This window comes from Netta rufina (genome assembly GCF_964035555.1).
Source record: "Netta rufina genome assembly, chromosome: 9".
Lineage (NCBI taxonomy): Eukaryota > Metazoa > Chordata > Aves > Anseriformes > Anatidae > Netta > Netta rufina.
In genome coordinates this window covers 25,546,158-25,665,045 of record NC_140132.1, presented here as the reverse complement: position 1 = coordinate 25,665,045, position 118,888 = coordinate 25,546,158, and the positions used below count along the sequence as shown (strand labels likewise).

Sequence of the window (118,888 nt, the reverse complement as noted above, 5' to 3'; positions counted from 1 at the left end):
CATCCTTGCTGCAGCTCGTGGTGCTGTCAGAAAACAACAGCCTGAGAACGTCCCCGCGTTTATCGCTGCTGTTTATTCGTTTCTTCACCTTCGTCCCAACCTAACAAACACCACAATTCCTTACCAGACCACCCGAGCCGTATCGCCCAGCTGTGCAACGCACCTACACGGCCTTCAAAAAACACGGTGCAAGGAAATAATCACACACGATATAAAGTTATACCCAGAATGTGTCTACACAAACCTTTCACTTCTGTCAAAGCCCAGTTCAAGGTTTCTGTGAGAGCAGGAGGCACATTAAATAATGTCAGCGTCAGCCACAGCTCAGGATTTCAGGACAGCCACAGACCCCGTTAGGAATTCATAACCCACAGCACCGAAAGAAACCTACCTGAATCAAAAAAATTTACCTGATGCTGCAATTAAAACAATTCTTAAGCTACTGGCTGTGAGGTGTCTCGAATAAATAAATATTACCACTATAATTTTCTTCAAAATAAGTGGTGAAGCTGTTAGGTTTGGTTTATTTACTAAGCATGAACACTTTAAGATTAAGTAATAAACGCAGAAATAGTGCAAAATCTGGTTTTCAGCAAAAACATACGTACACAGTTAGTAATTTGGAAGTGTTCTGCTGACTTTGCTAAGGAGGGTATATTTTACACAGCATATTTTGCTAAGGAGTGTTATTTTTCGCTAAGGAGTGTATATTTTACATGCATCGTCTCATTTGGAGAGGTGCCGGAGGAGTCGCACAGTGCTGCTGCCTGCAAAAACTTGCTCCGGTTCCTGCTGCTGTGGAGAACCTTACGCTGTGCCCTGGACCTGCTCACTGGGGGCACCACAAGTACAGAACCGAATTTTGGAGCAGGCAGTCTCAGGGAACACCACCAAATCACATTCACAGGAGCAGGGGAGGATGGCTTCCTGCATGGCAAACCCAGCCCAACACCACAGCTGTGTCCAACGGCACCGCAAGGGCAAGCTGTTCTCTGCCTCTCCTCACACTCTGCTGCACCCCTCTCCCCCGGGACCTGGCTCACTTCACAGTGATCCTGCTCAGGAATCTAAACCAGGACAAACCATTTACCTACAAAAAAAAAAAAAACACATTTCTGCCATTTGTCTTTTGCTAGAAAGAAGCCACCCCTGACTCCCCGCCAGGCCCACTCCATCCCTGCAGCAAATCCAGACTAGAGCAGTGCTTGGTCATTTTCCTCCATTTCCCATTTCAAAAACAGACTCGCAAGCGGGAGATTTTATTATTTTTTTTTTAATGTTAAAGACTGCAATAATTCTAATTGCCAAAAGAAACCATTTAAAATAGGGGCAGAAGAAAAAGCAATAGTGAACCTGAAAGATTCCTGGAGCCTTCCAGCAATCTGCTGATGAACTGGCATGGTTGTGACATTTGTGACTTGTGTTACAAACCAGCAGCACTGAGAGGTTAAAAAAAAATACGCTGTCCCTTGGTTCCATCTCCAGTTTGAAAGAGAAAGAGAATTACTTATGCTGTATTTCATGTAACAATTGGAGTTTAATGTTGCTGTTGAAATCATTTCATGTATCACTTCAGCAATTCCCAAGGCATTTTTATTAGAACAGGTTACACTGGCACCTTCAGAAATATTGAAACAAAATTGCAAAGTAAAAGCCAACTGTAAAACATTTATGAATTTAATTCCCTATATTCTGCAGTCTAGATCTCCCTCAAAGCCAGAGAGGTTGAAAAAACACTCCAGGTCTGGCCAAGCTGCTATGGAAATAAGCAGCTCCTTGTTATAGCACCAACAGATCCAAAATGCCTCATGCACACTGAATCTGGTAGCAGTGATCTGGCTAGGACTGAAAGATACACCCACCTCTGACTACAAGTCTCAGATTCCTCTTGTGCTTACGCAGAGACTTAGTTGGAAGACTTAGCCTGGGGAGTAAAAACTGTGCTTTTATTCAGCTTGATTTGCTAATCCTGCTGTCCTTGAAACAAACCGAGTGTGCTGCTGCTGGACCACAGATCGCAGCTGGGGGAAGGCAGCTGGGTGCTGCAGCTCTGGGCTTGGCTTCCTACCAGCTGCTGAAGGCTGCTGCTTTGGGGAGGGACAGAAGAGCCAAACAGGCTCCAAGCAGCATTTGGTCACTGTCCTCTTCCAGCACCTTCTTACTCAGAAGGTCACACAGATGCTTTGTGCACATGGGATCTCCCCTGCAGCCTGCCCCTGGTATAATTTACTTTTTGCTGAAGCATACAGTAACAAAAGCCCCACAGCCTGTCTCGCCAGGAGCTGGGAACATGAAGGTCATGGTGCAATACTTCCAGTATTGACAAGGCAAGAAATAGAGAAGTGAAAAGAAAATCACGTACCTTTCAAAGGTATTTTCATATATTTTTAATAATGATGTACAATATACATCCACCAATATACAAGTGCCCCTTCTCTAGGCGTACAGTGTACTTGCTGTACATCACTAAGGCACTCAGGAATGAAGTCATTCTTGATAAATGCAACAGGAAATTTCCACTATCAAGGATCAGAAATAAATTTCTATAGCAGCTCTACCACAGGATGTAACTCGTTTGCATTACGCAACAGCAAGTTGTACATCAACTCACTGGGAATTTGGCAAGTCTGTTATCACCAGAGCACTTTCAAAGGCACTGATCTTCTTTTCTTACCCCTGGCTGGGAAGAGAGGCATTTTTTCCCACACTGATCTTTAATCTGTTCAAATTTTAGTGACAGAGGAACCAGCACTACCACTTCATTCCATCAAATAACAACTGCCTCCAGAAGGACCGCATGCCTTCTCCTTCCAACGCCTGTGTTTTGTGCGCTAGCTGCTACACTACGCAGTTTACACCTTCAGGACTCAATGCTCAGAGTATTGTGCGTTACTCTTAAGTCCTCCTTTACATCAATTTTTCCTCAAGAAAGAATCCTGAATGTAAATCAAAATGCTTTGAAACAGAGGAAATAAATTAAATGTAGCTTTGTTTATAAAAATATTCTCTTATAAATCTTTAAAGCTTATAAAAGCCTGAAAATACATTTAAAAGAATCTCTGAAACATTATTTCATCCTTTGAAATGTGGTTACAGTCCAGGAAGCGAGAAGAAACAAAGCCCATGGACATTTTACATTTCTCTTCCCACGATGAATTCCGCAGTACAATGTGCTTCACCTACAAGTCAAAATGCCTTTCACATCCTTCCCCAGGTCAGCTGCCCGTGCCAGAGCTGCCTGTTCAGGAATCAAGAGTTGGAACTCAGCTAACGATGCTGCTGTTTAGGTAAACGTGGCACAAGCAGCTTTTCCAGTTACTATATGGAAAGTTGGGATGTTGGTTGTACCAGAAGCCACGGCTCTGAAGCTAGAGCATGGGGACACGTAGCACACAGGTGCCGTCTCTCATTAGTGTCTCAACTTGTGTTCTCATGTTGGGAAGGTGAGTGGTATCACACACACATACCACTGTCTCAGCCACCCGTTTTTTCCAGCAACTTGGCATTTAAAATACCTATATTCCTGTTCATTGGTTATGGGATGTGTCTCTGTAATAAAACTAAAATAACCTGGCTAGTCCGTCCAATATTGCAATCGCATCAATTGGTCCTCTTGCACTTCCACGAAGATTGTCCTTCATCCTGCAGCTTTTTTAATTTGGGCCCAAACAGGAACCACCAGGCAAATCCCAGAATGACACAGATGACAGATTCCACGTAGTAACCATCCAAGGTAGTAACGCAGGAACCGCCGGCCTTTGTGCAGAGCTGCAACGCAGAAGCAGAGGTTGAGGCATTAAGTATTTTCTGGGAAAAACAGAAACATGGGCTTTCTAGAAGTAGGCATTAGATACTCACAGTTTAACAGCCTTTTAACAGGTCATGTCTAAACATTTCTTTGTTTATGATGATAGTTATTAAAAGAGATTTTTGAGCTTACTATTAGTATGAAATGTAACAAAACTGTTATAAACATCTGGGAGATGGAAAATATTGGCCCAAGGAACCAACTCTACAAAACAGATGTACGATCCCTGCTCTTAATGCCATGGAAAAGAATTTGTTTTCTGTCCATCCAAATTGCTTCTTTAGAAATTAGAGCTTTGCATCTCACCACACTGAACCTGCAAACAGCCAGCACAAAGCCAGCTGCCTGCAGTGTATGTCTGAGGAAGAACAGGCCTGGGATGTGCTTTAATCGCAGAATTGAAAGGCAAACTCAAGCAATTGAGGGGTACATGTATGTACGGCACATGATTGCTCTTGCTATTGTTTAACTTTCAATACCGCCATAATCCCAAAACAAAGCAATCCTCTGAATCAAGGTTCTGCCAGCATTTGCATTATTCTGAGACGTCAAAATCAGATTAGCAGTCAGAAGGGAGCGGCTGTGGAACATTTCCAACAGGGAAGACGTGGAAAAGAGATCGGAGGAGCGAGGTGAAGGAGGAAGGACTTCAGCCCCACAGAGGTAAGCTGAGACCCCTGCTGAAGCAGCACATGTTAAGAGGAAGCATTTTCTCCAGAACTGGAACTCCAGTTCAAACAAGTCAAGTTTGACTTCTAGAACAGCGTGTTCAGAGGACCTCCACATCCTGAAGAGTTCCGTAAACACAGAAAGGCATTCAGGAGTGAAATCTCAATCACAAGTAAGAGAAAACAATACCACACAGCAAAAAGCCCCCAAACATTCCCACCCTGCCAAATCTTTGCATTAAGATTTGGCATTTGCTCACGCGGAGGTGAATTTGAAACACTGCTTTCCAGCAGATCTGCGTGCTGCTGTTTGATCCGAGCACAGTAGCACAATATGTTCTCTGTTCTCTTCTGCAGGGCTCCCCGGAACCGGGAAGGCTGCCAGTCACACCGCTCTGTTTCAAATGGAAAGCGAAGATCAAAGACAGCAAAGGAACGTCACAGTGGAAGAAGTCAAGGTATCAAGACAGAAGCCACCAGAAGGACAGACAGAACAAAGAACTACCACAAAACTGAAGGGACCTGGGGACAAAGCCTGCCAGGAACAGAGCGCCTCACCACACAGCTCCAAGCTGAGCACAGTTTATCAGGAATGCAACCAGCAGCTCCCTGTACTGCAGCGAGTGCGGCACCAACCTAGTGCTTTGGCACCAACCTAGTGCTGCTGCCACCAGCTTTCCATCCCAGTCTGAACAGAAAGGGACAATTACTCTGCAACTGCAAATCTTTGGTAAAGTTGTTAGCTATGAAGAGCACGCAGATAAAGGCTGAATTTTGCCAGTGAGGAAAAAAAGCTTAATTACTGGGATTTTTTTCTTTTAAAGTGTAAACTATGCTCCGTGAAGGTTTTCAAAGGTGGAAAGAAATCCTAAGAGAAGCCATTTCACCTGGACATCACTGCACAGAGACCTTCCCAGCCTCCAGACTTACTTCTGCAGCAGCTGGCGTTCCGCAGGCCTGCCCCTGGGCCCCTGCACACTCCTTCACCGTGAGCGGATCAACGAGCCAGAGCGCGACGGTGGACGGCCAGTTCCCTCCCAGGTTGGACACCGTGTTGAGGAGTGTCATGTAGGTTCCTCCGATCAGCGGGTCGCTAACCTTGGCATTGAAAGCCATGATTGCAACGTACATGCTATACAGCGTGACCTGGAGGGGAGGAGAAAGCCCACAGGTTAAAGGAATTTAGGGTAGCTAGGAACAGAAGCTGTTACTGGCATTTACAGTCCTCTAGCTGATGCGAAATGCCCTCCTGTTGCCCTTTGCCTCCCAGTGTACATTACCTGATGTAAAGCATAACTCAACAATACTATGACGTAGTAGTAGACAGGAAATCCTCCTTCGTGTTTCACTTTAGGAGTCCACCATACCAAAAAAGCAAATTCCAGCCCAAACAGTAACCTGCAGGAATAAGAGAATTTGTAACTCAAGTAATTTTGTCCATGTGTTTCTGTACCTTAATACAAAGCAACTATCAGACATTTGTACATGCAATATATTAAAATAGCTTTAACTAGATAAAAACAATTTCTATCTTCTATAGAATTGTGTGTTCAATATTTGACAAGCACTGAAATTGCAAGCATTATATACCTAAACAATTCCTCCTTCCATATCAACATAACACTGCCACATCTCCTATTCCAGCTTCTTCCCCGTCCCTCACACACAAGTTTTTGTTGCGGAGAGCAACACACAAGACATTCAGCCAAATTCAGATAGAGAAAAATTTACCTGGCTTTTTTTTTTTTTTTTTTTTTTTTTTAAAATGAAAGCATACATCATTGTGCAAGAGCACATTTAAGTAATGTTACAGACAGAGCACCCATCTACTGAATAACGGCAGGAAGTAATTGGCTGGATTCGTTGGCTTTACGTTCCCACAGAACTCCACAGGCAAACTGCTACATAAACCACTTACAAACAAAATGTCTCATCTGTATCCGCCTAATTCACCTTTTTTTTTGCTTATCTCAGTATAGTACGCATCTAGTGGATGTTCCAAAAGACTTGTGGATGCAGTCTGCCACTCTCACGTTAGGCAGCACATGTATTTTTAGAGAGACAGTCCCAAATCTGCTCAGAACGATTCAGGAATAAGGAACTATTGACACTGAATACAAGCAGGAAAGTACAGCTCTGTGCTGCAGCACACGCATCTCAAACCCACTGCACACTGTGCTCTTTGACTTGTGTCACCACGTGAATCATCTCCAAGGCACAAGATCCAGAGAGTTCAACTTACTAATGACATGTTCTTTCTTCTGTCTGGAAGTTACACAAGAATTCTTATAACTAATCCGAGTCACAAATTACTGCATTGAAACAAAACCATTTTTTGTTTGCTTTTACCTAAAAGGCATCGCTTTGTAGAAGGTGTTCAGCGGCTGGGGGCCTGCTGTGTACTTGCTGATAATCAGAGGCAATATTATCTGCACAGGAACCATTGGAACCGCCAGCAGAGCTAGGTGCTCCTTAGGTACTCCTTCTTCCACCAGTTTGAGTCCCGTTACAGCATCTGCTGCTGAAAATCCAACCTGCAATGGAAGTTAAACAAAATAACCTGGGGAAAGCAGTGACAGCGTGGCTAGAAGGTCAGTTTACTTGGCATTAAGTACACTGAGAAAAGGGAGAGAGCACAATTCACTTTTGTTTCTAATTTCCATACCAGTTCTGAAACGTGTTCTACACTTGCACACTGTTCTTGTCATCAACACCAGAACTATACCAAGAACACCACACCCAGCACCAGTATTCATGCCCATACCTTAAAGGCACATCGGTATCCACGACTGCCAACAGAATGTCATGAAAACCTGGTTTGTACAGAGCTGCTGATTCTGGGAACGTGATTTAGGTGAAAAGAAGCATTTTCTGGGCTTTTAACTGCAGCCTACACAAACTGCCTAACTGTAAAGATGCAAGTTTAAAAATAAATGTTAGATTGCAAACAAACTTTTCTTTAATGCTTCTGTAAACACGTCAGCGCTCCAACTAACGCTTTCTGTTGTACCAAGCTACTTAACTCAACGATACAAGCCATTGTGTTTCCAAATCTCATGTCAAAATTTGGAACTGATGGCAACCACTGGCAAAAGCAAGCAATAAGCTGTATCACGGGGACTCAGCAACCTTTCAGGTTCTCATGCCACCAGCACCTGACAATTCCCGTACGTGTTTGCTTACTTTTGCTGTGAGAATCAGGAGACAGAACGTGAGAACTGCTGGCATCTTGATTATTGAGAAGAGCAGCTTGTATGTATCCGTGATGCCTTTTGTTTCTTCCTTTGTTGGTGTTAATTCTTTGTTCTCCTTTTTCAGGAGGGCAACAAGCGTGGTGGTAACCAAGAAGACGGCTCCCCAGAAAAACAGGAAATCTGGAATAAAAAATATTCTATCAGCCACCACAAACATTTCATTAACAGCTCACTGAAACGTCCTTGTTCTGCTACAACACAAAGGGCAACCTAATAAAAAAAAAAAAAAAAAGGTTGAATAAAGCCCGTACTCATTGACCCACCTGAAAACAAGCACCAAAGCCAAAGTAGGAGCAGACAGCTACATACAAGGCTCCCCCCTCCCCTCAGTCTATAGCCACGTTTGCTTGAGGTTTAGACACAGCAGCAACCTGGGGCACTGCCCTCCAGCTCTGTGCAGCACCAGTGAGCGTGTTGGAGAACAGAAATCAACGTGGGCTTTCTGAGGAGCTGCACAGAAACCCACTAACAGTGAAAAAAGGAGGAAAAAGGCACACTGAGTAGCTACAAGACAGGATGGGGAAAAAACTCTGGAGGAAGCAGTCATTCACCCCTCTCCAGGCGATCCATCGCAGCCTGCAGCCCTTCTGCAGCCCCCCTGCTCCACGTACCCACCATCCGAAGGAAACCAAGCCCGATACCCACACAAGTGCAAAGAAGTCTCGATGAAAGCTCCTACACAGTCTCTAAGTAACGCATCCCTCAGATCTGTTTTAGGAGGACGTTATATTTGCTATCCTCAGTGCTGGACATTGAGCAGGCAGAATGTTTGCTGAACAGCGCACCGGGAGGCAGCGGCAGCAAAGCACTCACGTTTTATGGCAGGGACTTAAGGAGGACGCTAGCCTGAGACAGCCCTACAAAAGAGGCAAGAAGGAATTCAGCAACGTGCAGGGGGTATGACAGAAGTACCCTTTTATCTTGCTGATCAGAAGCAGCCCCAGGAGCCTCAAGACAACAAAGCAAGCAGCGAGCGCTGGTGAAAGGGCAAAGACAGGGCAAAGGTTTAGTCAATGAATAGCTGCTTTGGGTTTGCAGGAAGCAAGCACCACAAGCACAGATGAACGTCTAGAAGGCTCCTTTAGCTATTCCCTACCATTTCCAGATCACTTACAATAAAAGTGGCATTTCAGATTATTTTCTGCCACTTCCATGTCACTTATTTTTCCCTTTCCAAAAGTAAAGGAGGGAAGACCTCATAACCAGCGCTGTCAGATTGCTCCCTCCCCTGTTTAACAAAAACCCTGAGCGCATCTTCTGAGCCAACCAGCAGGGCCCAGAGCCTGACCTGCTGCAGGAGCGGTACCGTGACCACAGCTCCGCGGTGTGAGATGGAAAGGAAATAGCTCTGAGCATCACACAGACATTCCTCATCGGGTCAGCCCCATTGGATGCAATACAGCAGGGGCTGAGATAGCTAAAAAAGGCCACGCACAAGAGCCCAGACTAAAGAGAGTTTCTTTTAATAGCAGGCATTCTGTAGCACTTCTGGTGCCACCGGTGCTGCCCCATCCCTGTTTTGTCTCTGCCACCAGGAAAATAAATGGCCGTGCTGGGGCAGAGCAAACTTCAGAGCTCCACCACAAATAGAGCAGGCTGCGAAAATGTCAAGGAGCTGTGGGACAGGACAGCTGCTTCATCACAACAGCCTTAGGTAATAACGCAGCCCCACATCTCCTCCCAGGAAAAAGAGCACTCCCCTCCGCAGCCTGGTCACGTTTGTTGCACCTTCCCCCTGCAGTCACACCTCACCTCTTCCTTCACATACCACAGGCATTCACGTGACTCCACGAAAAACTGGACAGGGACCAAAAGACGCAGCCAGCCAGCTTTTAAAGAAAAAAATAACGTCCTTTGAACAGCAAAGAGCAAAGCTCACATACGTGCTAGCACAAACAATAAGCCCACTGATTTTTTTCCCCCTCTAGGACTTCACAGCCTGGAGAACATCCTAAGACAGCATTTGTTCTGAGGAGCAGCCTCACATCCGTGCACATTATTTCCTGCAGTTATTGGGAACAGCTGAGGCTGCTGCTTCCCAGCTACCTGAAGCTGACTCAGGATCACGAAGCACGAATGTTGCTTTCCCTTACCAGCAGTCAGTCCACAACAGAAGCGTTCAGAGAGCTGAACGGGCACAAAGCCACCCTTCAGCACTGCAAAGTTCGCTGTGGCTGCCCGAACCAGCTCTCCCCGGTGTGACAAGCACAGAGCCACTGGCACCATCACAGCGCCGCTGCTGCAGCTGCATCAGGACAGGTGAGGACACGGGAACTGTGGCACACCGTCATGTGAATGAGGGAAAATAAATTTCTTGAAGGCAGTTTTGCTACCCAAAAAACATATCCTGCAACTGTAGTGTCAGAGTAATTTGCCCTCCGTACTCCACCCAACTTAACACGCAAGTTCAGCAGGTTGTGTAGGTATTTCTTGGTTTTCACTTTTTTTTTTAAAAGGCAGTATTTCTGTAATAGCAAGAAATCCATTTATAAAAGCAGCACTGAAAAAAACACAGCCACCAAAAACCCGACGAGTGGAGCTAAGCAGACAAGCGAAGCCTCTTTAAGCACACGAGTGATTTCCAAGTTGCATCAGCAGCAAAAGACGTCAGCTTGCTGCTGCAGCAAGAGGGAAAAGACACGCCAGCACCGCTGAGCTGCACAACAGGGAAAGCAAAAGCAAGCAATACGCCAGCGGGGTTACTTTGAGGAGTGCCCCGTGCCTGCTGACACACGGACAAGACATAAATAAGGTCACCAGCAGTAAGGCAATGGGAAGAGAGGGAGAAACTAAACCCGTGAGAACTTACTCTGAAGTACAGACCTGGTCACTCTGACACTGCCCCCAGAAATGGTGCTGGCTTGTCACAGCCTCCCCAGGCTGAGCTGCCAAACCTCAGCCTCCCAGCAGGCACACAGCCTTTGCACAGACCTTCTGGCAACACACCTAACACCAACCCCACCCAGACTTTCTGAAGTAAAAATGAGAAAACACTCCTAGACCAGCAGCTAGAAAAGGATGGATTACCAGATTCTATTTAATTCACTGTAGAAAAAGATAACCCTTAGTTTGCTTAATTAAGACCTTCCTTTGGAGTTGGCAATGTGGCCAAGCCTGAACGCCTGTCATTTATACTTCTGTGAGCCATACCATTTGGGAAGGGCTTTTTAAAGTTTATTTCCTCTTCTCTTTCTCCCAGGAGAAAACATTCTTAAGGGGCCTTCTTAAAGACAGGCAAAGCATCCACATTTCTCAGAACAGCAGCCTATTCTGTGGTCATTAAACCAGGAAACGTTTAGAAACAAATCAATTCTCTCCAAAGCGCTTAGGTCAGCCAAGCCCATGACCAGGCACATCTCCCTCACGCTTCAGGCCGGGGGAGCCCAGTGCACTTGCAGCAGACCCCAGCGGCCTCCCCCCAGCCGGGGAGGGCAGGGCTGCAGGCCGAGGCGGGGAGCACCCCCAGCCCCACACCACCACACAGGGGCACCCAGGCGCTACCTGAGAGCGTGACGATGCCCCGGGGCTGGGGCTGGAAGCGCAGGTACTTGTTGCAGAAGGAGGGCGACTCGAGGGCGAGGAAGAGCACGTTGCCCAGGAAGTAGCCGGCCGTCTGGCCCACCGAGTTGCAGGTGGAGGCGTAGCCCACGTTCTCCCGGGACAGCATGGTGAGGGCCCAGCCGTCCACCGCGATGTCCTGCGTGGCCGCCAGGAACTCGAAGAGGAAGAAGGTGGCGGTGAGAGCCACCACGTCGGGGCCGCGGCCCTGCCCGTCGCCCAGCAGCGCGTCCACCCGGCGGGACAGCCCGATCATGAAGAGCCCCAGCACGTACTGCGTGGGCACCAGCCACGACTTGCGGCGCCCGAAGCGCCTCACGTACACGGCGTCCACCAGCGGCGCCCACAGCAGCTTGAGGCTGAAGGGCCAGAAGACCAGGCTGAAGAAGGCCTGCTCCGTGTAGCTGGCGCTGCGGCTCTGCAGGATGAGCGGCACGCTGCCCGCCAGCCCCAGCGGCACGCCCTGCAGCACGTACAGCGCCAGCAGCAGCAGCACGCTGCCCAGCTCCGCGCGGCACCCCCGCGGCGCCGCCGGGCCCAGCTCGGGCGGCGGTGGCGGCAGCAGCAGCGCCTCGGCCTCCCCGCCCGCCGGGCCGGCCCCCAGCGGCGCCGGCGCCTCCAGGCAGTGCGGGTGGCTGCCGGGGCGGCGCTGCCGGCCGCCCTGCTTAGCCGACATGGCCAGGCCCAGCCCGGCGGGAGCGGAGCGCGGAGCCCCGAGATGCTGCCGCCGCCGCCGCCTCACCCCCACTGACAGGAAGCCGCGCGCCGGCCTCGCCCCACCCCTTCCGGCCGCGTGGCCGCGCCTCATTGGTCCGCTGCGGCAGAGCAGGCCACGCCCCCTCAATCCCCGCTCCGCCCCCTCCGGTCTCGCTCCGCCCCCTAGGCTAAGCCCGCCCTCTCCCTTTTGTCCCCGCCCCTTCCGGCCCCGCCCCTCAGTAGCCCCTCCCCTTCCGGCGGGGCGGCGGTGGCGGCGGGCGCTGCTCGGCGCTGCTCGGCGGCGGCTGCTCCGCGCGGCCTCCCCCGGCCCGGCCCGGCCCGGCCTCCCCGGCCCCATGGCGCTGTGCAACGGAGACGCCAAGGTCAGTTCGGGGCCGGCCGCGGGCCCGCCGCCTGCCCGCCCGCCCTCCCGCCGCGGGCACATGGCGCGGCCTGCTCGCCCCCGCCGCTTTGTGCCGCCGAGGGGCCCGGGCCTCCCGCAGGGCCCGGCCGCGGCAGCGAAACGAGCCCGGGGCTGGCCGAGCCCGGCCCCGCTGCGCCTCTGGGGAAGTCTGCGGGAGCTGCCGGGCCCGGCCGTTACCCTGCGGCGTTCCGAAGCGGCTCGGCGCGGGGCGGGTCGCGGGGCCGCGCTGCCCCTGAGGTACCGGGGCTGGGCAGCCAGGAGCGGGTCGGTTGGCCGGTGTGGCCGGTGTTTGGTGGTCAGGCACAGGCAGCATTAAGAATCCTTGATATATAAGATGGTTTCCAGGTTGGCCTTGTCATTTAAATGAGCCAAATATAGATTTTTTCCCCCCATTTTTCTCTCGGGATGTTTAAGGCCCGTCCCCTGGCCCTGCTCTCCCAAGCCCCCAGGTGGGTGCCACCTCGAGGGCTGTCAAACCACGCGTGGCAGTTCCCCAAAACCTGCCATTTCTACGGGAGTTTTTGGAAATAGAGCAGGGGATGACAAGGCCCTCTCCCTAAAACCCTGCTGAGGGGAAAAAGAGCTTTTATCAGAGCCTGGAGCCTCCCCACCAGGCAGAGGGGCTGCAGCCTGGGCTCCCCACGTGCCGGTGCTGGGGGCGTTGGGCTGCCCCAGGTCCTCATCCTCCTGGCACGCACCCGGCACACGGACGCAGAGGCTGCGCTGCCATGTTGGCTGCACGTTGACAGCATCTGCTGCTTTCTGGATGTCATCAAATGGAGTTTCCCTTATTAAATTTGGATCCAAAACCTTGGAGCTGTGCCTTTAAATAACCGAAGCCAGATCCTGCCTGCCTCGCTGCTTCCTCCCTGCCCAGGATTTATGGTGGCGTTCCTGTGGGGCCCTGCTGGCAGCGGGGCTCCTGCAGCCTCACGTTGGGGCATGGCTGCGTTGTGCTGGGGTTTGCTGCGTGCGTGCAGGTGGTGCTGGGGGTGAATCCCTTTGTGCCTGGGTTAAGTGGCAGGATGTGCACTGGGATGTGGCACAGGGAGAGCGGGCAGCGTGCTGGGAGGGCCGGGAGGTGGCTGTGGCTCCGGGCCCACATCTGAGGGGCTGGTGGAGGAGCACTTTCTGGGCCACCGACTGCACGGTTTTGTTGTTTTTTTCCTGGTGAGATGTGCGTTGTGCTGCTCGTCTCACCCCATCCCTATGAGGCATTGCCTAAACGCCTTCAGCTTCACCTGAGGAAAAACCTGGCTGTAAGACGCTGCCTTCTGAGATCCTTGGGAGGGTGTTGAGGGGCTCCCAGCAAAACTCCGGCAACGAGCTAGTACTTGGAGCCTCAAGGAGCCAGCAGTTTGCCCTTTGAGCCAACAGCTTGGTTTTATTCCTAATTTTGTATTTATTACCGCAGAACACAAAGCTGCCCTGCAGAGGCGGCCCCCTCTCCTTGGCCCCCTCAGCTGGCTGGCAGGGCTCTGTCCCTGCATGGCATGAGCTGCAGCGCTCTCTCTGCAGCTATACGATTCAAGGCTTTTAATTTTTTTTAAAAAAAGGCACTAGAAAGGGTAGCAGCCCCAAAGTTGATGGCTGTGTGCTGCCAGAGCCATGCAGAACGCCGTGCTGTGCTGCAGGTTAGGGCGGCTTCCTTGGCGGCTAGAACAGCAGGAGCCTCCTGAGCTGTGGGTCGAGGGCTGCGTTGCCTGCTGCAAACACACGGAACATCTCTAATGTGCCAGAATAAAAGCTTGAAATGGTTGCGAGCTTCAAAATGTGTTCTGAGGTAGCGTTTGCCAAAGTAAAACCCTTCCCACTTTTTCCTTCATCGAGTTACATTGGCAAGGGAACAGCGTAAGTTTGAAGTTAAGGAAAAAACAACCCTGAAGCGAGAGGTTTCGTGGGCAGCAGAGGTTTTTCTGTGTGAATTCCCTGGTGTCTGGCAGCGCGGTTGAGTTCACATCTACCCCGAAGACCCTGCAGTGAGGGCATTTCCGTAGAACAGTGCCTCCACGGGGTCGAGGAGAGCTGTGGCTTTGTCCCACGTGCAAACTGCAACGCTGGAAGGCTGCATTCAAAAAAAAATGTATTAAATATTTAAGCAGAGGCATCTGTTCTCAGTTTGTCCTCTCTGCACTCTCTGGGGGGTGGTGTCGAGTGAAAGCTCTGCGGCTGAGGCAATGTAACGGGGGAAACTCATTTTTCCTCTGCCCTGCTCAGAGGGGAAGCCCCGTGCTGCTAATTACCGCGTGGAGCGCTGGGCTCTGCGCAGAGCTGAGGGATGGGGAAGCCAGAGTGGCCGTGGTGGTGAGCGGGGCCTGGTGCTGCGTTGTGGAAGGCTCCCCCTTAATTCGGGGAACAAGCTGCCGAGCTAATCTGCAGCACGTTTGGTTTCGGGGATGGGGACGACGTGTGTGTGTGCGAGCCCCCTGGGAGGGTCGTGCTGACCCAGCCCTGTTGCAGCCGGACAACGCGGGAGGAGAGCTGAAGGACGGGCAGCACCACTACGAGGGAGCCGTCGTCATCCTGGACGCGGGCGCGCAGTACGGGAAGGTGATCGACCGGCGGGTGCGCGAGCTCTTCGTGCAGTCCGAGATCTTCCCCCTGGAGACGCCAGCCTTCGCCATCCGGGAGCAGGGCTTTCGGTAGGTCACAGAGCGGGGCCGCGGGGCTGGGGGGCTGATGCCGCTCCCGATTGTACCCTCAGCTTGTCTGCAGAAGCACCCGAGTTTTGCTGGGTGAAACCTGGGCAGAAAGGCTACTTTTTCTACGCTTGCTTCTTGTTGCGGTGCTGTAAAATGTCATTTTAATCATTTTCATTTACAAATATGATGGAAGAGGCTGCATTTTAAATGAATATCCGCAGAAATTGCAATGGCCTTGCTGTTGTACCTGTTAAACCAGGGCACACAAGTTTTATGAGTTTCTAAAAGTGATTTCCGTAGTCTGACGATGAGAAGCTGGCTGTTGAAATAACTGTAGCTCGGGTGTCAGAGAAGTTGTGAGAAACGATGCCAAGCCATTTCTGGGAAGCAACTGAACAAACGTAGCTGGAAGTGCCACGCGTTGTTTGCAGCAAGGAAAGGGCTCACAGCTATGCAGTACTTTGTGCAGTTCTTTGGTTTTTTATTTATGCTTGCCGGGGTATGCCTCTGCTTTTTGTGAGGGGACAATAAATGCCCTGAAGGCTGCAAACCATCACAGCCCTTAACAATCCCGCAGCAGGCTGTACGTGCCTTCCTCACTTGTGCCACACAACAGATGCAGCAGCGCCGTGTTGCGGAATCACATTTTCCTAATCAAGGCTAATTAGTGAGGCAGCAAACAGGGCAAGTCGGATAGGAACTCAGCTGATCTCCTGCAAACAGAGGGGAAAACCCGGGAGCTGCTGCACCTCTCGGGCGTTTTGTCATGGCAAATAGTTGCTGTTTGAAATGCTCTCCGTTCAACAGGTCACCTCTCGGGGTTGAGGTCATGATTTCAGCTTATCAGTCACACAGACTGGGCACTCAACTTTGTGTCCCCAGCCCTGGTCAGTCATCTGCATGCAGGAGAGCGTGGCAAACACCAGAGCTAGCCGGGTGCCTTTCTGCAGTGACTGTTGTGAAAATGTGCTCACAGTTTTCATGCAGCATTTCGATGCGGGCTCCACGTGCCGTGGGGGTAGCCTGGTGTCCGAGTCACAGCGCCTGGCATCAAAAATGAAAACCAAACAGGCCTGGGAGCTGCCCTGTGCTCTGTGCTAAGGTTTGAGGTAGGCAGCAAGATGGAAGCCTTTGCCAAATTGGATTTCCATATTGCAGAGCCTTCCCCACAGCTCTGGCAGCTGCAGAGCGCTCCCCAGTGCTCCCGGCCAGGCAGCAGCTGTGGGTGCGGGGTGAGGGGGTGTCAGTCTGTGCGCTCAGACACGTTTCAGACCCGTGGCGTGGATCCTGAGGTCTGGACAGCAATGAGTGCATTAGGCTGTTGGATGTGGCTCCTGACAGCCTGTGGGCCACTACGAGCAGGCTTGCCAAGGCTAGTCCAGGCTGCTCTGGAGGTGGTTTAAGCCGAAGCAGAACGAGCTGCCTGCATAGCAAAGCAAGGTGTGTAACAGGGCATGGGGCTGCCGGCAGGCTTTCAGAACTGCACCCCACACTGCAGTGACTTCTGAGGACAGCTGAGAAGGCACAGCTGGCATCTTGGGCTGGCTTCTCCATTTTCCTCTCACACCTCCCAGTTCATTTTTGGAAAACCTTTGTGTTCTGTGGCATTTTCATTGGCATTCTTAATTTTAAAAATACTTTAGCCACACTTACAGATTAAATTCATATTAAGTTGTGCCCTGCACGTACAGCTCTGGAGCAAATGCCTCACAGAACCAACGGGGCTGTGGCTGGAGGCACCTCCAGGTCCCTCTGCCCCAGCAGGGCCACCCAGAGCAGGGCCCAGGGCCACGTCCCAGCAGCTTTTGGAGGTCCCCAAGGAGACCCCAGCACCCTGCAGCACCCACCCGGCACAGAATTGCTTCCTGGGGGCCGGAGGGGCTCACCTGCTGCTGCCCAGCACACCCGTGTCCCGCAGAGGTGCCGCCGACACCATGTCACGACGTTTCGATGCAGTGACACCCCCTGCCCGCCTCAGCACAGCCCACTTCTGCTGGCTAAAAATGGAAAAAATGCTTGTGTCGGGGCCTGCGTGGCAAACCCTCCAAATACCAGTAGAAAAACTGTTTTGTGAGGTGTACCAAATCCCCCACACAGCTTCCCTCCCAGCCCACGCTGCGTTTCTCGCTGAGGGATGTGACGTTCCCTGCTGCTGCCCGGGGCCGAGGCCTCACTGGGCCTGCTGCAGTGCCTCGCGGCCAGCCCCTGCTCTCTCATCCCCTTGTAAAAGCTTTAATTTTCTCTTACAGCTTGCAGTGGTCGCTTTCCACATGAACTGCTTGCACATTTGCTAGTCCCAAGGCCTGGCTCGCACCATCTCGCAGCGCAGTCACTGGGAGTTAGGGGCCGTGTTCGCCCCTAATTCAGAGATCTCTTCTGAACGCAGCTCTCCTCCAGATGGCACAAGCAGCGTGCAGTGTATTTCTGTCTTCATGTTCATGCCCTGCGCTTGGTCCTAGCCGTCCTGCTTCCCTCACAGTCAGCGCTCGGCTAGGAATCGGAATCACAGACACATTTTAAGACTGCTTAGATTTGACTTTGTTCAAACTGAGGAAATACTTCTCTGGCAAACTGCTGTTTCTGCCAGCTGTAGCGTAGCAAAGCTGAACTATCTGTATTAGAATCTATCTCGGGATATACAGAGTTACTAAGAGTGGTTTAAGTCCGTGTCACTGTTCAAATAAAGAGGTTTTAAAGTAAGCAATGCGTTTGAGTTAATTAAATCATGTCTTGCCTGCAGAGCTATCATCATATCCGGAGGACCAAACTCTGTGTATGCAGAAGATGCACCATGGTTCGACCCCGCGATATTCACAATAGGAAAACCAGTCCTTGGGATCTGCTACGGAATGCAGGTGCTGTGGGGAGAGCTGTTTGCCTGCTGCTGCCTCAGTTCTGACGCTAGCTAGAGCTGAGCGGCTGCAGGACCTGCTTTGCCAACCTAAGCACTGGGCCGTGTATGCAAAAGATATTTTTAAGGTGCTAATTGTCACTGAGCATGCTGGGTGCTCTTCTCTTGCTTCTACAGTATCAACGGCTTTTCTCCCCGTTTTACTGCTGTGAATTGAGTTCCAGACTGCATTTTTTGTCACAATAAATACACCCCACAGTCATTAACTAGTGCCATCTAATTGATACTGAAAAACGTGTCCCTCATAAACAGAAGTAGTTTTTACCTTTGTTTTTCAAGCATAGAATGTTTCTAGCATAGTTCTTAAGAGTGTTTTTTTTTTTTTAAAAAAAAAAAAAAAAGCACAAAACACTTATTCCTCTTGTGACTCTCTGGTGACCCTGCAGTGATCTAGTAGATCCAAGCTGAGTGAAGAAACAAACTCTCAAGGGGGCATAGGACAGGTTGGGTGCATGACTTCTCTGCGTGCATCTTGTTTTTTCAAGGTTAGCAATTTACTAGGCCTTCAGAGGTGCTGAATAATGGCTGGAAAAACTTCTTGAGAAAGGCTGGTAATTATGGAAACAATATTGGCACTCCCTCTTCTAAAGAGAAATGTGTGCTGTATTAAAATAGAAGTGCCTTAAAATGTCAAGCAAATTAAAAACCACGTTAGGTAGCCTAAAGCAGGGGAGTTTCTCTGGGCTGACTTTACGGAAGGAAATCAAATGTGTGTGTTAGCACACCACTACTTTTATTATAAAAGGATGGAATCAGTCAAGCACAGCAAGTACAATACCAAACTAAATCTAAATAACTTCTCACAGCAATGAAACAGTGTAGTCGGGAGGTGAAACTAATTTTTTTTAAGGTAGCAGTTATATCTGAAAGGAAAAAAAAATCTTTAATTTGAGAATTCTGGAATCTGAAGTGCGGATACCTCATCGTGTTGTTTGAAGTTGGATTTTAGAAAGAAAGAACTTGTTGAGAATTGTACTCCTCTGGTGTAAAAACAATTAGTAAGTCTCCTTGGTCACACAAATCAGACAGATCTTGCCTTATTCTCCAGAGCTGAGCAGCCAGATCTTGAGAAGTTGAAGCCTCTCTGAGCCCTTAACTGAAGGGCAGACGAGACAGATTTTTGTTCAGCTTCACGATTTTTCTGACAACTGGCATCAGATACTCAGTTGATTTGCAGAGCAATTATTTGTAAGTGCACGTAGATGTACAATACAGAATGTGCATTATTTTGCAAATCCCTACTCGTTGTCCACTGCTATGGATTTCTGTAACTCTCTGTGGGCAGCAGCAGTCCCTGGCTATGCTGACAGAAGGTCAGCAAAAGAGAATGAGCCCAATGCAGGGGGCATTTCATCAGTGTGATATTAGATGAGTATAATCATGAAAAACTAGCTTAGGATGCATTGGCGGGCAAGAGCTGTTGTCAGCTGCAGACAGAGCTATAAAGATTAAAGCGTTATTAAATTGTGCCATGCTTTTTCACATAAGCTTCTTGTTTCGGCAGATGATGAATAAAGTATTTGGAGGTACAGTGCACAAGAAGAGTGTTAGAGAAGACGGAGTGTTCAACATCACTCTGGATAACACGTGTTCGCTGTTCAGGTACGTGCACATTTTCAGGGATCAAAGCCATGTGGGTAATACCGGCCTGGAGATCGCTGGCTGGGCGAGAGGAAGCATGTGTTTAGGAAAATGAAATTGCACCCATGCTCATCATGTAATTTCACTAAAACCTTTACAACTGTGACTAAGCAAGTTGTGTGTTTAAACAAATACTTAGGCATAACTTCTCAGCTAACTCTAGAAACTTGGGTATGTTTGCTTGAAGTGTTGTATAAACCCCTTAATTCAAAGTCAAATGTCTTCATTGAGGCACCAGAAGGTGTACGGCAGCACAGGAATGTGGTAAGCTCTTGCATCCTCCTTGGTTGTGCATTGCTTTATGTTGGCTGGCACCTACCTAGTTTTTGAAAGGTGATAGAAAATCTGAAGCCATTCGTTTTCTACCTTCCCACCTTAGGAAGAAATCAGATAATCTTGGTAGTTCATCAACGCCCCTCAAGTTCCTTGCAATAATCATAATGGTTTATTCATTCCTGGAGGTCCGAGTTTATTAACTTTTTCCCTCTGCAGCTACTGTAGAACTGCCTAAAGTCTAGGGTGTCCAGAGCTGTCCTGAAGACATTGTGATTTGATCACAAAAAATTGGCTTCAGTGAAATAAAAAACAGGAGAATACATATCCTGACTGGCTCTGAATGGCTGTGTGTGTCAGAGAGGGGACGTTTCAGTGTTGGAATGTTTTAAAAACAACAACAAAAAACCTTCTGAATTCAGACAAACTACCTCTTGCATGAAGGCTGTGTTGTACAGGAACTTAGGGAGGCTTCAGTGAAGGGATCTCGGTTGGAGATTACTGTTTCTGCTAAGGAAATCCTGCACGTGTTTAAAAAGCGTCTGGCTGATTGGGATGCTTTCACTGGTTTTTAGGGGCCTTCAGAAGGAAGAGCTTGTGCTCCTCACTCACGGGGACAGCGTGGATAAAGTAGCTGATGGATTCAAAGTGGTTGCGCAGTCTGGGAACATCATAGCAGGTATTTATTTTATTCTGAAATTGTCTTTTGGTAGTCTTTGTTAAAGGAAGGAATAACGTCAGACTACCTAATTGGAACCAAATGGGAAAGGAATATTTCCATTTTTTAATTGCCAAACAGTTGAATTGTTTTAAGCAAGTTCTTGGATGTGTTTGCTTCCATGCTGCGTTGTCATGCTAAGAAAGAAAGAAATAGACATGGAAATGAGTGGTCTTGTTTTGAATTAGTGGTTTAAGGAAAATGTAACTAGATTTTTACAGTTCGTTTATGTTATTTTAAAGTATGCAAGTATTGTTTCTCTTCAGAATAAAATATTGCATTCCCTTCAGATAGGGGAGAGGAAAACATGTCCCATAGTGTGTGCAGTGTAAGTGGAGGGGTTTTTGCACTGTAATGGTACAAATCAAACATGGTTTAGTTATTAAACCTTGATTAACTTATTATCGAAGTTAGAGAACAATATTTTACATACTGCTCTTAAATCAGATAACTAATTAGAGAAAGTAGGCAAATTCTGAGTATTATGTAAATTCCCTTTTCAGATCAATTACGTTAGAAGGGCAACTTTTCAACTTCAAAAGGAAATAACTTCACTTCTTGTACCAGGAGTGTTAGTGTGAAGCTTGGATGGCAGATACCAGATTTCCTGAATTTCTCAATAGATCTGCTAATACTGAAGCAAGCAGATTCCTGCTACGAATGCTGTCATGTCATTAATCATTTATAGAAAACAAATGAATTGCACATTTTGGTGAATGACTTCCCAGTGACAACTCTGAAATGTTTCAACTCGCCTTTTTTATTTTAACATTTTTAAAGGACATGCAGTTTCAAAAGTAGAGCTTAATGGATTTGAAGCAGAAGTGTGTTTTTGCTGTGTGGATATGCATTTCACTTCCAATTCTTTTGCTATCCTCGTTTCTTTGCACCATTTAAGGTATAGCGAATGAATCTAAAAAACTGTATGGAGCACAGTTCCACCCCGAAGTTAGCCTTACAGTGAACGGAAAAATGATCCTGAAGAATTTTCTTTATGATATTGCGGGATGCAGTGGTACCTTCACGGTGGAGAACAGAGAACTTCAGTGCATTCAAGATATCAAAGAGAAAGTGGGTTCATCAAAAGTCCTGGTAAGTAGATCCAGTTGAAGTTGAAAGATGATTTGTAACAATCTGACAGAAATGCTGACGTAGTTAATCTGGGTAACTTGAAAAATGCAGAATTGTCATGGTTTGGGTAATACATTAAACAGGTTTGAGAAAGCTTGTACCCATTGCACAACGGGGTCAATATGTTGTTTGGCTTCTCATTTTCCTCCAAGTCATTGCTGGGAAATCAGTAGTTTTTCATCCTTGTAACTGTATCTGAATTATTAGTTAACACTTTCCCCCTAAACAGCTGAACAATTTTTTTTTTTTTCCTTTTTTTCCTCATCCTTAGGTTTTACTCAGTGGAGGTGTGGACTCAACGGTGTGCACTGCTCTCCTAAACCGAGCTTTAAACCGCGATCAGGTGATAGCTGTACATATAGATAACGGATTTATGCGCAAAAGAGAGAGTCAGTCAGTGGAGGAGGCACTCAAAAAACTTGGTATTCAAGTTAAAGGTACCGTAATTTCCTTAAATATCCTTAATACCACTAATGATGTGTCTCGTCTCCTAAAATGTACATTTAGGATTTTGTTTCATCAATTTGAATCATCCTCCATGGTTCACAGACTGCGTATCAAAGCATTGATGTTCATCTGGAACAACCTAGGCTGTCACAAAATTTCAAACCTGAAGCATTAAAGCCTAATTCGTGTGCTGGGATTGTACCCTGAAATGACCTGTCTCTTCTGTCCCTGGGGAATGGCAGCTGGGGCATGCCTCTGCTGCTGATGCTCACTCACTGTTCTGCGGGTGGACAAGCAATCCTCTTCAGCTGCTGCAAAAGTCATTCGATTGCGGTTTTCTTCAGTAGCTTGGTTAACAGCCCTCCACTGAGGCTTTGCTTCTTGTCCCATATCGCTGCCTTTTAGCACTGTGAGCTCATGTGGGTGATTCAATGTGATTATAGCCAGAAATCCCCTCCCAGGGCTCTTTCTCACTCTCCCAGTTTCTAAATGGGTGCTCTTTAGTTGCTTGTGGGTTGCTTGTTGAGAAGCAGTCTCATGGCTTCAAGCACTACATTGGAGAGGGTGGAAGGTGCCTTGTCTTGGCTGATAAGGTTTCGAGTTTTTGGTGCCCAAAGAAGGAAGTCAGAGAAGACATCTTATGTATGGATTGTGTGGCTGATGAGAGCTGCTTTATACTGTCCAGCTGGTTTGTTTTATAAGCTACAGCTGCCTCTTCCTGGGGCTGTCTGTGAGTAGTGTTGTCGTTGTCTTGTGTTTTGGTCAGGAAGTGTGGTTCTAGGTGAGCAACGCGTTCCACTAGGCTGCCAGTGTGAAACAGTGCAGGGAGCTTCCACAGCAGCTTCTGGCAGCTTGACCTGTAAAATCCTGATGCGGCGAAGGGCAGAGTTTGTTCTGCACACATCGATGCAGGATTCTTTTTGTTGTTGTTTTGTTTTAGTGAAAAGCTAGGCCTTATTCTTGCATTCTCCAAACAGATAAATCTGGGTGCTGGCAGGCTGCCAGAGAGACAAAGGAAGGGAATCCCTTTACTGGAAATGCTCCTTCTGGAGGTCGTGGAGTTCAGTGCTGGTAAAAGATGCCGGAGAGCCTCCCAGCTGATCTGTGCATTGAGAGCCTCTCTAAATCAAGAGGGATAATGTACCATGAGTAAATAGTGTATCATTTAATTGCAGCTGCAGAAGGGCCTTGGGGAAATAACTATCTTGTAACCATTTAAATAAAGCACCTATCTAAGAGGAGAGACAAGAACTGAACTTTCATCCTGTTGCCTAGCCTCACAGTAAGAAAAAATTGCCCTCCAGAGTATGTTAATAAAAGAAATAAAATACTTTTATAGCAGTTAATTGTTGAGGTATCAAACAGGCCTATTTAATGCAAACAATAGTTAAATGACTGAAATGTGTTTGTTTTTTTAAAACAGTAGTAATTCTTATTTTTTGCAATCTTACATACAAATATTTACTGATTTTGGCAACAAATTCCCGTAATTTCATGCAGTGGTGAATGCAGCTCATTCGTTCTATAACGGTACAACAACTCTGCCAATCTCTGATGAAGACAGAACTCCACGTAAAAGAATCAGCAAGACCTTGAATATGACTACAAGTCCCGAAGAAAAAAGAAAAATTATCGGTGACACCTTTGTTAAGGTAATGTGTATAATTATTATTATTTATTTTTAATGGTTTCTAGATACGTTTTTTTTTTTACCTCAGACTATTTCATTTTAAAGCTCTGTGCACTCAGTGGCATCAGTGGTTGTACAAGTAGTAGGTGACCTAAAAAGATGTTTGTGCATTACCCTGAGCCTGAAATTTTTGTCAGTCAATGAGTGGTCATCGCAGGAGTAACAAACAGTGCACTAGACCCACCAGCATCTTTAGGTGTATTCTATTGGTTGGCCATTTGTTCCTGTGGCATTGACTTTTATGTCCTGATTCCTCACCAAAAGGGTGAGTAACTCGAATTTGGGCACACTTCTGTTGTTTTGCCATTTCTCATGTCAGCTGTCAGTACTGGTGATGCAGGGAGAACATAATGCTTAACAAGCACTGGTGTTCCTGTGCTCTCAAGACACTCTTTCCATTTGCTTTTTAAAAAAATAAAAGCATGGCTTTAGGGGTGAATTTGAGCAGTAGGCTACTGTCATGATTAGTCTTTGAGTTTATTGTTCATGTTTCAGCAGCTCAGTAGCATTGTCAGGAACAATCTATTTAGACCCTTGATAACTGAAAAGTGGATCAAAACCCTTCTCTTTTTCTTCTGTACATCTTACAGATTGCCAACGAAGTTATCGGAGAGATGAACCTGAAACCTGAAGAGGTGTTTCTTGCTCAGGGTACCCTCAGACCTGATCTCATTGAAAGCGCTTCCCTTGTTGCAAGTGGCAAAGCTGAAGTCATCAAAACTCATCATAATGACACAGAGCTGATTCGGAAGTTAAGAGAGGAGGTAAATGAAAACGAGGATACTGCTGTTTCCTTCTGGTTCTCACAGATAGGAAGCTGATTACCAAAAATGTGCTGGAAAGTTTTGCTGGTACAGCTGGCCCGTGTTGATGTGGCCCTATAACTGTGAGGTTGTTTAGGTTCTATTCTAGTATGTTGTAATTTATTACACTTCTTTCTAGTTGCTGCATTCTCACAGTAGTCAGAATTCTTTCAGTATTGTCCAGCATTGGATACTGGGGAAAATACCAACAGATTGAGTGCGGATTCCTTCCATGTGAGCAATGCTGTTCACGGTGGCAAGCTGAAAACTTTCTCCTTGCTCTTTTGTGTTTTTAACACTCAAAACAAGCCTATGTCTCAATAAAGAAGCAAAACCAATACCAAATGCAGAACAGTACGTAAAGGCTTTCCAGACAATTTTAGTCTGATTCCGCTGGAGTTCATGATGTAATGGATCACTTACTCTTCCCTTTGTATCCTGGTCAGAACATCAATCATTAGGCAACCTTTTGTAACGGCATTGATTGCCCAGGTCGAGCACATTAGGGATTCAAGCAACAGCAGTGAGGGTGCTTTAGTGAAATGATTGTCAGCTCCAGTTGAAATTCTGCTCTTGAACTTCTTGGTAGCGTTCAGCACGACAGGCCTGGAATTCTCCTCCCTTGAGAGAGAATGAGAACAACGCATTTAAGTGAGGCGAAAGCTAGGGATAGCTCTTTCAGCTGCCTACAGGGATCAGCTCTCTCTGTTCTTAAGCAGCTTCTGCATCAAGTCACTGGTAGCCTGGTCAGCTCTCTGCCAGCAGTATGTGGAGGTGCACAATCTGTTTGCCAGCTGTCAATTTAAGATCCCACAGATCCTTCTGAAATGGCTCGCATGTACACCTGTGGGTAAAGATGGGGAATCTGCAGACAGTGCAAACACGGGGGATTGAACTGGTGACAGAAGGCAGTCTGAAGATGTGCAGCCCATGCCCTGTCTTTTTGATTGTATTCACAGTGGATTAGCATAATCTAAAGTCCAGAAAAGCTTTTTGAATACATTTCTCATGCAGCAGTCTTAAATATGAGCATATAAAGCAAGCGTAGGAGACTGCACCATTTTGCCTTTTCTGGCATTAGAATGGTGAACGTTCTGGCTATTAAAAATACTCTGAGAAAGAACCAGCATGTGAGACGTCAATCACATAGCAACCCTGCTGGAAGTTTCTGTTCCTGGTAAGTGCTGTGTAAGTGACCAGTCACAGGAGGCAGTTACCTTGCATGATCTGCACTTGTAATATTCATCGCTCTACAAAGTGTTTTCAAGGCTTTTAAGAGTGGTTTGAACATCTGGTGAAGAGAAGAACAGTCTGAATTTCTGAAGACAGTCAGAACCAGCTTGGCCTACAGGTGTATTTGCACTGACTGAGCCATTGATAGTTTTGGCACACACACAAACTTTCCTGTCTAATCCCCTCTCCTGTAACTGTTCTACAAAGCCTACATTCACATGAATGTTCCTTTCCAGTGTTTATGTAAGTGTTGGCAGCTGATGCTGTAAAAAGCAGGCCAATTTGACTGCCATGACCTAAACTTCTGAGGCTTTTTGTTTAAATCTGTGAGCTAGAGTGTAAATCACTGATTCTTTTTGTTTGGTTTTTTTTTTTAGGGTAAAGTAATAGAGCCTCTGAAAGACTTTCACAAAGATGAAGTACGAGTGCTGGGAAGGGAGCTTGGTCTTCCCGAGGAGCTGGTTTCAAGGCATCCCTTCCCAGGTATGAGAGTCTGTGCTACTTAGTGAAAGGCTACGGGTTGCTTAACCTGCAGAATAGATTTATGTGGGAGCATAAAACTGAACTCTAAACATAGAACGAAACTGATGGATTTACTGAGCAGGATCACAGCTTACTTAAGCAGGATCTTTTTTTCAGGAGAAGTGTTTGAGAGCAGCTTTATTATGTATAGTGATTAAAAGAAAAGATTTATAATTGAGTTCTCTTATAGCTGTATTTGTTTCTTTTTAGTTGTATAAGCCAAAGCAAGAATTATCAGTGAAGTGCAGCTGAATGCTGTCTAAGCTGTCAAATGTGTCTTGCTTGAAATAGTGGCCAATGGCTGCCTGCCCTTCTCAGGGGCAGTTGCTGTTTTGAAAACGATTGCATGGAGAATAACAGCAACAGTTCTCGACCAGAAAGCATCAAAATATATAATATAACAAAGTCCACATCCTTTTAAGAGGGGTATGCTTTTCTTTTTGTGTTTTTCAAATTGTCCTGCAGGGTGTGTAGTAGCCACTGGCAGAGTGCATAGGCTATCCTGCTAATGCACCAGCATCGCATGAAATTAAAGAAACCGTATTCAGGCATTTCCAGCAAATTACGTTTGCTTTTGGATCAAGTAGTTAAAAGGTTGAATAGCCTTCAGGGGTCTTTAAAACAGTGGAGACTCAACTATGATATAACCATCTCTTTCATCCAAGCTGCCTAGCAAAGGGAAGGAAGAGGTTCCCGTTTGCTTTAGCTTGCTACCCACCACGCTTCGTCACCACTAACTGCTGCTTTACACCAACTGCCAATTGAAAGTGTAGGTAAATAATGCTTACCTGTATTGTTCAGAAATCTCATTCCCGAATAAACTGCTTGCTTATGGTTTTGGTTTGGTTTGTAGGGTGCTAAGGCAGTGGAAGTATAGGTATGATGGCAAGCAATACTGTACTTTATGACTGACCTGAGGCTCCAGATGCTGTTACTGTTTTAGGTTAAAGTCAGCTTCAGTGTTATTTAGCATAATGTTTTTTCAACTTTACGCTGCAGGTCCTGGTCTGGCAATCAGAGTGATATGTGCTGAGGAACCTTACGTGTGCAAAGACTTCCCTGAAACAAACAACATTTTGAAAATAGTTGCAGATTTTTCTGCAAGTGTTAAGAAGGTAACAAAACTGCTCAATTCTAATATATACAAAAGTACTGTAATTCTGTAGCACACTGCTGTAAGATGGAAGGTTCTGAAAGTTAAAAACTACTTATTTGTGCACTTTGGGAATAACGTATTCCAGTCCAACTCCCTTGAAGCCATGTGGTACTGTACAGTAGAATTCTTGGAGCCATGGCTATGGCAAGTGTTGAGCAACTTCTGGAAAATGGAAGTTTGTGTACCTTTCAAATAGTAAATAAATTCTGTTTTAGTTAGAATTCATGGAGGTTAGGATTTCTGAAGATACTTCAAATCACACAGTATCGGGAAAAGGTTTTCCCTCCCTGAAATACTTGTAACTTTTTAGGATTGCATGTCCTGACAGTCACTGAGTGCCTGAGTGAAAGCACAAGAGGGAGAAACTAGCGCTTGCTAGATGTCCCAGCCAAACAAAATTATTAGTTGATGGTATTTAAGGTCTCAATCTGCTGACTGTTGTGACCTTCCTGATTACTGTAAGCTTCTCACTCAAGCTGAACTGCAGGGGTCTGAAAAGCCACTAGCAGAGGGTAGCTCTAAGTTACAAGGTCAGAACAACTTCCAGAACTTTATTGAAGAAACACTGAAGGGGGGAATGCTTACAGCTGCTTTTTCTTTAAAACGTGTCAGATTGCAGTGTTCTGTAATGTGATACTGCTTTGTTCTGTACCTGAAGTAAACCACAAGCGTGAGAAATACAGCTTTGAGAAAGAGAATAAACATAGAAAAAGAGCTTCACCTATGGCTTTGCAGAGCTTCAGCTTAAAATATGTGCAATTGCTTTCACTAAAAAGTTGTTGGTAGATAAAAGGTATCTTGTAAACAGTTCCAAGGGCTAACTGTGGACTAACTTTAGGCAGCTACTTAATGTCATTTGCATTGTGTAAATTCTGTTTGAGCTTTTGAGGGCTTTACTTAAAAGCTATTTTTCTGCGTCGTTGCACAGCCACATACTTTGTTGCAAAGGGTCAAAGCATGTACAACTGAAGAAGATCAGGAGAAGCTGATGCAGATCACAAGCCTACATTCACTGAATGCCTTCTTGTTACCCATCAAAACCGTGGGAGTGCAGGTAAATGAATTCATTCTAGGGATATTCTTAAAGCTGCTTCCTAGCAGCATGGTAGACTGCTGTGAAGCTTAAGAATTGCTGCTGTAAGGTTAAAAAGAAAGGGCTTGACTCTGGAAAATAAACATCAAAAGAAGACGGTACCTGTGTCATTATTGCTTGTCAGCGCTGGTAGCACACAGATGTCAAGAGATCTGAGCAGACACATGGGTAAATGCCAAGTATGCTGTTTGAGGATGTCATTACTGCTGAATAACGTCGGTCACTTACCACAGACAGTTTCTTCAGGCTGTTCGTAATCTTGTAGACCTCTGCCATAATCCTGTTGCCTCCTTCAAGGCTGAGGAGTCCTAGATTAAGTTGGTCAAAAAAAAAAAAAAAAGACAGCTTTTTACATTTGAACAAGTTTGTTCAGTTGAATCTGTAGCATAGTGTTTCGTTCCCTCTCACTCCTTTGCCAATGCCATGGGAGTTTTTGTGGGTGGTCCTTTGTATTTCTGTCGCTAAATGCTGAGCTGGCATTCTCGTGGAATTGCATATAATAACTTGGAGGATTTCTTTACTCAGTGATCATAGCTGTCAAGTGTCTTTTTTTTTGCATTATCAGTATTGAATTACAACCTTTATTATCAGCTTTATTATCTTGCATCTCTTCTGTAACTCCTTGCAGTCAGCTCTTGTCACTGTTTTAAACAGCAATATCACCAGCAGATTTCTGCACTTTGCCACAGGCCTTTCTCAGCTGGTGCCCTCAAAATCCCAATATTCAGTCAATCCCTGTGGTCTGACCACCTTGTCTGAATCTTTCCATTCTGAAAACTTCCCTTTTGTGTGCTAGTGTTAGCTGATGAGAGGTCTGTCTTACTCTGATTTTTCTCACTTACTTGGTGTTTCTGAGCAAACTGATTTCGGCAGCTTAATGTCTGCTAAGTGTTGACACAAAGTATGGTCCTGTAACTCGCAGGATGAATGGGGAAGGTAGTGTGAATTATTTTGGCAGTGAAGTTCATGTTCAATTACTTTTTTCTTTTTAATTTATAGGGTGACTGTCGCTCCTATAGCTATGTCTGTGGGATCTCTAGTAAAGATGTTCCACACTGGGAGTCTCTTATGTTTCTTGCCAGACTCATACCACGCATGTGCCACAACATAAACAGGTAAGTATTTGCCGTTCAGAAATGAACTGTCTTTATTTCAAAAGATCTACTTAATGTATGGAAGCTTTGCACTCACAAACTCTCCTGTTTAATCTCTGGTATAACTTCTACACATAATATGTGTCCTATATGGAGGTTACAAATGCACAACTGATCCAAGCTTAGGTTTATTTCTGGAATCACTAACTTGAAGAAACTCAGAGTTCAGCTCCTCATTTTAAGCACTTGATTAGACAACTTGCAGTTAACTTAGGCAGAATCTTTTTTGAAAGATGCCGAGCCTGTTGATGTGCTGTGATACCATGCGGCATCTTGCTTTGTGTCAGAAAGGGAATTTACATAGGACTGTCAACCCCAGTGGTATAAGGAAAAGCTCCAAAGCTGGGCACTTTAATCTTAATTGATGCTTCTTGTGAATATGCATTTTCTTCTGAAGTTGCTTAGGCATTAAGTCAGTTCCAGAGAACGTAAATCCTCCATGCCCAGCTGTAGACTTTCTGACAGAACTGTTTATAATTGCTTACAGCAAAGCTTAATTTTGTCACTTCAGTGACACCTGCTGAAAGAGCTGCTGTTCTTGGGGTGAGACCTTCAGCTGGAAGAAACTCATGTGCAGAGGGAACGAAAGAAGGCATGAAATCAGGATTGTGTGTGCAATGTAAAAGTTTGTGCTGCATTTACGGCATTGCTGTTGTTTTTAAGCTCCTTTTGGGTTTAATGCTTCCCTCCTGAATGTACTACTTCCCTGGCACCTCTGCCGGATCAGGGTGTGTTTCTCAGATTTTTTTGTTGGTGTTGATAGAGACATTGAAGGGAGCTGGGAAAGCTGGCAGTTTGAGGAGTGCGCTGAAATAGTTGGGCTCCTGCCCAGTTATGCTTGCAGGCTTCATACTACAAACAAAAATAGGGAATGTGAGGTTTGAATATTTTCCTGCTTTGGATTTTAGACGAGCGTTCTTGATTTGTATCTACAAACTCAAACAACTTGTGTGAATGCATCATGGTAAATCCTTTTGTGAGGCCAGTCGGTCAGTGTTGTACTTTGCTTTTTGTTCAAGAATGTATGAAACAGATTAAAACGATCAAGTTGTTGTGACTGGCTTGAATTCAGAAGATAATTTCAGAAGATAATTTAACAGATGTAGTGATGTAGTTTTGTAAACAACAGTGTTAGTGCCCTGTGATGAAAACACAGCTATTCCTTAACAAACAAGGTTTACTGTTCAGTGATGTGGCTTTGGTGGCTTCCTCATAGAGCAGAAGACAGAAATTGTAAGTACTTAAGTAGCTTTCTTAGCATAATCTTAACTTTTACTGACATCAAAGTAAAACTGAAAAAACATCTGCGATACCACTGAGTTAATATTGCAAGAGCATAATCCTCTGAAAAACTGAATAAGTAACAGCGGGGCTATTGCCAGGCTCTAGCAAACCAAAATAAATGAGTACATTTGACTTGCAAAGCTAGTACTCATGTTTATAGAGCATATCCATTAAGTTATATTAAGTTCTAGCTAGTGGCTAAGGAGCAAAAGCAGATATTCAGCTTTTTTTTTCAGGTTTCATTATCTTTTCTGCGATACTAACACTGTAGTCTTCAGGCAATCTGTTTCATTCCACTTAAACAAAACGTGTCCCTGCCATCTGGCTTGTTTTTCAGGGTTGTGTATGTGTTCGGTCCACCAGTCAAAGAGCCTCCCACCGATGTCACGCCCACGTTTCTGACAACAGGAGTCCTCAGCACTTTACGTCAAGCTGATTTTGAGGCTCACAATATTCTCAGGGAGTCTGGTAGGTATTTAGCCTAGTCCCATGAATTAGGCTATTGTTTCAAGATCCTTCACACCACAGCTAGAGGAGAACTTTCTCACAGCCGGGTATTGCCTCCCCCTGATCTGCTTCCAGTTCTCCCACACAGGACTCTCTCAGTGCCTAGGTACTCTCTTCTCCTCGTGGAGATTTGCCTCTGAAACCTTACACAGCTTAGAGGTGTGAAACTTCTGCAAAAGCCACTGTTAGCCACCAGAAAGTCAAATACCAAAGCAAAGAAAGTCAACCAAATAGTCAAGCAGATATTTCTCCTTGCTGATGATTCAGTCATCAGTATTTGTGTGAAGTAAATGAACCATGCAAAGACACTTGGCATGGTTTCAAAACTGTGCTTTTATGTGGAAAGAAGAGACCAAATACTAAGTTCTTAATGGTGATGGTGCAAACCACCTGTGCCAAAGTGGTTTCGTGTTTTTTTAATTTAAAGCAGGTACTGCATTTGTAAATCCAACCACTTGAGGCTAGTAGATGGCATAATATTTTTTAAACATTTAACATCCCACTATGCGAAGGGACAACTCAGTTCTTTTTGGAATGTGACAGGCTGATTCTAGGAACGTAGGAGTTCTGAGGTTTGGGTTTGGTTTTTGTTTGTTTGTTTGTTTTTCCTTAATAACAGCTGAAGATGTGATGTATGTGTGATGTACGCCTGGGGAACAGTTCATCAAAAGTGTATATTTTGTAAAATCAAGTGACAAAGGATATCTTTTTGAAAATGCATATTCTGCTTGCAAGGCTCTCTTACCATAATTTGTACAAAAAGAGCCTCAAAATCTTATGATAATGCTGTCAGTTACATCTGTAAAATTAGAGATTTGTCTTGCTGTTGGTGATGCTTGGCTTTGAGTGAGTCAGTCCACACAATAAGACTTGGGTTAGCATGGAGTGAAAAGCATCCTGGTGCTGGCAGGTCAGGCTGGTGCAAGCAGAGTTACGAGACCCCCTGTCAGTGTCAGAGTGCCTTGGCACTCCGCCACACACCTGAATCTCCAACCTCTAGGTAATTTCAACGGTGACATCTAGGGTGCTGGGTATTGGCTTTCAGAAGGGCATATTAAAGCAAACAACACAAAAAGCATCTGGAGTTACCAACAACAGAGAAAATTAAAAACTTTCTTTTAAATATGTCAAAGACATCAAACTACTTTCTCTGGAAGTTAAAGAAGGAATTGCTAAGTGGTAAAGCACTCTACCATGGCAGTTGCTCTTGTCTTGGTTTCACTGATGAAGACTGAAAGTTTCTCAAAAGATACATTTTTTATGGGAGTGACTGTTTGTTGGGCTTGATATGGGAATAGCATGCTTATGCTGGGTTGGAAGGAATTAGATCCTGAATTGCAACCACTGTCAATTACAGGGTTAACAGAGATTTCCTAATTTTGTTCTGCATGCCTGCAAACGCTGAAGATTATTTCAAGTGGCAATTCAGTGTATACACCACTAATTACATAATTGGATAATCAGTGGGATCTTCTGAGGTGTGGCAGTGAAAAAATCGTAGAACTACCATGGATCCTTCTGTGTTATTGGAGCTCTTAGTGTAGCGTTTGGAGTACGTGTAGGGAAGTGCGGTGAGCTTCTATCATGTTTGTGGGTTTTAAACCAAAACAAAACGATTTTTTTTTTTGAAGGTTACGCCGGAAAAATTAGCCAGATGCCAATAATCTTGACACCGTTGCATTTTGATCGAGACCCCCTACAGAAGCAACCTTCTTGTCAACGATCCGTGGTTATCCGGACTTTCATCACGAGCGACTTCATGACTGGTATTGCAGCAACTCCTGGTAATGAGATTCCAGAAGAGGTAATACGAATACGGGTGTTCAAGTTTCTTTTCAGAATGATCTGGTGCTGTAGGTGACTTGTTCTGCCTTTCTTCTCTGTTTCTTGATTGCTTGTCTTGATTCTGATTCTTCTGGGAGAGGATCTCGTTTTTTCTGTGGTGGTTGGGAAAGGTGTGGTGGTGCTCTGGGAAGAGCTACCAAAATGAGAAGCTGGCAGTGGTTTCTGATAGAAGTGACAATCCAACAGGCTTTCCAGCACAGCTCAGCCAAAATACCATACCCTGGAGAACAACTGCCAGTGGACACTCTTTCCCATAGATGCTTCTTTCTGTTATTTTTTAAACTTTAGAGCTCCCTTTTTTGCTTTAAAAGTTCATCCTTGCACTCAGGCTGCTACTTTGTGTTTGAGTGTGGGTCAGCTGGAGACAAGGGTCTGAAAAATGCCTGAAAATGATTGATAGCAAAATCTAGCAGTATACAATAAAAGGTAATTTTCAAGAAATCATTTGGAAGCTGAAGAGCTGCTACCTTAAGGGAAGCGTATTGTGTTTGACGCTGGTTTATTACCAGTGCCAGAAATCAGCAAGTTCCGAACATAGCTACAGATATCATAAGCTAGAGGTTTCCTTTAAGTTGTTTTCATTTCTTAACTAGTGATAATATTCTAATAGCTATAGGCTTTTTCTTTCCTGTTCACAGCAAAATTAGGATGAACAAAGTTTTCCTTTTTTAATCTTTTGTAGGATAGTTTTCATCAGGTCTGCATTACGTGTTTTTTTTTTTTCTGATTTTTTTTTTTCTTTTTTCCACCACAATAGGTTGTGTTAAAAATGGTTGTGGAGATAAAGAAGATTCCTGGCATTTCTCGGGTGATGTATGACTTGACATCAAAACCACCAGGAACTACAGAGTGGGAGTAATTAACTTTTTTTTATTGAAGTACTGTGTGCAGTCTAAACCATATCAGAAACCATTCCCAGTGTTGACATGCAGTACTGTGAAAGAGTGACTGGAGCTGCTACATCCCATCCGACTCCTCCTGGAGCGTAAATCTGCAGTTTAGAGCTGTGTGGGAATAACTGAGCGGGGCTGAGGATTTGTACGGGTAAATGATCCTGGCAGCGTTGCCTGTGCGCAGACAGATTCCTCTTGCTTTGGCCTTTGTCTTACTGTTCCTTCGCGTTTCCATGTGGTTTATTGTAACTGTCATTTCAACGTCTCTTTGTTTTTGTACACTGTGTATAAAGAGACAGTTTATTTACTTCTACCAAAAGCATTGTTACAGCCTAAAAATGTAAAAAGAATACTTTGTGACCAACTGCTTTTGAACAGATTTATTATAAATAAATATTTTGCCAAATGGAGTAGTGGGTACTGTTGAGTTGTGGAATTAATGTGTATCTGTTGTGTACTGTTAAGCCTGTTCTATATTGTTTGACGTATTAGCCCATGGCAATAATGTTGAGTTCCAAAAGAGCAATGCTGAAATGTTACGAAATTACTTTCTGTCTGTCTGTCTGTCCTCGCTCCCTCTCGCATCACTTGCTAGGTGTGCTGGCTGGTAACAGGCGTGTGTAGGCTGACTGATCTCCAGCGTACAGGTCCTGCACGCGTGCGTGTAAAGTCACAGACCGTGAGGTGTCCTGTGTGCTTCTGGGGACTCTCAGAGAAGAGTAAAAGTGAGAGTGCAGCTGTAAAAGCTGTGGCACCAGAGCTCCTGGACATGCAAATCCTGTTTCTGTTCTCCAGCGCTTATGCATCAGTCCCTTCACAGCCTGCTGCCCATGTGCTTGCGTTATACTTGATGACATTTTATTTTCTACACTTTCGCTGTTACGGGATTTTTTTTTTTTTTGGTATGTATTGTACTTAGCTTGATTTTTAAAATCCTGGTAGTCATTAGTGTGCAGTCGCAGTACTGGAGGTGACATACCCAACCGATACCGGTTCCTTCCATCACGTGTATTCTGCTGTTTATGTAGTTAAGCAATAATTTGAGAGATGGTTACTTTGGACGCCTGTGCTTTTCTGTTCTATCGAGGCAAAGCTGTTTCATCCACCTAACAATGTCCAGCATGTCCTGCAACTGCTGTCTGTGGAGGTGCAGCGTGTCGCAGCTCTGCCCTCAGCAGCTTTCTGGGGACCTCCACCAGTGGAACTGCTCCTGTGTACCCAGGCTCGTCCCTTTTACCCCCCACTTCTTGAACAGTTGCCTTTCATTCAGCTGCAGGATGACCATGGCTTTATGAGGGTGAAATGCTTGGTTTAAACTGTTCAATAACATGGGGTATTTTGTGGCTGTAGCTGCCTATATTTCCACGTACGTAGATTTGTGAACTGGACTAGCAGTTGGAGTGTTTGTTCTGTGTTCTGTTGCTCGCACATGTTTTCCTATGGTTTTTACATTTACCGCCTACACCTAATGGAAATTTAATTTCTGCTTATCAGATATGGCTACTTTGTGCAAACATTATTTTTGCCTGTATTACTGAGAGATTGCTTTTCACTGGGGGAAGGAGATGGCGAGTCCCAGCCCTCTGCTCCTTGAAGCCACTTCAGCCGCTGGGGAGCGCAGCAGCCCGGCAGAGGGTGGGCGTATCCTGGGCTCCAGAGAGCTGCCCCCTGGCCATGGCTCTGCCCCTGGCAGCTTCTGTAGCTCGAACAAGTTGGTCCTAATCGATACAGATCTCAGCTGCCTCATTTCTAAAATGGGGCAGCAGTAGTCACCCACGTCCACTATGACCTCTCTGAGCTCTCTGAGGAGCTTTTTGCTATGTAAATGAAGCGTTGTTAACACAACTTTTCTTACTGGACTGTGATCTGTAAAAGCTGCCGGTCAAAGCCCCTCTAACTCAGTGTTTGCTTTGGCAGAATCCATTTTTACAGCATGGGTTCTGTTGAAAGCAAACTTTTAATATATATCTCATTTCAAAAATCCCTAATGAAATCATGGCCTTATAGTACATTTACATTTTTCATCAGAAAAAGCTGAGGATAGTTGTTTTCATTATTGCGTTGGTATCTCATACGTAAATGGTGCAACGATGAGAAATAAATCTCGGTGTGATGCAGAAACACTTCAGCCTTTCAGTGCTGTAGCAGTTGTTGCTTTCTGTACGTAGGCTCGCTCTCACTGCCGCTGCCACGTTGTCGGTTACCTTGACAGCAAATAGGGAAAACAGAAGGAATAGCTAAAAAAAACAATGCAGGAGAATATAGAGCACCTCTTAAACCCCAAACCGCCTCAGTTCTGAGTGAGACACTTCTAGCTTCTCCCCGTGTAAATAATTATGCAGTGTAGAGCCACGTAGTTCTGGTGCAGCTGGCAGCACCCGTGGCTAGCAGTGGCTGTGTCCATGTGCTGGGGCTGCAGCCCCCGGGCCCCCCGACCCATGCCTCCAGCACGCCGGGGCTGGATGCTGTCGGCTGCTCGTGGTGTGCTTGGTCCTTTGGGTTGCACCTTACCTAGGGGTGTAACGTGTACCTGCAGCCGGGGTGGCAGACACTTCACATCTAACCACGTTGGTTGCTTTCATGTCTGTAACGAAATGGAGCTTGGCAGCAATTCCTGTACTCCGTAGGAACCTACTTTTTGGGGTTTTGTTGTTTTATTTTTTAAGCCAGAAGGGTGAATACTGAAATGTGTAGGCATAAACTATTGCACTATAAACAGAACGTCTTACTGAAGTGGAATTTGTGATCTTCCCCCCATTGACACCTGTGCCATGCGTTTTGGAAGCGGTGGGTTGTTCGTAGGAAGGTCGGTGGTGTTATCCCAGCGGTTCTTGGGTCTTTTATGTGTATAGGACAGCCAGATGTGGAGAGAGACATAGATACTCGGTTCACTTTCTTTTAAGAAAAATTAAAAAAAAAAGAAAACCCACCTATATTTAGCACTTAGTTTACAGACTAATAACCGTAGCTGCCCTGTACAGTTGTTCACCTCGAGTCTTCAGTAAAACATGTCAGCAGTTAGAGGAATTTGTATTGGGGGCATTCCCCGTCATTCTCAATTTTTAACATTTTTCTGCTTGTGAAATGATAAAAGTACTGTGAGCCTTAATTTTTATCCACAAATAAAAATATTATGTTTGAACCTTGGTGTGACTGATTTTTTTTTGAGGGCTTTTATTTACGCTGCAAATGGCCGCTCTGTTCTGGGCCGCACTCCCTGGCTGCCAGCCTTGGCAGGGCAAGGGACAGAGCTGTCCCCTCCCTGGTGCCACCCTCTGCGTGCTTTCATGCTGGGGTAGAAGCACTTTGTCCCTAAAAAGCGTGTGGGGCTGATCTGGGATCAACGTGGCAGATGTATGGCGCTGTGGGGACGAGGGCCCAGCACCGACCCTGGGCTGAGTGCTCGCAGGCCCGGAGCCGCTGAGCCAGGGCTCGGGCTGAGGATGCTCCCAGGTGCTCTGTGGAGCCGGTGGGTGTTTTTAGTCATTTCTGTAGCACCCATCGCCATGGTAACGCAGCATCAAGCGGGCAGGTTGTGGTTCTCCAGTGGGCCTGCTGCTTGTGCTGCTCCGGTGGCGCTAACCCACCAGGCCCAGAGTCGGGATGGGGCTCCTGGCCCCGCAGGGCTGGGGCTCACGGCGCAGCCTTCGCCTTGCTGCAGCAATGCATCTCGCTGGGCCTGCCAGAAGAGGGCCAGGAACGTGCGAATGCATCAGGACCAGCTTCGGGTGGGCTGGGTGTTGAAATTTCTCTTTAAAGCCCCAAGTACCTCGATATACCTAACCCTCGGTTGTGTGAAGAGGTGCAGAGACTCCCACCGGTTTCCCCCAGACTCTGTTCTTGTGGCTTTCTCGGGGTCAGAGGGCTGAGCACACAGCAGGGGGAGATGGGGAACTCGGTCACCTTGTGGCTGGGTGGGATGGGACAGTGGTGTGGGAATATGTGCCAGCCCCATGTAAAGCAGCACACTTCATCACTTCGTGCTCAGCTGTGATGGGAAGAGCCCAGGAGCACCCCAGCCCTGCACTCAGAGGGGGCTGCACGATGCAGGGAAACCCCAGCTGCTGCACGGCCACCTTGCACATCCACCCACGGGCTCTGCTCCCCGGGAGCCCCGGGGTGCTGGTCCTCGAGCTGCTGGTGGCAGCTGGGGACAGGGACGCTGCGAGGCCGAGGAGCCCGAGCCTGCTGCGTGCGGGTCGCTGCTCAAACACCCTCTGAGCGGGGGGAAGCACTTAGAGGCTATTATGCACCCTCATGAATCTTTCCCTGATGAGGTTCCAATTACCTTAAGTAGAGGATAGTGTGGAGCGAGATTGCTGCTAGCCTAAAGGCTATCACTGAGACTTCTGCTAATTGGATCCTGCATTTGGAAATTGCTTAGCTCCTATGGGACGAAATCTATACGTTCACGCAGCTATCACTTACAGATATTTTCCAGCTCAATCTGAACCTGTGTAAAGCTTGCCTTTTTCTGCTAAAATCCTTTAAGCAGGAGCTGCCAGGCTATCGAGTGCTGCCACTTTGTCCTGCTTCGGTCAATCTGTATCTGTGTGCAAATAGATTTTGGGTGTGTGTACACATAGATGAAGAATTTAGGGGAACGCTTATTGAGAAGAGAGTGAGGAATCTGAAATGGTGGGGTGAATTTTAAGAGAATTTCAAGAGGACGGCTTTTAAAGCAATTTTGTTAGCACAGCTGGAGGGCTGATGGATCAGACTTCGCAGCCTGTGTGGGAACGAGGCACAAGGCATCCCCTGGAAGGTGAGAGCACAGACGTCCCCGCACGGCGCGGCGAGGCGCTTGGCAGCCAGCACACAGCGAGCTGAGCCAGCCCTGACAAGGAACCGCTCAAGAGATTTTAAAAAAAGGAAAAGAAAAACACGTCTAAAATGCAAACTGGCTGAAGTGTATTAATTCACCATGGAAACCTAAAGCTTCTCCGAGTAGAAAGCGTGTACTGGAGGCTGTTAGAAATGTTTCTCTTATTAAATCTGAAAAATGCTAGGTTGGACCAAAGGGGTGTCTGAGCCAGGGGACAAGGCAGTGGGTAGGTGCTGTGCTGCGGGAGGCCAGGGGGGCAGGCAGGGGGCTGTTCTGCTTTCAACTGGCGACACCGAGGTTTAGTGCTTGGTTTTTAGTGGCTGTTCTACATCTCAGCGTTGCTGTTTGTTGGTTGTGGATGTGGTGTGGGCTGGTCTACATCTCGGCATTGTCGCTGTTGTTGATGGGTGCTCTGACCTCGCTTCGCTCCAGACCATTATGGGTTGCACATCTAATACAGCTGAGTGCCAGCAGCGGGGAGATTAAATCCCTCGTGCGGGGGCAGCTGTGCTTTGCAGCCAGCTGGGCTTTTTACCACTGCTCCGGGGAGCGTCCCTGTGGGAGTTTTGGGGCCACGCACCCGGCTCGGGGACAGCCACTGGGATAGAAGTGGATGTTACAAAGTGCTCTGAAAGGAGCTATAGGCACCTTCAACGCCTGCAGTAAGGATTTTGGCTATAACCTGAGGTGAGTTCCAGGCACACAGCTCACACACACACGTTTTTGGAGGCCACGTTAGAAGCACACAACAGCAGGCCCAAGCGGCGCCTGCCCGCACCCCACAGCAGCGAGCGGCCCAGAACTGTGCATCAATGTTTAACAGCACCTGGCGGCTTCGTTTGCAGGCAAACGATCCTCCTGCATGTTTTATGGGGTGAGCGGGTGTCCTTACCTGGCAGGACGTGCGGCCCCCCCGGAGCGGTGCCCGATAGCGTTACCTACCCGGGTGGCACGTTACGGGAACGGCCGCGCTCGCGGCAGCGTGCCCTGAAGGGAACAATGCTGCGCCGAGGGAGGAACAAATTGCCAGCAGCTGCTTTTGGAGCAGTTTGCTTCTATAGTGACTGAAACCTGCTCAGGGCCTTGTGGTTTTGTTCCTATGGCTGAGTGAACAATAAACACGGGACTGGGCGAGCACGATGTCTGTTACATGAATGTTGAAGGACTTCAGTTTGCTTTTGTTAGCCAGCTCCCAGGTGAGAGAACTCGAACAGCCCTGGAAGGCTCGAAGCTGTGTAGCTGTAAAGCAAGCGTGCACTGCCTGGGTTGGTTTAAGGGCTGCTGGAGTTGGTTGAAGCCCTCTCCTTTTTGGGACGTACTATGAAGTTTAGTGACTGAGATGACGTTTTAGCACAGGCACAAACCTAGGATATTTTAACAGCCCGCAGTTTGAGTTGTTTTTCTGGAACTTTGCACATCTCGGTGTGATTGTTTCAGTGTCACCGCTGCTGAGCAGGCCGGGCAACACACAGGCTTCTGGGGAAGGGTAATTTTATAGGACTTCTTCCACAGGGGAAGAAGCTTTCTTAAAACACACCTAAAACCATCTTGGTATAACGTCGGTAAGAGCCCCAGCTTTGTTCTGGCCTGGCGGGCGGTGGGGTCCCTGCCCCAGCCCGTGACACCGAGGGTCCTGCAGGCCACGGGGGCTGCATGCCTGGCCCAGCTGAGCTGGTGTGGATGTGTCCGCATCCATCGTGGTGCTGGGCCTGCCCACGTGCCTGCCTGCGTATCCGCAGGGTGAGCACACGTGGGCTCACGTAGGCTGGAGCCCGTCGGGGTATAAAGCTTGAGCGAGCCGGCCCACTTTTCCCTGCTCTCCACCCAGACGCCGTGCTTCGAGCAGGTCCCGATCGCACGCCCAGTCCTGCCCAAGCTCATCGGTAGTTTTTCAGAGCTGCCCTCCTTGCGTTTGGCAGACCGAGGCTGCCTCGGTGTGCGTTTCAGCCTGCTGCCACGCAGGACGCCGTACAGATGTTTCCGTGAAGAGGTCGTGGCTCTTCTTTCGGGTTAAGCTCTGTGGCCACATATCTAATTACGGCTTTGTGGCCGGCGCAGGGTTATAGCGGGAGGAAGGCGCGTGCTGGAAATCAGTTTAAACGATTTGAGGGCAGCAGCGGCTCGGCGCTCCCCTCGCCCCGGGGCGAGCCGTGAGGATGCTGGCGGCACGCACGGGCACCGTGGGGAACAAGAACGCCGAGGAAGCGCTGAAGCTGAGGAAGCAGTCGGTGCTGTCCCTGGGGAGCCGGGACCGAGCCCCGCGGAGCGGCACCGACAGCACCAAGGACCCGCGGCTGAAGCCGGCCGCGGCGCAGCAGAGGGCACGGAGGCTGGCGCTGCTGCGGGAGCTGGAGATGAGCTGGTACCTGCGTGTCTGCGAGCTCTCGCACGAGCACACCGTCGCCTACACCACCGGCATGCCACACAGGTAGGTGACTCCCTGCACTCAGCACAGGACGGGCTTGCACTCCTCCAAATAGTAGTAGCAGTAGTATTGGTAGTAGTGGTAGTGGTAGTAGTAACAATACAACCACAACAACAATAACAGGAAGCTTTTTGTCGTTGTGATTCTGACATTTCCATTTTTGGGGGCTTGTTTCCCCTGCATTATGGTGAACGTGACGTAGAGGACTGGAGATTTTGCAGACTCGTTCCTTGGCTTCCCAAACTTCTCAGCCGAAGCCACCTGTGAGCATTCAGCCCCATTTCTCACAGCTGTTTTCTTCAAGTGACCGCAGTCTCATCGGACCTGGGTTCAGGTGTGTGAGGGCTGTGTGGGTGACACGAGCAGATAGCGTGGAGGTGTTGGCTGCTTCCTTCCTTTCACCCCAGACCCAGGCACGATCTTGATGTCCTCCGGAGTCTGATCTTGCTCCTTTAAAACGTTAGGGGATCTCGGCATTAGTGGAAATTAGACGTGCGGCTCTAATCTCTTTCCCAGACTAAGACCCTTAATGAAATGGGACCTAAATACAGGCGGATGCATGCTGTTGTCTCAGTCCGTCTGTCTCAAGCAGCAGGAGCGTAGGGATGAGTTCTGTTGTGCTTGCTGGGAGCAATTTCAGTGACTGGAGAGAGGGGGGTGTTTGTTCAACTCGCCTTGAGAGAGGAGCCTGCTTCCAGAGGCTGGTCTTCAACCTGGCTCTGCACAAAGGCACCCATAGCAGCAGGGATTTCAGCATGAAAATACAGCAAAATCCTCCCAAATCTCAGGGAATGGGGGTGTTTGACCAGCCCTCCGCTGGTGCCCCAGCACCCAACACCACGCTTGTAGGGAAAGGCTAGCTGGGTAATCCACATTTCCATGCAAAACTCCTCTCTGTGACATTGAATTATAATCTTTTAAAATATGTTCTTTTTTAGAGATCAGTCCTTGTTTATCTGCTTCGAAAGCTTTACGGATTAGCTGAGTTCATGATATATCCATCACTTGATTATTTAACTTATTTTTCGGATGTATTTGGGATTGAAAGCAGAGTCAGAAAATGGGTTCAGTTTTTAAAACATAAGAGCCCAGAAAATCTGCTTCATGGTGCAGCTCCTGCGCTGGTCTGCTCCCTGGGAGCTGGCCCTGGCCAGAGCTGGTTGCTTTGGCCCTGCTGGATTCACCTTGACTGGGGGGCTCTGGGTACCCCCCAGGTTTGCACCATTTCTCCAATCACCCCTCGGGGACACAGACCCTGGAACCAAACTCTCTGTTTGCTCTGGTAGCAGGATGGATCAGCTACAGCTAGGGAAAGGGGGAACTCAGCAGGCTGGGGTGTTTCTAGGGCCACAGGACCACGCCGGCTGCTGGGTGAGGGGATGATGGAGGGCGTGAGTGGAGACACAAGTGTTTCCTGCTCCTTTCTCACCCCTTTTTTTCCATGCCAGAGACCCCGAACAGCTGCAAACAGGCATCTCTGATACCATTCAGCTCTTGTTGTTAACAAGAGCAGCCTCCCAGCCACCAGTGCTGCAGCTCCTGGGGCCTCCCCTGGCTGCTGGAGCCTGCTGGAGGGGCGAGCATCCTCCCTAAAACATGCGGTGTGCCCGCAGGATCACGGGCAGGCTGCTGCACAGGATGTACAAATTTGGGTTTCTCAGCTGCCTCCCACAGTCCCTGGAGGAGCATCCTGCAGCCTGAGCCCCCCGTCCTGTGCCTGTCCCGTGTCAGCAGAGAGCAGCGGCCCCAGGAGCTCGGCTGGCTGTTCCTTAGCCTCTGTTTGCTTCTTACTTGCGTCCTCCTGGGGCTGTGATGGATAACAGTGAAGTTTGCAGGCCAGTTAACCTGAGCTGTGAGTTTGCAAGATTACAAGAAAACGAGAAGTTCTAACGACTTGCATGAGAGGTGCTTGCAGCGTTCATCTGTGCAGCCCGAGGCCCTAAATAAACCCTGTGAGAATATTATTTTTTATGTTCGTCAGCCTTGGATGGAATCCCGAACAAATATTTCTCCTTATCTAAATATAAGACCTGGGAAACAAGGTCGGTGCTCCATTCCCACAGGCAGTCCGTGCCCCTCGAGTGCTTGGCCTTGAGAGGCTGCAGGCGGTGGGACCGAGTGCCGACCCTGGCCGGAGCCCATCTGGGCCCCAGCTAAAACCAGCCCCGACGTTTCAATGCCATGAACAACGTCGGGGACAGAACCACGGCTGTGTAGTGCCGGGCTGATGCCATCGTCCCCTGGCCGTGGTGCCATGGCACCGGGCTCTCCGTGCAGTGGGTTTTAAAGAGGGGGCTCCGAGAAGCCCCTACCCAGCGGCTGTGGGGCCAGGCTCCCCCCAGGACCATGCATTTGTACAAGCCCGCCTGCGCCGACATCCCCCCGCACAAGCCGAGTTTGCAGAAGCCGAGCGAAGCGCTTCTGAAAGGCAAAAAGCCCAGCGTGGTGCCCAAAATCTGCCCCCCGCTGTCCGGCTGGGCAGGGAAGGCGAGCGGAGCCGCGGAGCTGAAGCAGCTGGAGAAGTTCCTGCACGTGCATGGGCTGTCCCTGCAGGACACCGTCCGCGCGGAGACGGGGATGAAGTACAGGTACTGGGGGTGCTGGGGGGCTGCGTGGTGGGGTCGGCCAAACCTGCAGGACGCTCTCCCTGCCGGGTGTCTGGCTGTGTCCTGGAGCCTGTGTGCACCACCGGGCAGGCTGCCGAAACCCAGGGGTGCCGGCTGCTTGAGGGGCTTCTCTCAGCTAGCTGAGCACCACAAGACATTAGCATGGCCGCGAGCAGTGGTAAATGCACAGGAGCTCTAGTCCTAAAGCTTTGAATTTGGTTAGCCATCCAGCTCCCCCAGGAGTGTGGCCCTGCAAACCACCCGGCTCCAGCTCTGGCTGTCACCACCTGCAGATGGTCCCTGAGCGCCTGCCTGGCTTGCGGAGTGCCGTGGTCTCCATCCATCAGAGCCTTTAGCGTGATGAAGGAAAGCGTGCGATTAATTCCTGTTGGAGCTGATGGATTCGGGCAGATCCCTGCTTTTAGGTGTGCGCATCCTTCAGCGTTGACAGAGGCGGCTATGAAGCACTGCAGCTCACACACACCACGGCCCGGAGGAGGAGGACTCGTGCAGGGCAGTGGGCTGTGCACAGCAGCTCTGATATACTGTGAGGATTTCCCAGTAGTCCTGTTATTGGGCACTCCTGACTCCCATTTTCTGTAGATTTTTGTTCTTCCAGCTTTAGATGGACAAGGCTCTCCCAGGCTTACTGTGAGCGTGAGTGCTTTCCTTCCCCAGTGCGGCTTGGTTCGCCCCCAGACCTTTCTTCCAATATCCACAGGTCTAGTCTAAAGACAGCACAACACAAAATAATTATATATATATATATATTTATGAAGAGCTATTTAATTATGTGTGAAAAGTAAGGAAGTGTTAACAAGAAGCACTAAATACTCATAAGCTGGTTTATTTATAGGGTGATTATTTCCTTTCTCTTTCCTTGCTTTAGCAAACACAGCTTAGTTCAGCCTGTTATTGAATAACTGAAAGTGCAGCAGTGCGTTGGCTTATGTTGTTTCTGATGATAATGGTATTTCTCTCAGATGAAACACAATTTGCAAAGCCAATTTGGTGCTTTATTATCCATCGGGGTGCTCGCAGCGCTGCTTTCCTTCGCACACGCTGTGCTGGGCTGTGAGCCTGTAAAGGCTGAGCCGCGTGGGCTGGGTCTGTCCCCCCGGCTGGTGATCTGTGGCTGCACAACCCCTGAACCTCCTGCGGTGATGTGGGGAAGAAAGCAGCACCTGGGCAGCTGCTCTGTGGGATCCTCCAGACCCCCAGGTCCCAGCACACCCCGCATCCTGCACTGGGAGCCTGCAGGCGTCCTGTGCATTGAGGCTGGGCATCAGGAAAAAATTATCTATTGTAAGGATGCTCAGACACTGGAGCAGGTCTCCTAGGGAGGCTGTCGGTGCCCCAGGCCTGTCAGCGTTTGGGAGGTGTTTGGATCATGCCCTCAATAACGTGCTTTAATTTTGGTTAGCCCTGAGGAGGTCCGGCAGGTGGGCACGATGGTCTGTGACAGCCCCTTCCAGCGGAGCTCCCCCGGGAAAGGCAGGGCAGCGTTTTGCTTCGCTGAGCAGCCTGAAGGATGGTTTTGATCTGTTTGAGAGAAGAAATCAAAAGTGGGAATAACAAGTCAGTTTTTGTGGTGGAAGCAGGACTGCGGGAGAGTTGCCGTGGCTGTGGGGGTGTCTGCAGCCCCCGGTGAAAGGGATCGGGAAATTGAGACTGAGCGGGTGCTGAGCGGTGGGAGGACGTGGCCACAGCTCAGCTGTGAGCCCGCAGCTGGGAACGTTTAATGGGGAAAAAATCACAAGGGCTGTGCTCACCTACAGCGCCGCCGAACCGCTCCGGCTCCTCGGGAAGGAGAGCGTGGGTTTATTGATGAAAGGTCTGTGGAAATGTCAGCCCAGCGGCAGACACAAAGGCAAACACCGTTTTAAATACGTGACGTGCGTAACAGCAGCGCTGGTGCTAATGATTTGATGGGAGCTGGCATTTCGTGTCCTGCCTCCCCATTTCCACGGGAGCCGGTAAGCGGAGAGCAGAGGGCTCTGCGCGGAGGAGCCATCCCGCGGGGTGATCAGACAGCCTCTCAGTCAGGGAAAGGATGACAGGCAGGGATTAGAGCAGATGTGCTTCAAAGCAGGCTGCAGTAAGCAACGTGCTGTCTGCCGTAACGTGGGATCCAGGGGGATGCAAATGAAATTCCTGGACAGCAGGCGTAAAGCACGGGGAGAGCTTTTCCTCGCATCTTGTAATTAAACTGGGGACCTCGTTGTCGTGTTCTGGGTGCCAAAAGCACGAACGTGCTCAGAGCGTTATTAGATGTGAGTCTAGGCCACCGAGGGCTGCCGAGCACAAAGGGCTGGATTTATCCTCTAGCACAGCAAATTTTTGAGTCGCCGGTGGCAGAAAGCAGAGGGGATGCACAGGGAGAGGCGTCGCTGAGCCTTCCTCCAGCTCCTCACAGCCCATTCCCAGCGCCTGCCCCGGCACTGCCCGGCCGCACTGCTGCTTCGTGTGACGCCTTGCCCGGGCTGGCAGATGCTCGTGCAAGAGGAGGCGGCTCGAAGCACGCTCACCAGTCCCTGTTTGTCCTCCTGGGTTTGTGTTCCTGCCCCCGTGGAGCCGCTGTGGAGGAGGGGGATTTGGGAGCGAGCAATTTTCATTAGCCGCGCACCCGGGCTGCACTGGGCAGGCTCGTTTCAGGCAACGGTCTTTAAAACGTTTAATCACTAGATGGCAAAATGCACGAGAGCACTCAGCGTGGTCCCGTAATCCTGCGCTGTAATCCGCACCTGATCTGCTCATTCCCAGCACAGCTGCATCACATCTCTGGGGATCTGGCTTACCCCGTTCAGAGCTCCCCAATTCCTGTGCCGCCTGACCGCGAGAGCCGCACCCAGCTGGGCCCTTTGTTCACCAGCTGTAATATTTCAGGAGTGTTTTTTTCTTTTAAAATCCGTTCAAACTTCCCTGCCTGCTCCCTATCCATCGGTGGTTGCAGATACTCCCGTGCCGAGCCTTTTTCCCAACGATTAGCTTCCCCTTGCTGCTCCCGTTACCTTCACGCAGCTCCTGCCCGTGAACTAACGGGGGAGGCGGTGCTGAAAGCAGCAGCTGCGTGTGGGTGAGGCCGCGGGCAGGGCACCCACGGGTGCGTTCAGCAGCTGCATCCTTCCCCCGTAAAGCAAGAAACGGGGGCTCACCCCGGCACAGAGGGGGCTGAGGGGGGCTTTGCAGCAGGAGGAGCCCTCCAGCCGCACACGGTGCCGGCTGCCGGAGCGCGTCGGTGCCAGCAGCGACGTGTGTGCACGTGCACATGCCCACGTGCACGCACACCCACATCTGCACACACGTTTCCCCCAGCAGTGCTCTGCTCCAAAGCCCTCTGAGCTCAGCGCATCTGTTCCCACAGCCGTAACAAGGCTGCGAGGAAGCTCAGCGCCGCCCTGCCCTCCTGCCACGGCCACCCACGCCTCTGGGGAAGGCTCCCGGTGCCACAGCTGCTCGGCTGGCGTGGACAACGATGCAAATTTTGTCTTCCCTGTCTGTAGCTGTAACAGGAAATCGCTGCCAGCCTTCCCCTGCCTGCAGAGCCCCTGCTCCCGCTGGCAGTCTGTGCCCTTGCTGCCGTGCCCTGTGCACCTCCGTGTCCTGGTGCACCCATCCATGCCCGCGCAGCTCCGGGTGCTGTGCAGCCGCCCCTCCTCTGCCAGCTGTCGGCATCGCTGCTGTGCTCAAGGCGTTATCCTGTGGGAAACGATGGTCCCCGGGGCTGTGCCAAGGCTTGGACGAGTGCCCCTGCGCAGCGGTCGCCAGCAGGCTGGGAGCGGGGCTCTGCGCCGCCAGCCGTGGAGCGCGCCCCGTCACGCGGGCTCCCGGTTTGTCCTCCCAGATGGCTGCGGTTCAGAAGGAATAAAAATTGATTCCGGTCCTCGTGCAAATCCAGGGCTGATGCAATGGCAGCCGTTCTGCTTGGCTTCATTTAAGGAAATAGCCCAGCGCAGCGGCAGCTGCTCCTTCAAAGCCCCTCTCCCCTCCGGTGGGTTCTTCTTCACCCAGCACTGAACGGGAGCCGAACAGGGGATGCTTTGCACCGGTCCTTGGGTCAGAAGTTGTTTTTATTTTACAATTTGAAGAACAACTGACCGAAATGCACCAGTATGCCCCATGTTTCTCACCCATGGGGAGGTGCGGCCGTGCGGGTGGCACCGCGGGCAGCGGGCTGTGCGCTGCGTCCGCCGGCAGGAGCTGGGGGAGGCCGACTTGAAAGGCAACTTTGTTCTCTCCCTGCAGCTCCAGTGCCTGCTGCAGGCCTGCTGCCGGCTGATAAGCTTTTTTTTTTTTTAATTTTCAGTGCTCGGTTTCATCACAGCTTGGCTTCATCCCCGCTCCAGAAAGACTTGAGAAGGCGACGCTGCGGCATCTGTGTCACTCCAGCAGCGCAGACGCTGCCTGGCGCGGGGAGGCTGTGAAGTCCTCGGGGAGCGTGTCCAAATGCTCCGGAGACAGCTCTGAAACCAGCAGCTGTCCAGGCACGCTGGGAAAAGGGACCTGAATAAATCTCAGGGTAGCTGCAGTCGAGGTGATAACTGCTGAGAGGGGAAAAAAAAATAAATAGAAAAGGAAAGGGACAAAAGAGAGAAATGGTGGAGCAGGGTGGATTGCAGCAGGGAAAAGGCAGAGCATGAGCCCTGGCGTGGCTTGGGCAGCCGGAGTGAAAGGCAAGGTCTCTGTGGCATTTCCCGTGTCAGACAGGATGTTTTCCATGGGGCTCATGGTCGGAACAAAGTTCTGGGAGCTGCAGCATCTCACTCGGCTCGCCCCTGCTCTGAGCCCCTGCCAGCGCATCTCAGATCAGAAGTTATTGGCAATAATTAGTCATCCATCTGCTGTAGTGCGTCCCGGGAAGGACGGAGCGGAGCTGTTTATTATTCAGCTCCGGAGACTCAGACCTTAGCAACATATTTCTTTATATAAGTTAATTTGGAGTTTTAAAGCTGTTACGAATTATGCCGGGGTGGTATTTGACGCATATGGATGGCAGAATAATGTACGTAATTGCCTGGAATTTACTATTCAATAAGCAGAGACAAGTTGAACAACACACTGGGCTGAGCTTTATTTGGAATACATCGATTAATCACGCGGTGCCAGGATCCTGGGGAAAAAGCTGCCTTTTCTGTGTGCGTGGTCTAGTGCACGGCAAAGGGTTGGCCACACGCTGCCAGCCCCGTGCGCCTCGCTGCCTCCTCCGGGGCTGTTTTACTGCCAGCAGCACACCGACTGCCCTGCCCCGACCACCAGCTCTGCTCAAGAACCAGGTACCAGGGCTGCACAGCCCAGGGACAAAAGCAAAAAATCCCTTTTGTGTGCAGCAGAGGCTGGAGTCAGCACTTTTTACTGGTGTGCTCCAGGAGAGCCAGATCGGGCTTGAAATACGGCCTGAAGTCCGTCCAACATTTCAGATAATCAGACAGCAAAAGCGTTCTGGCATGTCTCAGCATCTGAATGAGGCAGAGCTGCTCCGTACAGCTCTGAGTGCTTTAATCGGGTGCATTAAAATGACGCTCGCTGCCAGAGCCCGTCTTGGAGGGCAATGGCTTTCGGTCACCTGAAGAATCGAGCAGGTAAAATGGGAAAATTGACTTTCCTGTATTGAAAAGGGGAGCAGCGCAGTGCCTAGGGCCGTGGACATGGCTGGGGGTGTTTGCCATCTGCGGGAAAGTGTCTGGGTATTTGACCTGGGCACCCCATGGAGCTGGAGGATCCTTGCAGAGCCCTTCTGTGCCGGGGCTGCAGCGCACGGCTGGAGGCACAGGGGTGGCCCTTGGCCCAGCATGTCCTGTGTGAACGCTGCCAGCTGCCTGCCCAAAATTTGCTCTTGAGCGGGTCCCTGTAGGATGTATGAATTGCCAATGGAACCCCAAACAGACCCCAAACCCTACAAAACACTAATAAAGGAATTCTGTAAATAATTGTGTTCTATGGGTGCCTTTCCCAGCTGTAGTTTTGAACCAGACGCCTTTAAAACAAATTCCATTGTGCAAGGAGAAAACGCAGGAATTGCATTTTTGTTCTTTTTCATGTTTCTTTTGCCAAGGACTTCATTCAGCAGTGGGTTCGGAGTGCCGCTGGGCTCTCGTGCCAGCGACCACCCCACCGGGCTTCCCAACAGCGGGGCTCAGCTCGGGGAATTGCTGCGGCCACGGGAGCAGAGGCCGAGCTGTCGGCATCCCTCAGCAGCCTGCTGCTGCCTTCCCCAGCTTTGGGAAATTGTAGGGAATTGGGCACATTTTCCCCTTCAGTGCTGCTTATTTTTAAAAGCCTGTTTCTGCAGGACAGCCGCGTGCAGCCGTGGCATCCTGCTGGCCTCCTGCTCAGCTCTGATTAGAATTAACCCAAACTATGGTATTTTCATGCCGGTTTTGATTTGTTTATCTTTTCTTCCCTCCCTGAAGAACCTGTAACACAGCTCACAGAGGCCGGCAGAAACACCCGGTGCCGTCCCCTCCTGCTGCCCGTGGTACCGGTGGAGCACGGGGCGCCCGCACTGCCATGCTGCCAGGGCTGAGTGCTGAAAATCTGCTGCAAAGATGGTTTTTAACTGAAAATATTTCATGGGAATTTGGATGAATCTTCCTCAAGTGCAATTGTGAATGCAAATTTAAGTTTTCCATGGGAAACTGAGATCAGCCCCGTGCTTTTGTCCTGCAGCTCATTTCCTTATCGAGCCCCCAGCTCCAGCTCCGGGGCTTTCCCCTGCTTTCCTGGGTGGCTCCGCTCACCATGGATGCTTGTTATCTCTCCCATGTACGTATCAGGCCAATTTAGGGAGATGTAACGGAACTGCTGCCATCAGAAGTAATTAGCCCAGCGGGAAACCTGGTCTCAAGCAGCTCTGAGATGGAGAGGAATGGCTGAGAGATGAGCACGGGCTGTTTGTAGCCAGAGCTCCCCACGGCCTGGTGAAACTTGTGCTGGGAGATAACACAAAACTTCACTGAGCGTGTCCTGCTGTGCTGAGGCACACATTGCCCTGCAGAAACCTGGCGGTGGAGGATTTGGGGTGATGCACAAAGCCACGAAGGCTGGGAGCTGGGTGGGCAGAGCTCTGCGAGTCCCAGGGCTGCACTCTGTGGCAGGATCATGCCACGACCGTGGTGCTGGGGGAGTTTTTTGACCTTCCGTGAAGCTTCCTGAGGTTAATGCGATCCAACTGTATGGCACGCAAAGTCCCGCCGAGCACCTGTCAAACTGTCCAACATGGTTAAAGCTGTATTATGAGCGCCAAAACCATATCAGTAGCGTGCCTGCCGCCGGCTGCTTTCCCTGTCTGGCTGCGTTTTGCCAGCCGTGACCCTGCCCTGGGCACAGGGGCAGGCACGGTGCTGCCTGCGATGTGTTCAGGGCTTCATTCTCCACCATTCTCCTCTCTTTTCTGCTGCTTTCTGCTTTCTTCTCCCCAGGTCCTGTAACCAGCATCCAGTTATAGGCGGTGAGAGGTGCAGCGGGGCAGCCGCGCTCTCCAGCTCCCTTTTCCCCGTGCAGAGCAGACAAAAGCTGCAGACACAGCAGCGATGGCCACAGTGCGGTGCAGTGCCTGGGACCTGAGGGCTGCGGTGCACTCGATTCTAGCAGCCAGGCTGCGTGCAGGTTTTGTTCTCATGCAGCAAACCCTCTCTTTTTGCTGAGCGATTCCCCACGGCTCCCCTGCAGCCGCCCAGCCCATGTCCCACGGCGCAGTGCAGAGAGGTGCCAGGCAGAACTGGAGCTGCCCCCAGCAGCAGTGGCCTAGGACACTTGGGGGTGGCGTTATGGCCATAGTCCTCTTGCTGCTGTGTTGTTAAGCTTATATAATTATTTTGGGGGGTATTTTGAAATATAAATTCAATTCCTGCAGCACGGAGTAATCATGCGAGTAAGGAGTTGCTCCTCCCCCCAGTGTACGATATCTGTATCTATACAGTCACAATTTAAATAAAATACAGTGAAGCTGAAAGTAACTCCATGTATTGCTGAAGAGGAAGACTACAAGCGAGGAAACTTTGCCGAGGGGCTTGTGTGACATTGGTGCTGGCCGGGGCTGCGCTCACTGCTCTGCTAAGTCGCTGCCTTCTCTTGACAGTGAAGGATTTCGGTTAAAGAGCTTAAAACGGCGGAGATGGCATCGTTATTTGTGACCCGGATCGCTTCAGCACGCAGAGATGTGGCTTTAGGCAACCCTTGGCTGCAGATTTTTGGCATGTCTGCATAAGGATTTAGCCTCTAAAACCCGGGGGGCCGTGGCTGGGGGCAGCCGCGTGGAGCTGGCGTTGCTGGGGGCCGGTGCGTGGGGCTGCCAGGGGGAAGGGAGGGCATTAGCTTTAGGGTTTTTCTAAACGGGGGCTGATGACCTTGTGCTGAGCGAGGCACTTCCAAGCTGAACGCCCTTTGGTCCGGGAGCAGTCTCATCGGGAGCAGTCCCTTCTCTCCTCGGAGCCCCTCGGTGCGATGGGGCGCGGGGAGAGGTGGCGATGGCCCCGGGGCTTGTGGCTCCCGGTGTCACACTTTGGGGTATTTTAGGGCGTTTATTTGTGGTCTGTGGCACTAAGCTATTGATGATGTGTGTAGGAACTGGTCTGAAGCTGGGTCTTGTGTGCGAGATGGAGACTCGCAGAGGTCTGGCAGGTCAGTCCCGTGCGTTATCGTTGAGGAGTTCACCCCCAAATTCAGGCCTCGCGGGGAGGGGTCCACCCCCCAGCCGCGCACCCGACGGCAGGCAGGGGGGCTCTGCTCACGGCGGGGGGGCTGTGGCTGTGCCGTACGATCCGCTATCGATCACCTATTGGAAATCACCGGGAAGCGATTCCTCCGCCCTGCCACAGCGCCCCGACACCCCCTGCCCCGGGACGCGCGGTGCGGGGGGGGTCCCGGCCCCGGGCCGAGACGGGGACCCCCGGGACCGCCCCTAAAGGGTTTGCAGGGGGAACAACGCGGTGCTGGGGGGCTCGGCACGGCTCTGCCCGGCTCTGCCCGGCTCGGCACGCCTCCTGCCGCCCTCCCCCTCGTTCTTCGCCTTCCCCTCCCCTCCCGCCGCGTCACACCGCCCCTCGCTGCTGCCGGGAGCCGCCTGCAGCCGGGAGCAGCGCCCGGCGGGGGCAACCGAGGGGCCCAGCCCGGCCGGGGGGCACCGGGGGAGAACCGGGGGGGAGCCCAGCAGCGCTGCGGAGCCTGCGGCAGAGCCGGGCCGGGCAGAGCCGAGCAGGGCAGAGCCGAGCCGGGCAGCGCAGGGGCAGGGGCAGGGACAGGGGCAGGGGCAGGGGGAGGCGGCGGCCGGCCGCGGGGTCTCGCCCCGATGTCGCCCCGAGCCCCGGACTAGGAGGCGGCGGTGCCCGAGGAGCGGCCCCGAGCCCCCGGCGCGCCCCGCTCGCCTCGGCCCGGCTCGGCCCCGGGGGAACCGGGGAGGGGGTCCCGGGGGGCAGCTCCGTCGGGGCGCGATGCAAGTGTCCATCGCCTGCACGGAGCACAGCCTGAAGAGCCGCAATGGGGAGGAGAGGCTCAGCGGCAAGCAGAGCGCCGCCGCCCCCAACGTGGTGAGCGCGGCCCGGGCCAAATTTCGGACGGTGGCGATCATCGCCCGCAGCCTGGGCACCTTCACCCCCCAGCACCACATCTCGCTCAAGGAGTCCACCGCCAAGCAGACTGGCATGAAATACAGGTAAGGGGCCGCCGCTCCCCCTCCGGGTGCCCCCCCCACCCCCCCCCGGGTCCCCAGCGGCCAGCGATGGAGCCGGGCCCCTCGGCGGGACCCCGCAGGATGCGTTTTGGGGCGGGGGCGCGTCCCCGTGGCGTGCTGCGAAGCCCCCAGCCCGTGCCGGGTGCGAGCGATCCCCGTCAATTCGCAGGGCTGGCGTTAAGATGGTTTCCGCAGAGCACTCCGCTTAATGAGCAGGAAGATCAATTAGCGGAGCGGGGTTTGAGGCTGGCCGGGAAAAGTTCTCCGCTGCAGCAGGCATGGGGCGGGGGAAGCGCCTGCCCCCGGTGCCGCTCCGTCCTGAGCATCACGCAGACTTCCCCGGCCGGTGCGCAGAGCAGGGAGGGGGCGAGAGCCAGATTAAGTGAAATGCAGGAGAAAACCGGCAGCCTTCCCCTAGAACACCTCGTGCATCGCGCGTTTCTGTGGCTCCCAGCCCGGGAAGGACAGACAACAAAGGGCTGCTGCTTCTCTCCGAAGCGCTCCGTGCGGGGAGCTGAGGGGCGCTGCCACACCTTCAGCTCGAACTGGGAGGCTCACGCTGCCTCTGCCGGTGGCTTGCTCCTGTTCTGGACGTCCCTTTGGTCAGCAGGGGCTGGCAGTGGGGCCGAGGCAGTGCCCAGCTGCCCCAGGACCCCCCCACACGCAGGGGCTGTGGGGCTGCGGCCGGTGCTGCGGTGGCCGTGCTGGGCAGGCAGGGTGGTGCTGGGCACTGCTCCGGGCTGGCTCCCAGCACGGGTGCACGCAGTCCGGCTGCACGTGCAGCTCGCACGGGGCTCGGTGTAGGCAGCGTGGCTGTTACACAAATTGCCATATTAGCCCTGGGGGAGAGGCACAGGCAGGGTGGGTGAAGACGGAGCGGGGGGGATGCCGGAGCGCTGGTGCCGTCCTTCGGCAACTTTCCACGGGCACCGTGCTCCCCCTGCTCCTGCACCACAGCAGCAGCGAAACCTGCCGTGTCTAGGACCCCAGAGCACAGTCAGGGCTGTGATCTGTTACCGAGCCACAGCTCCTGCTCGTTAGGCTTACGGGCGCTGCGTGCTAATTGTCAGCAGTTCTCTCTGCCCGTGTCCCCAGGGCTCCCCCAATTACCGCCACGCGGGGTGGCTGCGGCTCCCTGCTGCCCGCAGGACACGGCCACCCAGCCCTGCAGCCTCGCGAAGTTGGGCCTCTGTAAATCATCCCTGGCTTATTCCTAGATAAGATTTCAATCGCAGAGACTTGAATTCTCCAGCTGGCATTCGGCATGGCTCTGACAGCTCCCCCGGCTCCGGCTGCGTGAGACCTGGGGGATTGCATCAGGAATAGCACCGCGTTTGTGACGGGGCTGATGTTTTATCTTTATGACTAATCCCTGGTTCTGCTCCTAAATCTCACCGTATCTAGAGAAGATTTCTCCCCCAAGAGAAGCAGGGCAGGGGAAATTGGAGAAAGAGCTGACTAAACCTCCCGGCTCAGCTGTGGTGCTGCTGGATCGAGATAACCTTTGGTTGGGGAAGGCGCCTTGCGACAGTGCCGGGGCTGATATTTTGTGTTCCTCTCCGGTTCCTCAATCCGAGGGAAATTCGGTGCCTGGAGAAGCCAAAGAGCTTTTCCCAGTGGCTGCAACAGCAACGCTGCGAGGTCCTCAGCTCCCTTTTGTCAAGCTGAAGTCTTTCCCAGCGCATTTTCTGCTTGCATTATGTCACCGCTGACAAGCTTTACAATGTGTGCCACCTAAAATTACACGCTAGTTAAAATGCCTCTCGCTCGGTGCTAAAAATAGATAAACCTGCCCCCTTCCCCCCCCCACCCCGTGAGACCCTGCGCAGAAGATGGGGGTGCTGCGGCCGAGTGGGGCGCGGGGCATCGCCGTGGGGCATGGTGCCAGCCCGGATGGGGACGGGGACGGGGACAGGGACGGCGGGCGGTGGGGAGAGCAGTGCTGCCCTGCCGGGGGGACGTGCGGGGAGGTGGTGACAGCGTGAGTGACGGGGCGGTGGGGGTGGCAGAGCCGGCTTTTCGTCAGGCGGCTCGTTTCTGGCTTTGCTCCAGATGAGAGAGCAAATTGGCGTGCAGAACACAAAGCTCGCTGGGTTGAATGCGTCCTTTCGGGAATATCTGCAAATATTTGGGATTCAGGTGTGCTCCCGCGAGGGCGAGCCGGCCTCTGTGTTTACTTTGCTCCGTCTCCTTTCCTTGCCTTCGGAGCAGATCGTGGCATCAACTGGGCATCGAGGCGGTGGGAAGCAAGCGGTGCGTGGCTGCGGGAATCCAGCCCCTGCGTGCGGAGGAGCCCACGTGCAAAGGAGCCCACGTGCGGCCGCGCTGCGGGGCTGCGTGTGCTGCCCATGGCTCAGAACGGGCTTCCCCGGCTGCCACCTCTGCGTCACCGCCGGTGACACGCTCCTGCCTGCGGAGCTGTGGAGGTGCCCGGGGGCTGCATCCTGCCCGGGGGCTCGGGGAGGGCGCTGGGGATCGCCTGGAGCCTGGCCTGGAGCTCGGTGTGGCTGCGGTGGTGCAGCCTGCTGCATTGTCCCTGCGAACAAAGGGCAGACCGCATCCCGCGGATGCGCTCGGCTCGGGAGAAGCGGGGGCAGGCTGGGGGTTCAGCCCTTTTGGAGGTGGCACACTGGTTCTCCTCCCTCCTCGTTTGCCTCTTTTTTAATTCCTAATTGTACCGCCCAGCCCAGGCCAAGCCGTCCGTGAGGCTGTGCCCCGGCCCCGATCCCGGCACACACCACGAGCACCGCAGAGACGCCGTGTCCAGCAGGGTGCCATCAGCCCTGTGCAGGGCAGCACTCGAGTTGGGGCTGAAACAAAACACTTTTTAACTCCAAACACGGGCAGGTGGAGTTCACCGTGTGCATTTTCCCCATGGCTGGCTCTGAGCCACGGGCACAGGCTGGGGAGGGGCAGAGCACCCGTGTGCCGGGCTGGAAGATGCGCTGCGTGCTCAGCTCCCTGCTGGGTCACGGGCCGGTCTTGAAGCCCGATGTGCTTACAGGCAGCCCTGCAGGGTGGCCCGAGCATTTTTCCCTTCTGTGCTTTCTTTTTCTGGCTCCTTGCCTGGGTGCTGCTGCTTTCCAGGCTGCAGAGCTCCGTCCTGTGAGCTCCGTCCTGCGAACTCCCGAACCGGCACAGAAGGAGGCAGGAGGCGAGAGGGAGAGGAGCAGGACCCGGGGACACCACAGGCCCTTCCCCAGGCACGACCCCGTGCACAGGGAATGGTGAAACAGGGCTCCTGCTGCTGGGGCTGAGGGGATGCTTTGGGACCCTCCTGCAGGGCACCGAGGCAGTGCCGTGGCCAAATTCCCACAGAGATAATTGCGTTCCTCCAGCTGAGAATTCCTCCACAATTTGGAGGTGTTTTTCTTCGCTGCGTGCCTGAGACCGTGGGTTCTTGTGGGAGCTTTGTTAAGGAGCTGCTGATGCGCTCGGTGCGGCGGTGGGCGGCCGTGGGCCACGGGGGATGCGGTGGGCGCCGCGCTGCCCTCCCCACAGCCTGCCCACCACCCACCTGCAGCGAGGGGCACAAAACGGGACCGAGGTGCCCTACCCTCTAATCCAAACCCATATCCACGAGCGAACACGATTAAAAACTCTCTCCCACACCTATCCCCACCCGAGCAGGCAGCGCCGCTCTGGGGCATCGTCCCCCCGCACCCATTCCCCAGCAGTTCCTTCCCCTCCTTCAGACACGCACGGGAGGACCTGAGGGCTACGAGCTCAAAGCGTGCTGCTTTTACTCCAGCTGCTGCAGAAGCATTGCCTCAGTGATGCGGGAGCTGCACCGCGGAGGCACGGCTGTGTGTGCAGATGCCGGGCAGCGTGCGTGGATGGGCAGCGGTGCACGAGGGGGGGCTCAGCCAAACACATCGGGGTGGGGACACACGGTGGGTCCGTGGTGCTTCGGGAGGGGCAGGGGTGAGAGCAGGGGGTTCCTCGCAGGCCTTCGGGACCCCAGTCTCCCATTTTCCTATTTCTTGCTGCAAACATTCGCCCCAAGGACTACCCCGTGTATTTCGGAGCTCATGGTTTTTGCTGCAGTTACGAGTGGCTTTAAGCGCTGGCGTGAAATAGCCCAATTATTCCGATAGAAAATTGCGTATTATTTCGGTAGGTCTCTTCAATTCGGGTTTGTTTTTATGGTTCACGGACTGCTCTTCGCTTTATTGCTCTAAGCCAAGAGTACTCCGGTGAGCAGAGAGGGTTTTACCCTGAAGTTCACCACGCATTTGCCCTCAGGACTGCAGCTTTTAATGGGCACAAAGGAGGGAGGAACAGCTCAAAGATGGGGAAAAGGCAACCGGCTGGGTAAACAAACTCTGAGCTGATTTGTGCTGCCGTGAAGGCCCTGATGGTGTCTGACAGAGAACTGGGACATCCCCTCCCGGAGCCACACACAAATACTGGGTGACACCCCCCACCCCGAGCGCCTGGGCCGTGGGGGGCTCTGCTCCGTGCCCTGTGGTCCTGGTGCCGAGCAGCTCGGCGTGGTGCTGCTGGGCCTGGCTGTGTCCCCCGTGTCATTTCTTTATGCAGGTGGCTTTTGAAGCAGAGTGGAAGCTGTGATATTATCAGGAGGCTTTTAAATAACGTAGCCTTGCAGTGGGCTCGCAAAACGTGCCAGCAGTGGTGCCACGCGACGGGCAGACGTGGCCGCGGGTGGCAATGCCACCAGGTAGGTGACAGCAGGGTGTTCTGGTGCCTGCCTGTGCCTGAGCCCACCCTGAGCCTCCCCACGAGGCTCTGCCCATTCACCTGGGGAGCTCAGCATCTCAGCAGGACGTCCCCATCGGCACTGGGTGCCTGTCACCTGCCTGCGCCTCGTGCCACCAGAGGTGTCCCCTGCGGCGGGGCTGGAGCAGGCTGGGTGGCTGCGGGACACCTCTGGCACCAGGCAGCACGTGCTGGCTCTCCGGGTCGCTTCTCAGAACTAGCAGAGTGAATGCTTGCTAAAACTGGTCCCGGGCTGCTCCTTTTTGGGATTTTTTTTTCCATTTAGAGGCTGCGTTACGACATTAATTGAATGCCTAAACGGATGGAAGAGAAGAGGTGATGTAGAAACACTGCTAGCGTAATGGCTAGTGAAGTGCACAGTTCTACACGTTTTAAAACTATTATTTTAGCGTGGCTGCTCCGGCAGGATCCAAATTGAATTCCAAGCAGGCTGATTGCTGTGCTAATTGCCCCTGCTCGCTGCGGGCTGCGGGCACAGCATGGTCAGAGCCCCCCTTGGCACCCGGAGGCGGTGCTGTGCTGGCTGCTGGGCGCAGGGTGCTGGGGACGGGGGCACCCATGGGGGCTCCTGGGGGGCTCCTGGGGGCCGGCAGCGCCGTGTGCCTGCCAGCAGCGCCCCGCGCTTGGCCGCGGCCCATTCGGCTCCCCTTATCTGCATGTTGGTGCGTCATCCGCAACTTTCCTGAGGAGGCAGCCAAAAAAATTCTGGGGAATTTCAGCGAAGATGGCCACCTACGCACCCGGTGGCCCTGCGAGTAACGGAGATGATTTGGAAAGTGCTGACGGGAGCCAAGGGAGGGGGCACAGATGCCATTTAGACATCTGCCGGTCCCCGCGCTGCCTGCGCCTCGGCTCTGCCTCGCCTGATGCCAAGCCGGTGCTCCCACCTCCCGGCACCCGCCTCCTCGCTTGGCGGCTGGTTTGCAGCTGATGGATCCTCTCCTCTCCTCTCCTCTCCTGCCCCTGCAGCTATTTTGTTCAGCCGTGCCCCCCGTTTTGTGTCGCTGGCTCAATGCTTTGTGCCCGTGCAGCGGCTCACACGCAGCGGTGGGAGCCACCACTGCCTCCCCAGCCCCCGTGGGAAGGCGAAAAGGGGACAGAGGGAGCTCAGGATCCTCGTGGTGAGCGGGGACCCAGCAGGAACCCCGCTGCCCTGGTGCCTGGGACCCTGCTGCCCGCCCAGCGTGCTGTGCCAGCCGTCCCCAGGCTCCTGCTTCTCCAGCATGAGCCCGGCCGCGTGTCTCAGGCTTTTGCCACCCAGAAATCCTTTTCCGCCCCTGCCTGGCTGGGCACGGAGCTGGATTCACACCCCCAGCGAGCTGTGATTCCTCCTGGAGCACCTGCACCGGGCTGCGGGGACCAGCAGGGCTGGAATCGCATCCAGCTGGGTTTGCAGCACCGCAGGCAGAAGGGATGGCAGAGCACAGGCAGCGGCACCGGGGCTGGGCCGTAACGCAGCCGGGGGAGTGCTGGTGCTCAGCCAAGGCGCCCAGAGCTCGTTCCCAGCCCTCAGGTGTCTGCTGGATGATCCGTAGCGCTCCGGCGGCTTCTGCAGCTCCGTGTGCTTTGTGAGGGAGAGGGGTACCCGTGTGCCTGCTGCAGCTCTCCGGCTCACAGGGTGCCCTCGGCTCCTTTGCCCGAGCCGAGCAGCCCCAGTTCCAGGCACCCTCAGACACGGGGAACGTTTCTGGGGCACCGGCAGGAGCGTGGCTCACATGAGAGTGAGGGAGCATTCTTTTAAGACTTGGTTTAAAAACCACGGTCCTTGCTTTCCAGAGTCAAAGGTTTTAACCTCTTTTCCCGCAGCAACCCATTTTACGGGCGGAACGTGGCGCTGCCTTGAGATGGAGGAACAGGGACGGGGCCGATGGGGCGTTGTGGTGTTTTTGCAGGATTACAGGGGGTGAAGCAGGGTGCCGTGGGCTCTGGGCTCTGCATCCACCCGTGGCTGTCGCCTGCCGAGGCCGTGCCGGTGTCCAGACCTGCACAGGGCCCCTCGCTTCGCTGTCTCTGCGGCAGTAAGCGGTTTTAAAATCCACGAGGGAGTGGAAAGCCGAGGTTCTGCATCGCTGCAATTACTGCTAATACGGGCTGTAATTTAAAGGAAACTGCTGTGCATGTTGTGAAGTGTTTTGTTCACAAAATGGGAGTCAGAAACCATTATTTTTCTCCCTTCCCACCCACACCACTTAGAGACGCCCCTCGCACCAGCAGAGCTCGCTGGAGGGGCACCCAGCAATTTCCTAAACTCTGCGGCTCTTTTTGAGCTGATGAGGCAAGATTAAACCTAAGGGGAGAGGCAGGAAAGCGCTGGAGTTAATTAAAGAAGAGAATTAACACGTCTGCGCTGCCTTGCCCTCTGCCAGCAGCAGAGCTCACTCGCACCCGGGGCTGTTGCAGCGCGCTGAGCCGCAACAAGCAGCGCTCGTGGGGCACGGGGACGCTGAGAAGTGCTGAGAGAGGGGATCCCAGGAGGCTGGCGGGTGCCAGTTCCCCTTGGGACGGGTGAGGCCGGGCCAGTGTCGCTTCCCCACAGCACCCATGGGAGCACAAAGCGCCCTTGGTGCCGCGGCAGGGCAGGAGGCCTGCGCCCAGCTGTGCCGGAGCAGCACCGGGGCCCCCAGCGGAGCGTTTTGCACTGGCTGCCAGCAAGCAGCCGGTGCCGTGCTCCCAGCCAAGTTGTGTTTTTTTTTTTCTTGCAGACTCTGCCTGCAAAGTTGTCAGCGTGCATGCCAGCCTCCAGGGCTGCGAGGAGGCCGGCGGAGGGAAGCAGGAGCCTCAAACCAGTCGGCGAAGCGCCGGGCTGGTGTTTGGGGAGGGCTGGGAGGGCTGAGCCCCCCCCTGCTCCCTCCTGCGCACTCCAGATTTCTCCTGCTGCCCACTTCATTAAAAGAGGAGGTGGAGAAGTCTGGGCTGAGCAGTAGCTGGAGGTGGGGGAGCAAAGCCCCGGGGCTGCAGCCTGCCCAGCGGGCGTGGGGCTGTGCAACCTCAGCTCCGGGAGCGCACGAGGTGCCACCGGGGCGTGCAGGAGTTCTGCAGCAGGAAGGAAGAAGCGGGCACGGAAAAGTGCTGGGGACTGGGAAGAGCTTGGAGGGGAACTCACCCCGCAGAGATTTGGCGTTACAGAGGGGCGAGAAGCTTGGCACGGAGTGGGGAAGTGGCCAGAGCCCAGTGCCCGGTGAGAGGCTCGGAGCCCGTGTTGGAGGGGAGAGCAACGTGGGGTGGGCTTTGCTTTTGCCAGGTCTGGCTGGGACGTGCAGCACTGCTTTTCCAGGGAGCAAATTACATATTTTATTCATTTTCCGTGCAAAAAAAGGAGCTGTTCTGAAGCAATAATGGGGATGTTTCTAAGCAACGTTGTTTTCCCACTGCAAGCTTCAGGAACGGTGACATTTTTGTACATTTTTGTAACAATGAGCCGAACCGCCTGCTGTTTGCACACAGGAGAGCCTTGCCTTGGTTCTCCCAACTTTGCCCACCCGGGTGGCTCGGGGGCCTTTAGCCCCAGCCCCGGGCTCACCCTATACAGATGTTCACGGGCACGGGGTGCCGGGCTGCTGTAGGGCAGCAGGGCTGGGTGGGGGGCTCCAGCAGGACCCCAGGAGGTCACCCCGAGGGGTCCTGGCCCAGGCAGGATGCGTCCCCTCCACCCAGCACTTCTGGTGGATGGGTGGATGGATGGATGGATGGATGGATGGATGGATGGACGGACGGACGGACGGACGGATGGACGGACGGACAGGTAGCTTGATGGATGGAAAGACGGATGGATAGGAATACAGACAGGTTGGTTGGTTCCCTCACCACATTGTTCACCTGGGACCATTGGAAGCTGCTGCTCTTAAACCAGATTCAGAAGCAGAGCTGCTCAGCACCCCCAGCTCCCGAGCCCCCTGGCTGTCCCTGCTGTGTAGGTTCATGCTTTGTTCTCCACCTCCCCCAAACACGAGGCTGCTTTGAGCCATTTGCAGCGGGGTGTACGCAGGGCACCCCCATAACTCTCAGTGCTGGCCCCTGGGGAGCTGGGAATGGGGCAGGGAGCCCCCCGGGGCCGTGCTGCTCCTATGGGGGGGAGCTGGCAGGGGGAGGTGGGCGAAAAGTGAGCATTAAGGGACAGGGGGACGTGGTGCTGCTTTGGGGACCGCCTGCTGAGCCTGCCCCCACTCCCTGCGGGCCACCTGCAAGGGCGAGGGGTGGTCGGCGGGGTGGCTCTGGGGTGTTTCTGGATAAGCAGCGTGTGCTTGCTTCCGATTGCTTTGTCCCTTCGCCATCGCAGGAAGCAGCTGCGGGTTAATTAGTTGATGAAGCAGCGCAGGAGGCTCAGGCCATAAATCACTGCCAGAAGGGGCTGCAGGTGTGGGCTGTGTAGTGTAGGGGAGCTGCTTGTGGGAGCATGAGGAGGGGGGTGTGGGGCTCCTGGGGGGCTGCCCGGGCTGGGTGCCCCTGCCCGTGGGGTGAGCTGGGCTGGGGGCACCCAGGGGAGCTGGGGGCAGTGTTGGTGTGGGCTGTGGGGCTGTTCCCCACGGGGTGGCTGCCTCTGGCACCGCAGCCATCGCTGGGTGCTCCTCCCCAGCTCCCTGCGCTAGAGTTAATTAAAAGTGAGTAATTACAATTGCTTTCTGCCCCGTGCCACGGGAGACAAGTGCCACTCCTGCCATATGGCACGGGCTGCTCCTCAGGCACGTTCTCTCCCCCTCTCCTTTCATTAAGGATGCCAACAGCTCTGGATGTCCCCAGGATGTGACCGAGCACCTCACCGCTGCCCAGGCTGGGCCCCGCTCAGCAGCCCGTGAAGGGAGCAGTGAATCACAGATCCCTTTGGGTCCCGCTCGGCTCTGCCTGCACCGTCAGCGCTTCCCCTTCGGAGGAAATAATTAAGCTAAAAGTTGGCACAAAGCACGTGAAGGAGGGGCTGGCTGGAGGCAGGGAGCAGCCCGTGTACAGGAGGGGCTGTCCTCGGGGGGCACGAGGCTTAAAAAAGCAAAGGCAGCAGCCAGGGGAGAGCTTCCCAACCTCCTCGTGTCCCCCTGCGTCCAGCTGCAGCCAGAGGGCTCGGTCCCATCGCATGCCCTTGCAGGAGGAGTGCAGGGGGCTCGGCGTTGTGATCAAATTATCCTCGCTTTTCAGCGCCAAATATTCATCTCCGTTTTCAGCCCTCTTGTCTTTTTACCTAAAATTAACATTTATTTCAGACATAATCTAATCTGCCTGCAGTGCCGCGTTACAAAGAGCGCTCCCCTGGGAAGGGATTTCAGCCTCCTTTGTTCCCGAGGTTCTCTAAAAAACGTGATTTTCCCCCCGAATCCTTACAGGCAGCCGTTATCCCGGGTGCCTCTCGTTACCCCATCTCTGTTCTGTGCTTCCTGCTGAATGTATTATTCCCCCTCTTCCCATTTCTGTTGCTTTTTAACTTCCTGATGCTGAACCAGAAAGCTCCCGAGGTCAGAAGCTGCCGTCTTTGCCTTTCTCATGAATGTACAATCGTGGCCTCAGACGCGCAGTGAGCGATTCTCACACATCCCTCAAATCCTGCACCTCTCCGCCTCCTATTTCTCCTGGTTTCGCTCATTATTTCGCTCACAGCAAAATGGCTAACAAGCAAAATACTTTTTTTTTTTTTTTTTTTTCCCCTTCACTTTTGCAGAAAGGAAAGGTTTTTGCTTATTCAGGCTTATTCAGCATCCCAGGCAGGTCCAGACCCAAATCATCTTTTATGAGGATAATTTTGCGTGCGTTAAAAAGCTAAACTGCGTGGCAGGTTCTTGGCTTTGTTGGTTGTCCCCCTGCAGTTACAAATGAACAGCGCTTTCCCGTCGGCCCTGTGGACTTCGAGAAGGTTTTTCCATGTGGAAATCCCTCCTTCCACCTCGCACCCTGGGTGCTGCATGGCCGGAGGGGTCGTGCCGAGCTGTGCCATGCCGTGCCGTGCCTCTCCGGAGCCTCTGGGTCTGGAGCCACTGCTGATGAACGGGGCTGGTGCCAAGGTGTGGACACGGGGAGCAGTCACTGGGGTGAGCCTGATGGCACTGGTACGTCCCTGGGAGCCGAGCGTGCCCTCGCCTTCAAGAAGCCTGGTCCAGGGAAACTCCTGCCCTGCTCCTGTGCTGCTCCTGCACCTCTCTGGGTTCCCAACTGTGCCATGGAGCTGTGAGCTGTGCTGTCGGGGAGCTGCCAAGCCTTCCCCTCCTGCACCCACAGCCCCAGCACAGCCTGGAGGAGCTGCTCTGATGTGCACCAGGAGAGAAGATCAGCACACACAGCTTGGCTTTTGGGGCGTTTTCTCTCTCTTGTGTGAAGCCCACTGTTTGCAGGGGCTGCAGCTCGCCTCGGATGGGAAGGACGCAAGATTTAGGTCCCACAGAAGGAACATGTGGGAAGCAGACAGCAAATGGCCAGCCCTGCTTGGTGCAGCCACGGGCAGGGCTTTTCCCTCTTGGTGTAGCCACAGGCAGGGCTCTCCCCTCTCGGCCCCCTTGCAGAGCGCAGCAGCTGCTGCTTCTCACTGCTCCACAGCCGGCCTGGAGCTGTGCTTTGGTCTGCTTAAACTAATCCCCCCGACTGGCTTCGGGTGGACAAAATCAGTCCTCCGAGTGCAGGCTGCACGGGGACCCGATGTGTTTCTTGATCCCCAGGGACAGGAGTGGGACAGGGGCGTGCTGGGCGGCGCGGTGCCGCCGGCAGGGAGCCAGGACACCGCGGGCGCGCTGCTGCGGCATCTCGCTGACTGCGTCGCATCCTGACAAAACGCTGCGTTTTTTTCATCCAAACACCATAAAATTTGCTGCACCTTGCAGAATTTGCATCTTTCCACCTCTGCCTAGATGTAAATCTTGGGGAGTTTAGAGAGGAAGAATGCTCAGCTACTGCTGCAGCCTGGTGCGTCCTCTCCTGCAATGAGTGCGGGGCCAAAGACACAGGAGAGACACTTTCCCTATTGCTTTGATCCGTCCTTCTCTTCCTAGGGACATTGCTCTGAGGTGCATCCATGCTGGGTGACTTGTCCCTCTGTCCTGGTGCCGTCCCCCTGTCCCTGTGAGCTGTGCTCAGGAGCAGGACTGGGTTAGAGCAGCGATGTCTGGGTGAGGTGGCTCTTGGGGAGGTTCTTGGTTTGTTTTCTTTTCATTCTCTTTTTTCTCTGAAAATGTAGCTGGTTTGTCTTTAAATAATCCGGGAGGCGATGTGGAATGCTTCTTAGGCCTCGCTCATGGTGCAAGTCTGGGATAAAGCAAACCCAGGCAGGTTCGGGCAGGTGGTTGGAAGCAGTTTGAAGGCTGCCCCGTGCTGCAGCCGGAGCCAGCAGCCAGTGACACCTTCCTGTGCTCAGCAGGGGCTGGAGGGGGCTTGTCCGGAGAGATGCCAGCCCTCCGGTCCTGCAATAAGGTGTCAGAGGTGGGAGAAGCCAGGCAGAGCAGTGAGAAGTGGTGTATGAACAAGGGAGAGTGCTGCCGAGCTGCTGCAGGGTGAGGCGAAGCGCACCGGAGAGCGGTTCAGCCTGGCTCATCTCAGCCTGGTGCCAAACCTCATGGAAAATGCACAGGGTAAGCCACCCCGTTTCTACATCAGATGACTTTGGTTAGAGTTGAATTTCTGATGCGTGCACGATGTACTGGCACCCTTCCTTCAGCCGAGCAGCTTCTGAACTCAGTGTGCAGGGAGGATCTCGCGCTTACAGGGCTTGGCGTTTTCTGGTGTTGGCTCTTCAGCCTAGACATAAATTTCTCCAAGCACCCCGCTCATCTGCACGCTAAGTCAACGGCAAGGACAGCTTTTGGAAAGTCAAACACGATTCTTCTGCCCAGATTCATTGGAGGAGCAGCCTGCAAGGAGCTGGGTGGAGCTCGGAGCAAGAGGTGCTTTCCAAATGGGAATGGGGCTGGAAATGCGCAGCCAGCTCTGTGCTGGGTGGGCTGTAAGGTGGAGTTACACCACAGCCCTGACCCTGAAACCCAGGTCAGGAACAGCACATCCCTGGCTGGAGCAGCAGGCAGCTGCATAACCTTAACTTTTTTAGGGTTACGCTGTGTGCAGGGGGAGACGGCATCGCCTGTGCCAGCACCGTGCACACAGTGGGTTTTGTTACCTGGGGGTCTGTCAGTGTTCTTCTTATAAAAAGTATCAGGTTGGTGCCTGCCCCAAACGTGCCGTGAGCCTGGGGCTGTGTGAGCACAGCTGAGGCCCCGATAAGTCAGCGTTTGGGGGGTTCTGTCCTGTTCTTTCTTTTGGATTTAAATAATTCATTACCAGCAGCAAAAGAAAAAAAAAAAAAAAGAAAAAAAAAAGCGCAGTAATTGTTCGCTGCGCTCCACAGCAGAAGGTAAAGAGCTGGTCCCCAAATTATACCTTGATCTGGCAAAAAAATTGCACAGATCCGGCTGTGATGTGAAGGTTAAAGCAGGAGGGTATAATTAGCAGGGCATTTCGTGCTGCCGCGCCAGCTCCACGTTAGGGTAGGGGTTCACATGCAGCACGTCTCCCGGCCTCCCGGCTAATTATCTTGTCTGCAGCCCCGATCCGCGGGGGGAGCCAGAACAGCCCCTGCGCCTGCTGCAGGGCGGCCCGGGGACGGCGAGGTGGGGGGTGCTGATTTTCTGGGGCTGCTTTGGGAAGTGGGAAGGGGAATGAAGAGCACACGGCTGGATAAGGGGAGTGCCCCAACCAGGGTTCCTGCCAGGAGTGCTGCGTGAAGGCAGAGAGCGGGGTCTGTGTGTGTGTTACAGCCCCTGCTTCGGCCCCAAGCAGCCTGGCAGTGCCTGAGCCAGTGGGAATCTGCTTCCCCGCAGGAAAACGGGTGCTTTTGGTGCACATCTGGGTCTAACGTTGTTTTCTTCTTTTTTTCTAGAAACCTTGGGAAATCCGGACTGCGAGTTTCGTGCCTTGGCCTGGGTGAGTTTGTGCCCCGAGCCCTGCAGCTGTCCTCCCTTTCCCTTTTTCCCTTTTTCCCTTTTTCCCTTTTTCCCTTTTTCCCTTTTTCCCTTTTTCCCTTTTTCCCTTTTTCCCTTTTTCCCTTTTCCCCTTTTCCCCTTTTTCCCTTTACCTTCATACACCTCGCTGCTTCCATTCCGTACCGACCCAAGAACTGACGAACAGCTTACCAATATTTTATCCTACCAATATTTTATCCTACCAACATTTTATCAAAAAGGGCATCTCTGGGCAGTGCAGGACGTGTGTGCAGTGCCAGCTGCGTGTGTAAATCCTCTGCTGCCGCCTCCCGTGGCCGAGCAGGAGCGGTGTGGGGCCGCACTCACACAGGTGCTCCCTGCGGTGGCACAAAGTGCTTAGAAGTGCATTTCTTCCTCAGCGCCTTGAGAGCTGATTTTAAACCAGAGGGGATGTGAAAGTCACCCTGAGTTGTAAAGTCGTACAAATGAGGCCTGTTCCGGCAAGAGAAGAGCTCTTCTGGCTAAAATAGCTCCCGACTTGTGAAGGACTTCCTCGCTGGGCACAGCAGGCTTTTTTTGTCCAGGCGGTTTCACCAGGAGCAAATGCTGGGGCGGAGGGGGGGCTGCGGGAGGAAGCAGCGGCGGGAGAAAATCGCCTCGCCGAGCATTTCTGTGATTGCGAGCAGGTGGGGCCGCAGCAGCATCTAAATATATCCGAGTCTATCCGAGTCTATCTGAGTCTATCTGAGAATATCTGAACATATCGGGCCTCTGTCAGCACAGCTGCGGGGCCGGGCACTGTGGAGGGCACGGGGCCAGAGCCAGGCAGTGTCCCCAGGCTGTCCCCAGGCATCCAGTTTAAGCTGAGCCTTCCGAAGGCTCAACAATCTTGCCTGAAATTCCCAGCTCTCCCTGACGGGGTGCGTGCACCCTCCTATAGGCGCAGGACACAGGCACGAGGGCAGCAGTGCCGGGCGCTGCGCCCCCAGCTCATGCCATGGGGCTCGACGCCGTGCCGCTGCCGCCTCCAGCTTTCTAAAAGTTAGCCCAAAGAGGGGTTTTCAAGGGGGAAATGTAAAAAGTCCAGCCCTGGGCGAGCAGCTGGGCTGTCAAAAGGCTCCTGCAGCGATGTTTGCTCAGAAAGGCAGTGGGGCTGCAGGAAATACTTGGGCCGTGTTCCCCAGCCCTTAGCTCAGTGAATGAGCGCTGCAGGTGGCCGGCTGATTTTCAGCAAACGTCGAGACAGCAAGGTGATCCGTCCAGCTATCCCAGCCCCAAACATCCCCTTCAGTGTGAAAAAGCAGAGGAGAAACCTTGCTCTCTGAGCAGTTCCAGCAGCCGGAGGCTCCGCACGGCATCGGCCTCGCGGGGAGCAGGCTGGGGGAAAATCACCCCGGTGGGAGGCTGAGCCCTGGCTCCCAGCCAGGGTGCCTTTATTTTTCTGCGAGGTGACACATCTGCCGGCAGCAGAGCTATCAAGCGGTGAATTTTGCATCAGCAAATCGCCCAGAAATAGTCACACCACGCGAGGCTCCGAGCTGTGATGGAAAGGGAGCCGGAGCTGGCTTCAGTGCCGAAATGCCTCTGCTGGAGCCGAGGGCGCCCAGCTGGAAAAGGCTTCCCAACGTGGGCAAGGCGAGCAGCTGCGCCTCGGAGCCGTGCCCGTGCTCCACCACAAACCCCACACTGGAAATAATGTTTTTTTTTCCAAGTCTTTTTGTCTTCTGCGTTCCCGCATTGCCCCCAGGTGTGAGCACACCGCTAATCGGGACGGGCCGACGGGAAATGGCTGTGGGTAGGGGGACAAGTAAGGATGAGGATTTTTTTTTTTTTCTCTAGTGTATTTTTCTTCCAAACTGCTCCTCTTGGCTGGGCTGTGAATCATCCTCGATCTGACAGCCGCTGCTGGAAATGCCAAGGGAGCCTTGTGTTTTCCGGGAGGGTTTCTTAAAGCACCCCAGCAGCAGCCCCCAGCCTCCTGGTGTCCCAGCAGCGCGGGCGCTTCGTGTCCTGCATGGGGCTGGGGGGCTCGGGGTGCCCCTGTTGCTGCCCCCATAAGCCTGTTGTGGTGCTCTGGGCATGGCTGGTGGCCCAGGTTTGTATACCTGGAGTGTGGGGTTTGTGATCCACGGGGTGCATAAATAACCCCTCTTCTTCTTACCTGTGCTCGGGACCTGCGTGCACATTTAGGCAAAAAAAATCGCTGTGGGATAAACAGTCTCAACACGTTTGTTTTTTTCAGTAGAAATGCATTTTAATGTATTCCGGTAAAAATAACACTTCTGAGGCTTTAACATGGAAATCGGTCTTCATTTGGATTTTTTTTTTTCACTTCCTTAGAGACGCTTAATGACAAAATGAAGCCTGTTTCTGCTCGTACCGGTGCTGCGTGGCACCAGAGCCCCGGCAGCGTGGGGCCGGCCCCGCGGCTCCTGCTGCACGTCCTGGGCTGGGAGCACCTCACTTCCCTCGCAGCAGGAAGAAGGAAACACAGAATTAGCTAAAAATACCATTTTTTAACTCCAGCAGCATTAGCTGTGGTTGGGGAAGAGTTTTGTTCCCTCAATGACATGTTTCTGCACCGTCACGACGTTTTCCAGCTGCACCACTGTCAGTCCCCCCTGGTGGGTCTGCACAAAAAGTGACCTCCCTGGTAGTAACCGGTCATTTTCTGTGTTCTAGGGACATGGGTCACTTTTGGAGGCCAAATCTCAGATGAGGTAAGGAATCCTTGGTTTAAGTATAATTCATGAAGCCAAGCTAACGAGAATAGGTTTTTTAATGAATTTGTGGCCAGCAAAATAACAGGAGCCTGATTTGGTAACAGCAAATGGCAGAGTCGGTACGCAAAGGAATACAAATCCTGGCTTCTGCTGCAAAAATCCTAATGAATGTGACATTTCCAGAGATGAGCTGTAATAAAAACATCTACCCCTTGTAACTAGCTTTTCCCTGCTGCTGGGAGTGACATTTCCGTGCGTGCCGTTGGCAGCGGCACCGCTCCTGGAGCAGGACTGGGAAACTTCTATTTTTGCAGAGCGTGTGTAATCCGCGGCAGCCATAAACACCAGGAGCGCAGCATCTCCCGGAGAGCTGCCCGGTGATTTTAGCTCGTTTTATTTCTCTTTCTCTCCAAAATAAGAGGAAACAAGTGGAAACGTGCTCGGGTCTCCTCCCCGCGGCAGATGGCTCTCAGCCTCTGCTCGTGCTCCTGCCCGCGTGCTGCAGAGCACGTGGACCTCGCTGCCTGCCAGGTACACTGGCAACGCTGTTCATCAAAAAAAAAGGCAAACCTTCCAGCAGCCTGCCTTGTAGTACTGCAGCAGAAAATCCCAAAATAACTTTTGCAGCAGGGAAGAGGCCCAGGCTTCTGATTTCAAACCTTTTTTCTTTCTAAGCGACCTGACCTCTGCGGGTATTTCTGCTTGCCGCAGATCGCTGGGCTGAGTTTATTCCTGTTTCCCAGTACTGCAGGCTGAAGCAAAAAGAGTTGTTTCAATGACAAATTTGGCTCGCTTGCTCTCCTTGTTTAGAATTAGCCAATGCGTGGCAAAAAGACGGCTTTAAACGCATTTCTGCACCAAACCCCATACATCCGCAGAGCGGTTTCTGCAGCCCTATTAAATCGTTGGCTGCTTTCCTGTTAGCAAGCGCAGGACTTCCCTCTGGGAAGAGATGAATTCCTCCCAAGACGGATCCGAGGGAAGGATCCGAGGGACGAATCCTGTGCAGGACGGCGCGGCGGCACTGGTGCCGCTTCCTGCGCCGGCGAGGGGCGAAACATCCAGCACAGGGGCTGGCGGGGCTGCGAGCAGTGCCCGTGCCCAGCCCCGTGTCCCTGCCCGCAGGTGGCCGAGCAGCTGATGACCATCGCCTACGAGAGCGGCGTCAACCTCTTCGACACGGCCGAGGTGTACGCGGCGGGCAAGTGAGTGCCCGGCTCTGCTGCGGTGCGGGGCGCCGGGGTGCCCTGTGCCTCCGGCTGTGGAGCTGCTTGGGAGATCCCCTTGAAAAAATGCTATTTTTGGAGCACTCTTAAAAAATGACCCCGCGCCCAGCTGAGATGTGTGACTGAGTTTGCCGTGAGTGCTTGCTCTCAGCACGGGGAGGAAAGTGTCCCGAATAAATGCCAAATTGGTGCGTGCTGTAATGAGGATTAGCGGCCCGTGGCGGTGACCCTCTGCAACGCAGCTCCCCGAGGGAGGAGCAGCTCTGGCTGCAGCCCGGCTAATTAATAGTGCTCCTGGTGTCACTGCTGGACCAGACAAAAAGGAAAAAAAAAGAATCCCCCCGTAGCATACCTGGTGCTGGGTGATCAGTGCTGGGTGTGGGAGGTGGAGCGGGGTGCAGGGACAGGGCTCAGCGGCTCCGCTGGCGTTGGCACAGCACCACCGTGCTGGCTGGGGTGGTGATGGAGCTCTGCCTCGCTCCTCTCCTCTCTCACGGGCTCTCTCTCTCCTGCACAGGGCCGAGGTCATCCTGGGGAACATCCTCAAGAAGAAGGGCTGGAGGTACCGTACTGCTGCAGGGAGCCGGGGGGATGCACAGTCCTTGCACAGCCGGTGCTGTGCGGGGCTTGGGAGCGAGCGCTGCTGCCTGCAGGCAGCACCAGGGCTGCTCGGGGGGCAGCTCCGGAGCCAGATCTTGTAACCCCTCAACAAAAATGCTCTGTGCTTTTTGGGCATGCGTGTCAGCTCCACAGAGCTGCTGTGATTGACCCGAAATGCTGCTTTGAGCGGGCCAGGACACCTGCAGGATGCCCAGAACTCACAGTGCTGCCCCGACCGTCGCACAGGGCCACCCGTCTGTGCACAGCGGTTCCCTCCCCGGCTCTTTGTCCTCATTCCCGTGCACGGTACCTCGAGACAGACGATGTGTGCATCGGGGCTGTGCGTGCGTACAGCAGGCTGGGAATTAGGAATGCAAAGCTGTGCTGGGCCTTCATCCTGGGCAGCCTGGCAGGAGATGATACCTCATGTAAATGAAGCGTATTAGCATACGTTGGGGCTTTTTAAGGGCATTTCTTTTTAAGGGCATTTACATAATCTTTAAAGATTTGTGTGCCAGAGCCAGCCTGCAACCGCGGAGCAGCCCCAGCGGTGTTCTCCCAAAATCCGTGCCCCCGTTCCAGGGGTGATCGCTCGGTGTGAAGCGTCCTGCGGAAGAGAGAAGTCACATCGAGCAAAGCAGCAGATAAATTGTGCTACACACCTACAATTATGCAGCAAAGCAGTTTGTGAATGATAGATATTTGGTTTAATATCCCATTGGGGTGTGGAGATTCATTTGGCTAATGCATCATTCCTGGGGCTTCGTACCTGAGGGCACACCCCGTGCTCAGGATCCGTGCCGCGTGCCCTGGGCGGATGGGCAGGAAGCTTTGCAGGCAGCTGCGTGGGTTTGCTGTGATGATTTTGTTTAACAATAACAGTTTGCTGTGATGATTTTATCTAACAATAACAGTTTTTCTTTTCTGCTCCTAGGCGGTCCAGTCTGGTCATCACAACCAAGCTGTACTGGGGTGGAAAGTAAGTTCGGAGCTGCCTGCATGCTGTGCTCGTGGCTGGGTTTTTGGGAGCTGGCGCTGGGCAGGGGGATTTGGGGGTCTCACCCCAGGCAGACCCCACTGGGAAGTGGTGGGGGAGGCCGAGCAGCCCGGCTCTGAGCACTGCCCACCCTCCTGCTTCCCGCAGCGTGCTCGCTGGCTTTGTCCTGAGAACAAAATACCCACACGGGCACTTCCCAACCTGCTGGAAAGCCTGAGAGAAGCCCGAACAAACCACGGACACGAAGGTTATCCCTGCTGTTAGTTTGTGACCTAGTGTCTGGGTGGTTGTCATCAGAGATAACGCACAAGTGATTAAATTGATCTTCCCCCTTACGCTGAGGTTCATTTCGCTGTCTGGCAGCCGAGGCGCAGCACCGCTCCCTGCTTCCCACCGTAGGGCTGGGAAACGGGGATTTTCGGCACCCGTCCCACCTGGCTGCATCGCTGCTCCATGGGCTGATGCTGCCACTTCATTTGGGGGCATTTCAAGTGTTGCTTCTTGCTGGTGGCTGCTGCCTCGGCCCCCTAACCGCGTGTCCCCACTTTCCTTTGCAGGGCTGAAACGGAGAGGGGGCTCTCGCGGAAGCACATCATCGAAGGTGGGTGCTGGGTTTCACTGTCGGGACGGGTTTGGGCTCCCCCCAGCAGGCTCCCCACAGCTCCCCACGGGGTGGGTGCGTGGCACGGCGTTGTACAGGCAGGGCACAAACCGAGCAGCGCCTGCGAAAAGAGACACTTCTGTCGTGGGAAGGCTGCGCAGCGTCAGCTGTGACCTTGTTACGGTGCCAGCAGCCTCCCGGGGGGCTGCTCCTGCCCCATCCCAGCAGCACAGGCTGCCTGCCCCATGCTGGGGGTGTGCAGGGGCAATCGGCCCTCCCCAAAAAGCAGCCACCCGCTGCAGGGCCCCGCTGCCGTGTCCTCCTTGCTGCTGTGGATAAATGCGCCCAGTAGGATGGGTGTGTGGGGGAAGAGGTGCACAGAGCCGTGGGGAGGGCTCGTGGTGGCTGCACGGGGCACGAGGGAGCATCAGGCTGGGCACCTGTGCTTCACAGCTCGCAGCAGCCGCCTCGTTGCTGTCTGACCCACTTCTGCCTGCTGGCACGGAGCAGCGTGGGAGGCACTCGAGGCTCCCCTGGAGCCGTGCACGAGCTGCCAAAGCTCCCCAAACCCTGCTGTGGCGTGCTGGGGTCAGGCCGAGCCCTCCCTGCTGCCCCTGGCCCCCTGACTTGTGGGATAAACCCACATCATTTGCCAGGGCTGTTGCTCAAGGCAGCGTTTGCTGCCAGAAACAAGTAGGAAAGGAAAATTTGGGCTCGTCCATGCCAGGTCCCGTGGTGTCAGTCTCCAGACAGAAGGGGTAGGGACAGCTCTGCCACGCTGCTGTCTTATAAAATTGATTATATGGGATACATTACTGGTATATGTACCTTACCCGCCCTTAGCTGGGATTTCAGTGCTGCCCACCCCGCAGCCTGGCTCTCGCTGTGGGGCGAGCGAGGTCACGGCACATGAGTGGAGCTGCACCAGGAGCGCTTCGAGCGAGCAGCAACTGCCCTAGAAAACTTCCATCGCTTCACACTCGTGGAGTTCAGCCACATTAGCGTGTGCCTTCCGTGTTAGGGTGGTGCTGGGGAAAGGTTTCTGGCCCCGTTTCGTTCAGTGCCCCCGTGAACGAGCCCCTGGCGCAGTGCCTGCACCCGGGCTGCCTGGGGGCCCGCGGCCGAGCCCAGCCGCCCCCCGTTCCTGGAGGAACTGCCTCGTGAAATGACAGCAAAGCCCTGGCAGCAGTCGGAATGGTTTCGCAGCAAAAGTAGCAAATAACGTTAAGGTCAGCGGTAGCTGTTTTCTATAAATACCCTTGGCAAAAAACAGCCATTTTTTAATCTCAGAATTCAGTGAACGTTTTCAGACTGCTCTATTTTGGCTTGTTCTTCGTGAACATTCATTAAAAAACATTTTGTTCCCGGGAAGATTCATAGAAAATAAGCGTTAGGAATTCTTTTTTCTCCCTCTCTCACACACACACGTCCCTACGCAGGCTCTGGATGCCGGCTCCCATCAGCTGCTCGCAGGGGAGCCTGGTGGGCAGGGAGGTGAAGGGGGCAGAGCACGCCCCCAGCAAGGCTGTTAGCAAGCAATTAGGGTTTATTTATTGTCTGAAATGGGAGGTGAACCCCCTCCCTTGGGCTGTTAGATTAGCTCTGAAACAAAACCTGGACTCGGCCCCTTGGCTCACCACGAGTGCCCGTGGTGCAGGTTTCTTCCCATCCGAATCTCGGTGTAATTAAATAAAAGCACAAATAATCACATTGAGTCCTAATATGGCTGGTTTTTCTCTCTGCTCTGCCGTTTGTAGGATTAAAGGCTTCCCTCCAGAGGCTGCAGCTGGAGTACGTGGACGTGGTCTTCGCCAACCGGCCGGACAACAACACCCCCATGGAAGGTTAGTGGGGGCTTTAGCTCGAGGTTTTCATGCGGCTGATCCTGGCTTACAGGCTTATGCCTCTGATGGTAGGAAATGAAAAGCAAATCTTTATTAAAAATTCAGGCGAGGCAGCTTAAATACCGAATACCTGCTTCACGATATCCTGGAGTCCTATATAGTTACACTTAAATGAAAGGAATTTGTATCTCTGAGATGGGAATTGAAATTTTCTTTAAATCCCAGCGGTGCCTCTAACATTGTTCAATCCGTAATTTCCTTCTCCCAGTTGCTTCAGACAAAGCAAAAATGAATTTGTGTTTGCATTCAGCAGACCTCTGTGCCAAACGGCACCTGTGCACCACTGCAGCCAGCTCTGTCCCCATCCCTGTCCCCATCCCTGTCCCCATCCCCGGGCAGCCTGGATCTGCCCGCTCCCCACGATGTGAAAACGCAGGGTGTGATCCCAGGCGGCTCCTCCGATGGGTGGTGTGAGATGAGAACTTGTCAGGGGGCCATTGCCCAGGTTTCTGGGCAGCTGGGGGGATTGGTCCTTGTTCAGTTCAGTGAGGGGGGCATGCGGTTAGGAACGCGTGAGAGCCACGGTGTCTGTTCCCTCTAATTCTGTTTCTCGGCTGATAACTGCCCGTCGTGTGCGTGGCACGTGGCAGGGTGAGGGAAGGGACGTTTTTATTATGAATGGTGCGGCGTTGATTCTTTCTATGTACTTGGTGCTTTTTTTATGGTTCACCTACTAAGCCACTTCCATCCCGGAGCATCTGTTGAGCCATCTGTCAGTTCGGCAATATCTGGCACGCACTGCAAGTGTTAAGCTACCTTCACAAGGCAGAATCCCAGCCATGCTCGGTGTCCTCAAGTGGCCATGCTTTTCCCAGGAGTAAATAGCTGCTTCCCGACCCCTGCAGCCCCCCGTGTCCCGTGTGTGCAGCGCTGCTGGACGAGCGCCTGCAGGGTGCAGGGCCCCAGCCGGGCAGTGAGCGCGGTGCCAGGGGCAGGGGTAAGGGTAAGGGACAGGGACAGGGATAGGGATAGGGACAGGGACAGGGCAGTATCACCCCCAGAGCACACCCAGGGAACCCGCTGCCCACTGGAGGGGATGGATGGAAGCTGTCTGGAAGCTCACCGTGGCTGCTGAGCGCCAGACAGGCGTCCTTTGGCTTGGGGGGATGCTTGACTGAAGTCCAGACACGCTCAAACTCCTGGCAAAAGAGCTGCTGCTTTTCTTTTCCCTCTTGTGATGAGTCTTGTCAGCTCTGGGCACTAAAAAACCTCATTGGAAAAGCGTGCCCTTAGTGCTAAAAGGAGATACCCGCGGTCTGCTCAGACGGGCGCTTCTGCTCCTGACCCTTCACGCTTCGTTGCTCCGGCTGCAGCTGCGATCCCCTGGCCGTGACAGCAGATGCTTCTCTTCGCCCCGAGCGATGCTTCCAGCCGAGCAGAGCCGAGCTGGGGCAGGGGGGGCTCCCCAGCCCAGCCCACGGCCCCGCAGATGTGCCAGGAGGGGCCCGGAGCAGCTCCCAGGCTGACACCGCGCTGCTGGAGGCCGCCTGCCGGGGCTCGGAGCAGGCATTTAGAAGCAGCCTGTCCCCTGCCGTGCTGTCAGCTCTGCCATCCTGCGAGCAGACTGAGCGGCTGCTGCTCACAAACCGTCCCAGAGGCGTACCCAAGGGTGCAGGATCTGGTAAACAAGAGCATAAATATATACATTCCTGAGCTGAGTCCAGTTCTTCTGGAAGGGAGTAGAGGTGGGGGAAATGAAAACAACCCTGGACCAAAATGCATAAAAGGAGCATGAGAAAATGCTTATAAAATTCCTAAATGATTGCACAGCAAAATAGGAAACCCAAAGCAGTGAGAAGCGGGTGCTGCAGGGGGAGGGAGGCATTCCCCTACAGGATCACCCTGCTGAAACCCTGCGGCATCACCCTACAGCCTCACCCCACAGCCCTTTTTTTCTAAAAAAAGAATAAATAAATAAAAATAAGAAGGAGAACAATATCTGGCATCTGAACTCTCCTCCTCCCTGTGGGAAGGAGCCCCCAGGCCGATGTTTCCGAGGCCAGCTGCCCGTGCAGGAGGCACGCTGCGCTGTTAGAGCCCGCCGAGGGTTACAAATGGAGACTTCATCCTGGTGAGCTGCTTGTCGCTGCCTCCGGGAGAAATCTCACAATAACCTCCAGATTGGCAGTGTAAACTACCCTCTGCCAAGCTTTTTTTTTTCTTTCTTTCTTTCTTTCTTTTTTTCCCCCATAAATAGGCCGAGAATCCTCACGTACACAAGGCAGCTTATCTCCTTCTTGCTAGCGATGCCCAGCACCGTGCCCGAGGAGCCCCAGCTTTGGCTTTAACACCCGGACCCAGGGCAGGCTACTTTGTGCAGCTGGGTGCTGAGCGGGGCTGAGCAACCTCACCTGGGTCAGGATCTCAGGGATTATCTCCCCTTTTCTTGCAGCTTTCCCTTCTTGCAGCTTTCCCTGGGGCAGCGTGCTGCAGTCTGGCAGCGCCCGCCGAGTGTGAGGTGCCTGGTGTGTAACGGGAAGGGCAATGGGGATCATTTTCTTCTGCTTCCCGGCTCCCACTTGGCTTATTTCTGTCAATTTGAACGATGCCTGCTCGCATCCCCTCTAAGGTTAAATATTTTTCCGTGCCGTTTTTCACATGCTGCTTTGTCGCTGGGAGGATCCCATTCCCAGACGGATCCCAGCCTCTTGGCTGTGAGGGCTGCCTTGGCAGACAGAAGGCAAGCGGAGGAGCTGCGAGATTTTCTCTTGTGACAAGGGTGGGAAATGAGCAGGGAACAAAAGGAGGCCCCGGCCCTGTGCTGCAGGCACCTCGGGGTGAGCTGCTGCCTGGCGTGGGGCTGGAGCAGCTCTTTTGAGCTTATTTCCCGACTGTGCTGCCCTCTTGTGTTACATTTTGGAGGGGATATTATCCCGGGAGAATACTCAGACAATAGCCAGCTGGTAAAAGTTTTCAAACAACTTGGGGACAGAACGTTTTATTTTAGGCTGTTCATGTTTTTGTCCTCCTTGCTCGAGCAGGAGAGCATGGACAGACAACGTGGCATGGGAAGCCACATAACTGGTGTTTTGGGGTGAGTTTGGTGCTGACAAATCTGGCTCTGCAGAGTTCTCATATTTATTTGTTTTTTTTTTCCTGCAGAAATCGTCCGAGCCATGACGCACGTAATAAACCAGGGCATGGCGATGTACTGGGGGACGTCGCGCTGGAGCGCCATGGAGATCATGGTAAGGAAACGTCCCCAGTGCTGGCACCCCCGTGCTCGAGGGGGCCGCTCTGGGGCTGGCTGGTTCGGATCCATCCTGCGAGAGCCTCTCGGCGAGTGCCGTGCTTTTTGCTGGTTTCTCTCCTCCAGGAAGCCTACTCCGTGGCCAGGCAGTTCAACATGATACCGCCCGTGTGCGAGCAAGCCGAGTACCACCTCTTCCAGCGAGAGAAGGTGGAGGTTCAGCTGCCGGAATTGTACCACAAAATCGGTAAAGTCTGAGGCCGTTCATTGCATCTATTCCGTTTTGAGAGAGAAATAAAGAAGGGTCGGAGCAGAGGCTCCTGAGGGGAGCAGTGCCCTTCCCTGCACACCCCTGCTGCGGGTGGAAAGCGAGAGCCAAGTGCCTCGCTGACAGCCTAAGGAAACTGGCTTAGTGCCTCTGCTTCTGCCCGCTGAGACCCCGTGGACATGGAGTGGTCCATGCAGGCATCACGGTAAGGTTTTGGATGAGCACCGAGGGCACCCTGTGAAAATACCGAAAAGCAAACCCCTGTCTGCCAGGAAGATGCTCTCGACACCCTTAAAGGGACTGAGGAGCATGGGCAGCTGCCACACAAATCAGCAGGTGTTGTTTGCTCTTTGCTCAAAGTCCCGTTTGTGCTCCAGCTCTGCGCTCTCCAGTGCCCTAACACCTCTGCCCTCTCCGCAGGGGTGGGCGCGATGACGTGGTCTCCCCTGGCCTGCGGGATCATCTCAGGGAAATACGGCAACGGGGTCCCCGAAAGCTCCAGGGCGGCTCTAAAGGTATTTTTTCACGTGCTCCAGTGCTGCCGTCGTCAGGGCTGGCAAATGCCAAGGAAAGGCAGCCCTGTGGCTGCTCAGCACGGACGGGCTCGGTTCCTCTGGCTCCTGGGCCGGCAGTGGGTCAGGGCTGGCCACGGGTTCAGCTCCCAGTTGTGGGCACTGGGGTGCTCTTGGCCAGCTCTCACAACTCCTGAAGCTGTGCTGCTCCTGTACCCCGTCTCCCTTAGGTGGCTGACTTCATTCTCAGGGCTGGAGAACACCTACTTGGAAGTCTCAGCACATCAGCTGAAAGGAAAGGCGCAGTCTGCGCTGACTTGCTAACAAGCATCACGATTTTGAAACGTGGCATTTCGTTGCATTTGTGGTGTGTTTTTTTTTTTTTTTTTCAAAACAAAGTACACCTTTCAAAACAAAATACACAATATTTGCTACAAACTAGCTGAGAAGGCATCATTTCCCAGAGGGATCTGAATTGAATCAGTGAATCAGAATTGTATTTCAAGTCTGGAGCTGGGAAAACCGAAATCTCAGCCTCTTCTAATTAATTTTCTAATCTCCAACGTTAGCAGTAAGCCCTGAACAAGATCAGATGTTCTCTCACTTGTTTGCTGGGAGGAAGCGGGGTGTCAAAAACCTTCTGCAGTTGAGCAATATCTCACCCTTTTCCAATTGCAATTGGCTCCAGCGGCCCAAAAATAAAACTGTGGGGTTCCCGATTCCAGACTGAGCCCATCAGTGGCACGCAGCCCGAGCAGTCCAGACACGGGCTGCCAAGGGAGATGTCCTGCCCCCTGCCACAACTGCTTCAGGTAGCAGCACATCACCGCGTTGCTCAGCCCCCAGTTACCTCCCGGGCTGGGCATGATTTCTAGAGGTGCTGATAATTGCCCTTCCCTGTCCACTTTGCTCGATTAAAACTGACACCTGACTGCGATGTGGTTTGCTTCCAGTGCTACCAGTGGCTGAAAGAAAAAATCATAAGCGAAGAGGGAAGAAAGCAGCAAACGAAGCTGAAGGACCTCTCGCCCATCGCGGAGCGTCTGGGCTGCACACTACCTCAGCTGGCAGTCGGTAAGCGGTGGCGTGGGGGCTGTGGTGGCGCCGTGCCTCTCCCTGCTCTTGTCAGGAAAAAGGGCCCAGGGGAGAAGGTGCCAGGGGCAGACCTTCCTTGGATCGAGTAGTCCCGGATTGCTCAGCTCACAGAATTGTGTGGCTGACCGAGGAATGGGAAAAGAGCAGTCTGTGAGGTGGTGACCGGTGCAGACGCGGTGGGTCAGGCATCTCCAGCTCTCCTTCCGTGGGATGAGGAATTGCAGCCCGACAGAACTGCAGCCAGCACTGGTAAAAATGGAAAAAGGAAGCATCGACACGATGCGTGACTATCCTGCCTGATTGGATTAGGAATGACTCAGAGGGGACCTGGGAAGTGACAGCTTCCAAAAATACTGTTGTTATTTGTCAAATAGAGACAGAAGTTCTGGCAATTACCGGGATCGGCAGTAGTGCAGTGCACTGAACCCTTTGTTCCTAACCATCCTGTGACTTTGTTCCCAGCGTGGTGTCTGAGAAACGAGGGGGTGAGCTCTGTTCTTCTAGGATCTTCCAACCCGGAGCAGCTGATAGAGAACCTGGGAGCCATACAGGCAAGTGCTCGTGGCAGCTCCTGCCTGCCTCCTGCCTTACTTCAAGGCAACATGAGACTAGTGCCCTCGTTTTCTTAAGAGTTTTAGTACTTTATGTCTTGTTTCAGGCCTCTTACGGTGCTAGTTATACACATTAATTAGGCAAAACTACCTCACTTCACCACGACTGACACCCCAGTGCAGCGGCTGTGTCCGTGTTCAGCAACAAGAGGGGGGTGTCCGCGGGGTCCGTGGGTTGTAACGCATCTCGCCTCAAGGCTTAACTGAAAGAAGCAAGTGGCCTGACGTCAAGACATGATATATTCCACTAAATCTGCAGCACTCGTCCTGAGAAAAGCACGGGGCCCACATGGGCCTTCAGTAGCCTCTGTTGCTGTTGGCAGATAAGAGCTTCCTCTGATGTTGCTGCCGCCTCCGCTGCCGTCGAGTGGCATCGTGCACGCAGAGTTTAGGACAAGCACTTCTGTAGTTGTCTCACAGCATAAAGTTGCTTTATCTTTTTCCCTTAGAGGAAAACTGTTATTAGATAAATGTTCCAATACGTCCCTCACACACACACAGCCCCGGAGGAGACATTCTTTGATGAAATCTAGATTTAATTTTGGAAAAACCTGCGACTGTCTGTAATGGAGGCTTGATTAAACCTTGGCTTTCTTCTGCCCCTAGGTTCTTCCAAAGATGACATCGCATATTGTAAATGAAATAGATAATATTCTGGGAAATAAGCCCTACAGCAAGAAGGACTACAGATCATAATGCAATGCATGAATTACCTGGACTGCATGGTTTAATAAGTGCTCTGTACAGAAGTACAGTCCCGAGTTAATATCCGGTCATTAGAATCAGTCAGCAGCTTGCTGCTCTGTGTCTACTGTTACTGGATCCTCCGAGACGTGTGCTGTTGCTACCAATCTGCAGTGAATTTAAAAGCACAGCTGATCTCCTTTACAAGCAAGAACTTTCTTGTATTTTCTTACCTTCGACGGAATTCATTAATTTTTACTTTCCTCTTAGCACCTCATGCTTGTGCTGTGAAAAACACATGTAAAGCAAAAAATAATTTATAACCTTCAGGTACTTGGTAATTAAAGAAGGATGTACAGATATATTTTTTCAATGAAGAAAAGCCAGATACAACTTAGGTTTTAATAAAACCACATTCGGGAATTCTCAGCTATAAAGTTTCTTCAGTTAGGTTAACAGACAGAGTGGGTGAGTTCAAATTTTCCGTTTTGCTTTTTTTTAATGCTGAGTACATGCTTTAGATTTTGTTTGTAATGGAAAAATGAACTTAAGTCAGAGAATTAGTTATGCATTGTATTGCTCAACTGCTAACTAGACGATTATTTCAGCTATGTGGGGCTCTTCAGACATATGTTGAGTAGAAGCCAGACGAGCACAGTTTGAAACCCCCCAGATGCATGTCAGGTGAATGCAAACAGCTCCTGTTTGCACAATTTTAATTCTAGATAAACTTTAAACCAAGAAATCCATGGTAAAATAGTTTATTTGCATTTTCTAGAAACCTGCCTCTACTTTTGCCTGCTTGTAGACATAGCTATTGCAAATTTCAATATTCCTGAGCTTTTGAGGACACAGATCCTTATAGATCTACGTAGTGCATAGCTGCTGAAAACTACCAGAAACAATCAGGTGTGCGTTTTGGTGGAAGGCTACGTTTGCTTTAACTTGTTCTGGAATCGGGCATAAGTAAACGCATTGTATTTTTCAGACACGGGTAGTTCTTTTGTGAGCATTCCATCCTTCTGCAGCAGTTGATAGTAAACATTTTGCTATTAATTTGCCCACCTTCAGAGCCATGCCATGTTTTACTACAAGATTGCTCTGTAAAGCGCGCCGATGAGTTCAGTTAGTCCTTCACACTGGTACTGAGACTTTAGGGACAGAGTTCCTAGAGGTACAGCTATGTACAGTATTCATGGGACCCTTCTATGCTATTCCTCTTAACTTCAGGATATCTGCGACGCGTGCGGCGCTCCCGGGGGCCACGTGGGCAGATAGGAATACTTGACTTGTTCTCTCCTGTATTTAATCCAATAAGCTGTGCTATGTGTAAATGAACTTAGCTGCTGTATAGCAAGAAATGCAGTCTGACTTTGACTTCTGCTTGGACCCAATAAAAGCATTTTGTGCAACTGATTCTATACTTGGAGCTCTGTTACCAATGGTGACACCGGTTATGATAAAGCAGGGGCTGGCGCTGAAAACAGCCGTGAATCATTCTGCAGAGAAGTTAGCCCACTACAGCAGGCAGCGGTCGTACGTAACGCTTTGGCCTGAGACCAACGCCACGAGAACGTCCGTGTGGCAGCTCCCTGGAGCCCCACTGCATTTCAGCACCCGGCCTCTCCTGTCGGGAGAGGTGCTCCCAGGCCTGCCAGGAGCAACTCTCACCTTCCTTCTGAAAATGAAATAGGTAAGTAGCCTGAAATCTGCCTCGTGGGCACTAGCCCTCAGATCAGTGGTGCAAGTCAGACCAGGAAACTACCAAAGCTGAAAAGTTGTCTGACTATTTAGAAAAAAGAACTGTTTCCACTTCCTATGCAGCAGTTACAGGCAGCATACGCAATCGGGCTTGCCTTGCAGCCTCTCCTGCACTTCAGAATCTTCTTCAGTAAATTTTACATAAGCATGAATCTTATTGAAGCACAAAGATCAGCAAAGTAATTTTTAGGTTAAATCTGATTATAAGCTTTCTCTTCCTTCCTACAGATTGAAGTTTGTAACAGCAGTATCTGTGACTTCTACAATATGGCTCCATTAATAGTAGCAGTGTTTAGCATTTTAAGTAACAGCTGCCTCACTGATAGCATAGAAAAAAAAGGATTGCCTGATAAACCCATTACAAAAAGCCAGCTGAAGCGTTTTAGTTAAGTCATGCCAGGAAAAGCTGCAGGTTTTTTTTGATTTATGACTTCAGAAATGAATGGGAAAAAAAAATCAAACAAATTCAAGAATGTTTTCCTAAGAGATGCTCTTCAGATTCTGTCCTGACTCAAAGTCATTTAAAAATGAAGAGTATTTCCAATGAAAACAATAAACACGTTGACTTGTAGAAGTCTCTTCTCTAATGAAAGCAGTTGACAAGCCTATGCACGTTGCTTACCCCCAGAAATACCCACTTCCAGAAAATGACAAAAGGAATACAGGAAATTAAATGACAAAAAGCTTCCTTTTTATTAAAACTTTGCAAGTTACAATAATAAATGGTGGATTGTCACTTTTCACGACCGTGGAGTTTGGCTCTTACAACCAAATTTACAGGCAAGTTCTGTTACAGGGTTTGACTCCAGCTGCTCTGTGCTGCTGTGCAGCTCCCCTTACGGGCTGCTCGTGGTGTTCACTGGTCTGCAGAATCATCACAGCCCTGAAGAGCTTCAGAAGGGCTGTCTGATAACTGCTCACATGCCACCTCCTTTCAATGCTACGTAAAAAAATTGATTCATTTTTTGAATAATACCACGTAAAGATACCAAATGTATAATTCACTAGCTTTCTATTGAAACCCTCCCCCCAGACCCTCAGGCAGTCACATTATAAAAACATGTATTCCTGTTCCTCCCTTCAGCTTTTGTATGGAAGGTGAACGCTGCCACAAAAATGAACTGTTGGGTTTTTTTGTGTCTACTTGGATCCTGTAGATAGCAGGGCGATCAGTCCAGACGAAGCACTTATAGAAAGGATGTAGTTTCTGTAGGAAGAAGGTTAAGGATGTGTATGTTTAAAGATACCACTTTTTTTTTTTTTTTTTTTTTGAGAACATTTAGTTGAAGTTTTATGAAAAAGAACAAATTAAAGCAGCCTTCTCTGGAGACTTAAAATAGGGCTGCAACACCAGAACTTGAAACACAGCTTAACATCAAGGCTATCAGCAAGTCACCGAATACTCAGAATGAGGACACTCCTAAAGCTTGGCCTGTCCTCTAAAAACTGTTTTTAGCAGTATTTAAGTAACAAAAAAAAAAAAAAAAAAATCTGGTAAATTTACTGAAACTAAACAGTTGTGTAATGTAGCAGCACATGGCAATTAACACCGATACAATGTTTCTACAAGAACATGAGCTGCCTCCTTACTGCATAATTACAATATGGAAATGGCAAAGCCATAAGAATTTTTATAGATTGTCCCAGTAATATCCTTAAAACACCTAGTGACAGATGATATTTATGTGATTTGGACGTCTTTTTTTTTTTTTTTCTTTTTCTATTCTCTGTTTTTACATGCAAGTGTTTCTAAGTTGAGGTACTAAAATGAACCACACTCATCGGCAGGGTCCGCTTGCAGCCCAGCTGACAAATACAGGTACCAATGACAGCAAACAGGAACAGGGCCTCGGCTGTTCCAGGCGCGGTAAGAAAGGATACACGGTGGGGTTGAAGTTCTTCAGCACAAAAAACGAAGCAATGATGACCAGGACCAGGAAGAGCGTGTTGTTGTAGAAGATGGAAAAGGTTGTTGCTTCGTAATCCGCAACTTCATTCTTCTTCCACAGAATTCTACGAACAGGTAAAGCCATTACTTCCCACACTGAAACTAAGGCATAGCCCAGCACACCCAGCATTTGGAGAGAGCGACCCCCAGAGGTGTGACAAACCACATGGCTCTTGTCACAGCCAGCTTCTAAGAGACAGCGCAGCAGAAACTGCCAGTCAGCTCATCAGTGAAACACAAAACCCTGCATATTTATTTATGATTTATCTTCTGTCCATGCGCATCAAACCCAGCCCTTCATAAACAGCAGTGCCTGCAGGGTTCTACCTGTTAGATACTGCCAGCCCGCCTGGCTGTAAGGGAAGGCGTGGGTTTTGTGCTCCGAGGAGAAGACAGTTCTCTTCCTCATGCCTTGTACAGCCCTGACGGGCACAAAGCACGTTCCGATCCTCATCAGGCACAGCCTGGATATTGCTGAGAGCTATCGCAGGGGAAATCTGCGCGCCTGCTTTCCCAGTTACAACCACCGGGGGTGCCAAGCGCAACCACCGGCCAGCAGCACAGCGCAGCAGCAGCAGGAAGCGCTGTCCTGCAGGAACTCGCAGCCCGCTGCGCCACGTAGCCATGAATATCGAATATCGCATGCGCCCTGCCCGGCAGCTTCCCTACAGGCAGTTACTGGCGGGCCTGTACTAAAAGGCGTTCTGCTTTGCACCTCAGGGACCGGGAGGCTGCCTTATGGGACCTTACTGATAACGGCGTTGATTTCTAAAACCATTCACTGATCATTCAAAAGGACTTATAGCTGAACAAAAAGCTGACAGTATAGATTTTACTTATTGGGGAAAATAAATAACAACTTTTTCTACTTATAAAAACAAAACAAATTCAAACTACCAGAAGAAAACAGAGAAAAACAACAACCAAGCAACAGTGTCTAAGACCCTACCCAGAGCTTTAAAGATGTCAGGCACTATTAAAACAAGACAGAGGCAGGCAGAGGTTACCTTTCATCCTTCTCCTTACGGGACATCTTCCTGTTGTCTGCCTCAGAAAGCTTACGAGTAACTTCTTTGGAAACAGCGTCTTCTCTTTTCTGTGCTACCCTGTAAGAAACATCATTCCTGTTAAAGTTGCCAAATGAAAAAAAAAAAATGTGACTAGAGGAAGTGGTGTTTTACAGGGAAGAATAAATGCCAGTCACGATACTGAACAGCTTGCCAGGCTGAAGGAACAATTAGCACTAATTAAATTAGGGGCAGTACTTGTCAAATGGAGTTTGTGGCAATACCCACTGGGACTGAAGGTCGTTCTGCTATTTAATTGGGCTCCTGGCTGACAAGCCCAGTCTATTCCCTAATTACAAGAGAGCTAAGAGAAACCAACTGGGATTTACTGGTACCAAGGAAGTCAGGCAAGTACACGATCCACGTGCCTTGCTTCCCCATGCCGAAGCTCACAGCATCATGGTAACAGGCACCAGCTTTAGGCAGAGCGTGCAAGTAACATTTTGGTGCCACATACTAAACTCCTATTGAGGACTTTCAATGGCAAAGCAGCCAAGAAGTGAAGGTCGCAGTTAAACATCGCAGTGGTAACTTTTCCATAGTGCACTGTCAGAGCTTAAGATTTATATTGTCATGAGTTACTGTAATTCAGCAATGAGCGCAATGAACTTTGAAGGCAGCAAAAAGCAAGACAAATACCTTTACAACTCCTAAAGTAGCTCATCGGAGCAACGTTTCACACATCCTTACTCATAAAAACTAACACTAATGCATTTTGCGAGGCATTATTTGACAAGACCCGCGCGCTTACTTGTGCTTGAGCACGAACTTGACGTTCTTGTAGGCGAAGGCCACGAGGTAGGTGCTGATGAGGGTCATGACGCCGTACAGCACGGCCGACTGCACCAGGTCCATGTGCCATATCCTCCAGTACAGCCCTGGGGGAGCGAGCAGCACAAATCAACCCCCACCGGCAGCGCCCCGCGACCCGTCTGGGGCCCCGGGCACCCCTCAGGCCCCCCCCCCAGCCTCCCTCAAGGCCCAGCTCGGCCCAGACCCAGGCCCAGGCCCGGTCCCGGTGCCGGTGGCGCTCACAGATGGGGATGGCGGAGACGATGAAGGCGTTGCCGAAGAAGAGCGCGGAGGACTTGGCGGAGAGGTTCCTGCTGAAGTCCTGCAGCAGGAGGTCCTCCTCCGACTGCTGCCGCCCGCCGGGGCCGCCCCTGGGCGCCATGGCCGCTCCCAGCCGCTCTCCAACCGCTTCCGGCGCCTCCTCAGGGCACTTCCGGCGGCGGGCTGACAGAGACCGGAACCGGAACCGAGGACCGGGACCGGAAGCGGAACCGGGGCCGCTGGCGGAGGCGGTGGCAGCGGGAGGAGGGCGGCGCGATGGGGGTGTGTAACCAGGCCCGGCGCCGTTAAAAAGAGACATAAAATGCGTATCTGTGCGGCGTTACCGGGAGCGGGGTGCAGTAGTGACGCTGTGTTCGTTGTGGTGCCCGCAGGGAGCGGCCGCGGGGATGCCCGGCGCTGGGAGCGGCCCCCACGGCCTGGGACGGGGCCGGCAGCGGGGCCCCCGCGCGGCCCTGCGAGCTGACGGCGTGAGGTGAGGCGCGGGGAGGAAGGCGGTGAGCACGGTGAGGAGAAGCACCACAGCACCGAGTGGCAGCACAACGCGCGGTGAGTACCGAGCTGTGCCCCCGCCAAGAGGCAGGCACTGCCTTCAGCCACCCCTTGTCTTCATCGCCCGGGTGGCAGCAGCCATGCACGGGCACCCCGAGGTCGCCGGCCGCTGGGAACGTGTGGCCAGGGAGCCTCAGCAGGTGGTGGCCCGTGGAGCTTTGGCTGCTGTCCTTTGGTGTTGTTCTCCACTGCAGCTCTTGAGCAATTGGTGATGGCTCCCACACCTAGCTGGATTAAATTGTTTGAGCTGTGCTTTCTCAATTTCTAAACATTTCCATGGCTGTTTTCTCCGTTTTCAAATATAAAGTTGTTTAACAGAAAACTAGTTCAGACTGGTTTAACTAAATAATTTTCTCTGTGGAAATTGAGATCATCAGAGGTATTTTAGCAGATGCTTGTTTCAACATCTTTAACCTTCTAAGCATGCACGTCTGTATTGCAGGGGGCTTTCAGCACGCCTGACTTCTGCTGCAGGTTCTCTGTGATGAGAACCCGTTACGTGAAACAGGTGGAGGCTGTTGAAAGGCTTCCTCCTAATGCCTCTGCTCTGTGTGCCCTGCCTCTCTGCAGGTGGAGATCAGTCTTGTTTGTAAAACACTTTAAAACTAAATAGCTTAGGGATATGGTTTAGTGGAGGGCTGTTAGCGTTAGGTCGGAGGTTGGACTCGATGACCTTGAGGTCTCTTCCAACCTAGAAAATTCTGTGATTCTGTGATAAATGTGTAATGACATCACCATTTGATCAATATTATAGGATTTCCTTGTTACAGTGTGTTGTTAGAGTTGTCTAAAGTAGTTGGAAAGCACAGGGCAGATTACGTGTGAGATTGTTTTAAGATTCCAGCTTGTTGTTTGTATTTTTGCAGATTTCTTTCTCCGATCCTCGGGGTAAATGTGTGTTGTGGTGGAACATAATTCAGTTTTTGTTCTGGGGTTGGGTTTACACGAGCAGCACGGTAGCGTGTCAGAGCACAGCCTGCCTGGTGCCCGTCTGGCTCTCCGTTAGGATGAAGTGTGACTTTGTTTTGGGCAGGAGAATGATGAAAAATTTTATTTGGAAAAAACAAGTGAGTGCTGTGATTTAAAAAAAAAAAAAAAAATCTTGGCACCAGGTAGCAGGAATTTAAGCAGAACATTGCAAACAACCAAACTGTCACCTCGTGTTCAGTCTAAGTATGCCGTGCTCGCTTCTCCCAAAATAAATGGGGACATGGATTTCTGCCAAAACAACTCGAGTTTTTGTTTAAGCGCCTCAGTCCGTGTTGTGCTGAATGCATCTTATCTGAAGCTTTTTTCAGAAGCCGCTGGGGACACGAGGCTTCAAAACCAGAGGAACAACGGCTCTTGTTCCCAAAGCAAAACTTGTTCTGCTAGCACAAACATTGGCACTGTCAGCCTTGTAAGTTATCAAAAAAGTTTCTTACCAATTTTCATAAAAAAACGCAGAAGGAGTGGTCTTTCTTTTGGAAACACGAGGTTTATCTTTGCTTCTCACACTTCTACAACTCAGCTGGACTAAGCTAAAAGCTTTAAAGTTGGGCAGAGGCATTTCCCAGCAGGTTTGCTCTGCCTGTTTTGCTGTCTCCGGTCACTGTGTGAAGTACAGGCTGAAAGCCACGCTGCTGTCAGGCGGGAAGTGGGCTCTGCCAGGCAGCTGGTAAGCAGCGAACGAGTCTGCTCCTCAGCAAAGGAGTGTTTGTTACCGTCTGTACTACCCTGAATCTTAATGGCCCAGGGTTTAAAATCGATTGCCACCAGTCTGAGTGTCTGACTGTGGTGTGTTGGTGATCAGAGTCTGACAGCCTGCGTGCTTAGGGTGCGTGGGAGAATAATCACGAGGCTGCAGCACGACAACTCCACGATGTATTCCCAGCTTTGTTGGGTTTTCCGGCTGGTTGATCTGTGCCACCTCTTCCTTCAGGTTTCAAAATCCTGAGAGAATCCCTGACGTGCAGAAGTGAGGCAGCACAGGCAGGGAGCAGCCTCAAGGCGGGTCGGGAACGGAACCAGGAGAGTTTTGTGGTGGCTCTTCCATCGCCGTAGCAGCGCTGGGAGTGGGTGCTCTGGGGCTGGGGAGCTGCAGGGCCTTTGTGGCTCCGGTAGCGAATTGCAGCGCTGTGATGCGGAGTTGTTCTGGCTTCATGGCAGTTCCTGCTATCTCACGGGGCTCCAGCAGGTCCGTGCTTGAATATCTGGGGTGTAATTGGTGTCTGGGCACTGTGGGGTGGGAGGCAGAGTCTGTCTCCTCTGCTGCTGTAACTGAAGGAACTCACCAAAGCTGAGACTGGTATAGATCTGGTCTGAAAGGGTTGTGACACTTTGCAGCTGGTTATTGCTTTATTCTCGGGGGAATTGTGTGTTCTGCTCGTTTTGGCTTTGTCAGGGATTTGGGATCCCTTCTGGGACCCCATCTGGGTGGGCTGGGAGGTCCCTTCTGACCCAAACCAGTCTGCGATTCTGTGATGTCCAACAACGAAATTAGAGCAGAGCAAAAGGCTTCACCATAGTTAAGATTGTGGGGGGAAAAAACAACAAACTTTGAAAAGAGAACTCTTCTGATATTCTGCAATCCCCACGTTTACCTGGAGGTGCTGAAGTTTGGGATTAGTGCTCTGAGGTTGGATCAGCTGGCGGGGGATTGCTGAAATCCAAAGGAAAGACCTTTGGATGAACAGGCACGGCGCTCGTAAACTTCTGATTTTGCTGTCTCTGTGAAATAGGCGGATGAGAAGCCTTTCAGTTCTCTCTGTGCTATGGTTTTTTTTGTTTGTTTGTTTCATATTTTTTTTTTTTCTTCTTTGAAGTCTGAGTTCTCAAGTTGGAGACATAATCTGGCTGTATTGTTTTTCAGACAAATCTGTTCTCGGGTGGGGCCCACGAAACAGCACAGCTGTCACAGCTGGGGGGACAGTCTGTGGGCTGGTCTTCAACCAGCGTCCTTTCCAAACAGCGTGAGGGGACGGTTTTCTTATCTGGGTACGAATTTGGGAGGAATTCTGAGATGCTGTACGCAGGGCAGAATGTCTGAGGTACACTTCTGGGCATTAGGACGAGGGCAAATAGCTGCAGTGGGCACCGGGGTGAATAAAGGAGAGTCCGTCACCCAGCGCTGGTGTTCCATGAGCTGGCCTTTTTTAGCTTGCTAGAACACTGCACTGAAATGACTGATCGCTGTGTTCACCTCTAGTTTCTGAAAGCTGAAACCTGCTGGATTTCTGTGACACTTGCTGCATCTGGAGGGAGCTCGGTGTGGTGTATGTGGCCCGTTTTTGGTGTCTTGAAATGATCTCATCTGTTCCCGTTTCCTCCTTTGACATTTTAAAAGTTTTTGTTGATTGTGCCTTCTGCATGGAGACCAAATGAACGAAATAATGTTGGGATAATGTTTGTGAGGAGATTCTCGGGGGCTTACTCACCCAGCATTTATCCCAGACACAAAACGGGACGGACACCTGCCTTGTCAGTAAATAAATACCGGAGTATTTATTCAATCTCTGCGGGTTTGGACCTTGGAACCCGTACTGGCCTCATCTTCAGCTCAGACCGGAGCAAATCAGCCCACTAGGTGTCACTCCAACAAAGGGCACCAGAGCACGGCTGTTAAACCCTTGCTGCCCTCCTCCCTGTGCATTTCCTTTAGTGAAAACTGGCCTGCATCATTTCACCTTCACGTGAACACATCAAGCTCTTTTTTTTTTTTTTTTTGATGCTTAAAAACAAACAAACAAACAAAACAAACAGACAAAAAAAAAAAACACAATTAAAATTCCTGGTCCTGGAATTAAGAGAGTCGATAGAAATAGACTCAAAATGTCTCACTTTACAATTTGTAAGGGAGAGAAAAGAAATCTCCATCCCGTAGCCTGAGCCTGCTGACGTACAACATGATGAAAAATGGGCTGTTGCACAGTTCCCCTAAAGATTTAATAGGGGTGGAAGAGTCAGCACACCTTAATAGCAGTGAGCTGCTCAGAGATGCTCTTTTTCCATCTGTTAAAGCTATAAAAAAAATAATCTGTATCATTGCCACTTGTTTTTCCGTGGTGCTTCCATAACCCGTCTGCTGGCACGTGGCTGTCGGAGCAGGGGTAGGGCTGGAGTTCTGTCTGAAGGTGGTTAGGGCTTGTCATCGAGTGGGAGAAATGGGAGAAATGAAGTTCCTGAAGGGAAGCCAGTGCCACAGAAGACAATTTGGTTCTTGTCTTGCTGGTGCTCTGCATGCCCCGAACGCCCCGGGGGAGGTGTTGCTGAGCATCTCGCTCACACGTTGTGTTTGGTAGTGCCTTGAAATGCGTGAGGGCTACCTAAAACTAATTAAAGAGAGTATTGTGAAGCATCCCCAGCAGTCTGTTTGCAGGTGAAGGCACCCTGAGAACACGTGGAGGAGGTTTGGTTAGCCGGTGATGGGGGAGCTGAGCTGAAGGGCATTTACCTGGCAGACTCGGCGGTGCGGGGACAAGTTACGGAGCAGCGTGTGGTGTCTCACAGCTTTGTCCTCCCCTGGCTGACCTGCCAGGAGGGCATTGAGCTGAAATGAGAGCTTTTCCCCCTGGGAAGCGCAGGGGGCAGCAGCAGCTGAGGGCTGGAAGGGCCCTGGGGGAGCCGAGAGCTGCGGTGTGCCTGGGTGCGCAGCAGCCCCTCGGTGCCCAGCAGCTGTGGCCCTCACCTCAAACACAGAGGTGGAAAACCGACACGGCTGTGGCGTGGCGTGCTGCAGGCAGCTGAGGATGGCCCTTCTGCAGTACGCTGAGAGGAAGGGCTGCTTTCTGCCGCTGGAACAAGCACTCTGAGCCTGGAAACCTTTTTTTTTTAACAGCGAGCACTGGGCTCGGAGCCCTTCCCTTCTTCCCCCAGCAGACCCGGCTGCCTGCTGCCGGCTGTGTTGCCTGCAGGTCAGGCTCACAGGATGCGGTTACCGCCTGCAGGAGCTCAGCAGAGCCGCTCGCCTCTTGCTGCAGGGTTACGGCAGTGTCCCAAAACGCGGTGCTGCTGCCGCCCTGCTCGCGGGACCGCGCCGCCCGTGGGCTCGGGGGGGGGCTTCGGCTGCCCGGGGTGGGGGCACCGAGCACTGGGGCGCTGCTGGACGGGCTGTGCCGTGCCGTGCCGAGCCGTGCCGAGCCGTCCCGTCTCGTCCCGTCCCCGTGCGGGCGGTGCCGGCTCCGCCCCGGGCCCGGCGGCTCCGGAAGCGCCGCTTAAAGCCCGGCGGGGGCAGGGGGGGCGCGGCCGGCGCTGGGGCCGCGGGCGGCGCTGCGGGAGGCTCGGCACCGGCACCAGCGGCACGGCACGGAGCAGATCGGCTCGGCACGGCACGGCACAGCTCGGCACGGCAAGGCTCGGCGGCTGGGAAGGCTGCAGCAAGAGGCCGGCCGGGGCAGGCGCTTTTAATTCTGTATATTCATCGTTATTAGCTCTTTTTTTCTTTTTTTTTTTTTTAATTTTTTTTCATTTTTTTCTTTCTTCTTTTTTTCTTTTTATTTTTTCTTCTTTTTTTTTTTAATTATTTTTTATTTCCTTTTTTTTCTCTTTTTCGCTGCTCTCCGCCCCCTCCAGCCGGCTGCCCGCTCCCGGGGGTGGCAGCGTTGGCCCGGCGGCAGCGCCCTGCCGGCAGCGGAGCGGGGCCGAGCCGGGCTGGGCTGAGCCGAGCCGAGCCGGGCTGGGCTGGGCTGGGCTGGGCTGGGCTGTACCGAGCCGGACCGGGCCGAGCCCCCTCGCGGGCGGCGGGGCCGTGCCGCCCCTGCTGAGCCAGCCGGTAGGTGTCTGCGGGGCGGCTCTCCCTACCCTACCCCTGTCTTAACCCCTGCCTTCCCCCTCCTGCTGCTCTCCCCTTCTCCCTGCCTTCCCCTACCCCGTGCCCATCCCGCGGGCACTGGGCTCGCCCCCTTGGGTGAGGGGCAGGAGCTGTGGGGTCCGGTGCGGAGGGGCTGGGACCCCCTGGGGGAGGTCTCCTTGTGCCGGGTGCGCTGTGTGAGCAGGGCACGGCGCTGCGTGGTGCTGAGGTCGCTTCTAAATAGTGCCGGGGAATGGATGTGAAAGGGCTGAGATGGAAGCAGGCAGCCCTGCTGCCGCCGTGCCCACTGCCTGCTGTGTGGAGAGGCGCTGGGAGGCTCAGCTCCGTGTGCTCAGGCAGTTCCCTCACATAAAGCAATCGCGTGAGCAGCCCGGCATTGACACAGCGTTGGAGGCGCAGCTGAACGAGACCCCAAGGCACTCGTGGTGCTGCTCGGCTGAGCCTGGGCACGGGGAGGTGAAGCAGCTGGGGGGACTGATGCCTTTGTAAGGTTTCTGGAGGCTTGTGGTACCTTTAGGAAGAGCGTTCCCTGCTACGTCTGTGCAAGAGTAAGAGAGATACAATCCTGCTGGAGCTTGCTTTTACTGGCAGATGTCCTGGTGGCTTTAAACGTAGGAGCAGGAAAGCAGAGAGGTCCAACTCCTTTTTTTTTTTTTTTTCCTGGCTGTCCTGACAGCGCCGTTTCCCAGGGCAATGCGAAAGCCTCGCAGTGCATGTTCCAAAACAGGGGAGACTCAGTGGGAGATTTTCCAGAGCAGATCCTCGGCAGTGAGAAACCAGTGCCCAGTTCCCCCAGGTCTCTGAGGCTGGGGGTTGAAGCGGGCGGGCGCCTGGCTTGGAATGCGCTGACCAGGAAGTGATCCGCAGCAGGCTCCGCGCCAGCCTCGGAGGCTCCAGGCAGGGCGAGCGGAGAGGGTCTAATTAAAGGTAATCAACTGTTGCGTGACTCCTGATTAGAAGGCAGACGGCTTGCTCTCCGGTGACCTGCGAGATGTGCCGTGTATTTGTACTCCAGAAAAAAAAAAAAACACAACACAACAAACAACTTTTCATCTTGGGGCTAATTGGGTTTGTCTCCGTGCCCGAATTGCCGGCCCCCTTTGTCTCCTGCCCCGCTGCGGAGGCTGGCAGGAGGCGGGCGAGCCGGCGTGTCGGCGTGCCACGGGGTGGGTGCGTGAGTCAGGCAGCGTGCTGCGGGCACGGCAGGATGCAGGGGGGAGCTGTGGCTGCCGGCTGCGAGTCGTGGGAGCGAGCGCCGCAAGTGGCGTGGCTCAGCGGGCAGGGCTTGCGTCCTGGCCCCGCGCAGGGCACTGGGACGCTGGGCACGGGGCTGAGCAAGGGCAGCGGTTCCCTAGGGTCGTGTAGCAAGGTGTGTCGGGGTGGAGGGACAGCGTCTGTCTGTCCGTCTGGCTGCTGCAAGGAGAGGCGGCGCGCTGGGAGCGCTGGGGCCGTGGTCTCGGGGCCGTAGAGGTGAGCAGCACAGCGCCTGCTTTTGTGGCGTGGAAGGAGCCGGAGCCGTGCTCGCCAGTGAGCAGCATGGCGGGGAGGAGGGCATCGCCCCAGCCCCCCTCCGGCCCCCCTGAGGGACCGTGCGTGCGTGCCTGAGTGTCTCTGAGATCTCATGTGTGAGGAGCTGCTGAGTGTGTGTTTGGGATTAATTAGCCGGAGTTTAGCTGGTTTCATGCTTTACGTGCCTAGGGGCTACCCGCAGTCACAGAGAGGGGAGGAGTTTTGCTGTTGCTGGCTCGAAATCCTCTCCAGGGGTGATCTTGTTCGTGTCAACCATGAGCAATTAGAGAGATTAACTGTCTTGTTTTCCTTTCTGCCCTAGATTGATTCTGGTGAGGCTCTGGGACATTTGAAAGTGATTTGGAGAGAGCAAAGTCTGTGTCTGATGGACACCGAAGCCAAGCCAGCGTGTGTTGTGCAGCAGGCTCACTGCCCAGCCATGAAGTGCCCTCCTCCGGAGGACTTCCCTCCTCAGCTGAGGCTGTCGGGGAAGATTCCTCCGGTGAAGCCTTGCTTCAAGAAGAAGCAGCAAGTGCAGAAGAGGCTGGACACCCAAACCCTGCGCGCTCTGCGGCCCATCTTTACCAGTCTGCTGGGAGCCGGCTCCCTGGACAGGGTCTTCGTGCCCCGAGGCCAGGGTGGCGGCCACAGCGGTTTATGTGAACCTGCTGTGAAAAAGCCTCTGGAACTCGGTACCTCGTGCCCCCAGGCAGAAAGTAACGTGGCCGTGCTGGTGCCCGCAGCCCCCGATGTGCAGCCCCCGCTGCCGGGGGCTCACCCTGCTCCTGGGCACCCCGAGCAGGAGGTGCGGGCAGGGGAGCGAGGCTTCTCCTCAGAAACTCCCCCTGGAAGCGCTGCTGAGACGAGCGCTGAAGCGTTCCAGGATCACCCTTTGCACCCAGCTCCTGGTGATGCTGCGGCGTGTCCTTTGTTCCCAGACAAGGTTCTGGAAAGCTGCGCCTCTGCCTTGTTCCCGGAGAGCAGCTGCCCCGTGCAGTACGCTTTAAACCCCAGCAACAAATTCAGCGCCGGGATATTCCAGGATAAAAGCGAGGAAGCTTCTCTCGATTTGGTGTTTGAGCTCCTGAACCAGCTGCAGTATCACACCCACCAGGAGGATGGGATAGAGATCTGTGTGGATTTCCTGCAGGGCGCTTGTGTTTATGGCAGCGACTGCCCCAAGCATCACACGGTGCTGCCCTACCACTGGCAGGTGAGGAGGACAGCAACGCAGAGCTGGCAGAGCGTGACCAACGATTCCCAGGAGCACCTGGAGAGGCTCTACTGCAACCCCGACAACGACAGGATCAAAGTGAAGTACCGGTAGGTGCCTGGCTCTGCTTGCTTACGAACAAACAAAGGGGTGCTTAACCGTGCTGTGGTGCAGAAGTACAATGGGTTATGCCCTCTTTTTGTCTGATATCTCATACACAAGTGTTTCCAAAGCTTGTCGCAATGTTGCCTTAAATGTAGCTGAGAAGTTTGCCACAGAAAATTCTTGGGTGCCTCCTAAAGCTGCTGTGTGGAGCTGGGAGGTGTGCTTTGGAGCTAAAGGAGTTGAGGCATGTGGAATGAGAAAAGTTCAGTTCTGTAGGAATGGAGAGAGTTGAGAGAGATGTCTGGGCAGCGTTGTGCTCACTCTGACACTCCTCATTAGCCTGCTGGGCGGTGGCAGCAGGGATAATGAGCCTCTGCAGTGACCCAGCAGGGAGGAGGCGGCAGCGCTGTCACGGGGAGTGCGGATTGAGCCTGGACCCAGGCTGACTGTGCGCTACGGGCACAGCTCACAGCCTCCTAACTGCGTGCTGAACGCTGGGCTTGGCTTGGTGCTGTGCTGGGTTTCTCCCCTGCAGCTTCCCTGGGGCTCTGTGCACAGCAGCGTTCTCTGATCTCAGAAGATGACTGAATTACCCGGGAAACCAAAAAGATGTTTGTTATCAATTTAGGCTCGTTCCGGCGCCCTGAGATCAGAAACAAAACTGCTTCGGGGCTGTACCGCCGCCTCCCCTGCGAAGGGGAGCAGCGAGCGCCTTGTTTATGGGTTCACCGGGTCTACACGGTCTGTGCTCTGAGTGCAGGGTGTAGGCTCCAGCTCTGAGCTCTGAATCATCTCTTCTGGAGGAAATAAGAGCACATTTCTCACAGCCCGCCTGCCCTGCCGTATCCTGTCAGCCCGGTGCTGCTCGCCCCAGCAGCACTCGAGGTTCAGAGACACTTCTTGGGTTGCAGGGGGAACGGCGAGTTTGTCTTTGCCATCCAAGTCCTTGTGGATTTGTTCTTCCTTCTGCCTCCTGAAGGATTATATCCCTTTGTCCTTAGTGTTTTAGGGCAGAATTAGTTTGTTTTCATTTCCTGTTAGGTGTCAGAGACCCAGCCTAACGCTCCAGGTGTCTTTGCATGCACCTAACTGGGCGTTGGGTTGGGCACCAAACCTCAGCTCCATCAGCCCACAGGTTCATCCCTTTGTTTTGGAAAAAACATTGCAATCTGATTTAAACTTGTGTAACTGTCCAGCAGATAAATTTCACTGTTGTTTACAACAGAGACGCTTCCATTTTTTCCAAATATTTACAGAGATTTCTGAAAGCAGGGAACAGCAAGTGTCGGTGTGAGAGAAGCCTCTGCGAGTCATTCGAGCTTAAGCTCTGTGCAAATACGCAAAATGGTTTTTGTGCTGTTTTTCTTGGAGCGTGCATCACAGCCTCTTGCTACACACCCCCCCTACCTGCTCCCAGCGCGGAGCCCAGGGTGATTAACCTTCAAGGAAGCGCAGCTCCCTAATTGCTTACTCATCACATCCCCAGCCTGCAACGTTGGCTGAACCCGCCGGCCGCCCTGGCGCTCATTCTGCAGCTCTCCAGCCTGGTGAGTGAGCAGTTTGGCCTCTTGGCACCCCGAGCTTCTGCCTGGGCTGGTCGGGAGGCAAGGTGGCAGACACCTCACGCTCCACAGGCGGGGACACAGCGGGGACCCAGCAGGTGCCGAGCGCTGCCGGGGCAGGGGCAGGTTCTTGGAGTACCCAGTGACACGCTCCTGCAGGGTTGGAGGCTGGATCTTTGTCCTATCTCCTCCCGGAGCCATGAGCTGCAAGAGCTGCAGCTCCCGGACGGGTTCACCCCGCAGAGAGCTGCGTGGCCCCGGGTGGGTATCGGCGAGAACCCAGAAGGGAAACTTTTTAAGTTGAAGACTGCGAGCCTTCAACCTGATCCTGGTTTTAAAGGAGATCTGGTGCTGGGGGACAGCCTTGCCCTGGGCCTTGTGGTGAGTCCCCTCTCCACGCAGCTGGGCTCGGGCTGTGCGTGACTTCCAGTCCCCACAGGCCGGCCCCTGTCCCCGGGCTGTTGGGTCTCCTGGCAACCAGCTGCAGCTCCCGGCGTGCCCGCCGTGCCGCGGGGCTGGCAGCCGTGCCGGGACAGCTCACGGGTCGCATGGTGACCGCGTTATTTGGCTGCAGCTATTAATCTCTTGTGGTCAGCCCCAGCCTGCAGGCCTATCTCTCCAGATTGCATGCGACGAGGAAACGGCTGCTCAGCACTTTGCATGGCCAAGAAAGGCCGTGCAGAAGCCGGGCTGACTGATAGGCAGCGGGTGCTGGTGGTTGTTTGGTCGCCTGTGTTTGAAACACGGCTTACGTGGCCTGGTTACTGCAGGCTGCGTGCCCGGCACCGCCGTGGTGCTGCCCCAACGCAGCGGGGCTGCTCACCACAGCAGGGGGAGGGCGGCTCAGCTGGAGAACCCAGACCCAAACGGGATGTTCCTCAAGTAGCTATCGGGATAAATCTTCCTGCGTGTCGGTGTTACTGAGATGAACCATGTCAGGGAAGCATTCCTGGGCTCCGAGCAGCAATAGTGGTGAGCCCTCTAAAGTCACTTCCTTGGAACAAGGTGCCTCAGCTGCTCACTCATCACAATTTGGCCTCAGACTGAATCTAAACCTTCATCATAAACTGTTTTTGCTTTTTTAAGTCCTACCAAGTAGTCACAGCCAAACACCAGTCTGCCTAAACAAAGGGGGGTGTGAGCAGGTTACAGTACCTACAAGCACTCCGTTTTCCTCGTGCACGCGAGGAGAGACCCTGGAGAGATTGCAGCTCGCAGCTGAGTGTCGGAGAGAACAATGCCCAGTGCTGCTCCCCAGCCTGAGAGCACCCCGCTGAGATGTTTTCTGATGCTCTTCAGTAAGGGGAAGCGCCTGGCTGCAGAGCTCAGCAGGTTTTCCCTCTGCACATACACCTGTCTAATCGTGCATGTGCTGCTTTTCAAAACAAGCAGCCTTGCTGCTGCCGACAGGAGGATTTGTTTAAAAAAAACATGCAGTTCCTGACCTTCAGATCCCCCTTTTTGGCTGAAATCCCCCCCTCGGCCCGGGGAGCTGCAGCCCCTGCTCAGCTGCGTGCACCCGGCGTATCCCAGCTCACAGGGAACGATGGCTCCTCAGAGGCTGTGGCTTTGTTGTTTTTTTAATGTGGCAGTACTCTATAAAAAACAGAAATACCCTGAAACTGGTTAAAATGTAGTAGTTACAAACATCACCTTTCGTAGCCCGTCTCTGCAATGGGAGGCCGTGCGGTTGCCCAGTTCCTGTTCCGCCCACCTACATCTGTCTTTGCTCTAAATAGAGCACGAGCCTCACTGGCCGACTGCAGGCAGGTTCTGTCAGAGGACTAAAAGCCTCCATTTTCGTTACAGTTTTATTTCATTTCCATCCAACTCACGGATGGGATCAGGGAGGCTCGGTTGGGGCGATATTGCCATCGGTGCAGTGATTGGTACCTGCTGGTCTTCAGCCATCCTACAACGGAAGGGTCTCCTGAAAGGCCAGGCGGGGCAGACAGCTGCCTAATCTCTGTGCTCAGAGCAGCTCTGCCAAAAGCCCAGCAGCACCCTTTTGGATCCTTGAAGATCCTCCAGTCCTGGTTGGAGTGTCTGCCACTTAATTCTTGCACGTGAGAAGCAGAGGTCCCCTCATCAGGGTCAGGAATAACATCAGCCCTTCTGCTGCCTCTGGGGAACTGCCCAGCAGGAACTGGAGCCGCGTTTTCTTAGGAGCCCCTCTTCTTGCTGCTGTGCTTCCTTGCGGTTCACGTCCCCGAGTTAGTGGCTGGAACATCACAACGTCTGGATGAGGAGGGAGATGCTCGTTCTGCGAGGTGGGCAGGTCTTTTGGAGAGTTTCTCCCCAGCTCAGACACAGGCCTGTAGCGGGGCAGAGAGTTTGTCTTCATATCTTTGAAGCTGGCAGGACAGATTATACGCTGCTGGTCCCATCCCCTCAGCCCAGTTAATTACTGCCAGTTAATTACTGGCATGTGCTGATGGCACGCTCCGCACCAATTTATGCCCCGTGGATGCTGTGCACTGGACTTCGTGGGGATCTTGAGGTGTCTGGGCATTGTCCAAATCTCTACAAACCATCTCCCGCACAGCGAATTCCCGCAGTGCTGGAAAGCTTAGAGAGGAGAGGAAACCCGTTATTCAGAACTAGAAATAGCAATACAGGGGTTACACGGGGACGTTCAAAATACTCCCAAACTGCTGTAATTGGCCCACTGTGAAAGGAGGAGGAGGCCCCGTTCCCGATAGCATTCATCACCTGACATCCAGATGGGGAAGGGCAGGCGGTGTGGTTCTGAATATTCTCTAAAAGATAATTTCCACGAGACCCACCTGATAACAGCGCAGAGCCCGAGTGCCAGATCAAACTCAAGGCCAGCGCTTGGCAGCACGGCGAACTCAAAGAAACGAGCCCAGAGCGTAGGGTCGGGTACGGAGGAGAAAGGAGAGCATGACACGGAGTGCGTGCCATGTGAGCTACAGGACACTCAGCATGGTGACGAGCGAGTCAGTGTGGTGGCTGTACACGTTTTAATTAATTCTCTTGGTGCCTCAAGCCTTCGGGCCCCACGCTGGGCACCAGAAGGGCTGTGGTGCTTTCCCCGTGCTGGGCAGCTCAGCACCACCGCCGCTCTCACTCCCCCTCCTCAGGTGAGGCAGGTGGGACGCACGGCCCGTGTTCTGCCACAGAGAGGGAAGGACAAAGGTATGTGGGCAGGAAACGAGGCTTTATTCACTCTTGGGCTCGTGCTGTAACTCGTTCCTGCTGCTGTCAGGGTGTCTTTGCTCTTGGGTCCGTGCTGAAACTCCTCCTGGTGCTGTCAGGATGTGCCTCTGGGGTTCTGGAGCCCGGGAGGGCACAGTGGAAGCACGTCGGTTGTTCAGGGCCTTCTGCACGTGCTCTGACGTGTTCAATGGTTAAATTTGGGAAGCTTTCGTTGCGAGCTGCGCAGCTGTCACAGCGCGGGGAGCAGCGGTGTTATTGCTGACAGCGGAGATGAGAAAGCAGCTGAAATTCACCGCCGGGTGATTTCGTGCCGCGTTTGGTGAGCGCGCACAGCTGAGCGGCTCTGAACTTCTTCAATTCCCCGCTAGAAGGAATGCAAAACAGGGCCCCTGAATAAGGAGCATGTGAAGTGCTTTTAGCAGTGTTGGCCGTGTGCTTTCTGCCCGCTGTGCTCCAATGAAGGCGTTTTTGCCCCCTCTACAGCAGCATTTCCATGTGAACTGCAGCTCAGTGGCTTCTGGCTGCACAAACCCCACGGCGCTGTCGGGAGTCAGCGATCTTTCTTTTCTGGGGGTGTGTGCAGGAAAGTTTACACCACTGCTAAGGTGGTGTAAAAGTTGCTGAATGTGTAGCCAGAATCCCTGTGTGTGTTGCTACACCCCTGGCTAGTGCCTCGTGTCTTCCAAGCTCTAAAACAGTGTTTGCTCCTAAAATGTTGTGAGTAAGAGCGTGGGGTCGAACAGCTCAGTCCCTCCTGGTGCCCTGTAGCAGCAGCAAACGGAGCTGATGGGTTTAAAGCTGCCTTGTGGCACTGCAGCTCTGTTGCTGTAGTGCTGGCAAAACACGGGCTGGTTTGGTTGGGTTGGTTTTTGTTTGTTTTTGCCGTGCTGGAGCCCGCAGCTGCGTGCTGAACCTTTCCTGTAGCACCCTTATCTCTGCTGCTCCTTTCTGACTGTCCGTCTGCGTGCCTCGCGGGGAGCAGCAGCGTCACACGGGAGGGACCAGCTGAAGGGAAATAGCGAGCTCGTTTCCTGCCCTGTCACCTGCTGCCCCTCTCCTTTGGGTGGCAGAACACCAGGGGCCGATAAGATCGAGGCTGCGGGCTCGTGCTTAGCAGCCCGTGCTGCTCCTCGCCCCGGCACAGCACAGCTCCCTGCAGCGGGGCTGCTGCCGTCCTCTCGCAGCCGTGTGGCTCTCAGCAGCCGTGGAGAGCTGCTCGGACACACCGCGTCCCTGCTTCCCTCCCCAGGGGCTCAGGGTGGCTTCTGGTGGCAGCCCCTCTTGGCTGCGGTGCTCTGGGACCTGCTGGTGGTGTTTGCAGCTGCCGGCAGGTTGGCGTGACGAGGCAGGTCTCGCTGTCACACTTCAGGTGCCGTTGGGTTTCCCGCAGCGCTCGGCTGCCTCTCGTCTCCCACCTGGAGCCGTGCTACAGCCGGCTGGGGTGGGGGAAACGCCGCTGGTGTGGGGTCAGCAGGCAGCCAGCAGACCTGGCTCGCTCCCCTGGGAGCTGGGGTGGGTCTGACTGACTCTGCAGACAAAAATACTGCAGCTTTTCCTACCTGGTCGGGTCTCTAAGCTGGTTTGTTCCCCTGGGCGCCTCGCAGGTTGTTGCTATTGCAGAGAGGAACTGGCTTAGTCAGAGAGAGAAAATCACCGGTTTCATCATCTCAGCAGTGTTTAGCTCTCAGTCGTGCTTTGTATCACAGCTGGTCTGATGGGAACCGAGTTTCATTTCCTGCACTAACCTTTGTTGATCACTCCGTTGCTTTTTTTTTTTCTGCACTCAGCTTGCGGTAAGACTCATGACATGTAACTGAACTTAGGAGAAGAGTTTGAAACCACATGTGTGCAGAGCATGTACAAAACCTATTTCTTCTAGTCATCTCTTAGTCCCTGCGGTGAAGCTTCTGCAATTCTTACGAAGTGGAAAGGGCGCAGAGGGCTCACACGAGACCCAAGTTCTTCAGAAGAACACAGGGCAGAGTGAACCCGAGCCGTCCTTATTTTAGCAGGCCACCTTCATCACCCCAAAGTCATGAATATTATATTGATGTTATGAATATTATAACTTGCAGTTCGAAGTGCCCGCCCAGTTTGGTGTCCTGAAGAGATTGTGTCAGGTCTTACAGCAGGGGCACGGAGGAAGCTGAGCTGCCCCGGGAGCCAGGTTCTGCTTTTGAGGGCGCTCGTGGAATTTTGTTTTGAACTGCTGCTGTTCCACAGCACCAAATTTGGTTTTCTTTGTGTGCTGTGCTCTTAACAGGGTTCAATATGCTTATTCTTTTGGTGAAAACGATTCCATTGAGCTGCTCTATTTTATAAACAGACCTTTATTTGGTTAGTCATTGAGGAGGAGTTCTCAAGAAATCTCTGTTCCCACCTCTCACAGATTCTCTGTATGATTTTGGAGAAGCTGTTTAAGTCTCTCCAGGGGTAAAATGGGGATAGCAATCTGTGCTTCAGAAGCAGGGAGCTTTGTGGCGCTTGCAGAGAAGTTCAACAACTTTTCATTTGGAAACACCGTAGAAAAAAAAGTGTTGTTTTTGTTACTCATTTCAAGCCGTCCCGCAGCGCACACGCAGTGACGCTGTGTGCCTCCGAGGTGTCTGCAGCCTGCCTGCTCTCCCAAACCCCTGCCGAGCCGGGGTCACCGTCTCCTTTCTGCTTTTCCCTGCGTGTCCGTGTGCTCTTGGTTTCCCCCTCCCCGTTAGGATTTAACCCACAGCCTCTGCTCCATCCTCTGGCTCACAGCCTCGTGTTGCAGCGTGCGCCGTGCCTCGGGAGGAGCTGGGCGCCGTGCTGCGGGGAAGGCAAGGTGAGGTTGTGCTAAAGAACATTTCAGACGTAACCTTGAGCGTCCAGCTCTCTTCTGGAGCCCGAAACTTGGGGTCTTTGTGCTGTATTTAGGCCTTGGGCAGTCCAGAGGTGCAGTTGTCACGTTTGCTTTCATCACCGGGGTCTCAAAGCTGCGAGCAGGACTGTAATCACGCAATCACCCGCCGTAATCACAACTCATTTTTTTTTCCGTGGCTTCGCATTATATAAGCTGGTAATAGGCTTTTTAATATACAGAGGAAGTGCTTAAACTGGAGAGCTATTATTAAACAACTGCTAAATATATTGCAGGAGCTCAGAGCCTGAATGCCAGCAACTGCTCTGATTCGAAAAAGTGGATTCTGAATAGAGATAGGAACTGTTAATGCAAAAAAATACTGAAGGAGTCTGTATTTGATGTGATTTAAGATTGTTAGCAAAAGAATGTTTCCTTATTCCCAATATTGTAAATTATCCCCCCCAAAACAGGCAGTTTTTTGGCACACAATGTATTTTTCAGATGCTGTCACTTAAATAAAGGCATTTGTCTAAAATTCTCAGCTGTATAAAATAATGTGGTGTTATTCTGTCTAACGTTAGGGACAAAATGCGGGGAGTTTAAAAGTATATGGTCAAAATATTCATGGGACAATTAGTTTGTGTAGATTTCAGAGCGTTTAGATAATTCAGTCACTCAGTTTTCTGTTAAAATCAATGGAAAGCAGCATTCTAAACCCTTCACTGACTTTACAAATAAAAGTGCCCCTGTAAAGCATCCCTGTGTTAACAGAAGTTTGGGTTTGAGGAAAACCCTTCTGTTACCTCCTGAAGGAAACCACTGAGGCTTTCTCTCTGCATAGCTGAGGGCGCTGGCCAGAGGATGCCGTACCAATTTTTAAATCATCTCTCTGTCAGAAATACCTCCAGCCCCTTCTTTTCCTCGAGGACTAAGGGGACTAAGGTCCCCCTGTCTCTGCAGGAGGTTGTGGAGCTGCCGGCCGCGAGCAGGGCCCGGGGCACGCACCGCTGGGCTGCTCAGAAATGCTGTGACCTTTCCAGGCAGACAGAGCCATCGTTTCTGTTTCGGAATGAGAAGACACGAGCGCTTCACGTGTCCTGTTCAAAGCTGGAGCTCACAGGCGTGCGGGTGATGCCCAGGTTTGCCCTGCAGCGAGCTGTCAGCCCGTGGCGGGGAGCAGGGGGCGTCCTGCCCGCCTGTTTGCTTCCAGGGACATGGATTTGATGGAGGGGAGGCATCAACGGGGCTGCACAAAGGTAAGAAATCCCACCCAGCAGACGGAATCGCTGCATTTCTCAGCAGTGGGGGAAGCAACCTGGCACGTTGCGCACAGGTTTCGCAGAAAAATGCCGCCCGGACCCCCGGCAGTTCCTCGCGTGCTGTGCAGAAAAGGCGAGCACAGAATCCTGCCAGTATGCTCCAAGCCAGGGTGCTGGGAGTTCGTCCCAAATCCTGCCGAGATCAACCTGCTCTGCAGGAAAAGCACGAGGAGAAGACTGCCTTCGTCTCAAAAAAAAGTGTTTCCCTCCCCAGGGCTCCCCCTGACTCTCGCTGCTCGGCCCCTCGGCGATGTGTGCATGCCGGAGGCTGTGCTCTGACACAGCACGGGTCAGGAATGCCCAAGTCAGGTATCAGCAGCCAGCCTCGCCTCAATGCCCGCAGAATTTGCTTTCCAGTCTTCAGAACCGTGAAGGCTCCTAGCTTTTAGGGTGTTAACCAGTACGTGACTGGTTCATGAAGCGTTCGGCATGCTCGTGGAAAGCTTTGATTGTGTTTGGAGCGTGTCTCAACTTCCAGATTCCCTTTTCTTTGCACTGCATTAACACAAAACTGCAGCAAACGTCTCTTCATGACCTGTTCTGACTGTACCACACGCAATATACAAAGTTAGAGTAACACCACATAAACCTCCGGGGCACTGCTTTAAAAGAAAATAACTCTTATATAAAGACGAGCTTTTCCCTTTCTTTGCACTTTCTTGAAGGTCACAGATCTTTGAAATCTTGTTGTGGTATTTGACTTGAAAATAGATCCAAGTGAGAACAAACGCCTGAATCGTGAGCTTGCACTGCGACACGCCTTTGTGTGCACTTGGTTAATGAAGTTTGTGGCCCCTTATCTGGGGGAGGTGATTTGGGGCTTGGATTTGTAGGGGCAGCACAGCCCCGAAACAGGGAGTGCATCTCTTCACTCCGGAGTAATACAGTGTCAAAATAAACTTGCTTTTTACTGGACCCTGAAGTTGAGAATGCTGTCAGTATAGATGTCTTGATAAGAAAGTGCAAATGCCCCTAAAGCAGCGTTAACATCGATTTGAGAAGAAATTCACTTGAAAACTCATTCTTGTGCTGCCTGCTAGCTTGTAACCCGGCTTGGTGTTGCAGAGAGCTGATTTCCTCATGGTTTCACACATTGTTTTCAAATAAAGTCGATTGCTGCAGCCTGTTGTTAGGGAACCAGATGACTCCCTACAGGAAGGTGGGGTGACTGTTATTTTTTTGCTGCAGAACACTTGTTTTGGTTGGTTTGGGGTTTTGTTTTTGTTTTGGTAAGACCTACCCAACCTTTCAGTGTTTTAAAGATCATACTCTTCAGGAGTTATCTGTGAGAGTGGTATAACAAAACTCCTCAGCAACTGTGTAAAAGCTGCCAAAATCACAACCGTTCTCAAGCAAATCAGCATTGGGAAACTCCTGTGGATGTTTAGAGGAGCTGCCACTTGATGTGGCCGGTTTCATGCACGATACTTGGATGTTTATGGTGTGAGGCGGCTAAAACGTTTAAAATAAGCTTTAGATTTCAGATATCAGCTTTATTTATGTTGCTGTGAAGAACTCCAATGAAACATGTGATAGATCGTCTCCAAAGGTGCCTTTCCAGAAGCCAGTGATCTGTAGCTGCTGCTGAACAGCAGTGAGCTGACAGCTTGTAGGGGTTGTAAAATAGAAAGCTAATTATACAAAGAGCGTTATTCTGGAGATATATTAGTCCTGGTTCTAAAAAAAAAAATATAAAAATTGTAGGGAATGAATGCTACTACTATAATTTCTCCCAGTTTCTATAGATTTCTTGTTCTAACTTCTTACTGCTAGATCAGGGATTCCTCTAGTTAAAGGGTAAACTCCGAGGTTCCTCAGCTGCAGCTTCAGTTCGTTCTGAGTCCTTTAGAAAGCGCCAGGCACTTCACGTGAAGTCGTGTATCGGTGCTGATTGCTGCAGCAGCGATGTAGCTCCTTGCACAAAGCCAATATTCCCCAGCCTTGGCTCCGTAACAGCACAATCCCGTCGGCCTTTCATACTGCACTGCTTCTCGTCTGCCGCACGTGAGGAAAGACACTTGAACTCTCCGGTGGATTGGCAGCAGATGCTCCTCATCTGGAGACGTTTACGTTTGCTTTTCCTCCCCGGAGCACCAACTTTCACAGGAGTAACCTTTTGAATGCTGTGTGGCTGCGTCGTCCGTGCGCTCGGGCGGTGTGTGTGCTCATGTAGCGTGCTGCAAATGCCAAGGATCCGCCTAGCAATGTGTGCACAGCGCACGCACACGGAATAAATATCAGCGGGTCAGGACAGTGGTTGGTCTGGTCTTCTGCTTTTCTGTGCTGAAGGCCACGTTTGTTTGTTTTTTTTCACCATCGTCCACTGTTTTTTTTAATGGATTGCAGGCAGTGAGAGTTCTTTGCTTCTCTTGTTCTTTCCAGGGGACACGAGTTTTGGGTGGATTTGAATGTTATGAAATTATACGAAACTGCTGAGTTTGACCAAATGCGGAGGCTGTCCACGCCATCCTGCCCCAGCTCCAGCTCCAACTACTACACGGTCTGGAAATACTTCTGCAGGGACCACTTCGTCTGGAGAGAATACTCCGAGGTATTTAATGCTTTCTGGAATCCTGCTTCTGGGTTGTAACCCCAAACTCTATATACAGTGTGCATCATAAGCTATATAGATATTTTCAGTCCGTTTCCTCTTGGAACAGTTTGGAAAGTTACTTGGAGTTATTGTTGTGAACAAACAAAAATGAGGAGAATGTATTACTGTATAAAAGATTGTTCTGCAGCAAACTTACGTTCTTCACGTGTAGCAAAGAAAGATGAAAAGTGAATAGAGTAATTTGTGGCAAGGGAGTTTTAGGTCAGATATCGGGCCTAACATTCAACATGTGAAAAAGTGATAGCATCAGAACAAATCACAGGAAAGTTGTGAAATCTGTCTTTGTGGGAGAGATCACAACGAAACCGAGCAGGTTTTGGTGGTCAGTGTGTTTCAGAGCAAGGGAAAGAGAGGCGAGGGAGGGGAAGAGAGTGGTAGAGGGACTCTTTGAGGTCCCTGGCAAAAATCCTAATTTTTGTACACGTAATTTATCATGTCTGTGTCTAATTCTCTTCAAACAGCCTGTTGTAAGATTGATAGAAGAAGCCAGCTGCCGGGGTCTGAAGGAGGTCCGGTTTGTTACCTGGCATAATCAGTATATCTTAAACATCAAGGATGGCTTCCAGCAAAACGCCTGTTTCAGAAGGGAAATCAAGAGAAGACCCCTGCTGCGCTCCTGCGTGGTGCTGATGCCGTTCCTACAGTACGTACCCCAGCGAAACAGAAACTGCATTTGCTCTGTGTGTTGGTGTGTGCACGAGAATCGTATTCATTGAGATGTGAGAAGGAAACGGCTATCACTGGGTAGAAAAATCAGGAGAAATAATAAAAAAAAAAAAAAGTTGGTCATATTGGCAGCTAGTCTCTTGTCGCTTCTCAAGACAAATATCTGAGGAACTCCTCTGTTGGGCTCTGTTTGTTATTTGGAGATTGTGCTGTACCTTGTGGATCTCAGAACATCAGAAGCACAGATGTACTCGCAGTCTGCCAAACTATTGTCCAGCTTTCGGCATTTCACCCGCTATCATGACTGCCAGGCCATCACGTCCAGGTCCCATAAAAAAGGAGTGTTCAAAAACATTTCATAATTTTCAAGCACAATTAAAGCATTCCTTGTTTTTATTGTCATCTCAATGGGGGTGAACATGCTTACCATCAAAGGCAGAGTGAGGAAAGTGTTGCATTGTAGTCATTTTTGATTACAACTCATAAAAATGCCATTTTTGTGATCTCACCAGCACAGCTGGAAACATTATTGTCAGAGTTCAGTAGTTAGAAACACATTGTCCTGTTAGCAAAGGGTGGAAGTCATTAGTCTGACTGGCAACTTGGCATGCTGGGCCAATCAAAGGAGATTTAGCAGCTGCGTTAGGGCTAGAATGCTCGTTAGTGCTTTGTTGTTACAGCATCTAATTGTGAGGCAAAAGCGAGTTTGGTCAGAGCCTCAAAACAAGTGGTGGCTGGAAACATCTTTGGATGCGGCTGTGCAGGAGGAAAGCCCAGAATTATTAGAGGGAGAGGTGGAGCATGCAAATGAAAAGACCGAACGTGAACTTTCTTGTTATGGTGATGACAGTTCTGATCTTAAAAAGTCCGGTTTTAAGGGATTTTTCTGATGTTTTGCCAGGAATGACTATTTTACTACAGTTTAAGTCTATGATTTTGAGAGATGCTAAAATTAGGCAATTTTAGTGGGGGTTTTACACCCAGGAGTGCTTGCCTGTAACTGCTCATTCCATCTACCAAACCTGTAAATTAAGCTCTGAAATTTCTGTTGTTCTGCAGTAAACCTATTCTGAATTTCTTTACCCAAAGGCCTCGTAGCTCTGACTTAAACATCCAGCAATTCTCAGTAGGGAACAAAAGAGTATTTTGAATATTAATGGGAACTATCTTTAAAAAGTCAGTATTTGCCTCTACCTATCACACAATGCTACCTGAGTGTTGTTTTTTTCCCTCCAACTGCTGAAATAAGTTATAAAATTGGAAAAGAACAGAAACAATGGTAAATGTGCGATAGGAGTTGACAAATGCCAACTGTTTAGTGCTTTCCCTTGTATAATAAATACTTAAACTTCAGTCACACTCGTCAGAAAGTGAGCAAAGTACGTCGAAGGATGCAGTGCTTTATTGTGTTTACTGACTTGCTCGTTAATCCGTAACTTACAGTTCACTCGTGCTTGGTCTTCCAGTCTGAGTGTCAGTGCGTGAGGTGCTGCAGTAACATTTCTACCAGGTGACTTCGGGAGGGGAAAAAAGAATAAAGCAAACCACGGTGGGATGTTGTAGGCTGCTGTTTTAATGCTCACTCTGAAAAAATCCATCTCCCGGGTTTCTTTTAAACAAAGTGAGAAGAAGTTTGAGTTCAGTCAAATCCATGCAAATGAATCGAGGTCTCTTTTCAGCTTTGAGCAGCAGGTGAAAGCCACGTGAAAAGTATTTTAAAGAGTGTTTCTGCTCTGAATAGCGTGAGTGCTGTTAGAGCTTACTGTCTCTGTTATCCAAATCAGACGTATCAAGTTAAAAATAGACTCCCCCCCCTTTTTTTCTAGGCTTGAACAGCTCATAAGCAATCAGAAAATCACATGAAATTATTTCTAGGTCACACAGAAACTAACACAAGCTTCTTTCAGGCTCATGTATCAGCAGCATTAAAAATTCTGGAAGGCAACATTGACATCTCTGTAGCAAAGATGTGAATACCCGTGGAGTTGTTACTTATCTAGATAATTATGTTGGCTCTGCAGAGAAAGCAGCCTAATGGGCATGGAAATCAGAAGTTCCTCTGCAGGTGTTTCAGTATACCTTGGGAGCAGGTTGGCTTTCGGGCAGAATCGGGTGTGAACAGAGGACGAGTGATTCGTGGAGATTGCCTGCAGAAACTCGTGTTGCCTTTAGCAGAGCTGAGCACGTGTTCCCCAGTAAACTTGCTTTCTACACAAATAAGGTGGAGGATCTGGTTTGCCTGTTGTTCTGATGTGCTAAATCCAATTGCACATACTCAGGGCTTGGCCTTGGATGGTGGCAAACCTCGCCTTGCCCAAGGTGAATGCACAAAATTCTCTTTCCCCATTTCCTCCTAGGCAGAACACGTTCTCTCCTTATGTTTTGTCAGAACACAAGTGACCTGAGAAATTCATGAGCGTGGTTAAGATCAGCTGTGCTCTTTGGAGACAAGGTTTGCCTTCTGAGGCAGGCAGTGGAGAGCTGGCACTTTGTAACCTTCCCTACCGAGAGCTGCCTGCTTCTGGCTGCACATCACCCGTTTGTCGTCGCTGTTGGGTGGTCCTGGAATCAGTAGCACCTTTTCCTATAAGAGAGCACTTTGGTGAAGGCTGAGATAATTCCTTGTGTTCATGCAGCTTAAGGGGAGCCTCAGCAGCTTCGGTGAGCTGCAGATCTGTGTGCTTACAGTTGGAGCACCAGAGCCTGAACCTGCAAGCTTTGCATGTTCAAAGTATTTCCGTTGACGTAAGTGGGAGAACTCCAGTAAGTAAGGATTATTCAGCTGAGTAAAGCTCGCTTGTTCAGATTATAATCAGGTGAACATAAGCCACAAGCACCATACTCTTTATCTAAATTTAGCAGGTTCAAAAGCAAGACAAAATCCACAGCAGCACAGGTATTTATTAAGAGTGAAATCCTGCCTGTACCACAGGCAGTGTCCACATCAAGTTGATTTTGCTGGGGTACATTCCCTTTCTGGTGTACACCGTGCTCCTCTGCCCTGAGCATTCGAGGCAGCAGTTCCCTTCCTCCTTCCTTTGCTGCCCTCTTCTTACCTGGCAGCTCTCCCAAAAGGACGGGCTGCTGCATTGCATGAAAATAAGTAACTGCAAATGCAAATCTACATCTGGCCTGGGCACATGAAAACAGGGAGAGCCTTCCTCAGAAGGATACTGGGTAGCACTAAAAACACACAATCTGTTCTTCCATGTCATGTAGTGAAATATATGCAAGTTTTGCCCATAAAATGTTATATATAACGTTCTCTTCTTACCCTGTATGTTAAAATGAGCTTACAGTTATAAAGTCATTGTGTTTGGTAGCATTCTGCCTGCTCTGTAGTTTATCACCACTACTCCACCCTTCCAGCCCAGGATGTGAATGATAAAGGTGAGAGCAGGCTTTCAGATCCCCACCAGCCAGTAAGATTTTCCTAGGTGGGACGGCATGCCTGGAAGTCAAGGATTTGGTACTGGCTTGAGTGGATGCAGGAGTTAAAAAGGACGAAATAGGTGGCCTGGCGGTTTTAAACAAGCATTAAGGTTATGTGAATTGTCACGGAACCAAGGAGAGCAGAGATTGTTTAAAAAATGTTGGTAACCAAATAAATGTGACTAGAAGCTGTTTGGCTTGGGAATATTGAAGTACAAACTTGTTCTTCTTCCCCTCCTAGGACTCTAGGTGGCAATTCTCCAGTACCCTCTCCACCAACTGAACCAGTTTCCTCACACGTCTTATCTCCAACTGCTGTTACCTCTCCAAACTTCTATCCCGAAACCTGGATTAGTATGGATCCATCTCAGGACTTCATCCAAGTGCCTGTTCTGAAGGAAGATAAAAGCTATAGAACCATTTATAACCTGTTTCACAAGACTGTGCCGGAGACCAAATACAAAATTTTGAAAATTCTGAGAGTGCAAAATCAGTTTCTTTGGGAGAAATATAAAAGGTAAGACAATGCTAATGCCATTCTTTTACAATACTAGGAAAATATCTTAGAGTGTCTGATTTGGGTTGCAAAATATAAATTTATCATAGATTAAAATACATAACTTCCCGAAGAAAGGCAGCATCTTCAGTTGAATATCTAAAAAAACACTGAAAAATATCTTGTCCTGAAATTACCTTTGTAAGAGCTTTTGTAAGCTATCTATTGATAAGTTCTGGAAAATGTGTTTTCACAGAAACCTCAAAATAAGTCTAGGATACCTAGCTGAAAACTGTTTCAGTTCACCTCCAAGCCAAACAGAGAGTAAGCAGTTTTGAAGCTGCTTTGCCTTTGCTGCTGTACAGGTGACAGACCTCCAGCAGGATCAGCTCAGGAGCTTTCAGTAATACAAAATTCATGCAAAAGCTTTGAAAGCAGAAGACCGGTCTTGTTATCCACACAGAAATGATTTCCAATCTCCTCTGACAGCTCCAGTACTGCAGAGGATAATACCGATGCCTTTTGCTTTAAGAGCTGCAGCGAATGCTGCTCTTTGGTTGCAGATCCACAACGAGCACTCATCTTCACTTTCCATTTTCTATTCCAGGAAAAAGGAGTATATGTCCAAAAAAATGACTGGCCTCGACAGGATAATGAACGAAAGGCATTTGTTCCATGGCACCTCCCAGGACGTGGTGGACGGGATCTGCAAGCACAACTTCGACCCGCGTGTCTGCGGGAAGCACGCCACCATGTTCGGACAGGGCAGTTACTTTGCCAGAAAGGCGAGCTATTCCCACAACTTTTCCAAAAGGTCACCCAAAGGAGTTCATTACATGTTCTTGGCTAAAGTACTGACGGGCAGGTACACGGTGGGCAATCACACCATGCGGAGACCTCCCCCCATGAACCCGGGCAGCATTACCAGTGACCTCTATGACTCTTGCGTGGACAATTACTTTGAGCCTCAGATTTTTGTCATTTTTAACGATGATCAGAGCTACCCTTATTTTATTATCCAGTACGAAGAAGTTAGCAACACTGTCTCCATTTGAAAACCTGTGCTGCTAAATTATTCATTTTAATGAACTCTTATTGACATTTGTAGCGGGTTTTGTGTAAAATAAATAAATAAATTGAACGTTGCAGAACTGAGTAAAATTACTTGCTTGCAAGGAGTTAAATCTAAAACTATAGAAAGGAAGATCTGAAGTGACCAATTGTGCACTTGCTGTTTGATGATGTATGTGCAAATTGTAAATATTTTTCCATTGTTTATAGTTGAAAATCTGTGCCTTTTGTTATAAAACACTGTTTATTTATGTTAGTAAATATTCGTGTTTAAGGTTGTGTTTGTGTGGATAATTTTGGTTGCGTTTTGTGCGTATCACAATTACCAGAAATCTGGTCTTGAACTCTCTTGGATGGCCACTTCTAGACAGAATCGTGGAACCATCTAGGTTGGAAAGGACCTTTGGGATCACTGAGTGCAACCAGTGACCTGACCTACTGCGTCCTGTCCCTAGAACGTGTCGCTCAGTGCTGCACTCACACGGGACTCCACCACCTCCCTGGGCAGCCCGTTCCAAGGCTTGGCCACCTCTGTGTGAAGAAATTCTTCCCGATGTCCAACCTAAACCTCCCCTGGCGCAACTCGAGCCTGTTTCCTCATGTCCTGGATAATCCGAACCAGATAATTTTCATCCCAAGCACACTCAACGCGAGGTGCTCCTAACCAGTATTTTTATTGCTTTATTTCGAAAGGATTGGGCCGATTACAAAGTAACATCCCGCTCACAGTTTGGATTACTAAGCACAAATAAATGCATTATGTTCTAAAATCAGTCTGAAGTAAAATTAGGACAAGGTTAGTGTGGGTTTAGAGCTGCTCGGTGCCTTCTGCAGCTCGCCAGCAAACCTTCCGCCGAGCCGGGCACTGGAGCATTTCCCGTGCTTTTGGTGGCCTCGCCTGGAGGAGCACAGAGCTGTGGTGCACGGAGCAGGTGTCCTGCCAGGCACCGCCTGTCCCCGCGTCCCTTCTGCTGGAGGGAATTTGGTCCCGCTGGCTCCAGCACCACAACCAGCACGGCTGGCATGGGGCTTCAGCGGCAAATATGGCACAGGGGATGTCCCGCCAACCCCAGCGGTGTGGGCAACATCTTCTGAGCTGTTTTTACAGGAAACTTGAGGTTCTTGCACAGTGAGGGGAACTGGGAGCTCAGTTCCAGAACTGGGGAGCAGCTCCTGCCCCCGGGGCTCCTTGTTGCCCAGAGAGGATGCCCCGTCCCTGGAGGTGTTCAGGACCTGGTTGGATGAGGCCCTGAGCAGCCTGGTTTGGGTGGGCTCCATCCCTGCCCATGATGGGGGCTGGAACCAAACGGGCTTTGAGGCCCCTTCCAACCAGCCCACTCTGATTCCATCGTTCTGTGACTCTGTGCCCTCTGCCACCAGCAGTGTCACCTCCACGCTAACATCACAGCAAGTGGAAAAAGCCTCCCAGTTAATGCTTCTCTTACGGCTACGAGGTCTGCTTTTATGAGAACATTTTCCCATCCACTGGACAACAATGTCAGATTGACCCAAGGGTTGTTCTTTCCCGAATTTCCGTCGGGCTCCCTTTTCCCCAGCCAGACGGGTACAAGTTGTCTCGAACGTACTCAGCCCATTGTAAATCACCTCCCGCTTCTTTTTTTCCTCCCCGTTCTCACGCGTTGATGCGCGCTTGGGGTTGTTTGGTCTTGCTGCGGGTCCTGCTGCAATCCGCATCCCTCCCAAGCTGCCCCGCACACTGCCGTTTGCCAAATTTCACCCAGAATGAATCCACGGCCTCTCCTTGCAGCAGCTCCAGCAGGACGGGGGCTGGTCCTCACCTGGGCTGTCCGCGTGGAGCAGCTCTGAGGCCAACTTCTCCTTTCTCAGCCGGCAGCCCCCTGCCAGGAGTTTCGCTGCCGATTTCACGGCTGGAGACCGGCGGGGAAGAGGCCGCCCCAGCTGCGGGTTCACAAGCACAGCCCCAGCGTGTTTCTTGGTGTAACGCTGCATCGTGATCCTAACACAGGCACTGCTTTTCCTCTCAGTTTTGAGGTTCCTCGTTGTTTCATTCTCAAATATCACAAATAGCAGAGCCCTGGGGGCGACCTGCCGCAGCTGGGGGCTGGTGCTGGGCATGGCAGGCACTGGGGGCACTGGCAGCGCTGGGTGCAGGGGAGAGGGAGAGAGAAAGGGAAACAGGGAAGTGATTTATGAAAAGTGAGAATTGGTTTCTTGTGAGGGGGAGGAAGGGAGAGTGAAAGGAGCAGGAACAGAAATTGGGGAAGGGAGGGTAAGGAGCGCTCAAGGAAACGTCCACCAGGAAACCAACGGGGAAGAAACACCCGCAGAAAGCGGGAGCGGGACAGAGGAAACTTCAGGAAACAGAAAGGAAGGTGCCGACGGCTGGAAATCAACTGTCAGGAAACAAAAAGTAGGCGAAAAGCAAGGAAATCCAACCCCCGGGTGCTGCTGTTCAGGAGCAGAGGGGGCTCTGCGAAACCAGGTGCCGCTTCACAGCGCCTCAGGCCCCCGCCGCCTGCCAGGGCCGTTTCTCAGCAGGGCTCGGTTTGGTTTTGTTTTGGTTTTTTTTGGAGAGTTGCTTAAAAAAATCTTTTAAAATGTTGCCTTTCAGCCTGGAAGTCAAAGCTGACCAGTTCAATCCAACCAGGGCTGCTCTGCCCTGGGTGAGCCCACGCTCTCCTTACCAAAAACCTTTGAGAAGGAGCGGGGCAGGAGGGCAGGCCGTGTGCTCCTCCTCGCGTGTGCCTGCAGCTTGCAATTAGGCTAATTAGGGTGTTGTAAAGCAGGCAGAACTGGGCCAGCGTGGTCCCTGCCCAGCTGGTGTGTCGGGCGGGACGAGCGGGGACACGGCGGGGCTGGGGAGCAGCCCTCCTGCCTGGGGAAGGGCAAGCTGTGGGGGCACCAAGGGCCCCGTGCACTTTGCTGCCTTGGAAGCAGCACAAAATGGCAGGAGGGAGCTGTGGGTACACACAGATATCTCCGTTCCTGCTCCTTCTGGAAGGCTTTCTGCAGGAGGAAATGGAAATCCTGAAGCCACTGCCCAGAGTGGGTCCCGCTAATGCTTTTCCACAGAGTAAAACTGGAAGTGACTTTTTAGAAAAGCACCCAGAGATTTGTCAGGGTGTTTTTGTCCTGCAAAATCCTCACCGAGAACAAACGCAGGCACATTGTGAGGGCTGAGCTGGTGTCTCTGCCGCCTTGCGCTGCAAGGAAAAGCTGGCTCGGTCTGCTGCTCGCGTTGCACAAGCCGGGAGGATTTCGTCGGTGTAACCGCAGCTGTCCCGTGGTTAGCAGGACAGCTGAGGGAACGCGAGCACGGGAAGCTGTCGGGTGTGGGGTCGGTTGGGGTGGGGCGGGCACCGCCGGGCTGCGGGCACCTCAGCTGCCCCATGAAGCACGGTCGGTGTCACTCCTTCCTCGCCTGGGGGATGGCTTCAGGCTCACGCTGTGTCTCCACTTATGCTGCTCAGCAGCCGGCTCTACGGGTCACAGTTCTCCTGCTCGGGAGAAGTGTGAGCTTATTTAGGGCATCAGAGCAGGGCCCTAAAAAAGCCCCTGCCCGTCCTTTGTGGGATGGGCTCTCGGCTCTCCTCTAAAGTCTCTAAAGTCTCTCAGGAGCCTCCTGGATATCTCCTGCGGTTACCACAGCCCCTGACGAGCAGCCCGATGCCGATGACTGCCATAAACCTGCTATTGCTCATCCCAACCCCGTGCTGCCGGGCGGGCCGGGCCCTTCCCTCGCAGCGAGGCCAGGCCCAGCTCCCTCGCCCCGAGCTCCTCTGTCCCCACGGCGTTTCCTGGCCTCTCATTTCCCAGGCTGTCTGGCCTCTGTCTGTGCATTTCAAACACCAGCAAATTTAAACGTAGTAACCACCCCATTAATTAAATATCAGCAGCTTATTAACAACAGCTCTATTGGAGTGACATCACTGGTCATAAGCCGGGGCTGTTGGCCTGCTTAGGTGAGCGCCTCCGGCTGCCCCTCCTCGCCCAGCAGCTGCCGGGGGATGCTGGAGGCCGCCCTGCTCGTCCCCTCGGCTGGGGAGCCAGCTCCAAGCCTCGCCTGCTGCTCGGCCCAGCAATAAATGGCACGGACAGGTTTGCTTATCAGTAACCCCGGGCAGCGCGATAAGAGCCGCAGCCGGTGCGGATGCTCCACCTGTGCCGTAACCGCGCTGCTGCGGGTGGCCACGGTGCACCCTTCACCAGGAGGCACCACCACGGCTGTTAGCAAAGGGCTATGGAAACAGCTCTCCAGCTGGAATGCGTGCACACGGCCGGGTCTGCTGCCAGGCCCCTCAAATTACAGCTCACACACCTGCAATTTTTGGTAAATGCCCCAGTGCATTTCTTCATGCATGGGTGTGAGAGCAGCAGAACCCGCCCGCACAGCACGTCCGGATGTCTCCTCCTTGCCTTGCTCCTCCAACACTCCCGGTGGCCTCAGCACGTGGCACCTGGCGAAGGCTTTCTTTTTTTTTTTTTTTTCCTTTTTTTTTTTCTTTTTTCCTTTTTTTTTTTTTTTTTTTTCAAAAGATGCAGTTTTTCCATGAGTTTCTCTCTGAGCTGGGATGCAGGGTAAGAATTCAAACAGCTGTGATAATGTTGCGGATCAGTTTGTAAGGCATTTTATATTCTTTTCTTCGTGGAAAAAGTCAAGCTGGGTATTTGAGTGCACTGATATTTCAATAATGCGCAGGATTTCTTTTGTTTTGCACGCCAAGACAAATCACGCACAGATGTACAAGAACTGGGACCTCCATGAGAGAAATCTCCCGCAGCTCAGGTTTGTGCAGGGGTTCACACTGCTGC

The 118,888-nt window shown here is 51.7% G+C and overlaps 5 protein-coding genes across 10 annotated transcripts; 3 read left to right on the top strand and 2 right to left on the bottom strand.

The window, feature by feature from the left end:
• Positions 1-1,318: 1,318 nt before the first annotated feature.
• SLC33A1 (solute carrier family 33 member 1) lies at positions 1,319-12,019 on the bottom strand. Its single transcript, XM_084292310.1, has 6 exons — positions 11,232-12,019; positions 7,660-7,850; positions 6,826-7,010; positions 5,757-5,874; positions 5,407-5,622; positions 1,319-3,768 (listed from the first exon to the last, which is right to left on the bottom strand). The coding sequence occupies exons 1-6, from the start codon at positions 11,962-11,964 to the stop codon at positions 3,601-3,603; spliced, it is 1,611 nt and encodes a 536-aa protein (XP_084148436.1). The 5' UTR covers positions 11,965-12,019; the 3' UTR covers positions 1,319-3,600.
• A 217-nt stretch (positions 12,020-12,236) lies between these two features.
• On the top strand, positions 12,237-37,493 carry GMPS (guanine monophosphate synthase). Its single transcript, XM_084291959.1, has 16 exons — positions 12,237-12,367; positions 14,869-15,050; positions 17,791-17,905; positions 19,466-19,563; positions 20,451-20,554; positions 21,492-21,685; positions 21,996-22,161; positions 23,672-23,823; positions 24,452-24,625; positions 26,275-26,380; positions 27,419-27,534; positions 28,504-28,629; positions 29,668-29,783; positions 31,444-31,574; positions 33,245-33,417; positions 34,216-37,493. Exons 1-16 carry the CDS (start codon positions 12,341-12,343, stop codon positions 34,315-34,317), a joined length of 2,082 nt encoding a protein of 693 aa, XP_084148085.1. The 5' UTR covers positions 12,237-12,340; the 3' UTR covers positions 34,318-37,493.
• Positions 37,494-41,332: 3,839 nt separating this feature from the next.
• Positions 41,333-81,919, top strand: KCNAB1 (potassium voltage-gated channel subfamily A regulatory beta subunit 1; the record flags this gene model as incomplete). Of its 4 annotated transcripts, none has more annotated exons than XM_084291717.1 (14): positions 41,333-41,604; positions 67,454-67,497; positions 70,179-70,216; positions 71,345-71,424; positions 71,963-72,007; positions 72,980-73,024; positions 73,600-73,643; positions 75,401-75,487; positions 78,650-78,735; positions 78,864-78,984; positions 79,426-79,520; positions 80,471-80,591; positions 81,075-81,163; positions 81,830-81,919. In XM_084291717.1, the coding sequence occupies 14 exons, from the start codon at positions 41,333-41,335 to the stop codon at positions 81,917-81,919; spliced, it is 1,257 nt and encodes a 418-aa protein (XP_084147843.1). The 4 variants fall into 4 exon arrangements, with proteins under 4 accessions (XP_084147843.1, XP_084147844.1, XP_084147845.1 ...); XM_084291718.1 differs by lacking the exon at positions 41,333-41,604 and adding an exon at positions 43,948-44,189; XM_084291719.1 differs by lacking the exon at positions 41,333-41,604 and adding an exon at positions 53,636-53,856.
• Positions 81,920-84,337: 2,418 nt separating this feature from the next.
• On the bottom strand, positions 84,338-87,910 carry SSR3 (signal sequence receptor subunit 3). The gene is made up of 5 exons (XM_084291750.1): positions 87,719-87,910; positions 87,435-87,561; positions 86,624-86,722; positions 85,550-85,681; positions 84,338-84,875 (listed from the first exon to the last, which is right to left on the bottom strand). The coding sequence occupies exons 1-5, from the start codon at positions 87,855-87,857 to the stop codon at positions 84,809-84,811; spliced, it is 564 nt and encodes a 187-aa protein (XP_084147876.1). The 5' UTR covers positions 87,858-87,910; the 3' UTR covers positions 84,338-84,808.
• Positions 87,911-87,949: 39 nt separating this feature from the next.
• On the top strand, positions 87,950-114,373 carry TIPARP (TCDD inducible poly(ADP-ribose) polymerase). Of its 3 annotated transcripts, XM_084292203.1 has the most exons (7): positions 87,950-88,018; positions 88,129-88,303; positions 95,926-96,926; positions 108,198-108,366; positions 108,891-109,072; positions 112,769-113,044; positions 113,631-114,373. In XM_084292203.1, the coding sequence occupies exons 3-7, from the start codon at positions 95,989-95,991 to the stop codon at positions 114,076-114,078; spliced, it is 2,013 nt and encodes a 670-aa protein (XP_084148329.1). In that variant the 5' UTR covers positions 87,950-88,018; positions 88,129-88,303; positions 95,926-95,988; the 3' UTR covers positions 114,079-114,373. The 3 variants fall into 3 exon arrangements, with proteins under 3 accessions (XP_084148329.1, XP_084148328.1, XP_084148330.1); XM_084292202.1 differs by having other exon boundaries at positions 87,973-88,303; XM_084292204.1 differs by lacking the exons at positions 87,950-88,018; positions 88,129-88,303 and adding an exon at positions 93,807-94,055.
• The last annotated feature ends 4,515 nt before the right edge of the window (positions 114,374-118,888 follow it).

Coding starts and splice junctions, on each gene's coding strand:
- SSR3 (XM_084291750.1), bottom strand. CDS start 87,857: ATGGCGCCCAGGGGCGGCCCCGGCGGGCGGCAGCAGTCGGAGGAGGAC. Junction 87,562..87,718: donor CGTCTCCGCCATCCCCATCT/GTGAGCGCCACC, acceptor TCGCTCCCCCAG/GGCTGTACTGGAGGATATGG. Junction 84,876..85,549: donor AAGAACTTCAACCCCACCGT/GTATCCTTTCTT, acceptor TTCTTCCTACAG/AAACTACATCCTTTCTATAA.
- SLC33A1 (XM_084292310.1), bottom strand. CDS start 11,964: ATGTCGGCTAAGCAGGGCGGCCGGCAGCGCCGCCCCGGCAGCCACCCG. Junction 7,851..11,231: donor GGGCATCGTCACGCTCTCAG/GTAGCGCCTGGG, acceptor TTTTTATTCCAG/ATTTCCTGTTTTTCTGGGGA. Junction 5,623..5,756: donor TGAGTTATGCTTTACATCAG/GTAATGTACACT, acceptor CCTCCCCTCCAG/GTCACGCTGTATAGCATGTA.
- TIPARP (XM_084292203.1), top strand. CDS start 95,989: ATGGACACCGAAGCCAAGCCAGCGTGTGTTGTGCAGCAGGCTCACTGC. Junction 96,927..108,197: donor AGGATCAAAGTGAAGTACCG/GTAGGTGCCTGG, acceptor TGTTCTTTCCAG/GGGACACGAGTTTTGGGTGG. Junction 108,367..108,890: donor TCTGGAGAGAATACTCCGAG/GTATTTAATGCT, acceptor CTCTTCAAACAG/CCTGTTGTAAGATTGATAGA.
- GMPS (XM_084291959.1), top strand. CDS start 12,341: ATGGCGCTGTGCAACGGAGACGCCAAG. Junction 17,906..19,465: donor GGATCTGCTACGGAATGCAG/GTGCTGTGGGGA, acceptor TTGTTTCGGCAG/ATGATGAATAAAGTATTTGG. Junction 31,575..33,244: donor CAATATTCTCAGGGAGTCTG/GTAGGTATTTAG, acceptor TTTTTTTTGAAG/GTTACGCCGGAAAAATTAGC.